This window comes from Panthera tigris, chromosome A2 (genome assembly GCF_018350195.1).
Source record: "Panthera tigris isolate Pti1 chromosome A2, P.tigris_Pti1_mat1.1, whole genome shotgun sequence".
Lineage (NCBI taxonomy): Eukaryota > Metazoa > Chordata > Mammalia > Carnivora > Felidae > Panthera > Panthera tigris.
The window spans coordinates 15,719,635-15,860,845 of NC_056661.1; the positions used below are offsets into that span (position 1 = coordinate 15,719,635).

At 52.9% G+C, this 141,211-nt stretch overlaps 3 protein-coding genes across 6 annotated transcripts; 1 reads left to right on the top strand and 2 right to left on the bottom strand.

Annotated features, from left to right (window-relative positions):
- Positions 1 to 834: 834 nt before the first annotated feature.
- FYCO1 (FYVE and coiled-coil domain autophagy adaptor 1) lies at positions 835 to 75,075 on the bottom strand. Its single transcript, XM_042978758.1, has 18 exons — positions 74,973 to 75,075; positions 63,773 to 63,910; positions 59,907 to 60,013; positions 58,043 to 58,168; positions 54,215 to 54,321; positions 52,139 to 52,282; positions 48,543 to 48,633; positions 45,081 to 47,375; positions 43,926 to 44,018; positions 43,257 to 43,375; positions 41,186 to 41,353; positions 38,143 to 38,292; positions 37,239 to 37,456; positions 33,132 to 33,273; positions 15,013 to 15,108; positions 12,072 to 12,282; positions 6,522 to 6,631; positions 835 to 4,570 (listed from the first exon to the last, which is right to left on the bottom strand). The coding sequence occupies exons 2-18, from the start codon at positions 63,825 to 63,827 to the stop codon at positions 4,495 to 4,497; spliced, it is 4,308 nt and encodes a 1,435-aa protein (XP_042834692.1). The 5' UTR covers positions 63,828 to 63,910; positions 74,973 to 75,075; the 3' UTR covers positions 835 to 4,494.
- Positions 22,844 to 26,977, top strand: CXCR6 (C-X-C motif chemokine receptor 6). Its single transcript, XM_007088408.3, has 2 exons — positions 22,844 to 22,916; positions 25,931 to 26,977. Exon 2 carries the CDS (start codon positions 25,952 to 25,954, stop codon positions 26,975 to 26,977), a length of 1,026 nt encoding a protein of 341 aa, XP_007088470.2. The 5' UTR covers positions 22,844 to 22,916; positions 25,931 to 25,951.
- Positions 75,076 to 78,995: 3,920 nt separating the features above from the next.
- XCR1 (X-C motif chemokine receptor 1) lies at positions 78,996 to 117,634 on the bottom strand. Of its 4 annotated transcripts, XM_042978759.1 has the most exons (4): positions 117,206 to 117,634; positions 116,815 to 116,934; positions 89,732 to 89,818; positions 78,996 to 83,420 (listed from the first exon to the last, which is right to left on the bottom strand). In XM_042978759.1, exon 4 carries the CDS (start codon positions 83,401 to 83,403, stop codon positions 82,408 to 82,410), a length of 996 nt encoding a protein of 331 aa, XP_042834693.1. In that variant the 5' UTR covers positions 83,404 to 83,420; positions 89,732 to 89,818; positions 116,815 to 116,934; positions 117,206 to 117,634; the 3' UTR covers positions 78,996 to 82,407. The 4 variants fall into 4 exon arrangements, with proteins under 4 accessions (XP_042834693.1, XP_007088473.1, XP_042834694.1 ...); XM_007088411.3 differs by having other exon boundaries at positions 116,815 to 117,634; XM_042978760.1 differs by lacking the exon at positions 89,732 to 89,818 and having other exon boundaries at positions 116,815 to 117,634.
- Between the last annotated feature and the right edge of the window lie 23,577 nt (positions 117,635 to 141,211).

Here is a 141,211-nt window from a genome sequence, read left to right on the forward strand (position 1 = left end):
GGGATTGGCGATGGCCTCAGAGCTGACCAAGCACGGGGACCGGCTGGTGGCCTCATTGACTCGGTAACTGCTGAGCGCTTCTGTGTCTGGCATGATGCTTGACGCTGTGGGGCTGAAAGGAAGGAGATGAAGGAAACACGGTGCCTGCCCTCAAGGGAGAACATGGTTACGGTTACAGAAAATAGAACTTATTCCTGTGTAACTGATCAGAGAAGAGGCCACACGAGAATCTGGGCGCCGGGGGGGAGGGTTGGAGGAGGAAGGGAGAGGGAGGGAAGGGGGGCTGTGATCCTCAGATGCAGGGTGTGGGGTGCGTGTGCTCCATCTGACCAGTCCAGGGGTGACGGGGTCCCGCCCCTTCTGGGTCTGTGTCAGGTCTCTGCTGATTCAGCAGGAGTAGGCGTTAAGTTACGGTGGGAACGTGACTCCTTCCTCCGCCAGCTGCCGTGGCCCTGTGGTTTTGCCCAGCTTTGTACCACAGGCCAACTGAGCATGGTTTTAGGGCATCTGTGACCTTCCCCCCCCCCCACACCGTCCTGGTAGGTCACCATTGTGTTCTCTGCTCATCTGGCGGAGAGCAGCCGGGTTGGAAGGATGCCTTGACTCCAGCAGGCCTGAACGCCGACCTCAACCTCACGGTTGGCGGGGGTGGGAGTACCCAGATGCCAGGCCACACGGCAAACCTCTCGGAGCATCTGGTGGCTCGAGCCCTTCTAAAAAGCCGGGGTACAAGCCGATGCTCTATGTCCCAGCAGGGTGACTCCACACCCCCGGTCCGGTTTGGGTAACTTCATCACTCGCCTCGGGTCCTGGTGCAAAGAAAGACGACGCTACTCCCTGTGTCATAGTGTTTGCTTTATTTCAATCCTGAGGTTAAAAAGAAAACAGTTCCAAACAGTGCCGCAGATGCTATAAAGAAGTATGTTTGGGGTACAAAAGTTTCTCACCTCTCCCCCCCCCCGCCGCCATGCAGGTGGGGTGTTGGCAATTTGATGTGCTCCTGGGTAGTTCTTTGGCAGGTAAGAACGCAATGGGTCCCCAGACCCACTATCCCGTAAGGCCTCGAGAATGGAGGGTTAGTCAATTAAAGTGCAATTCTGATTTGGAAGCTGCCCAGCCAAGGCCTGGGCGTCGCTGTGCAGCCCCCAGAGGCAGGGGCATCTCTGGATAACACTCATCCTAAGGTTCTAAGGAAGCCTGTGTCTAAGGAAGCGATGTCTCCCGAAATTTAAAGATAGACTTCACTATTTTTTCAAGAGCCATTACAAGGGAAGAGGCATGATTCCCGTTTCCTCGGAAGAATCACAACGCAACGAAAAGACTTACCCAAGGCGCCACTAAAAAGTGCCTTTCGGGGTTAAGTGTTTTTGCGAACCTGGCTGGCTGGCTCGTTTCTGCTGCAAGACTCCTGGTTCTTGGAATCACGGATGGCTTCTCTCTGCCTTAATTCTCAACACCTCCGAGCCAAGGGTGGGATTCTCACGTGTGGGTACCAAGGTGGGCCTTAAAAAATGAAACTCCTAAAGACACTTTAAAACTCAGCGGACACCTAACCAGTTTCGCGTAAAATGCAGGCGCTGAGATCTCACTCCCAAATGGGGATTTCCTTTCCGCTGAGTCTAGGATGACTTCCCCACCCTAGGCGAGGGGATAACTGGAAGCGTTTAGGAAAACCATTCCCTTTCTTCTTCAGGTGCAGCGTGTGGCTTTTTCCCTTTCTACTTTTCAAGCCTGGTGGGGTGTTTCAGTTCCAGATTCCTTCTTGGGCATTTCTTTGCCTGCTCGTGATCCAGGTGACCGGAGGCCAGCGGGATCCAGCCACGAGGGCTCTGCAGAGGCCACGCTTTATCCCGACACCCTTCCTTGCTATGGGTGGGCATGCCTTAGAGGCTGTGTCCTTGGGGGAAGGTTGGTGGGGAAGCGGCTTCTGAGCCAGAGGTGGACCAGGCAGCCGGCAGGAGTACTACAGGGTGAGCGACTGTTATTCAGAGAGCCGGCCATCCAGGGGCTTCTGGGTTCTTGTTGCGTTTCGTTTTGTTTTGCATAGTGATCTGGGGTCCCAAGGAGGTCTCCTCCTGATGATTTCTAGTGTCATTCAGTCTCCTGGCTGGGGCTACCACCTTCAATGGTTGTTCTGCATTGTCATCTGCGGTTTTGGAAAACTCCCCCCACCCCCAAACCTCAGAAAAGTCGAGAACCTGTTTAAAATGAGAATAAAGCTATTCGTACAAGCCACACTGAAACAGGCCAACGTGTTCTCTCTAGTTGCGTAACGCACAGCAAACTCGAGCTCACGCTGCAAAGTAACGAGGGAGAAGAGTCTGTCCAGCACAAACGATAAATAGGATATGGAGCCGGGACGTCACCGCCGGGGGATCGGGCGACCCTCTGAACAACTGCGGTCAGGGTCAGCGTTCCGGAGCGGGGGCACTGCACGCCACCAGGGGCCCCTGTGCTCCTGGAGCAGCGGCTCTGGGCTGGCTTCGCAAGAGCCGGGCGCGTTACGCGTGTTGTTGGGCCCCTGCCGGGCTGACTGACAGAGGTTCACGAGGGGGCTTGGATGGAATGTTCCAGGCCTTTCTCAGGAAACACAGGAGCCATTAGCTGCACAGGATGGTGGGGGCACCATCAGCTGGCCAGTCAGCATGGCATCCTGGGAAAGCACTCAGAACAAGACTCCAGACCGCTCTGGCTTCTCTTTTGTGGGTTTTGTTATTACGGGCAGCCACTAATTCTGATTACCCTTTCCAGGGGAGAGGGTGGGCTCAAAGGCGGCATGGTTTACTCTGGAACCATCCTCAGGCTGTGTGGCACACCGGGGAGGGCAGGCGTGGGGCTCGGGAGAGTCTCTGGGAGCCCGGCCGCATCTTGCCTTGGTGGTGAGCACGGTCAAGGCCTGGGCCACTGGGAGATGCTAGAGACCCCGGTGGCTTTCTGCCGTGGGCGGCCGCTCCAAGGAAAGAGCACGAGAGGCTCGGCTTTTCTCTGGGTTGATGTCTCCGGAAGGTTCTGTTCACCAACCCCCTTGCCCTGCCCAACCTGACTGCAAGCAGCCACGTCCCCAGTTAAGCGACAGCTCCAAGTCTATCATGGAGGTTACTTCCCCCACCCCTGCCCCACGAGTCCTCTCTGCTGGCTGGTAGCTTAGGGGTCTGTGCTGGACGTGGCCTGGGGTCCCTGACCTGTCCGAAGGGGGCCGCTCCAGATGCCCCGCTCACCTGTGGAAGTGTCTGAGCTCCGACTTCGGGCTCTGGCCTCTGTGAACCAGGCACAAAGAAGCCATCGAAGGTGAGCTCTGTACGGCGGGAGAAGAGGAGGGTCGCGGACAGTGGGAAGGCTGTGTCCTTCCAGGAAAAGGACACAGGATTCCTCGGCCCCAAGGGGAGATGGCTCCTGGGGGTCAAGTGTAGGCTGAGCCACGGGAAGTGGGCAAACGGGGTGCTGGGGAGCAGGTGGGTGGCAAGTGGGGGCCGAGGAGTGAAGTCAAAGCAGATTCGTGAGTGATGCCTGTTATGCTTGGGTAACCAAAGACTTTTGTTAAGAAGGCCCCGAGTTTTGAAAGTGGTTCTTACCCAGATTATGATCGTTACTAAACACGTCTGAAGGTGGGGCAGAAGCTCTTATTTATACAAAGAGCCCATCAGCTGAACAGTGCGTCCTAAGGGCCAAGGCGCGATGCTGCCTGTCGGTCAGGCTGTCAGGGTTAGCCGGCTTCGGGGCTTCAGCCGCTCGTGCAGAGACAGCGCCGCAGTGCGCGTCCTCAGGGGGGTGGCTGAGGGGCCTGCCTGAGTGAAGGGCTTTGCGCGAGGACAGGACTTTGCAGACAGAAGAGCCAGGAAGAAAGTGGAGCTCGAGGCCCCTCCAAAACTGTTGAGTTTGAAGCAGCCCCAAATTTACTGGGGCAGGAAGGGACAGAGGCATGACGGGAAGAGGCTGGAGGGAGTCGCCGGAGGGGCCCCCCAGGCACCCTGACTCTCAGGATGGCCCCGTGGCCTCCTTTTCCTGGGAGGACCAAGGGCCTCACGGCCTGAGGACTCAACAGGGTCTGGCCAGGACATCCCGGCTCATGGTCGCCCAGGACGCCTGGCCCCTGCTGGGCAGAGTGGGGCCTTTCTCTCCCCGGGCACAAGTTGGGATCATGGCCTCTGGCCTGTGCAACTCTCCACGGGGGCGGCCTGGAGCCAGCTGCGGCTCCGGGAGAGGCCGATGGTCTCCTGAGGGTTTAAACCTTTGGCAGAGTGAGTGTCCCTTTGGGTGTGAGGATGGTCGGGTCCCTAATCACGGGAAACGGTGCTTGAGCCCTTAAAAGCCATGGAGGCTCAGAGTGACGGTGCGAAGTTCTGAGTACAAGGTGCTCCAGACAGAGCAGCTCTGAGGGGTGGCCCGTCAGCTTTGGAGCCGCTGCCTTTTTTTTTTTTTTTTTTTTAGTGCTTTATGTGACAGGTGAGCAAGAGTAGTGTTTCCTGTGGATAAAGTGAAACCAGGTGCTTGAGCCTACGGGAAATCGCTTCCATCGTAGATCACAGGCCTGTCAACCGTCAAGTGATAAAACACTTTCTTGGAGACAAACCTGAGGAAACAGAAGTGGAAAAGGAGGGTGTCATGCAGACGCAGAAGCCTGAGGGCAGCGGCTGCCGCTGGGGCCTCCGCGGGGGGCTGCGGTGACCTGGCTGGGTGGGGAGGGGCCCCGCAGGGAGGCCTGGGCCCCTCACCCCGTTTGTCCGGCAGACTTCTCCCCGGGCAAAGGGTCCGGGGGGGGGGTCCTGGGACGTCAGCACCGACTGCCCTGGGGCGTGGGTGCAGAAAAGCCGCAGGGTTGCTGCTCTGCAGCCGTTGGGGGTGGCAGGGGGCTGCACGGGGAGGGGGTGGGCGGAGAGAGCAGACACTGAGAAGAGGTCTCTGGGGGAGCATGGGTTTCAGCACCCCCGGCCACCTGAGCGTGTTCTGCCGTCCACGGTTCAGAACTCTCTGCAAGGGCACCAGGCCAGGGTTTGTCACAGCAGCACGGCCGCCTCCAGCGGTAACTAGGAGCCTGCCTGGGGCACAGGACTGCGTTCCGCCCTCAGTGCGCCTCTCCTCCGCCGCGCCCACAATCCGCAGGGAATCCTCACGAGGTGGCATCTGTGCTCACGGCCACCGCACAGGAGGCGGGGCTCAGCTAAGGCCCACAGAGGGAAGGGCAGGGCCCGCGCGCCTGGCGGACCCGCACCCACTCGCCTGACCGCTGCCCCATCCCGCTGCCCTGCAGGGGGCTGGGGCTCACGGTCACTTGGAGCTCCGGAGGCCGTTCTCTGGAAATGCTGGGCCTGTGCCCCTGAGTCCTGCTAATTCAAGGTGCGTGTGTGTTCATGGGGCAGGGGAGGGGAAGGAGAGGGGAAGGAGGGGGGCAAGGGGGGAAAGTTCATGCTCTTAGCCTCTCGTGTGTGGACGCCCTTGGCCACAAGCCCTGGAGTTCAGGGCCTGAAGGTGGTGAGGGGTGGTATGGCTCTCTTCTAGAATATGCTATCTAGTCATTCTGCTAAAAGCCAAGTGGGCTGGGAAGGGTGCCCCGTGGGGGGGATGTGGCCACCAGCTCAGGGCCCCACTCACAGAGGATGTGGCTGGTGCTGGTCAGGCAGGTCTCCTAAAAAAGGTGGCCCCGACAAGGGCTTATGCCAAAGCCAGAAGACACAAAAGGGATGTGTGCCAGCAACCTTAACCACCCCCGTCTCCTGTCTCCAGGACGTGGGGCCCTGGCGCATGGCACACGCCCAACCAATGTGCTCTTCTCCTCCACTTCCTTCCTCGGCTGCCCCTCCAGCTCGTGTCCCTACATTCCCAACGTCCTGCCCTCTAGCCCTTCACTGCTGACCCATATCTGGTGCTTTGATGTAGTGCTTCCCAGAGACGGCACACGCTGCTCCCGCTGCCATGCTGAGAAGGCCCAGGGGCTCCTCCTCAAAGCTCTAGTCCTGCCCTTCATTTCCCTCTTGCTTGTCCGTCCGTCCATCCATCCATCCATCCATCCATCCATCCAACCATCCACTGTTTCTACTGAGCCCCTTCTCTGGGCTGGGCAGTGGGAGCTTGGACACTCGCAAGAAGCAGGAGGGCATACGGTTGAGTCCAGAGCCTGGAGGCAGGCCCTCTGGGTTCCCAGCTGGCTCCACCACCGCCAGCTGTGTGACCTGGAGTGTCACTCTGTTACGCATCTGGTCCTCAGTCCCCTAGCAGCACCGTGAGGAGAACGGTGGTCGCTCCGACATGGGGGTGTTGCCGGGCGTAAGTGAGTCCGTAAGGGTGGAGGGCCGAGAACCACCTGACACGAGCTAAGACTCTGTAAGTACTGGCCCGTGTTTTATAAAATCTATAACAGACCCTAAACCACCACCGTATAGGGGTCTAAGGTAAAAAACAAAACAAAACAAACTATTAATAGTAAGTTACTGATAATTAAATAGTCTCTTTTAAATGTCCACCTCTGTTCTTGGGGCCAGGAGGCAGGTGAGTTGTTCTGGATGTTAATGAGCGAGCATCCCTACCTGGAAAAGGTGTTGTCGAAGATGAGCATGTAGATGCCTGGTGTGCGGACCTTGAGCTGGCCTTGGATGTTCTCCTTGTGGGAGCTGCATCGGGTCGTGGGGATGAGGACCTGGGAGGAAAAGCAGATCAGAAAAAGTGTCAGGGAAGCCGAGAGGGCCTAAAGGTCTTCTGGGCAGAGCCTTTATTTTGGGGAGGGAACTAGGCCCAGGGAGGCTAGGCGCCCTGTCTGAGGTCGCAGCGGGGCAAGGCTGGGGCTGTGGTCGGCCCCAGGAGCGGGGAGGGGTCTTCCACATGCCCTGCATTTGTTGATAACCTGTGTTAGGGAAGAGGCTGTGAGCATGAGTTTCACCCGGCATCGTGAACTAGTCAGCGCCCCAAAGGAGTGGCCCCAGCCTCTCTGACCATGGCCAGTGCCAGAATGTTCCACATGTGGAGGACCACTCATTTTATGGATTCAGGAAGCTGGGACTTATTCGAGGTGAAGTCCATAAGTCTGCCTGGCTCCGATTGGACCGAGGGCTGACCTGGGGTCAGGTGAGCCCCACAATTGCCCCAGGTCTCCACTTGGAGAGAAGGGAGCAACAGCCAGATGGGACAAATGGAAAACAGAGAGTACGATGACAGACTCAAACATTACCTGATCAATAAGCCCACTAAATGTAAATAGTCTAAACATCTCAATTAAAAGGCAAAGATTGTCAGGCTGACCCAACCCCATCATGCCTATAAGAAAAGACCATTTAAAGGTAAAGATACAAATAGGTTGAAAATCAAGGGATGTAAAAAGATATACTGTGGTAGCATGAGTCAAAAGAAGGGTGAATTGACTGCCTTAATATCAGACGAAATACATTTTATATCAAGGGATGTGGCCAGGGATAATTTCCTAATGATAAAGATGTTAGTGCATGAAGAGGACGGGCCAGTCCTGACACTGATGCCCCTAATGACTGAGCTTCAAAACACACGAAGCAAAAAGTGGTAGAATTGCAAGGCAAAATAGGTGAATTCACAATTATGGTTGTATATTTCAATCAGGGATGGAATAAAAGACAGGAGCTCAGTAGGGAAATGAAGACTCAAAGAACAGCATCAACTAACTCAATCCAACCGCCGCTTATGGAACACTCCACCTGACCATGGCAGAACAAACTGTCTTTTTCGAGTGCGCTTGGGATAATACACAGTAGGCCATCTTCTAGGCCATAAAAAAAAAAAAAAAAGCAACACTCATATTTAAAAGGATTCAAGTTATACAAAGTCGGTTTTCTGCCTGCAATGGATTTAAATTAGAAGTGAATAGATCTCCGGGGCACCTGTGTGGCTCCGTTGGTTAAGCAGCCGACTTCAGCTCAGGTCATGATCTCGCAGTTCATGAGTTTGAGCCCTGCGTCGGGCTCCGTGCTGACAGCTCGGAGTCTGGACCCTGCTTCGGATTCTGTGTCTCCCTCTCTCTGCCCCTCCCCTGCTCATGCTCTATCTCTCTGTCTCCCAAAACTAAACGTTAGAAAAGAAATTAAAAAAAAAAAGTGAATAGATCTCTAGAAAATACCAAAATGTTGGGGCACCTGGGTGGCTCAGTCGGTTAAACCCCCGACTTCAGCTCAGGTCATGCATGATCTCACGGCTCGTGCGTTCAAGCCCCGCATCGGGCTTTGTGCTGACAGCTCGGAGCCTGGAGCCTGTTTCAGATTCTGTGTCTCCACCTGTCTCTGCCCCTTCCCTGCTCATGCTCTCTCTCTGTCTCTCTTTCTCTCAGAAATAAACATTAAACAATTAAAAAAAAAAAAAAAGAAAATACCAAAATATTTATAAACTAATCATCACACTTTTAAATAACCCGTGGGCCAAAGAGAAATAAAAAATCAAGTGGGAGATCCCAAAGGCATGGGAGAGAATTGTGCACGGCACGTTCCGGATGCCACAGTACATTTGCTCTGGCTGGGAGCTGCTGGTGGAGAGGGAGTAGGTAGAGCCCAAGACAGGCCTGGGTGGGATCAAGGTGAATGAGGACCTACTGTGTGTAGGCTCTGGGGCGGCCACTTCTGCACATGGTCTCCTCAAGTCCCATTAACGGTCTCTCACATTCTTATTTCCATCGGGCACTGAGAATTCTGAGAGGTTGAGAGGTTGGGTCTGCTTCTGTGGCCCGTAACCTACCAATTCTGAGCCTGGACATTCCAGCAAGCGCAGGCAGGAAGGAGCCGCTGGACAGGAAGGCTTGCTGTTGACACAGGGGCCACTGGGCGCCCCACACCTCAACCTCAGCATTTACGGCCTTGATTGCAAAGCAACCACCGGGAGCTCGTTGGGCATTAGAAGTTTCTATTCTGTAGACTTTTCACGTGTCTTGATTCCTGTTTTCCCACCGGGGGCAAAATCTATGAGATTTTCTCTGGCCAAGGCTCATGCAGCTGCAGTGATAGGAAGATGATGGGGGGGGGGGCGGGGAGTGGTCTCTGGAATAAACCCGAGGCAGGTCTCCGCTGTGTGAGCTCTGGCCTCCCACCAGCGCCAGTGCCTGGGTGGCCGTGCCCTGATTTACACCATGTGTCTGCGAGACAGCACGAGTTGGTTTCATTTATATTTGGACGGGTTCCTGTGGCCTGGGGCTCCCGTGCAAAGTGAGGGTTCTATGCTACATGGAAGAAGTGAGTCACAAAAGGCCACAAGAGGCCACGGTGGTGGTTGCTGGGGGGCGGAGGTTTGGGAGTGACTGGCCATGATGTTTCTTTTGGGGATGATTAGAGTGGCAATGGTTACATAAGCTGTAATACACTGTATTTTAATGGGTCGATTATTTGGTATATGAACTGTATCTCAATAAAGCTGTCTAAAAATTACAATGTCAAGCGTCCTTGCTGCCGGTGCTGGTCCCTCCCCTGAGTCTCTGTGACCCCAGACAGGCTGTTGAGTTTCTCTGGCCAAACATGGGTCCCCGCCCAGAGAGAGGGCAGGGCCTGGGTCCCGTTTCCTGTTCTGTCCCCAGGCTTTAAGACAGCGGTCGACACACAGGCAGCCTCAAGTCCTTGATTTACTGTTTCTCTGGTCAAGCGTCTTCCCAAATTCACAGCCTTTGATCTCAGTGCTGAGGAACGACCTTGTCCCGGTGGAAACGCTCTGGAGAGGAGGGGGCCCGGGGACGGGGCAGTGTCTGCTGCGGGCTGCCAGAGATGGGCCTGGCCTTGTGCTGTGTGGCTCCCTCCACCAGGGCACGTCCCCTGGTGTGGCCCAAGGCCTCCTCCCCCGATCACTGCGCCCCAGGTGCCCGCCGTCCCCACCATGACACGCTACCTGGAATCATGGTTGTCTGTTCACTAGGGTCTCTCTCCTGAAGGGCAGATCTCACGTTGTCCCTTCTCTCTCTCTAGCTCTGATAGGCGCGACAGAGCCCGGGGTTCAGCAGAAACTCAGGAAGTGGCTGTGAGCAGACCCCGAGTCCCTCATGTCTGTACCTCCATAACCACACTCTGGGTGCTGCAATTTGCTCTGGACCCCGGGGTTTCCTGTAAGGCCCAGGTCGGTCAGGGGATCCTAGGGGGAGTCCCTTAGACGGCCGCTGAGGACGTGCACCTGGAAACAGGTTCCCAGGCCAATGTCTGTTCAGGGGACCTCGGGGAGAAATAACAGCAGCCCCACGGCAGGCTGGGGATGCTGGGCTCCTGAAGGCAGACAGCGCCCGAAAGCCCTTCCGGCTTGCCCCGTGTACGGGCTCCTTCTGCCCCCTGGCGTCCACTCTGAGAAACACACGGGTAGTCCTGACCCCTGGAGGTCACCTGGGCGCCAGAGATGAGGAAGCTTCCTCCGGGTCCCCAAGCCCGCAAGAACCGCACAGATCTCCCAGGGCCGTGAGGGTTTGGCGGGTGAGCGACTGAACAAGGGGAGAGGCCCACAGCTCGGCCACGCGTGGACAGGTGGAACAGCAAAGGCCTGGACACCCGATTGAGTCCCTTCCCCTGTCCCTGCCACAAACAGCCACCGGTGTCCGATGCGGGACGACGTGGTGCTGGTCCCTGGTAGGTGTTGGGGCTGTGGGGGCGAACGGCCCGGCTACCGGAGGCAAGTTCCTGCTGAGCGTGGCGCTGGCCCTGGCAAGCCACTCTGCCTCTTAGTGACCTCATCTGCCAACGTGAGCCCTGCACGCCATCTGCAGGGCGGAGTCTGTGCCCGCTCCCGGCCCGCAAGCCCCAGGACCGCCTGGGGGCAGCCTCGGAACCCCAGGGAGTAAGGGCTCCGAGCTCACGGCCAGGGGCCCCCCGAAGGGAAAGGGGGGGGGGCAGAGCGTGAATGAGAGGCTCCACAGAACAAGGCCAACTCAAGGAGGCTGGAATTAAGTCGTAGGAGTGAATTTGGAGAGGGCGGGAATGACAGAGTCGTCTCTGCAACGAGCCGGTACCAACAGGGCAGGGGACAGGACGGTGAGCCAGACAGGCACGGGGCGCACGGGGCGAGCCTGCTCTCCTTCAGCTCGGGGCCCGCACCCCGCCTCTCGCCGAGGGCCCCCCACAGCCAGCGCCCCACAGACGGGGGCTGGGGGGGACTCAGGGATTTTCTCACACAGACGTCACAGGAGGCTCCTTTCAGGCGATTTCAAACTGCTCTCCCCCACCCTTCTTCTCGCCATTGCTGGCACCTGGAAGTTTCCGCACGGTATAGCCACTAAGGGCCGCTCTGAGCTCTAGGCCAGCCTGGCCGTCCTCACCGGTCCTCCCACCCACAGTGTGTCAAACGGGACAGGAATTTCTGCCCAAACCAGCTCCTCTCCCCTCTGCCGAGTCAGTCAGCCACCCACGGAGTCCTGTTCAACCTCCTGTCCCGGGCTCTGGATCCCACCCATCCTTTCTATTCTGGCTCCCAAGCCCCTGGAGCTAGGCTCACCGGACGCACCTGGGGATGCCTGTGTGTCCACACTCTGCTACCCGCTGCCTGGATTCTGACCGAGCGGTGTGGCGGTGGCCTCAGGAGTGGGTGTTTCTAACGTGCAGACAACACTGAGACCCGTGGTCCAGGCCATCGTCAGCATGCCACGCTGAGAACGTCTTAGGACTTTATGAGCTTGCATCTGCCACCGAGATTTCAAGCCCCACCCACCACCCAAGGGACACAATGGCCAGGTGTCTCTGGCAAGGTCTCTGGGACCCAATGCCCCCTAACCTCCTCCACGGTGCCCTCCTCTTGCTCTGCACAGCCGGGCTACAAGAGGATCCTTAAACCGGGCCGCATGTCTGTATTCTTCGCAATTTCACCCACTGACCTGTCCCGAGGTCAGACCGGAGATGTCTGACACAGGAGCAACCTTCAGTCGCCTGAGGACAGTGCTCTGGAGCCTCCAAGGTCTTTCCTTTCCCAAGCCGGCCAAGAACAGGAGCGTTGCCTGCTCCGTGGGATGCAGCCCGGAGGGCCCGCCCTCCTGCTTTCTCTCCACGTTCCTCTCACGGCCGAGGCCCAAACACTCCAGGGGAGGCCTGCCCAGCAGAAGGCTGGACGGCCACGGCCCCGCACCAGGGAAGGTCTGCCCAAGCACCCCGCTGGCGGAGGGCCGGCCTTACCTTACACTGGTCCAGCGGTGTGTCCTCGGCCTCCTGGAAGACCACGCTGAAGGAGATGCTCTTGGGGTCGGAGGAGAAGACCCAGCTGATGGTGAGGCCCGCCTCAGCCACGGTGATGGGGATGACGCTGTAGGTACTGGACCTCACGAACAGCTCCCTGTTGCTCTCCCCGAAGTTGGCGATCTCTTCCACCGTCAGCGGTAATTTTATCCTAAAACCCAAGGGCGGAGAGGGCCCGGATCAGACGGGCAAAGTGCCCGAGTCCCCTGGCCAGCTCGTCTGCGGCTCAGAGGTGGCCGGAAGCCCTGGAGGCTCTTGGGAGGACAAGGCCTGGGTACCCTTGACCAACACGCTTAACTATGCGAGAAACCTGGGTGCGCAGTGTGGGTCGAGGCACCGGGGACGCGTGTAAAGCACGCAGGTGACAGTCCCGGCTGCGTGGGGCTGGCACGTCCCTGCAAGCCTGTCGGAGAGGAGAATGGCCTGAGGCGATCCACGCGCCGCGAACGGGAAGCGGGTGCGGAGGCCTCGGCTTTCTGCAGCTTTCCCGGAGCTGCCCTGCTGCCCAGCACAGGTCCCCTCTCCAACTCCCTGCCGCCCTTCATGTCATTAGCACCAGCAGGAAGCACGCACGTCATTACAAACTTCCTGCCCTCTGGAAATCTGGGGCCTGCTGTAAGACTGCAAGGGGGCACCCTGATTTTCTTAAACGCAGCCGTCCCAGATTCTTTATACGGCAGGGGCGGTGGGGCAGGGTGATGGCCTCGGGGACGCAGGCTTCTCGGGGTCCGTGTCCCCGGTCCTAACGCTCGCCAGTTGGACAACAGCCGCTTCCGTAAGTTTAAAGGTTTAGTGACAGTGAGCTCCTCTGTTCCCGGGGTCCTGTGCGGGGCCCCGAGTGCGGAGCCAGAGGGACCCGGGTTCCGGTACCTGCTTTGCTTTCCTTCCCTCCTCCTGAGCCTCAGTTTCCTCATCTGCCAACGAGGACAACCAGGCCTGCCCGCTGATGGGTGTGAGGCATACATCAGAGCATGGACTTGGCGGAGGGGGGACTGCTCCCTGAGGCTGCCTGTTTTCCGACTCGGTGGCGCCCCCTCCTGGACCGTGCAAGTCGGGAGCCCGCATGTGAGCACCAGACGCGAGGACAGGGCCTCCACTGCTGAGCTGCCACCTCAGGGGCGGCGTGGCCTCGGGCGAGTCGCATCCCCTCGACTGTGAAGTGAGAAGGTGGCGGCCACTACGTGCGGGGCCCTCTGCTCGCAGGCTTCATGTGCTATCACCACGGCCACGTGAGGAAGCAGGTGCTCCCCCTTGCACATGAGGAAGCCAAGAATCACACAGATGAAGAAACTTGGTCCAGGCCCACACAGGTCTGATAGGAAGCCATTACCTGTCCACTCCACCAAACTGCCTTCCGTGGCGAAAATACATTACTGTCCCCTTCGAGACGCGGCGGTGGAAACCGAAGCTCAGAGAGGTTAGGTAACTCGCCCAAGACTGCACAGCAAGTAAGTCACGGGGCTGAGAGTTCTATCTGCCTTCAGAGGTGTGGAGACGGATGGAAATACTCCCCCCACCCCAAGCTATGCTAATGAGAAGAGAAATCAAGGATTAAAAAACCCAGAATGTGGGGCACCTGGGTGGCTTAGTCGGTTAAGCGTCTGACTCTTGGTTGAGCCTCAGGTCATGGTCTCGTGGTTCCGTGAGTTCGAGCCCATGACAGGCACTGTGCCGACCGCGTGGAGCCTGCTTGGGATTCTGTCTCCCTTTCTCTCTGCCCCTCCCCCACTTGCACTGTCTCTCTCAAAAATAAATAAACACCCTACTTTGTTTCTGTTCCACGGCCAGCACCACCCTGTGACACAGTATGTAATTTACTTGTGTATTTCTGTTTAATGTCTGCCAACCCCTGCTGGAATATAAGCTCAACAGGGGGGCTCTGTTTTGCTCAGTGATATACTCCAAGGACCTAGAACATACCTGGCACCTAGTAGGTGCTGAATAAATACGTGTGAGTGAGTGCATGAGTACGGGACTCGATGCAGTGACTCATGCAGCCGTTGGACGCAACACAGAAGAATACGATACGTGAAAATACTCACGCCGTTGAAAAATGAGGTACCTAGGTATTTAAAAAAACCGGAAGGCTATCCGCCAAAGTGGTTTCCTTGTCTCTATTTTCCTATTTTTCTACAATGAAAACGTATTGCTCTTACAGTGACAAAACAAAAAAAGTTATTTTCAAAAAAGAAGAACACAGGGCCACGGGTGTGAGAACGGGATGACGCTAAGGGGACACGGGGGAACTTCTGACGGGGAGGGGACCGCTCTCCGTCTTCACTGTGGTCACACGGGGCTGAATCACTGTTCTTTTCTGGACCTACGTTCCCTCTTTGGCAGAACCGGGCCACGGAGCCGGGTGGGATCGGAGGCCCCTGAGATCACAGAAGCCACTGGCCGTGCCCGGCATGGAGCCTGGCGGGATGACTGACTACAGTGTATTAATTGTCAAAGTCTAAGCACTGTACACATAAAGGGGGAAGTTTACTGTCCATAGATTGTACCTTAAGAAAAAAGCACAGACTGGAGCGCCTGGGTGGCTCAGTCGGTTAAGCTTCCGACTTTGGCTCAGGTCGTGATCTCACAGTTCCTGAGTTCAAGCCCCACATCGGGCCCTGTGCTGACAGCTCGGAGCCTGGAGCCTGCTTTGGATTCTGTGTCTCCCTCTCCCTCTTCCCCTCCCCTGCTCACTCTCTCAAAAACAAACATTACAAAAAGTTAAAAACATAAATAAATAAAAGCACAGACTGCAAGCCATCATGGGTGCCGAGTCAGCCTGTGGGGTGCCCCCGGCTCTGGCACTGGAGGCCAGGGCTCCCCCTGTGGTGCTCCTGCCCCCCATACCCCCTGGGAAGCCCCTGCTCGGGGCTCAGTCACTCACATCAATTCTCCAGACTTCAGCAAGCAGACCTCAGCATCCTGCCCCAACGGCATGTCTTCGGTGTCCTCAGGGGTTAGCGAGCTTGACACGGCGTCCCTGAAACGTCACACACGAGAACACAGCCATTTTAGCCATCGGCACCTGGGGGTCCCACAGCCTTGGAGTCACGTGGCCAAGCTCAGAATGCCTGGGGTCCTTCAGTCACAGAGGCCACGACAGGGGCTGTGGCAGGCTCTCCAGGTAGGGGCGAGGGGCTGGGGCCACGCGGGCAGGATGGGGAGAAGACCACGAGGCCTCAGTGGTTTCCCTGCCGGGGTTCTGGTGGGCATAGGGAGGGGCCGCCCGCAACACAAAGGACCACCATCCGACCCCGCGCCAGCCAGCGGAGCAGTGGGCAGCACCGTGGGTCCCGCCTGGGGACCCATGACAGCCAAGACTGCTCTGGCCCATCTTGGGGGCAACAAGGACAGACACCCAGGGAATGGTGCGGGCCAGGAGGGAGCCGAGGGGCACGGCCATGGGCAGGGAGTGGACCTAAGCCACGTCCACATCGCCTCTTTCCCTCACAGCCCACTATCGGCTGCACTGAGAGCCGGCGGAGGGTGCCAGCTGCCAACGAAGACACACCGTGCTTTCCGCACAGTGCCCTGTGGGACGCCGGGGCCAGAGGCGGAGGGCAGCACACGCCCTCTCGTAGAGTCCCCGCGTATTTACACAGTAAGTTCGAGGTTCTAGGAACCCTGCAGCAAAGTCATCTCCTGGATTTAAAGCTAGCGTTCCTGCATTTATTTGATCGTGGGACATTTGATTTTTTTTTTTTTTTAAGTTTTTTATGTGTATTTATTTTGCGAGAGAGTGAGCAAGCGCGGGGGAGGGGCAGAGAGCGAGAAACCCATGCAGGCTCTGCCCTGCCAGCACAGAGCCTGACTCGGGGCTCGAACTAACGAACTGTGAGATACGACCTGAGCCGAAACCAAGAGTCAGATGTTTAACCGACTGAGCTACCCAGGCGCCCTGATGGTCGGACATTTTAAGCCCTTCCTGAACCCCCTGCTCTGGGAGTGCAGACTGCAGGCCTCCTCCTCACTGACGGGGCCACAGAGGCACAGGCAGCTCCCGAGACGCGGGCCTGAGCCCCGCGCCCCGACTCTGGCTCCCTGCTCACCCTGCCAGGCCCCAGTGTCCGCTCAGCCAATGGCCGAGTGGGGCGTCAGACCCAACCAGCTTGAGTGCGCGGTTCTGCTTAGAGAGAACTTAGGTCCAGAAAAGAAGAGCCATTTGCCCCGTGGGCAGGTGTCAATAAGGAAGATCTCCCACCCAGCACAGCTTCTTCCCCAAATGTCACAATAACCCCCTTCTCAACTGCCCGGAGGGCTCTCCCCAGAGGTCTCTGGGGTGAGGTCAGTGCGCCCCAAACCGCCCCCCTCCCACCGCCAACAGGTACCCTTGGGTTCTCACCAGCCTGGCCCCCGGGGGACACTCACTCGACCTCTGAGGCCCTGAAGGAACTTGAGTGAACTCAGTCCTGCCCCATCCCACCCCACCCCACCCCGCCTACTGCTGAAGTGCCTGGAGAGGCCAGCCCAGGTCCGTGGTGGGGTGGGCACCGCACAGGACACTGACTCGGGCACGGGCCGCGTCCCGCAAACGCTCTCCGTCTGAGGCAGACTCGCGCGCGCACACACACACACACACACACACACACACACTCACACACACAGCTGGAAGCATCCTGCTGGAAGAAGGGGGGGGTCTCAGCATACACAGTGGCACGTGCAAGGTCAGTGGCTGGCAGCAAGCGTCCGGACCACGTGCTCAGACAGCCCTCCGTCCACCAGCTTCACACCCACCTGGGCACCAAGTTCATGGCTCCACCCGGAGCGCAGCTGTGATTTGTGCTGGAAAACCGGTGTGCCCGGCCGACGGCGCAGTCTGGGCGGCACGGCGGGCGGCCCTCAGCCATGCCTGGGGATCCTCGCGCTCAGCTGAGCTCGGGACCTGACCTGATACCGTCCCTGGGACACCAGGAATTCAAGAGAGCATAGCGGCTGAGGCCCAGAGCTTCCGCCTGGAGGCGGCAGCCACCACCTCTGCCTGCAGGGGATTCTCCGCCCGCCGCTGCTGACCTTTCACTGCCAGGCGAGTCCCACGGCCAAGCCCACGACCACGACCACGGGCGCGGGACATTCATCCTTCCACAGGGAGAGGCACCGACACGGACAGGTCGGGATGCCAGATGTGCCCGTGGGGAGCGGCTGCAGATGGCCTACCTGAAGGTCCCCCTGAGCAGCCAGGGGCTCTCCGCGTGGGGGCAGAAAGGGGTGGTTTAGAGCAGACGACACCCAGTGGGTCTCCGCGAAGCCTGTCCCGGCTGTCACTTGCCTATGGGGCCGCGGCGTCGGCACACGTGGTGGTGCACCTGCACGGACGGCGCGGTGTGCACAGTCTGGGGGATGCGACAGGCAGCTTCCCCGGGGGCAGATACACAGGCAGATGCAGCCTGCTCCCACCTGCGAGCCCTCCTTCCCACTCCTCCCTGCACCCTGTCTACCACGGCCCTGGTCACCCTGGGCCTTCCTTCTCTTCTCTGGGTCCTCTCTCTCCCTAGGCTGAGGGCCCTTTGGAAGTAGGCCCGGCGCACACGGGGCGGCCGCTGCCGTCTGCGGGAACCACGCGGTGCGCTCGCCGCTCGCTAAGCGACAGACGTAGGGGTGCAAACTGCTCGCGTGGAAATTCAGAAGAGGGCGGAGAAATGCTGACAAAGAGAAGAACCGAGGACAGGTCCCGGAGGGCTGGAGACCGGGTCACGCATGGTGTGGCAGATGCTGGGTTCGCAGGACGCCCACTGCTGACTTACAAGGCCCCTCTGTCCGGGGGAGAGCCGGTGCTGCCCAGGGAGAGGCCTCTGGCCTCCCGGGAAGCCTCCAGCACGAGACGGAGCTTCAAGACGTCACGCCCACTCGCCACCGGGCTCAGCAGCCCCTCTGGCATTTAGCTCTGTCGGCTGCCGGAGGGTGAGACGGCTGTCAGGCACCGCCGCGAGTGGGTGGTGGCGGGGCCAGCACAGGGAGCTGCCTAGATAACCAGGCACCCACTAGCACCCAGCTGCCCGGCCGGGGCTGTCCGCACACAGTCCCTGTCGGTCGGCCGGCCGTAAGCGGCACAGCCCGTCTTCAGACACCCTGCCCTGCAGGGGCGGAGCGTGGCGAGCCCTGAGCAAGTGGGCACTCCAGAGGCAGGAGAGGCCGTGTGGCTCTGGGTGGGGTCGTCACTCCGAGGTGGTTCCAGCCTTGGCTTTATGGCTGTGACTCTGGTGCCCTTCCCTCCTCCGAGGTCTGTTGTCCCTTCTCCACGCGGGCGAAGGGGGCAGAACCAGATGGGCTCCAGGCGGCGTTGGCTTGAGGAGGCAAGGTGTTTCAAAGGACCCTCCACGGCCTTCTCCACTCTTGCCAGGGAAGGCACGGCGAGAACATGCCTGCTGCTACTGAGGGCAAGCCTGGTCCCTCGCTGTCCCAGTCTGACCTCCTCCCTGCCCGCCTCCTTCCGTTGCTCTGGCAGCCACTGGCTTCCAGATCCAGAATCACAGAAGGTCAGTCAGTGCAAGAGGGTGTTCAAGGGACTGACTATACAACCCCCACTTGACGCCCACGGACACGGGGCTCCTGAGGAGCAGAAAGGGCCCAAGGCCACTCAGGCCATTTGCTTTCATCCTCGTCCAAAGTGCAGACACCGTGCGAGAGAAACAAGTAAGCAGGGATGGAATAAACTCCGACGTTGTAGTTGGTTCTCTTGGTTTTCCAGCATCAAGGATAAAAGATGTCCTAACCTGTCATTCCTCTTCCTCCAGCTCCCCATCTCCGACCACGACAAGCCCTGATGACCTGTGGGTACATGCTTCCCAGGGTAGGTCCCCAGCCCCTGCCGGCCCAGGCTGAGACCCTGCGTGAGGGAGCTGAGCAAGGCAGGCACGCGTGGGTGATGCCCTCTCGAGGGTAACGATTAGGGGCATAGAGGTTTCTTCTCAAGGGCTTTTCAAACTGTGGCTCGCGACCCGTTTAGTGGGTCATGAATCAATTTAGTAAGTTATGACCAACGGTGGAAGAAAGTGAACGGAAAGTACCAATATGGGGCACCTGGGTGGCTCAGTCGGTTGAGCGTCTGACTTCAGCTCAAGTCGTGATCTCACAGTTCGTGGGTTCGAGCCCCGCCTCGGGCTCTGTGCTGACAGCTTGGAGCCTGGAACCTGCTTCGGATTCCGTGTCTCCCTCTCTATCTGCCCCTCCCCCACTCGTGCTCTCTGTCTCTCTCTCTTCCTCAAAAATAAACATTAAAAAAAAATTTTTTAAAAAGTACCAATGCAACAGTATACTGCACATTGAAAGGGTTAGTACTGTTTCACGAGGGTCTTGCTTTGCCTTTCTGTGCATGCACGCAACCCCTTGGGTGGTCCTGTAAAACGTGTCTCTTACTGTGGGATGCGGTAGAAAAGCGACTTTTCTAGGTTAGGATTAAAACAAAATTTAAAATTAAATCAGAGGATTACAAACAAGCTTGAGAATGCCGGGGAACAAAAGCAAGGCCACTAGGGGGCACCCTAACTCCTACCAGAACAATTTCCTTCTGTTGCCACTGCGGTGTTTTTCTCAGAGACAAGTTCACTGCCCACAGGCCCTTCCTCCTCTCCTTGCTCTGGCCACAGGAGCCCACTGCTAGCTATGGTGACCGCTGACGAAGTGTCACCCTCTCCCGCTGAGTTTCCATCCAGAGCCTGTGGTCGGGAGAGCTGAACTTGGCTCGAGGCACGCACACCTGTTTGTCAACTTGTTCCACCCTCTGGGGCTGGTCACCTTGGCGTCCCTCGGGGGTCCTGCCCCGCCAGTCTATGCTCAATAAATGTCTAGATTGCGTGCCCTGGGTAAGCTGGTTTCTGTCCCAAATGTCCCCAACAGAGGACATGACCAAGGTTCTACTTTAGAACCAAGTTAAGAATAAAGGGGACCAGCGGACGGTGAGGAAATCCCTGGCAATGCAGTCCAGGGGTCCATGCCTGCTTGGGTGAGGGGTCACAGGTGAGGTCCCCCCGGCTTGGTTCTCTACAATAGTTTCTGCTCACAAATCAAAATGCCTGCCTTTTCATTTAATTACTGTATAATTTCAATCCTGCAAGCTGCCTGGGGAAGCAGGTCCTCTGGCTGTTGGGACTGGCTGAGGAAGGAAAGGGTGCCTGAAAAGCCCCCCGTGGCCTAAGTCTCTTGCTGACATCCTTCCTAGCCTCGCTAAGCAGCCCTTTTCACTGTGCCCGATTACCCAGGGTCCACAGTCCCCAGAACAGCTTCTATCTGTGGTCAGGAGACGGCTCTCTGCTTACGACGTGCTGCCCAATTCAGCCGCCACCAGCCTCAAGGGGCCATTTGAACTCAAACTCATCAAAAATTTTAAAACGCCAACAATTTGGCTCCTTTGGCTCCACGGCCACTGTGTGGGGGCAGCGCGGACACAGGACACGTCCGTCCTCGCAGACAATGCTCGTGAACAGCACCGGCTTGCAGCACAGGGCTGAGCTGCGCGGGGAACCGCAGTGTGGGACCCGGGGGCATTTCCACATTTTACTATTCAAAGTAAATTCCCAGTAGTTTTCCTTTTAGTCAGTGGCTTCCTTTTTTACCCAAGTACCAAGCGATGAAGAACACTTGTTGGTATTTTGATTTCTAATGACTTAGTAACCGCGGTCTGACTGCGACACCCAAAGCCGCATGCCTAGCCTCAGAACCAAGAGCCAGGCATCACCGGGCACGCCGCTCCCAGCTCACTGCTTGGGCTATTTCTCTGAGGCTTCCGGTCCTAACTCATCCTCCACGGCCCCCGTCATCCGCCAGTGCTTTGCAGCTAGACTTCTGCCAGCAGCAGTGACCGCCTCACTCCGGGCTCCTGGGATGGACACTCACCCCGGGCTCTGGGTTGGGAACGTCAGGTGCCCGGGAAAAGCGAGCAGGTCGGCGCTGACTTCCAGGACAGATCCGCAGCAGGCGCGGCCGCTGCTTTCCGTCTGTTCTTCCCCCAGTTCTGCTTCGAAAACGTTTCAGTATTCCAGGGGGAAGTCTAGGACCTATGCCTGGGTGTCTGCCCGTAAGAATGCTTAGAGCTTGGTTTCAGAGAAAAGTAAGGTCTTCAAAACAAAGAGCACTCCAAATCGGCAGACAAGAAGTTGCAAGCGGGCGTTTCGTAAAGTGGTTGAAATAAGGTTCTGTGCCGCCCCCCCCCCACCCCGCCCCGACTCCGACGCTGTGAGCGGCTCCCTCCTCCAGCTCAGTTGCACGTCTTTCGCTGGAGACCTTTCCCCTAGTGAAGGGTGACGACGTGCCCTCTCAAATACCTGCCCCCCCCCCAGCAAGCGTGCGCACGGTGGTGGGGGGCACCGGGGTGAGCCCCGTCTCTTCCCACGCACGGGGTGCAGACGCTTGCACGTCCGAGACAGCAGGGCATGGCCGCGTTGAGGGTGCTTGACAAGGCTCAGGCTGTTCTCTGTTCTGTGGACTGGTCCCAAACGACACAGCTGGCCTGTCCCCGGGGAAAAAAGCTCCTCTCTCCGAGCTCCGAAGGTTCCAAGCTGAAAGGCTGGCTCACTCTTAAGGGATGTCTGTTGTAAAAGTCCCCTTTCAGAGGAGGGGTGCTTTGGCCCCGCTCGCCTGCGGTGTTTGGTTCAGCTCGTTCACCGTCCACTGGCCCGTGTCCCCCCACCGTCCGCCCAGAGGCAGACACCCCGCATAGCCTCCCGGCTCCTGCCCTCAGGGGAACATCTCGTTCGTGTGTACCAGTGTGGCGGGAGCGTTTGAACTAGTTCGTTCAAAAGGCCTTGAACATCCACTAGCGGTCTCCCAAGCCTCTGCTGAGACCCCCCGGGATAGCTCCACGCTCACACGGACCCTCGTGACCTGGCGGCTCCGGGGGACAGGAGTGTCACGGGCAAGCGAGCTCCTCTCTCGACCCTTCTGCTTACTCATCTGTGAAGGACGAGGGCTGGACGGCTAGGTGAGAAGCACCCAGAGCGGAGCCTGGCTCCTAGTGGAGCTGAGTGCTAGTCCCTAGGTCCTAGGCCGTGCCTGGCCCCTGCTCCCAGTGCCTGACACCCTGCCCTTAGGAAGAGCCACAGGGGCCCGTGTGACCAGCAGACGTGCACCGGCCACGGTGGGGACCGGGCTGAACACGGTGCAGGGTCGGGGGGGGGGGGGAGGCCTGGTGGCTCAGCGCGAGTCTGCTGCTGGGAAAGCAGAAATGGAGTCCACACCTCCAGAGACCTGGGTTTGTATCCTGGAAGCGCCAGTTTTTAGCTGTGTACACGCAGGGCTGTTATTTTGGCTGGGGTCCTCAGTGTTTCCATCTATAAAATGGGGATAACACTGACTTTGCAGGGCTGCTGTTTTTTGGAGTGGGGGTCAGTGGCTATCAAGCATATCCAGAACCCAGGCCACAGCATGCACTTTGCGGTGGTCCAGACCCCAACGGTTCCAGAGGGACAGGACTAGCGAGTGAAGTAATCTTACGGTACAAATGCCACCGTCGTCAGTGGGCTGCCTGGGCCAGACCTACTTACTGCTCCCCTTCGGTTTATAAACAGAAGCCCTCTCAGGTCCTGACAGACAACTGCATCCACAGCCAGGCGGCAGGGAGGGTAGCGCATCGGAGCCACTGCTCCCTATCTCTGATCTCCCAAATTACGCGCGTGCAGGCGGGTCATGTGGATTCTGATGTACGAGGCAGGGGTAGGGCCGGGTCTCTTATGATCACCAACCAAGGGCTCTCAGAAGATATTCAACGGAAACACGGACCACATCACAGACAGGTAGAGGCAGACCTTGTGCCGTGAACGCTCATCTCTGCAACACGTCGACAGCACCTCTCCACTGGTGAGTCATCCGTCTTCTTTAGAGTTAAAAGGCAGGTGCTAACCCCGGCTTGCTGGGGTCCTCTGATCCCTGCCCGTGGTGCAGTACCGTGTAAATGCCCGGACTTTAGAGCCCGACGGCTCTCGGTCTGAATTCTGCCTTTGCCCCACGACTAGAGAATTGTGGAGATGACTTAGCGTGGTTCGGGGCACACAGTCCGTGCTCGTAAGCTGACGGCACTGGGGGTGCCCTCCCCGGGAGACCAGGACAGGCTGGCCACTGTCCACATCTGTTCACAGAATAATCTCTCCGTCTCCATTTTCATTTCTTCTTCATTATATAATTTGCAACACTGGCTGCTCTCTCAGGCGGCTGTCTAGTTTCTTTTCTCAAGGTAAGTCAATATACCACTGCAGAGACTTCAGAGAAGGCGAGACTTAGGGGGAAGGGAAAGAAGTCAGCCCCGACTCCACAGCCAGACGCAAGCTGCTGATCAATTCTGGGCTTTTTTTTTTTTTTTTTTTACTGTTTTAGAACATATAGTCAAAACTGGGGTGCCTGGCTGGTTGAGTCGTGGAGCGTGCGACTCTCCATCTCGGGGTTGTGAGTTCAAGCCCCACGTTGGATGTGGAGCCTCCTTAAGATATATGCACATCTGAGGAAAAGGTCTGTGGCTTTTAGGAGATTCTCAAAGGGGTTTATGATCAAAGGAAGTTCAGAATCACGACCAATTTTACATCCTTTTGGACACCCATTCATTGGAATACTTAACAGCCAATGCTAATTGTGCAGACTTACTCTGTTGTGAGAAATTTAAGCGTATTGCTTTCTCCCGACTCACCAAAAGCATTTCCTAAACCTAAACATAGTTTGCGCTATATTCTATTTTCTGTCTGGATTGTAACTTGCTGATTTGTTTCGTATCAGACATTTACACTGCTTCCAAAGCTGAATACTGTGTTACTTGAAAAAAAAAAAAAAAGTTGCATAGATCAACACAGGGCTTTGGCTACTCAAGACAAAGAAATGAATGATCTTAACCTTTCTGGAAGGGAAACTCATTCTCAGTTACTCAATCTGCACAGAGCTGGGCGGTTCCAGCCCGTCGGCACAGCACCCAAGTTTGCCAATTATCACAAGCGAGTTTGCACGGGCCCTTTGAGGAAACGTGTAACGCCAGCGCCAGGAGGATTTTCTTGTAAAAAGGCAAGAGGGAGGCAGGCAATCATGGAGATGTGATGTTACTCTTAAGGAGAGCAGAGCCGCCTGTGCACGTGCTAAGGGCTGAAAAAGATGTTTCTGTCCCCGCGTGAGGCAGGAACACACACACATCATCTGACCTACTTAACCCAGGAGTCCGAACGGCTGGCGGGGTGGCGTTATTACGGCTCGTCTCTCACCCTTACTGATCTCACATCTTGTGGTTGAGGGGCAGGGGCTTTTCACGGAGGCGTCTTACCCCAAGGCGAGCTTCCTCCTTGCAGAGAAAGGGCACTCTGTTCCCAGGAGGACCGGCAGGGCTGATACCGTCTCCAGTCAGGACAAGGAGTCCTCAAGTCGATCAGAAAGGAAGACGTGATCTCTCCTTGTACATGCCCTTGTCTGGCTGGCTGACATTCTGCCTTTGCTACACCAAATGCCTATTCTTCTCAAAACGCCTTCTTGAGGTGCTAGCGAGGTATGGCCCTGGGTCACCGGAAATGAGCCGCTGCGTGCCGGCTCTCTGCAGGTCAGTGACCTGGCACCCCAGGGCCGGTGCTGCCGTAGCCGCCTTTGCTCTCATGCCCGAGTACATCACCCTCGCGTCCCGTCCCTGCTCCTCGTCAGGGTCACAGGGCAGAGGGAAGTGACGGCCCTGAAAGGCCGGGGGCCCCGGGCAAGAAAGGCGGCTGTGGTGGCTGCTTCCTGCCTCACTGCAAGGCTGGCCCCCCGCTGGCGGGCCTTCCATTTGTTCAAGGAGACCCCTTGGGCATAAACTGCTAGTCTCGAAAGCTAAGTGATGTTCCCTTCTGGGGAGATGCTCCGTTTAAGAGGGTCCTGGGGATCAAGAAGTCTTCAGGAAACCAGGCTCCGGTGGAGGAGGGTCGTGTGACGGGCGGTGAGGGGCCGGCTGGGCTGGGGCTGGGCTGGGAGGGCAGCTGCCCGCTTCCCCGGCCGTGACCAGCTCAGCCACAGTGCTGGGCAGCTGGGGCTTCCCATGCCTGTCTCCCCACCTCCTAAATCTAGGCAGCTAAGGGCAAGAAAAGACAGAACGGACCGTCTACCCTGGTGGGAGAGGGTCAGCCCGCGAGCCCCTGTTGGTCTGCAGAAGTCTCCTCAATGGTGGAGCCCCCGGGGAGGGGGGCTACTTGGCTTAGCTTCCGCAGTTAGCAGCTCAGGGCTCTCATTCAACAGAAAATGAGGCACAGGATGGGCAGGCCTGACCATGAGAGAGCAGTTCTTGGGGCGCCTGGGGTGGCTCAGTCGGTTAAGCTTCCGACTTCGGCTCAGGTCACGATCTCGCGGTTTATGAGTTCAAGCCCCACGTCGGGCTCTGTGCTGACATCTCGGAGCCCGCAGCCTGCTTCAGATTCTGTGTCTCCCTCTCTCTCTCTCTGCCCCTCCCCAGCTGGTGCGCGTGCGCTCTCTCTCAAAAATAAATATTAAATGAAAATAGGTTAAAAAAAAAAAAAAAAAGCAGTTCTACCCTTCCAGGAGGGCAATGCCCACACTCCACCACATGGTGACCTTTGGCTTCAAGGCCAGCTGGCACAGGATTTTATGGACTGTGCATGGGGGTCAGTTATGTGTTGTCTGTGAGGCGGGTGACAGCCTTAGAATCTTAGGGCCAATTCAGGGTCCCTCATCCCGCCCAGGCAATCGCCCCTCAGCTCTGGCTGTCTCCAGGGTACTGGAATGTGCTGCCACTGACCGGAACTCAGGTGGGTGGGTTCAGGAGATGACTACGCGCCCCCTAAAAGTGGGGCAACAGGACGGTGGGAGGACAGGAGGTGTCCCCCTCGGCCCTGACTGGAGTTCCCGTGTCTGCCTCCCAGGTGTTCATCAGAACGCACGCCATGGCTGAGTATGACTACGTGGACCCCGGCTTCTTCAACACCTCCAGCGACGGCAGCCGGGGGCACGAACGCTTCTTGGAGTTCCGCAAGGTCTTTCTGCCCTGCATGTACCTGGGGGTGTTCATCTGTGGCCTGGCGGGGAACGCGCTGGTGCTGGTCATCTACGTCTTCTACCAGAAGCTGAAGAGCCTGACGGACGTGTTCCTGGTGAACCTGCCCTTGGCCGACCTGGTGTTCGTCTGCACCCTGCCCTTCTGGGCCTACGCAAGCATCCACGAGTGGGTCTTCGGCGACGTCCTGTGCAAGACCCTGCTGGGCATCTACACCTTGAACTTCTACACATCCATGCTCATCCTCGCCTGCGTCACCATTGACCGCTTCGTCGCGGTGGCTCGGGCCACCAAGGCCTACAACCAGCAGGCGAGGCGGATGGCCTGGGGCAAGGCCATCTGTCTGTTCATCTGGGGGGCCTCCCTGCTGCTTTCGCTGCCGCAGATAATCTACGGCCACGTCCTCTATCTCGACAAGCTCGTCTGTGGTTATCACGACGAGGAGATTTCCACTGTGGTTCTCGCCACCCAGATGACACTGGGGTTCTTCCTGCCCCTGGTCGCCATGATCGTCTGCTACTCGGTCATAATCAAGACTCTGCTTCGCGCCCGAGGCTTCAAGAAGCACAAGTCTCTGAAGGTCATCTTCCTGGTGGTGGCTGCGTTCCTGCTGACCCAGACGCCCTTCAACCTCGTGAAGCTAATCCGCAGCACGAACTGGGAGCACTACACCATGACCAGCTTCCACTATGCCATCATCGTGACGGAGGCCATCGCCTACCTGCGGGCCTGCCTTAACCCCGTGCTCTATGCCTTTGTTGGCTTGAAGTTTCGGAGGAACTTCTGGAAACTCGTGAAAGACCTCGGCTGCCTCCCTTACCTGGGGGTCTCAGGTCAATGGAAGTCTTCCGACGATGCCTCCAAGACCTGTTCTGCCTCGCATCACGTGGAGGCCACCAGCATGTTCCAGCTGTAGGCCTCGGCCGGGCTTGGAGAGCCGCTCAGGAGCTTATAGGAGCATGGCTGTGCGCTCTGGACGCGACGAGGAAGGCTTTGTTTAGGACTTACGCATTCTCACGGAGAAGGCATGCGGCAGCCGGTGTGGGAGCCTGCTTCTCGGGCATGAACGCAATCTGCTCTCTTCTCAAACCCTCAGGCCTAAAGCTCAGGGTTGGGGGAAGGGCTCTAAAACCCAGAAGGGCTTTCCTTCCTCCATCCCCAAGAATGCTGGCTCCGAGGGAATGAAGTGCGACCCTTAAGACCTTAGGCCCTCCTCCGTGGGGGCTGGGACCGGATGCTGAAGGGGGAGCATGGCCACAAAACTGCTGAGGGCAGGTGACACTCCAGGCTCTCCGGTACAGAAGGTTCTTCTGGCCACTGGGAAGCGGGGAGACGAGAGCAGCCATGAAAACGAGGGCTCGTCCATCTGGCTCAGACCTCAATCGCCAGGTACCTGACAGAAATGAGATCAGGTTCTGCCTCACCTTCGGGTTTCGCCTTTATATAGAGAGATGATTATGTTCTCTTCGATTAATCTCGGAAGGAGGAACACCAGGGGACATGAACGGGCCCAAACGAATTACTCAGCTGAGGTCCCAGCGGTCCACAGGATGCTAGGAGAACGTGCAAAGCAGAGTTTACGACCATCATGGATCTAAGCAGCAGTTCTGAATCGGATTCTTGGGTGGGTTTGCTCATTTAAAAACTAAGCTGTCCAATGCCCGACATGCTCACATGCAGATAAATCATGTATCAGTGTATGTAGGATACAAACACATGCATATCAAATGGCATATGTCTTTCGTGGCTGCAAAATAAAACCCTTTTAAAGTCTCCAAGCTATGTTTATCCCCAGGCACGTTTTACTTTACCGTATGCTTGGCACATACTGGAGGTGATTACTTGTGGGCTCAGAGCATTGGGAAAGCAGTTAAAATTGTGAACTTTGAGGGCGCGGCCCGATCAAGGAAATGGAACACACCAGTGATAATGCTTTCACCGTGGCTTTCAACCTCCTGCCCAAAATGTGAGGTACGCTCGTGTCACCTCCGTAACATGGTCACACGATGAAGCAGTTCTAAATGGCAGACGCTTGTGTGTGGTTTTTAGATTAGATCCTTGTAGCCATCTGCTCTATCGGCTTAAAGTTGCCTTTCTGGCTCATGCTTCGCAAAACCACTCACCAAACTGGAGAGGACCAATCACCTACGGTGAGAGAGCGAGCGAGCGAGCGAGCGAGCGCACAGGCAGGGCGGTGGGTCCGACCCCGCTGAGCGGTGCGGCTACGGGGCTGGCGTGGAGCCCTAGCTCCGGTGCTCACTGGTGAGCATGATCAGCTGGCAATCTCTCAGCCTCTTTTGTTTTGGTGAGACATGGGCCATAACAGCCCCCGCCTCTGGGGGCTGGGGGGTGGGGGGGGGGACTTGGGACAGTGCATACAGAACCGTTAGCACAGGGGGCACTCGGGGGTGGGAGGGCCCCAAAGACGGCAGTGACAGCTCAAGACCTAGTGACACACGGAGGCCGCAGGTCTGTCCCGTGCAGGTTGGCAGGGCGCGGGAAGGGCGCCTGGCATGTCGCACGCACCCTGGTCCAGCTGTGCACAGGCCGGGCCTCGCAGGCCCACGTGACCCCCGTACCGTCTCACACTCGTGCCTAAATGCACCCTGGAGGACGGCAGCCTCACGGGACACAGGCCCTGTGGACTGAGCGCTTCCTTGCACGGCAAACTCTGCCCTTTCTATGGTGACAAGCCTGACTTTTATCTTCTTTAAATTGGCTTCAAATACAAAAAAAAAAAAAAAAAAAAGCAGCAGGAAAAAAAACAAAAAGTACAAACTGGCTTCAAAGCGGGGAGTTTCACATGCCCCCCTCCTTTGTGCGTTCATCTCAAGGGTTAGCACTTCTGATGGAGGGGCCCCCGGCCCCTCACTTCCCCAGAACGAGAGACGGAGGCCCTGCCTGGAAAGGAGGACGTGAAGAAGCCGTGACCGGGGGCCCCGCAGCCGTGCGGCGTGACGGGCAGAGCAGGGCTCCGGCCCTGTGCGTCCCGGGATGAAGTGCTCGGCCTCCTAGGGCCCAGTTCACCATCCGCACCATCGGCTGAGGGCGGCCCTCCCTCCAGGAGTGCCCGTGAGGCCCGGATGGCGCACCGTGGGGGCCAAGCTGGGGGCTGCCTGGCCGAGGCAACGGGGCCGCTGGGCTCTCCCCAACCAGGTGCCTGCCGGGCTGAGGCAAACCAGACCAGGCACCCGTCGGGCCGCGCCCCGCCCCAGGCCTGGGTTATATGCCCTCTCTCCAGGCTCCCCGCAAAAAGGCTGCGTGCGTCCTTCTAAGGCTTAGGAAAACCCAGGAATGGCACAGCAGCAGAATCTTCCTTTACCTTCTGTGTGTTCTCACTCACTGGCCCTATACTCCTCTGGACTCTCATCTGCTACGCCTGAGAGTCGGGACTCTTCCCAGCCCTCCCCTGGGTACAGAGCAGTGCTGGCAACAGAGGCCGGCACAGCCCGCGTCGGGAGCGGAGGCCTTTGGCGACGTGACTTCGTTCTGTCCACACGACAGCCCCACGGGGAGCAAGTTCCCGGCCTCGGTCCTGCTCTGCTCCTCCCCTGACTGCTCACACGCAGCAGCACGCGATGGGGCGCAGGTGGGAGCGGGGGCTGTAGAAGGGTGGGCCAGGCTGCCTCGAGCGCGGCCTCGGGGTCCGCGGGCAAGCTACTCCCTCGCCATGTCCCCGACACTTCAGGGCTGTTAGCGGTCCCGCGTGGCCGCACAGACGGGTGGTGAACGTGAACATGGGGTGACCCCGATTCCAGGGGCCGTCCGGGAGCCAGAAGCCCAGGTGATCTCAGTGAGCATTCCGGACGGAGGCATTGGTGCTGCGGGAGAGAACGGCTGAAGCCTCCCCTGCCGGCGGGGTCCAGGAGTGGAGGGAGTGGTCGCTCTGACCTCCTCCCCCAAGGGGCCCCCCAGGCGGTGCCTCTTTCATGCGCCCGGTCCTCCACGGTCCGTGGGGACTCCCAACACCGAGCCGCACGAGGCCTGGCGTGCTCGTCCCCATGCTTCAGGTGAGTAAACTAGTTCAGAGAGATTAAGACCCGCCAAAGCTCACCCGGCACAGCCAGGGCTAGGACTCCGGTGAACAGCCTCTTTCTCTGCCCCCAAGTGTTGGCCAACAGAGGTTTCCTGCAGCGGATGCGCTCAAGGTACCGGCCAGCTCCGTCCTCCTCACGAAGGGGGAGAACGCTGGGCTAACCCGAGCACAAGGTGGCTTTTTGCCTTCACGGTCACTACCGTATCCTATTCTCGTTTTGTGTCTGAGATACAGGCGTCCCATCTCCCGGCCAGTGATCAACCGACCCCAGCCCCCCAGCAAAGCACTCTGACCGGGAAGTACCAGTTAGTTACAAAGCAATTACTGGCAAAGGTGCCCCGAGGGTCAGGGACAGTCTCGACGACTTTAGCTCAGTGTCACTGGGCACTGGGAGAGGTTTTTCCTTGGAGAAATACTGGGGTACCAGGCGCAAGCAGGAGACGGGCCCGGCTCAGCGCCTGGCATCACAACGCACGCGGGACATCACAGAAACGAGGCGCCTCCACGGGAGGCCTCCCAGGTGCCAGGCACCAGGCTCGGCGCTTTACACGCACCCTTCTCATCGAATCTTCCTGCCGGTCCCAGAGGGGGACGGTCCCCATCTCTCCTAGGGGAGGGCACTGAGTTCGGGAGGCTGCGGTACCCCAGCCCACGGAACCTGGAGGTGGCAGCTTACGCTCCGACCAGGTGTCGGATTCTGGAGATCAAGCTCTTCACGGCCGTATGGCCTGTTCGTCTCGTGACCAGAAGGGGAGGCCAGGCCGGGATGGAGGCAGAGCGGAGGCCGAGAGACCCAAGGCCCAGCCCTGTGACGGGCTGATGAGAGCTTTCCCTCCATCTCCGCCTGCCCCCTCGGTGCCGAGCACAGAAGGACACCTGGTCCCTGGAGAAGGCCGAGGGGGAGCTCGGCTGAGCGTGGGGAGCGGGTGCGGATAGGCTTGTCTGGAGGGCTCTGAAGAACGCCATCTTTTCTCCCCAGGGAAGGGGTTGTGCTTCTGTTTCTCATCAGTGGGGGCCAGTGGGAGGCTGCTCAGGGGTGTGGGGACCTCTGCCTGTCCCCTCACTGCCAGGAAGGGCGAGGCAGACAACTTCATTGCCCGCAGAATGTGTATACGTTGCAGGGCGGGAGGCAGAGCACAGGCTTCTGATGTGTACATGGGGAAGTGGGGCCCTGAGAAGAGAAATGAACTCTTTGGAATGAACCTCAAGCCTGTGGACGGAGGGAGGGGTTCTGGGCTCAAAGCCTAGTGCTGACACTTACAACCCCGTGCCCTGGAGTGGCTTATCTGGCCTCCCGAGGCTTCAGCAGCTTTACCTGTAAAATGAGGACCGTAATCCCTAAGCCTCAGAGGGCTGGGCAGGGACCGAGCGAGGCCACGCACAGAGGCGGCCGGCACAGGAAGGTGCCCGGCAGAGTGGCTTTCGACAACATGGCTTCCAAGCAGCCTTCTTTCCTCTGTGGATTTGGACCCACCCGGTGTTCAATCCCTTCCGGAACACTTCTTACTTTGGACTTGCTGATTTCTTTCTCGAAGTGTTCCATCAGGGAGGCTTACGCAAATCCAGGCTTACCGCCTGCACTTTTTCAGGGTCCTGGCGTTTCTGATCGGTCTTAGGAAGAAAAAGAACGTACGACAAAGCTACCAGAGACACTTGGGTCTTCTCTGATGCACAGAGATGGCGTGTGAGGGTGCAGGCCCTTAGCTGAGTAGCAGAGGCCGCAGGGACCGCAGGCTCCCGACTGCCAGGCCCAGATCCACCCTAGGGGCCGCAGGCCAGCGCACTGGTGGTTTCCTTTCCCTGGGACACTTCCCGATTTCCCGGGACCGAAACACAGGTATTTGTCAGCGGTCAGAGTGCCTTCTGTTTCTGTTCTTACTGGCAAAGGGGAAGGTGAGGGGCGAGGGAAAGAGGGAGCTGCAGGGGGTCACTCTCTCCTGCAGGCGACAGCCAAAGGCCGTCCTCCCAGGTCTGGAGGCCCCAGTCCTGCTCACCTCACCACCTACCCACCTGGCGGGGAGTACAGTTGCCAGGTGATGGCGGCTCCGTGGCTCAGTGCCCTTGGGAGAACACTGCAGGCTATGGGGTCAGGGGCACTTCAGGAGGCGGGGGTTCCAGGAAGGGAAAGGCAAGGCCCAAAACCCCGGAAGCAGCACTGCACAGGGGCTGATGGGCTGGGTGATCCTGTGGGCTCTCTCCATCAGGCTACAACACGAGCGTTTGGTCACCCTCTAGTCAGAGGGGAGTGTGGAGGGATACACGTAAGCCTAAAATTTCTTGCACTGAGTGCTCCGTGAGGATTCAATACATCTCCTGCACGGCAGAAATCCTGGCTGATTAATCCTAGCCCTCCTCTGAGTCCTGGGCAGGAAGAGAGGGACAGAGATGTGAATGTGGGTATTGGCCAGGTGCATCACGAAACTCCCTAACTGGAGGGAAAGTGGGTCGAGAAATGCCTGGACCCGGGGGGGCCATGTAAATTCTTTCTTGGCTTTTGAGCAGTCTGTGCTTTGCTGTAGAAACCGCATCTAAGCCCGATACCAGGGGCTGAGAGACGCTGAGCAGGGCTGCCGTGGGGGGTGGGGGGCTTGACCTTTTCCTGTGGGTCCCCTTGGCATAAACTCTTGACACGGAAACATGGTGGCACTTCGTGAGGTTACCTCATATTATTTAAAAATTGGCCTTTGCAAAACTCTCCTCGCAAACCTGGTTGGAAAACAGCTGGCCTGGAAAAACGGGAAGACTGGTGGAGAGTAAGTACCAACGGACCAGCAGGACACAGAGAGACACGAGGGGTGCACGGCGGGGCAACCGGGTGAAGAGGCAGTGGGTGGGTGGCCGTCCGCAAGCCCAGGACCCTCACCTGGAACTTCCAGTCTCCAGAACTGTCCCGAGCACTGTTCTGAGGCACCTTCCCTTAAGCAAAGACAGCCAATCCTGCTTCCAGAGTCTCACTTTCCTGGTCCTTTAATCAGGAGGCACAAGGGCCCGACACCCAGTGAGCACACAGGAAGTAAAGGTGAGGTCTACTCACTGTTCGGGCATGTTAGGGTCGAGGGAGTCAGTTTCGGTGGGTGTCTCAGGCGAGGAGCCCGACTCCTGAATCTGGCACAGCTCCTCATCGGTGATGATGTCAAACGCGGCATCGTCCGGCGGCCTGCAGTCCGCGTCTACACCTGGGCCACAGAGGCGGGTGGGGAGAGAAGAGACACACGCAGTTACGCACAGGATGGGGAGGGGACGCCGGGAGGCGAGGGGCTGTACCTGTGCGGGATGGGCCACCGGGACACGCTCTAAGTGCCCGCTCAACCCACAGCTACTCTGTCTGGATGGGAGAGAAATGGCTGCTGAGACATTCCAGAAAGCGGTGGGGCCTACAGGGAAGCTGAACACATGAATTAAGAGATTGCTCTGAAGCTCCTCAGTCGGGTCTTAAAGAGATTCAAGCCCTTACATATTCTCTGAGGCCTCTTATTCAGAAACAAACAAACAAAAAACCTGTCAAAACCTCATCAGGAAACAACCTAACAGAAAAGTAAACACACTTCTCTGCTGCTGAGTCCTTGCTCCCGAAGACACAGACACGACTTGTTTATGCCTCCTTTGAAACCAAGATTCTGTCTGGATCCTGTGTTTCCATCTCCATCCACTGGGGGATGGGAAAGACCCTCCCTCTGCCCGAGGTGGCAGTGACCGCTGTGCTTCCGACTGGGGGACTTGTGTCTGACTTTGCAGGCCACTCAGTAGGAGGGACGCCGTATGGACATTCCTGTGCCGGCCACCTACCCACACGCACGCTCCTGCATACAGCACGGAAAATGTGACGGCAGGCCTGAGGCGAAAGAAAGGCAGACAGAAGGGAAGATAGAAAAAAAGGAAAGACAGAAAGAAACGCAGATAGACAAGGAGACAGGAAATGTCAGAAATCAAAACAAGTGACCTCGGGACTCTGGCACAGTGCCACCCTCTGTCATCACTGGAACACCTGCCTGTGAGTCAGGGCAGGGGAGATTCCTGGATTGTTTAGCAAGAACAGTTCACGAGAGCTCCAAGTTTCCAGCCGGTTCCACCACAGGGCTAGTGGGACAGGCCATGCTCTAGGAAGAGCAGGACGTGGGGCTTGAGACACAGGCTGAAGGAGGAGACCAGAGACTGGTTTCCTTCCATAGACCCAGTCACACTTCTGAATCTACCTTCTGAGGCTGGTAGAGAGAAGGAAGGAGGATGACAAAGGAAGGGACAATGAGCACCAGGTGCCCCAAACGAGGGAGATTCACTGAGAGCAATCAAAGGAGACTTAAACAAGTGGAGAGCTATACATGTTCACTTATTGGAAGACTCAATTTTGTTAACATGTCAATTCTCTTCGACGTGATCTAGAAAGCACATCTCAGTCAAAATTTCAGCAGGATTTCTTGTAGAAGCTGACAAACTAAATTCTAAAATTTACACGGGTACAGGAAACCATCAAAATCCCACAGGACAAAACAGACAGCAACCTCTTTGACCTCAGCCTCAGCAACTTCTTACTAGACATGTCTCCAGCGGCAAGGAAAACAAAAGCAAAAAATGAACTATTGAGGCCTCATCAAGATAAAAAGCTTCTCTACAGTGAGGGAAACAACCAACAAAACGAGGCAACCGATGGAATGAATGGGAGAAGATATCTGCAAGCGACCTATCTCCTAAAGGGGGAGTATCCAAAACCTATAAAGAACTTGTCAAACTCAACACCCAAAAAGCAAATAATCCAGTGAAGAAACGGGCAGAAGGCATGAAGAAACACTTTGCCAGAGAAGACATCCAGATAGTTTCACAGACACATGAAAAACATGCTCACCATCACTCGCCGTCAGGAAAATACAAATCAAAATCACAATGAGACAGATGCCACCTCACACCTGTCAGAATGGCAAAAATTAACTCAGGAAACGACAGCTGTTGGTGAGGACGCGGAGAAAGGGGAAGCCTCTGGCACTGTTGGTGGGAATGCAAGCTGGTGCAGCCGCTCTGCAGGATGGAGGTTTCTCAAGAAACTGAAAACAGAACTACCCTATGACTCGGCAATTACACTACTGGGCATTTATCCAAAGGTTATAGGAGTGCCGACTTGAAGGGGCACATCTACCCCACTGTTTATAGCAGTGCCACCAACAACGGCCACGTTACGGAAAGAGCCCAAGTGTCCATCGACTGCTGAATGGATAGGGAAGATGCATGTGTGTATGTGTGTACGTGTGTGTATACACACATACGACGGGGTATTACTCGGCGATCGAAAAGAATGAAACCTTGCCATCTGCAACAACACGGAGGAACTCGAGTGCGTTATGCTAAGCAAAGTAAGTCAGTCAGTGAAAGACAAGTATCATACGATTTCACTCATCCGTGGAATTTAAGAAACAAAACAGATGAACTTAGGAAAAATAAAAACACAGAGGGAGGCAGACCATAAGAGACTCTTATAGACAGAGAAAGACTGAGGGTTGCTGGAGGGGAGGTGGGGGGGCGGGATGTGGTGGGCATTAAGGAGGGCACCTGTTGGGATGAGCATTGGGTGTTATATGTAACTGATGAATCACTAAATTCTATTCCTGAAACCAATGCTAGCCTATACGTCTAGTCAGCTAACTGGAGTTTAAGTTAAAACGAAATAAAATAAAATTTACATGGATATGCAAAACACCTAGGATAGCCAACACTCTGATAAAGAACAAAACTAGAGGGGACCCGCTCTACCTGATTTGAAGACTCATTAGAACACCATGGTGATCTCGACAGTGTGGTATTGGTGAAAGAGAAGGCACATGGATACATGGGATGAGTCAGAAAGTCCGGATACAGACCCACATACATAAGAGCAATTGATTTTAGAAAATGGTGCAAAGGCAGTTCTATGAGAATGGACTTGCTAACCAATGGTGGTGGAAACACTGGACAGCCGTATGCAAAAAAATGAATCTCTACATGTGGCTTGTAGCATACACAAAAATCAATTCAGAATGGATCACAGACCTAAAACCGTGAAATTTCTAGGAAAAACAAACAAACCAGGAGATCTTTGTGTCCTTAGGGTAAGCAAAGATAGATATGATCCCAAAAGATAAGAAAAAAATTGATCCATAAGGCAAAAAAAAAAATTGATGGATCGGACTTCATGAGAATTCCAACCTTCCGTGTTTTGGAAAACGTTTCCGCTCTTTGTAAGGTGAAAAGACGGGTTTCTGGTTGGGAAAAAGGTATCCGTGAAACAGATCTATTAAACAAGTTCTACCCAGAATCTATACAGGACTCCCAAAACTTGATAAAAAAGAATGAAAAACGCGTTTGAGGAAGATACTGTTTGAGGAAGGCTGTGTTCACAGTGCATCCTGCCAACTCGACGTGGTTCTTCGTACCCAATATACGGAACGGGGCCTGCCAACCTCCTTGATGGTCCAGTTAAACAAGAGGGGAACTCACGGGATCTCGGAAGGCTGGCTGACCTGCGCCCAGGCAGAGGCCAAGGAGGAGCCCAGAGGGACCAGCCGCGGGAGACGGTGCTGCCTGAGCCGGGCCCAGCCTCGCTCCTGCCCCTGTCAGGCCTGCCTCGCTGCTAGTCTGTATCCCCAGGGCAGTGCCGAGAGGGCAGCCTGGCCCGCCCGGCGGGGCTGTGCTGGGAGCAGGGGCAGAGGGAACCGGATCCCACTTCCTCTCCCCGAGCGCAGTGAGAGGGCGCGGGAGAACGCGTCCTCCTCGGCCTGCCGTGGCTCGAGCCACAGGAAGAAGGTGAAGGATGTGGTCATTTCCACGCAGCTCTGGGCCCGTGGCTGCTCCGCTGGGAGGGCGGGGTTATTGGGGCTGAGGCTCCGGAGGCAGTATTATCCACGGTGTGGGGGACGTCCCACTGGTAGCGCACGGAGTTATGAAGTACACGGACCTCGCATTAAGTAACGCTGAATCGTATCAGGAGAAAGTTATTCACCTTTCAATTCTCTTTCTATCCTAACTACATAAAAACGGAAAGTCTCAAATTGGCGCAATACATTTTTGGTGCCTCTCTAACGCCCGAGTCCGGAAAACACTGAATTAAGCTGACCAGCCACGGGGGGGGGGGCACCTAAGCACACGGGGGCGGGGAGGGCAGGGGCGGGAGCCTGACCTTGGCCTCCGGTGGCCTGGGGCCCGGCTCGGCCTGGGGCCGGCGACAGCGCAGGGCTGGGCTCTCCCTGGCTGGTGCCCGAGCTGGCGCTGTCGGGGGAGCCGGGGCCGTCACTGAACTTGCGGAAGCAGGCCCTGCAGCAGCGCTCCTTCTTGCCGCCGTGCTTGGTCAGGACGTAGTTGTTGCAGCAGTAGTAACAGAAGATGCGGCCACAGATCCTGGGGTGAAACAAGCACGGGCCGTGAGGACGCCGCACCGCGGGCCTTGCGGTCTGCCCGGCACCAGAACCGGGCTCTGGAGGCCACACGGCTCCTCGGGCGGGGCTCCGCCCCCACTCAGGAACGTGGCCTCGCGGTCAGTTTGGTGAGATGCCGACTGAAGCCATCCTGACAAGCCCACCGGGAGGCGACGTTTTATTTCCCCAGGTGCCGGGAGGCAGGGGATAGGGTACGTGGTCGAGCCCGCCTTCTGGGACACACTGACGTGGGGGTTCAGAGGCTCTGAGGGGCCACAGACCCACCCGGGGCCGTGCTGATGACTTTCTATCTGCCTTGGCCCCCACTGAGATTTATAGGAATAACTCTGCCTACCCTTCCTCGGGCCCTAGGAGGGTCTTTGCCGTCTGTGTTCTCCCAGCAAAGCCTCAGCCCCCCGTCTCCCTGGGCTCCAGGAACGCAGCCTTCCCTCTGGTCCCCGCAGCCTGAGGGAGGCCGACGGCTGCCGCTCTCTGGCTGCTCCACAGCCGGGTGGGTCCCCTTGACTCTGCCCGCACCCCTGCACCCGACCTCTGCCCCCTTCAGGGATCCCTGCACAGCCCGCCAGGACCCACACCTGGCTCCGCAAAGACCGGATGGCCACGTGCTCCTCCCAGACACACAGCGGCGCCTGCGCCCCGCCCGCTGACCTGCAGTGGTGCCTCCGCACCATCCAGCTGAACTCCCGCTTGCAGTCGTGACAGTGGCTGGCCTCCGCGTCCCCGAGCCACCTCTCCTCAGCGCTGAGCTTCTGCTGGAACTCCAGGGCGTCTGACTTTTGCCAGAGAGCATCCTTGTCCCTGGGACAGAGCCACATCAGAATCAGAGAGGAATCCATGACAACAGCAGGGTGATCCCGGAATCACGTCCGAAGACCGAGTGCAAATTTCCCAAGACGTGGAAGGAAGATTCACTCCACTTGGAAACACTCGTCTGTCCCCTGCATCGGTCCCAGACTCAGCTGACGGCACGTGTGTGCGGGCAGAGGGGACCGTGATGCACGTACGGGGTGCCGGCGGCCGCAAAGAGCTGCCAGCACCCGCACGGGCCACACACTGCTCAGGGATCTAAACGATGCTGTACACGGTCACCTGGAGTTTAAGGTGTAACAGGCTGTCATAATTATAGGACACACGGCGTGCTCCGAGCCCAAGGACCTCGAATGTACTGCCCACACGAATCATACATGTATTCAGAAACCCTTATGTGTTTATGGTCTGCTCAAGTAACAAGTAATCGTTGGAGATGAAAGGCGTCCTCGCCGGAAAGCCTGATGGGATGTTACTTTCCCTCACTCCTCAGGGAGATGCTATGCGCTCCGGGAAGCAAGACCGGAAGCACAGGGAGGCTTTCCAGAAAGGTCTGGCAGGTGTCAGAACATGCCTGACACACAGGGCAGATGCGCACAGAGGTTTCCGTGTTGCTGCTATTACAGCTTCTGACCTGGGAAGGTTTCATTCTTTCCTAGATGGAACCCCGGCCACCATCCCAAGGTCAAGGCAGCCCTGACAACACCTGAGTCCCAAAGAGTAACACTAGAGCCACCGAGGTCCGGTGACAAACTGATGCCACCACCAGAAATGGACTCCAAGGCCACAGACTCTCCCCTTAAATACAAAAGCCAGGGCATGCAACTGACAGGTTCTTCAGGTGCCTGCTGTAGTCAGGAAGCAGGAAGACTCATGCCCTGGACCAGCATCACCCTCCCCGCAGGTCCACAGCCCATCCCTTCTGTCCCCAGGAGGCCAGGGACCCACTCCCTGAAATGCAGGAACGCAGTCAGGACTCGGGCTTCTCCATCACACGCCTCAAGAACATGTCTGAGCTCACAGGTCGTAAGTACCCTGAGTCCCAAATCTGCAAATCGATGATATGTGGGCAGAGGTTTTACACTTCCAGATCAGGTGGAATTTAGTGTCACCATTTTGCAACCCCAAATGAATTGGCAGATTTAGGCAGTGCTTTTAGGCTGCGAACATCGCAAAGAATGGGCTAATCAGATCTTACGTGGGCTCCTGAAGGAAAAGACCCAAACTATAAACCAATTCTATGAGGCGTTCTTGAGAGAACATTTTGAATCTGGGTCTGAGCCAGCCTCTAGTAGAGCAGTGGTTCTCCACTCTGGCTCACTGATCCCTGGGCCCTGCTCCCAGAAATTCCAGTTTGGTTGGACTGGGTAGGGTCTGGACGTGGGTATCATTTTAACAGCTCCCCTAGGGACTGTAATGTGCACGTAGGGTAGAGAACCACGGCTCTGGTTTCGGCTAACAATTCACAAGAAATAACAAAGATTGGGAGAACATGTTACGTGGTGCCATGGAGACACAACTGGCAAAATCCAGGCTGTGGGAAACTCTACCGGACGAAAGACCTAGCTTCCTCAAAAGTAAATTGTGAAGAAAAAGTTAGAGACACAGTGGCCAAATCAGACTAAGCAAGAGAGATCTAACATCTCGCCATGCAACGTATGGATCCAGATCCTCATTAGAAAAAAATGTAAGGAAAAAACAATAGGAAAAACACGAAACTGACTAGATGCTTAATGATATTGGGAACCACGGTTAATCTTTAAGCACGGCGATGACACCGTGGTGGCACAAAATGGAGAGTCCTTGTCTTAAGAGAAGCACGTACTGAAACATTTGGAGATGAAATAATATATCTGGAATCTGCATCAAAATAATCTGGGGGGGGTGAGGGACACGGCGGGTCTCTGGATGAAACAAGACTGGCCGCGAGGTGAAGGACGCTGAAGCGGGGGGCAGGTACTTGGGGTGCACTGTGCTGGCCTGTTGCTGTACATCTGCAAATTTCCATATGAGAAAGTTAAGACTTTAGGGGCGCCTGGGTGTCCCAGTTGGTTGAGCGTCTTCTGACTCTTGGTTTCGGCTCAGGTCATGATCTTGTGGTTCGTGAGATCAGGCCCCCCGTCGGGCTCTGCGCTGATAGCGTGGGGCCTGCTTGAGATTCTCTCTCCCTCTCTCTGCCCCTCCCCAGCTCGTGCGGTCTCTCCCTTTCTGTCTCTCAACATAAGTAAATAAACTTAAGAAAACAGAAAAATATAAACAAGAAAAAAAAAACGTTTTGAACCACTCTTGCCAACTTGAAAAGTCAGGCCAGTTTCACGTGAAAGTCCGGGCTTGCACCTTTTCTTCAGAGGGGAGGCGATGTGGCAAGCCGGGCCCGATGCCTGTGCGGCACCAAGCGGCAGGAGCAGAGCACGTGTGTCCTCCGGGTTCCGAGGGCCCAGCCGGCCCGGCTCACACACTTGCGATGCCACCTGCAGGTGTACGGGTTGGGAGGCCCGGCACTGGGGAAAGGTGGGACGGAGGATAAGGGGAAAAGGGCTCGTGAAAGAGGGGCAAGGGGATGGAGAGATTCCTCAGGATACGAGACGGCACTTGCCGTCACTCTCGTGGCTACGCGCACAGAGATTTGAAAAATGATTCCCCGGCAGTGTGACAACACAGACTCAGCTGAGCCCTGGTGGGAACGGTGAAATCCGCTCGTACGAGGCTGCCGAGGGCCCAAGCAGCCCCTGTCCGTGTGGGAGGCCTTAACAACACAGCACAGACGGACACGGGCCCCCTTCCCGCGAACAGACCTTTCAAGAACGGCTACCTTTCTTTACAGAGAAACCCAGCTCGGGGCGGGGGAGGGAGGGGCAGACAGCTGCTCGCCCCACGCTCTCACCTGAGCAGCTCGATCAGCCTCTCCTCCAGGTACTGCTTGGTTCTATTCAGGTCATCCAGGTCCGCGAGCATCTTCTGGTCATTCTTCTCCCGGTTCGTCACCTCCTGGCAGAGTCTGTTGTAATACTCCTGGATTTTTGTCGTGGCCTTTTCGAGTTCCTTCTGGGTCCTGGTGGAGGGGTGGGGAGTTTACTGAGTGGCTCCTACTTCCGGCTTCCCCCAGGCCTCTGGGCTAACCCAGCCCTCTAACGAAGGCTCCCACCATCCTCCCAGCCTTTCCCCCTCACGGTGGGGGCGCCCCTTGGTACCACCCGCTAGCAGGTTACGTACCCTCCTGGCCTTCAAAACCCCCCTCGCACACCCAGACTCTTCACACACGAGCCCCTGCAGCCAATACAGTGGACATTCGGGGAGGGCAGGTGACCTCAGGCTGCTGGGAGCACCTCAGCTGAGTTAACTCCACCCAATTGGTTTTCAGGCCGCACTGAGGTTATGAGAGAAGCCCCACGGGTATGGTTCATGGGCTGGGGAGGTTTGCAAGAGGAAAACAGAGTCGGGACAGAAAGAACACAGGAGTAGCTCCCTGGAGGTGACCACGCGGACGAGGACCCGTCTCCCAGGTGTCTTTGGGGCTCTGTGCACGGGGCGGGTGCTGGGCACACAGTGGGCACTCGACGGGCAATGCCAGGTGCTGACCCGACGGCCCGGAGGCCTCAGGAGCTCTGTCCCCTCGTCTCCGTGGTGCCAAATCATGGTCCTCCTGGCCCTGCCCACACCACCCGCGGCTCACCTGGCCCCGAGGGCAGTGGTTTCCCAGGGATGTGCTACAAACCCCCAGGCCTGGCAAGGCATTCACAGAAGCTCCACGAGACAGAGGGCTCTGCAGAGACTAATTAATCTCTATCTAATCCAGTCTTCCCACGCCCAGTATAAAGCTGTCGGGAAGTGGTTTACTAGACACCGTCCACCAAAATGACCCCGTGGGCGTGCACCCGATGAGTAAAGTAAAATCCAATCCTGGGCAGGCGGATTATGCGACATTGAGCAGCTAAAACAACTACTCTGAGATCTTACAAACATGCATTTTTTTTTTTTTTTTTAATGCCACCAACTTAGGAGGTTCTTGCTACTTTTATTACCGCGTGAACACGACTGGGCAGCAGGAGCCCTACGGGGTCTGAACTCTGGAGGAGTCAGATGGGAAGAGATGTACATCCGGGTTACTGAACACCCAGCGTGCTCTAGATCTCACGCTGGGCCTGGGCCCACCTCAGAAGCCGGGCGGTGGGAGGCGATGAGGGACGGGCAGAGAATGGAAAGCCTCAGGACAATGCCGGGTGCCAGTCTTCGCTGGGGGCACCCGGGTAACTGGGACCCAGCATCCCCGGCAGGACTGGCTTGGCCTCATCACCAAATGATGCCCAACCCCAGCCCCCCCGCCCCCCATCGCCTGAAAGTGAGGAGGCTCGGGGCGGCCTCGGGGCTGCACAAGTAGGGCCATCCTCCAAGGTTAGACAGTCATGATGGAGGGTGGCAGCACCATGGACAGACACAGACGCAGCGGCAAGAGTCTGCAGGAAGACAAGCCGGCCTGGTGCTGGGCACACTCACTCACCCTCGGCAGGTGCCCGGAAGGCTTCCCCAACCCCCAACCTGCAGACTCTCATTTCACAAAAGAAACGAGGAAGAGCTCGAGTCACAGCTCGTAGTGGGGAAGCATGCACACACACACACACACACACACACACACACACACACACACACGCCAGTACCCTAACACGAGACCAGATGCAGAGCTATCTGTCCGACTACTTTGGTGGGGCAGTTGTCAGGGAAACAGACTCGAGCCAAACGGTCTGGCCTGCGCTCCTGTTGCCATCACCTACGTGCTGTCGGACGCCGCCGGCCCTCCGGGGTACGCTTCTGGCAAAGCCCCTTCCGAGCCTGTGGCTTTTCTTGGAAAAGGTCTTCTTTCACCCGATGCGAGCGGCCGCGCTTCTACGTGACTGCACCAAAGCCCTCCTTCCCCGAAGCCCCCACCGCTGGCTGTGCGGGCGGACCGTGTAACTAACCTGTCCAAGCTCTCGCGCAGGACAGCCCCCTCCTCGTCCTTCTTCCGCAGGGCAGCCTGGCACTCTGCGAGATGCTTGCTGGTGCAGTTCAGCTTCTCTCCCAGCTCTGCCCGGGTGGCCTGGCACAGGACATCGGGGAGAAGACGCTTAGCAAGAGTGTCTTAACAAGAGCCCTCGCGGCAGGCCGGGAAGGGACCTGGCTCTCCGCCCCACCACACTCCTGTTTGTAATTCTAGCCCCCGAGTATTAATTGCAAGGGGTTGGGGTGCTTGGGGGGGGCCGCAGGAATCCGAATCTCGGAGGGGTGGCTGGGGGCAGGGCTCCCCCTGGGTTCAGAACCACCGGCTCAAGAGACGCCTGCAGAGACGGCTGAGGAGCACAGTCTGTTTCCTTTCCATAGGGCTGGCTGGAAACCACAGCTGGCAGCTCCAGCCAGGGGTCCAGGAGGTAGAAGGCTGCGGTGCACACTCAGGATGCCTACAGGGCCGTACGGACGGGAGCTCCGGCTCGGGAACTGGGAGCCTTGCGGGCGGCCCTCCTAACAGGTCCAGTGGAAAGCATGCCGGGCCCTGTTCCCTGACAGGCGCACACACTGGGGTGGGAACGACCGGGCAGAGGTGGGCACCCCAGGCTCCCGGGCCGCTGGTCAGCACACTCCCCGGGGCCTACCTTCAGCCTCTCCGCAGCCTCCTCGGCGGCCTGCAGCTGCCGGCCTCGCTCCTCCAGCTGGGCCCTGAGGCTCCCGCAGTCTTCACTGGCAGCCTGGAGATGATGGGAGAAGGGTCGTCAAAGTGGGGTCCTGACATACGGAGACCCCCCCCCCCCCGCAGCCCCATTCCCCTGAATGGGTAAAAACAAGCTACCCCTCTCTTCTGCACCAAACTCAGTAAGCTTTGGGCTTCACTGGTGACAACATCCTTTCAAGCTTACTAAGAAACTGAGTTTGGTCCTCAAACTTAGGGTTTAATTTCTGGAAGAAGAAAAGTGCCCCATGAGCCACACGGAGCAGCACAGGATGGGTGACACAGCGCGGGAGGCACATCTGTGTCTGGGAGTGAGCACAGACCTCGGTGCAAACGAGCAAGTCTGGAAGCCCAAACCCCACGGCCATCCTGCTCGTGTCCTGGGTCGTAGCCACTCTTAACCCTTTTTCTCTGTGCAGTCCCGAAGGCACGTGGGAGCCCGCTGTCTATCCCAAGGGCTTTGTGACAAACTAACTGAGCCAGTTTCTTACCACGGCGCCTATCATCAGGATGGCACGTGAAGGGCCAGAAAACCCAGGGACAGGGCTCGCAGGCGGGACGTGCTGGTGCCTGCAGTAGGTTCTAGAGGCTAGGGCAAGGGTCTCAAACTCACAGGCCCAGAGGGGCCGGGCAAGTACCTAAACGAGTGTAAGGAAAACACCAAAGGGTGCGTGTGTCCTTGAAAGGGGGCAGCCACCACCCAGCTCCTGGCGACTGCTGCTGGGTGGCAAGGAGGGCACAGTCTCTGAGATCTTCTGAGATTTCAAAGGAAGCCCCCAGACTGAATTTGTAAACATCTGGCTCTTTAAATGCTGGCTACTAATTTTAAAAAGCCACTCCGTGTGAGCCAAACCCGTCTGCAACCACCTTGGGTTTAGACTTCTGGGCTGGGGCGTTGCTCTGGACACGTGCCCTAAAGTGTCAGTGCGGGGGGGCGGGGGAAGGGTGCTGTGGCCTAGCCATGTCTGCCCGGCTGCCCGGTACATTCTTAGGCCGTCGCGTGCCACATGGCTGCAGACGCGTCCTATCCTCTCGTGGGCCCGTCGGGCCCCGCCGCAGCGGGGGTCGAGGCCGGGACTACCTTCAGTCTGCTCTGGTGGTCCATGATCTCGGTGCTCAGCTGGAACTTGAGAGCGCTGAGCTCCTCGCGTGCGGCCTCCTGGAGGCTCTGCGCCCGCTGCTCGGCCTGGGCCAGCTGGGCCTGCAGGCCGGGCAAGGAGCGGGCCGCCTCCTCGGCCACCTTCAGCCTCTCCTGCAAGCTGTCCTTCTCTCGCTGCAGCCCAGCCACTCGGTGCTCCAGGCCCTCCCGCTCCCGTGAGGCCGCCTCTCTGGCGTCACGGAGCTCCCGGACGGCGCGGGCCAGGGCCTCCTCCGCCTGCTGTTTCTCCACGAGCTGAGTGCAGCGGTGGGCGTGGGGCTCGGCTGTGTCTGCGCTGGCCCCGGGCAGCTGCTCCCGCGGCTCGGCCTGTCCCAGCGGGGCTTCCCGGGAGCCGTGTCCTGCCTGGGACTGCTCCTCCTCGGCCCTGTCCTCCCGCGGCGCCCCTTCGTGCCCCGAGCCCTGCGGCGGCTCCCGACCGCGGGCCTTCTTGAGGGCCTCGTTCTGCTCCTGCAGCCGCTGCACGAGGGCCCTGTGCTCCCTCAGAGCGGCCTCGGCCACACTCAGCTGGCTCTGGGCCTTCTCCCGGTCACCCAGGGCTGCCTGGAGCTCGGCCTGGAGGTCTGACACCCCCGCCTCCCCCTGCCGGGCCTCTGGCTCTGCCTGACTCGGGGCCAGCCGGGCCCCCGGCTCCCGGGGGGTGGTGCCTTCGGGGGGGCCGAGCCCCTGCTGGCCTTTCTCCGCACGGAGGGTCTCGATCAGCTGGGTCTGCCGCTGGCACTGGCTCTCAAGAGCCTTGAGCTCCCTTTCCTGGGCCTCTGCCCGCTGCCGGCACTGCCCCACTGCCTCCTGCAGCTGCTGGCACTCGGCCTCCTTGCTCCGCAGGGCGGCCTCCTTCTCCGCCGCGTGGGCCCTCATGGTCTCCTTGGCCTTCCTCACGGCCAGGAGGCTCGCCTCCATCTGGTCTCCCATGTGCCGGATGCTGGCCTGCTCAGACTCCAGGGAGGCCAGGGAGCTCCGGATGGCCGCCTCCCGCTGCTGCAGCGCCTGGTAGTCGGCCTGCAGGGCCTGCAGCTTGCCCTCGAGGAGCTGGTTGCGCTCCAGTGCTTTCTGCAGCTCCTTCTTCAGCTCCCCGTCGGCCTGCGGGAGCCTCTCCTCCCGTCCGCCCCCTGGCGTCTCGGGGCCACCTGTCTGGCCCTCCTGTGGGCTGCGCTGCCCCTCCTCCGGCCCCCCGGAGGCCTGCCGCGGGGTGGCGCCCGGGGGCCCCGGCTGCTCGGCCAGCCGCTCCAGCGCCCCCACCTTCTGGCTCAGGTGGTCTCTGTCCCGGGCGAGCTGCTGCCTCTGCTCCTCCAGGTCACCCACGTGCTGGCTCAGCTGCGCCAGCTGGGCCTCCAGGACCCGCAGCTGCCGCGCCAGAGCCCCGGCCTCCTGCTCCAGCAACTCCTTCTCCCGTCGCCGCTGCCGCTCCTCCTGCCTCACCTCTGCCAGCTCCTCCTCCAGGGAGCTCAGGTGGGCGAGGGCCTCGTGCAGCTGTCGCCGCAGCCGGGTGGCCTCCTGCCCCTTCCCGGCCAGCTCCTCCAGCCGGTGCTCCAGGCCGGCCCGGGCCTCCTCCTTCAGCCGCAGCTCCTCGGCCAGCTGCGCCAGCTGGGCGCTCTGCTGCCCGCTGAGCTCCTGGACCTTGGCGTGCTCTCTCTCCAGGGCCCGAAGCTTCTCCCCCAGCTCCTGGGTCTCCGGCGCCGGGTCCCCGGGGAGGGGCTTCCGCCGCCCCGGCGCGTCCGGCACCGGAGCAGGCACCGAATCTGCCTCCCGCTCTGCCGACCGCGGGTTCTTCCTGTCCGGCGAGCCCCACGCGGCCTCGAGCTCCCGGGCCAGAGGCTGCAGCACGGCCTCCAGCCGCCGCAGGGCCGAGTGGGAATCCTCCTCCTTCTCCGCCACTCCCCGCTCCAGGGCCCGCAGGCACTCCTGAAGCTCCTTCACGGCGCTCTGTGTGGCCTGGGTGACCTCCCACTGCTTCTGGAGCTCGGCCACCAGGCGAGTGAGGCGGGCGTTGTCCTCAGCCGAGGCGCGGCCCCTCTCCCTCTCCGTCTGCAGCTGCTCCCCCTGCAGGCTGACGGTCGCCCTCAGCTCCTGGTTCTCTGTGTCCAGCTGGTGCACCTGCTCCTGCAGCTGCTTCTCCCGCACCTCCAGCTGGTCCAGCTCCAGGCGCATCTCGTCGAAGCCCTCCAGCGCCTCGTTGTGTAAGGGGCCGCTCAGGTCAAAGCTGGAGGCCGTCTCCTGAGTCTGGGGAGGAGAAAGAGGACACAAGTGGCTTTGGCACGGAAGCTACGCGGCCCCTGGGAAAAGCGCTCGAGTTTGATGAGAACAGAGACCAAAATACAGCAATCACGGGACGTAAGGCTGGTCTATCGAGCTAGCCAAAGGGCTGGAAGCACGAGCTGCAGGAGGTCAGGGCGCATCCTAAAGGCACACCCCACACACGTGAGCTCCGCCCGGGGCCTCGGAACCCGCGTGTCCCATCCAGCCTCCCGTAGCTTTGGGAGCGTAATGGACACTGGTGCTTAGATTCGTTAAGTTACGTTCAAATTATTGCCCACCACTGCTCCAGACCTACAACTCCTGTTGTGATTCAACCACAAAACAGAGTTAAAGCTCCATTTATTCGCCAGTCTTAATGCTTTTCCTATTTTTTACATCTTGTTCTTAACTGCACTGCTCTTTCCTATAGAACTACATGCAGCTATGATACATTCACTTGCTAACACAGTTAACAAAATTAACCCCGCCCACGAACACCGCCTGAGCACTCACTGGTCTATGTCCAGCCCGGAAGCACTGTGCGTGCACTCCGTCACTCAGTCCGCAACATCACCTCGTGAGCTACGATGACTTTCATGCCCCCATTTTCTAGATGAGACAGCTGAGGTTTCAAGAGGGTGAGTGGTCTGCCCAGGGTCACACAACTCACGGGGGACAGTCAGCTGCTTTGAACCCAAGTGCCAAACTGCTTCGGGGCACCTTGGGTGGCTCAGTCGGTTTAAGCGTCCGACTTCGGCTCAGGTTATCATGTCACGGTTCGTGGGTTCGAGCCCCACGTCGGGCTCTGTGCTGACAGCTCGGAGCCTGGAGCCTGCTTCGGATTCTGTCTCCCTCTCTCTCTGCCCCTCCCCGGCTCATGCTCTTCCAAAAATAAATAAATAAATATTAAAAAAAAAAAAAAAAAGATACTTTAAAAGCTTCTAACAAAATCTAACCTCCAAGAGGCCTAAATTCTCTTGGGTTATAAAAACCTGGACTGTAGGAAGCACAGGGTATAACTGAGGGTTTACGTTGCTCTGGCTGGAACAAAAGGTGTCTGAGAACAGCCCCTCCCCCCGCCCCATTGTAAGCAGCAAGGACATACGCTGGCTGACACGGTAGGGAGGAAGTCCCCAGCCTTTCTGGCATTACCTGCAGGTAGTTGCTCACCAAGCTGCTCATGCTGGAGCTTCGGCTGGGGGGTCTCCACAGGTAGGCAGAGGAGCCAGCGGCCAGCGTCCTCCTGTGGGGCCACAGAGCAGACAGGCCTGGGTCAGAGCAGGAAATACACACGCGCGTACGTGCACCCGGGGGCCTTGGTTATCACAAGGCACCCAGTGGTGGGAGGGGGCAGTGCCCTCCCAGATAGAGCGTAACAAGGCAAAACCCATCAGCTTCTGCCAAAGGGCAGATTTACGTGGGTCTACAGCGGTTGCACTCCACTGCTGAGTTTCAATGTAAGGCCTCTCCACCCGCTGCCCAAAAAGAACGAAATGAACATATTACTTCCCAATTTTTGCTTTAAATTTTCCTTACACCTCTGTTCCTGTCATAGTCTGCTCGTGAGGGAAAAGTGGCAATCAATCTGAGAAACAAAGGTGACATGGTGCTTGGAGGCAGCCTTGCAGTGGTCATAAAAGTACAACTAGCCTGGGGCGCCTGGGTGGCTCAGTCGGTTGGGCGTCCGACTTCGGCTCGGGTCGTGATCTCGCGGTCCGTGAGTTCAAGCCCCGCGTCGGGCTCTGTGCTGACAGCTCAGAGCCTGGAGCCTGTTTCAGATTCTGTGTCTCCCTCTCTCTGACCCTCCCCCGTTCATGCTCTGTCTCTCTCTGTCTCAAAAATAAATAAACGTTAAAAAAAATTTAAAAAAGGAAAAAAAAAAAAAGTACAACTAGCCTAAGTCTGTATCCCTAGGGAAGCAGATAAACTGGTTTAGTTGCGGGGCGCCCAGGTGGTGCAGTCGGTTAAGCGTCCAACTCTTGATCTCGGCTCAGGTCATGATCTCACGGTTGGTGGGTTTAATCCCTGCATCGGGCTCTGTGCTGACAGTGCAGAGCCTGCTTGGGATTTTCCCCCTCCTCTCTCTCTGCCCCTTCCCCGCTCATGCACGTGCTCTCCCTCTTAGAATAAACTTAAAAAAATAAAAAAAAAAATAAATAAATAAACTGGTTTACTTGCACAAGAGAATACTCTATACCATGGGTCAGAGATCTCTTTTTTAGTGAAGGACCACATAGAACGCATTTCACACTTGCAAGCCTTATGGTCTCCGTCACAACAACTCGACTCTGCCACTGTTGCAGGAGAGCAGCCGTGGACAACATGGAAATGAGTGTGGGAAGCCGTGTGGGCTGTGGCCTGTTGACCCCACTCTACAGCTACAGAACTCCGTGTGTCTAAAACCGTGTGAAATGAACAAAAGCAAGTTGCAAACGGATGGCTATCTCACGGTTCGGTGTGTGCAAAATTTAAAAATAAATACAAAACAAAACCATACGTATATAAGATATCTACGGATACACACACAGTGAAACACAAGAATACTTGGGAATGACCTGCATCGACTACAGGGCTGTGATTACTTCTAGGCAGGAATTGAAGAGAAAAGCCTGACGGTGGGTGGGGCTTTATTTGGAGCTGGCAGATTTTATTTCCTACAAAGATAGTATCAGACATGACAACAACCAAAAAAAAAAAAAAAAAAAAATACCCCCCAAAAACAAAAACAACCCCAAACCCCCAAAATCCCAGCTTGATGGGGCTCTCACTGGGCAAATACGGAATGATTTAAGCTTCAAAATGAAAGATTACAGTGACAGACTATAACCCACTGAATAAAATAACCCACGAGTCAACACTGCTATCAATCAATCAATACATGAATGAGGAAGAAGGAAAAGATCTTTCTTACGATAGGGTGCTAGCTACTAATGTAGAAGGAGGAATGGAGTCAGAAAAATCATGACGGACTCAGGCAAGAATTACCAACGGATGCTGAAACTAACAGGTGGCAGATTTAGAAACAAAAAATGGGGTAACAACCTCATTGTAAAATATCTTCCCCTAAGAAACACACCGATTACTTGGGGTGCCTGGGTGGCTCAGTCGGTTAAGTGTCCGACTTCGGCTCAGGTCATGATCTCACAGTTCGAGATTTTGAGCCCCCTGTCAGGCTCTGTTCTGACAGCTCAGAGCCTGAAGCCTGCTTGGGATTCTGTGTCACCCTCTCTCTCTCTGCCCCTTCCCCCACTCACACTCTGTCTCTCTCAAAAATAAATAAACATTAAAAAAAATAAAAAGAAACACACTGATTACAAAGGGAGATACAGTAACTTTAGGGAGATCTTGGAAACACCAGATGACTTAATAGTCACAGTTAACCACCCTGGTAATGAAACAAATCAACATCATGTGTCTCCAGACGATAGGCTGAGGAGGACACAACATCTGGGGTACTCCCTCTGGAAATACTTACCCTGCACCTCACAATGAGGAATAGCCTAGGCAAACACAAACGAAGGAACATTTTACAAAATAATTGGCTTGTGCTTTTCCAAAATGTCTACACTATCAAAGACAAAGACAGGGAAACTGTTCCAAGTTCAAAGAGATCAGAGAGACCTGGCATTAATTGCAGCATGTGTTTCTGGGCTGGCTTTTGGTTTATAAAAGACATTATTGGGATAATTCCTAAAATCTGGCCTATAAATCAGTAGCATTGTATCAATATTCATTTCCCAATCTTAATAACCACCCTGAGGTTATACATAAGAGGGTGCCCTTGACTTTAGGAAATACACCATGAGGTACCTAGGAATAGAGAGAGGGGAATCGACTCTGTAACTTACTCTCAAATGGCCTAGGAAATACACCAGCATGTACCGATAAAGAGAAAGAATGATAGAAACAGTTGTAGTAAAACACTGGTAATTAGGGAAATCGAGGTAACAGCCAGATGAACGCTCTGTGGCATTTCGGGGGCAACTCTGCTGGTAATTATGAATTGATTTTGAAAATTAAAAAGTTTTAAAAAGGACATGTGCAGCAAATACGGCAAACGGTTAGCTATTTGATCTCGGAGGTTGGCCCGTGGGCATCGTCACGTCCAGTACTTTTCTCTACATAGGAAATACTCCTAATGTAAAATATAAAAATTTACATTAAGAAAAAATCTGTATCAACAGAAAGCAAAACAAAGAATGCTGGACTGGAGGTGAGCTCGAGTCTGGCACCTCAGCCCTGCCGGGTGACCTTGGGCAGGTCCCCCTGTCGTCTGAGCCTGTCCCCTCCCATCTCCCTCCTGGAGTGGCACGGGAGTGCCACACTGGTAAGAAGTGAAAATCCTGCAGCTTTTCCAGCAACCCCTGCATGGGTGAGCTGTACCTCCCTCTCCTGCGGCCTGCAACTCTGCAAGGACACAACCAGGAAAAAACCCACCGGCTCCCCGCAGGCCGCCCCCGAGTTCCTTAACACACTGAAGAAACCTCAGGTTTTGCATATGTGCCTCCACTGACTCATTTGCCACCTGGCTGATGGGGAGAGTTTCAGGTTGGAGCCTTCCGATGTTATCATCGTTAATCACAGACACAACAACGTCTGTTCGATCAGGAGGGCCTGAGAGAGCTGCCAAACCTTTATTTATGTAATTTACCGAGGGACCCGACTGCTGGCAGGACACTGGGGGCAATCTGGAGAACTTCAAGCATCTCTTTTCCCCGTCTTTTCAACCAAGCGATTCGTCAAAGTACCTGGCAAACGTCGGCCAGGCGGCGTCCAAATCGTAGCCCCTGGATGCCAGGTCAAACTGAACCTCAGTGAGCTCGTAGAGCTGGCCCACGATGTCGGAGCTCAGCTTCGGTTTCAGAAAGGGGCTCCGTGCATAATACCAGTCACTGCAGGGAAGCACAGATAGGGACTGATCGCAAGAGCAATAAAGGGTAAGGAAAGACTGAACCTGATACGGCTCTGCCTTAACAAATTCTAACTCCGGTGACTAATGAGTTAAATTCAGACAGACAGACACACACACACACCAATTTGATTTTCTTTCGAATGAGCTTGCTCTTCAAGGAAATTGCTGGAATGAACTAGATGCATATTCACTTATTGTTTACATCCTATTTCCCCAAAAAGGATATGAGAAAACTTAAATCTCAATTATTTGCCCGGAAAGGGACAGCTATTGGGGAAAGAACTCTTCTTTTTTGAAATGTAACCTCATCTTCTATTCCTTGTAGAGAAATCAACAACAGAACGGTGAGCTCACGGCTAACTTCTGTCCAGATGCCAATGTTAAAGCCAAGAAACAAAACATCTGCACTTGGAGGTGCTGGTTGTTTCGCTTCACCTGGAGCAAGAAGAATTTAAAAAGGCCACACTGTGGGGCTCCTGGGTGGCTCAGTCGGTTAAGCATCTGACTTCGGCTCGGGTCATGATCTCACAGCTTGTGAGTTCGAGCCCCACCTTGGGCTCTGTGCTGATAGCTTGGAGCCTGGAGCCTGCTTTGGATTCTGTGTCTCCCTCTCCCTCTGCCCCTCCCCTGCTCACACTTTGTCTGTCTGTCTCTCTCTCTCTCTCTCTCTCAATAATAAGTAAACATTAAAAAAAAAATTTTTTTTTTTTTTAAATTTAAAAAGGCCACACTGAGGGCCGCCTGGGTGGCTTAGCGGGCTAAGCGGTCGAGTGTTGATCTTGGCTCAGGTCACGATCTTGCGGTTTGTGAGTTCGAGCCCCGCGTCGGGCTGTGCGCTGACGGTGCGGAGCCTGCTTGGGATTCTGTCTTTCCTTCTCTCCGCCTCTCCCCTGCTTGTGCTCTCAATCTATCCCTCTCAAAAATAAACACACACTAAAAAGTTTAAAGTAAATAAATAAAAAGGCCACGCTGATGAGTGCAAAGACGCCTGTGAAATGGGACACACTGGAAGCCAAGCTGCTTGTGACAGTTCTTACCACACACCTGGAACAAAATAATCTTCAAACCAAACGTGAGAAGATTCTTAACGCACCTGAATTCACAAAGCCCGTCACATGCATGAGACATACATCTTTATGCAAATCAATCTTAAAGACGACAAATGAAACACAGTATTTTCCCCCAACCTTTTTTTTTTTTAATCCACAAGTGATTTCTTTGATTGAGTGGAGGAACCCTCCCTAGGGAGGGGGGAGGGGGGGCTGGGAAAGGCTGCTGGGAAATCGGCAGGTTCTGCTGATAGGTGCCGGACCTGTAGCTCCTCTTTCCACACGCCGGTGACACGCTCAGTCCCCTCCCTCCCTCCCCCGCGGCCCAGGCTTCAGCACCAGCGCCACAAAGACCGACCCCCTGGACAACCCGGGCTCTCGACCTGGCCACCTACTTCAACGTCCAGAGAGCCTAGACACAGCCAGCAGGTGTCGACTCGGGGTCTCGGGCGAGGCCCCGGGCTCGGTGGGGTTAAAAATCCCATAGCTGAATCTGCCGAGAGGCCAAGGCTGCGGCCCGGTGGTTCAGGGTGGCCAGCGGGGCCCGTCCATTCATCAGGGTCAGGCCCCAGGACATGCCAGCCATGGGGGCAAACTCCCCGGCCTTACGAGCTCAGAGATCCGCATCCGAGCTCTTGCGTCAGGACTCAGCGTCAGTGGGGCCCGGAGAAAGGCCCTCGGCCTCTCGGGGCTTCAGGTCCTCACCTGGGACCAGGCGGTGCTGCTGTCGGGCAGGTGGGAGAGGACCGCGTGGGTGGGAGGGCCGGGGGGCCACCCCGGCAGGCGCGTCTGCTGTGGGCTCACTGTCCCGAACGAGGGGACCTCAGCTCGCGGCGTGCAGCCCAGCGCGGCCGTGCGTTTACCTGGTCACTTTGGTGTTCATGAAGCACTGCTGTAAGGTATCTGCCAACCGCTGGTGCACCAGGGAGTAGCGAACGAACGCCCTTCCTCTTCCCAGAGATGTCCGGAGCTGGAAACGAGGAGAGCACGTGGCCGTGAGGAGCCGGGAGCCTGACCTCCAGTCGCCCGGAGGGCGAGGCCTGAAGCAGCCAGACCCCTTGGCGTCCTTCAGGGGAGAAGGACCCGCAGACTCCGGGGAACACGGCAAGGAAGACGCGTTCACGGGAGGCTCTGGGACATCGCTTTCAGGACGCACGTGTCATTCTCCCGCCCCGGCTCCACCCGGAGCCCTGGGTTTGGCGTCAGATGGGACACCGTGGGAGCTCACTGGGGACACTTAGGAGAAAATGTGGCAGGTAGAGGAGGGGCCCCTCACACCAATATGAAGCGAGCTCGAGGAAGGGGCCATCTCGGTTTGCCTCATGTCCGGCTTAGTTTTGAGGTGCAGGGGAAGAGGCCAGGAGGCCGGCTGGAGCCCCCGTGGGAGGGGAAGAGAGAGGAGGGGAAAGGCAGGGGTGCGTAGGGGGGACTTATAAGAAGTTCGGATGGATGTGTGATGGCCCACTCGGTGTTCTCACGAAACCATCAGTAAAATCGGGACGTGTCGACGCCGTCCCGGTCGGATTTAAGATAGGCCAGCTCTGCACTTGGTCAGAAGGTACCCAGGGGGTAAGAGAGAGCTGGGCTCTCTCGAGGCAGCCCGGTCACACTGGGGTAACAAAGAAAAGCATCGCGTGTGGCTCCGTTTCAGGAAGTCTGAAACGGACAGCGCGGGAGGGTCCAGCTGCGGGCCCGCCTTGGAAACCTCACCCCACGGTGCCCGAACATGGCTTCTCGAGAGGTTTCCGGGAGCTTATCGGGAGGGAGGTGGGCGTGCCGGCCAGAGACTCTGCTGTGAGGCGGCCAAAGCAGGGCTCTGCCAGTTGTGGGCACAGGCGGCCGGTTTGCGTAACGGGATTCATTCTCGATGTTTCGCCCCCAGCAGCTCCACGTGAGTGGGAAGGAATCCGGGGCCCCCTCAAGCTGCCATGTGTACCCTGCCCTGTCAGGCTCGGGGGTCTGAGCGGGGTAAGTACAGACCCCATACCCTCCTCACCCCGTCAGAGGTGAGAAATGTTTAACCTGGTGGCGGGGGACAGGGGCAGCCCCGTTCCAACCAAAAGAAGGTCCTGACACCCCACGCCATCAGGATGCCAACCGTGGCACGGGCTTGAGACAGGAAATCTGTGGTACAGCCTCAAGTACGGCCTTTTCGAATCGATGAGGTAAACATTCCGGTACGCAGCACCCCTGCAGCTCAGAGCTGGGGGTTTTTGGATTGCTGACTCAAGAAAACGATACCACAATATGAAGTAGCCTTAAAAAAAATAAAAAGGTGTGAAGCATCAAGAACAGGAGAGGCTGTGAGCCTCTTATTTTAAGAGAGAGAGAGAGAGAGAGAGAGAGAGAGAGAGAGCGCGCGCGCTAGTGGGGGAGGAGCAGAGAGAGAGGGAAGACACAGAATCCGAAGCAGGCTCCAGGCTCCGAGCTGTCAGCACAGAGCCCGATGGGCGCCTCGAACCCACAAACCGTGAGATCATGACCTGAGCTGAAGTCGGACGCTTAACCGACTGAGCCACGCAGGCGCCCCCCAAATTGATTATATATGTTACATATATGTGGAGTGATTTATTTAAAGAGGTATCTTGCAACATCCTTTGTACTCCGAGTGAAAACAGTGCACAGCTTTTTTTATTTTTTAGTGTTCTGAGGTCATGGGTTCATTTTCCTTACCTATCTCCTTAAATGCTTAGCACCTAGTCCAAACTTCGCCGCACTGTATCGAGAAGCTCTACCACAGCTGGAGAGGGCAGGAAGTCCGCAAGGGACTCCAGAGCAGATTCGGTTTCCTGCCAGGCCACTGTGCTGACACCCCAACGGCGCGCTGCACCCCGGAAGGGAGACTGTCCGTCTCGGAGAAAGACGCGTAGGCCAGGTTGAGCTTATTCGGAACCCCTGGAAGTGGCTGATTACAGCCTTGGATGAGTTTAGCCTAAAGGGCTGATTCCCACCCCGAGGGGGCCTGAGGTGGGCCCAGCTATGCTCCTTACCCATTAACTTTTACCTTCTGGCTTGTCGGCTTTGGGCAACACTTCATCGGTACGGTTAACCTGAACACCCGGCAGCCCTGTGGCCTGGTGCCATTCCCGGGAATCCCCACCAAGGGTGCCTGCGGGGAGCACGGTCTACACAGCCTCCAGGAAACCGACAATGTCCGTGCAAGCAGGGAACGCTTTTTTGCTTGAGAAGTCAGCTTCCCTGGCCTTGGATCATCTAAAGGTCTGTGTGCTATGCAAGAGGTAGATTTCAGCATTTTGTAACCCAGGGCCGTGAGGACTAAGCTAAACTTATTTGCAGACTTCAACTGTCTGAAGCCGTAAAGTCAAAGGCCTCCGGTGCTCTTGAGGAGTGGAAGGCCAGACAGCGACACCGAGAACTTCTTCCAGACTTTTGGAGAGAAGGCAATGAGACCCTCTCTGGGTGGGTGACGCATTAAAATGCTCAAGACCGTGGCGCTGCATGGACGTTATGGAAATCCAAGGAACAGACGCCTGACAGCCAACGTCTTTCCTCCTTTTCCCAGATGTCAGAGGGTGGAAAACGCTCGACCCTCAGTGTCAACGTATCTAACGTATCTAATGCTGTCATTCTCTGTAAGAAGAAACCCCTCGGGCTCCAGCTGGCAGGCGGCGGGAAGAGATCTCAGAGCACCCTCTGAGGGCTACCTCAGAGCCCCTGGGAGGGCCACCAGGGGGCACAGCTGCCGGCTTTACCGGGACTTGAACTGTACTAAGGAGGCACTGAAAAGGAAGCTGAAAGGTAGAAACCCTTTAGGCCTCCCGCCCCACATCTAGGGGTTTAGTTGCTCCTGAACCTGCAAAGTTCTTCACTCCCAGAGGGACTAGGCTGAAGACAGAGAGAGAGGGAGAGACAGGGGAGAGAGGGGGACGGGGGGAGAGAGGGGGACGGAGAGAGAGAGGGGGGAAGAGAGAGTGAGGAATAGAGAAAGGGAGGAGAGAGGGAGGGGGGAGAGAGGGGGAAAGAGAGAGAGGGGAGAGAAGAGAGTGGCAGGGAGGGAGGAAGGGGAGGGAGGGGGAGAGAGAGAAGAGGGGGAGAGAGAGAAGAGAGAGGGATGGAGGCAGAGAGAGAAGAGGGAGGGGGGAGGGAGAGACGGGCGAGAGGGAGGGAGGGAGGGAGGGAGGGGGGGAGGGAGGGAGAGAGAGAAGAGAGAGAGAGGGAGAATGTGCTGTTCCAGAGTTTTCTAAGACAGCAAAGCCCTGGCTTTCTGCTCTCCAGGGAAGCTGCTTAGCATAACCAGCGTTTTAAGAAACGTCTCCTGAGGTCTCACATCACTCTCTTCATTACAAAAACAAGTTTATTGGGCAAATTATAGGGAAAGCACCTAGTAAACTCTAAGAATTTTATCTAAGGAACTAATGTTTTTTAAAAGGTGGAGGCGTCCCGTGCTGCGTGCAACCCCTCCTCCCTCATGGTCCTGCAAACAGCCTCCAAGCAGGCAGACCACTTGTGGTCTAGGGAACAGGGTCAGGGCCGAGCCACCCCCGGGCTTGGTAAGCACTCGCTTGGGTGGCTTCCCAGAGCCCGCACCGGGCACCAATTTCCTTACTTCTTTACCAGCCGTCCACCCCCCACCCCCACGTCCTCACGGGGCCGTCTCCTGCGGGGGTCCAGGTGAGAGATGCTTCAGGCGGGGGCAGAGAGAGATGTGGGATCCTCAGCCACGCGCTTACCTCCGGAATCGACTTGACGAATCGGATCCCGTCATTGGCTCCTTTCACCTTGGCCAGGCAGGCACAGAAGTAATCCCAGTAGTCCTTCCTGTTGCCCAGAAGGGTGGCCTTCTCCTTCTGATCGAACTGCGTAGAGGAAGGGACAGAGAGAGGAGGGCCATGCCCACTGCTGTTCATCCCACCATTTAAATGATAAAGAACAGCAAAACCTTCTTAGTTACCCGGTGCTGGGCAAGGCCCTTCATTGGCAAAGGAGGGTGTTTTAATCTCCAATTTATGGATGAGGAAACAGAGGCTAGGAGAGGTTAGGTGGCCGGCTCAAGTCCACACAACTGGTGAGATTTAGGAATAACAGCCCCCTCCCCCAAAAAGGTAACCCCTCTGTGCACCTTGTGGGGAGGAAGACCACCGAAGGGGGCTTAGTAACACAGGATGAAGAAATACAAGTGGAAAGTCTTCAGGGCAACACATGAGGGTCAACTTGGTCTCAACGCAGGGAAATGGGTTGGTGACATCTCATCCCAGTTACTCAAGTTCCAACACTGTTTTAATATGCGTGCAGTTAAGTTCAAATTGATGCTGGCTCTGAGTCATTTCAAATCCAAAACTAAAACCTAACTGAAAACAAAGAAGGTCCATAAATCATTTCCCAACGTGAACCAGAACCAGTTGAAAAGGCAGGCGAAAGGTAAACTCTTCTAGCACGCTGGGGCCTCTCTCCCCAGGCCCCAGCAGGCTCTCATCCCTTACACAGGCTCTGGTAGGATGTGACGTTGCAAACTTAGGGTGTTCGGAATGATAAAGGTGCGTCTTTCTATAACATAGCATTTTGTAGTAGTTTTTCTGGTTATGGAAGTAAGACCGATAAATCGTTAGAAAATCTGGATAAAACTAAAAAAAAAGAAAAAGAAAAACTATAATGCCCAATGCCCTGTCCCTCGGAGAACTTCTGTTAACATTTTGGTCCACTTCCTTCCTGCCCTCTGTGATTGCCTGTGGTTTTCCACATCTGCAGAGTTCTCTAGATCTGTGTGGTTGTGTTTTTTTTTTTTTCTTTTAATGTTTTGTTTATTTTTGAGAGACAGCGCATGGGGGGGGGGCAGAGAGAGGGGGAGACACAGAATCTGAAGCAGCCTCCAGGCTCCAAGCTGTCAGCACAGAGCCCGACGCAGGGCTTGAACTCACAAAAATTCTGACATCTTAACCTGGGCCAAAGTTGGACGCTTAACCAACTGAGCCACCCAGGCGCCCCTGTAGATCTGCGTTTCTTGAACCAAGCGGACAGAAGCGTCACACTGTGAGCAAGTTCAAACAAAACTTCCTGGGTTGACCTCAGAGATCCCGATTCAGCAGGTCAGGGCGGGAACTGAGAATACATTTCTAACCTGCTCCCAGGTGATGCTGCTGCTGCTGGTCTGTGGGCCACACTTTGAGCAACAAGGATCTAAAACGGGGGCTTCTGGATCATCTTCAGTGTGGAGAACGTGTGACTGGGTGTGCATGCAACGCACGTCTGCCTGGGGACAGATTCCACAGCTTTTAACTAGACTCTCAAAGGGGTCTGTGACTGCCCTAAAGTGAAGATCCCTGCTATCCAGTGACCTCATGACCTGCCTTAAGATGACCTAAATCTCTAAAGAATGTTCTTGATTCCTACAATCATCCTAAGGGGCAACATTCTGACTTTTCAGAGGCTTGCACTTGGGAGGCTCAAGCTCTCGCCGGGGACTGCACGGACTTTCAGTCTAACCAGCAGGGCTTGATGGCTCCACAGAGCTGTCTAACCCACATCCTGAAGGCTGATGAGTCACGCAAGAGAGAAACAGAACAGAGCAGAAGTCAACATGGTAAGGGAGTCACTTACTTGAAGGAGATACTCGAGTTTATAAGAAAACTTGTGTAAGCTGGTGCTGTCATCCGTGATGGGCTCCCCTGCTTCCTTAAATTCTTTGCTTAGCTCTGTCACGGCATCTTTAAGACAACAAACAGGAACGCGTAACTGACCTCGGAGGGAGAAACAGAATAACCCCAGGACGCGCGAGAAGCAAGTGGTCGATGATGGCAGAGCACCTTGGAAACAAAAAGCGATATGAAACGCTGGACGGATGTAATGCCCGGCCTGAAGGCGTCCGGGTGGCCTGAGAGCCCCCAGGTAGGTATTCTAGAACAGCTCCCTGATGGGGCACACTTCTCGGCCATCCCTGTAGGCCTCTACCACGTAGGCCTGTAATATGCATGCAACACACGTTTGCTATGTGCACGGGTCACTCAGCAGGCCCCTGCCGGTGACTTCCAGAAAGCTTTGCCCTTCATTCCGGCCACGTTCCTTGTCGTTCTCCCCCAGAACCCTACTGCTCAGTACAGGATAAGTCCCGGCTTCAAGAAGCCCCAGAACGTGCAAATAAGAGAACAATCCCAAGAACGACGACGACACCTGCTTCTGGGAGCTGAGGGCCCCTCAGGGGCCAGGACTTTGCCCGGCCTTCTCACTGAATACGGCACTGAGGGGCAGGGTTGTTTTGTTTTGACAAATCCAACACGCAGCTGGTCTTAAAGTGATCCCAATTTCCAAACTGTTAAAATGTGAAAAAACAAAAACAAAAAAACTTAAAGAATGATGAAGGCTGATGGGGCGCCTGGGTGGTTCCATCGGTGAAGCGTCTGACTCTTGATTTCGGCTCCAGTCATGATCTCACGGTCCGTGAGATCGAGCCTCACGTCGGGCTCTGTGCTGACAGCACGGAGCCTGCTCGGGATTCCCTTTCTCTCTCACTCTCTGTCCCTCCCCACTCCTGTTCTTTCCCTCTCTCTCTCTCTCTCAAAATAAACAAACATTTTTTTTAATTAAAAAAAAAAAAAGACTGATGAAGGCTGATATCATCATCCCTGTTGGCGGATAAGGAGCCCCTGGGGAAGTCAGAGCACTCGCCAAAGAACAGCAGAGCTGGAATGAGCACCCTGGTCTTCTCAAGGGCTTTCTGACTCCGGGGCTCGCCCCTCCACTTCTGAGAGAACTGACCTCCCTGTGCACAAAGAAAGGAAAACCACCTTGACTCTCATTTACGGCCTCTGCTGTGGGACAGAGAGACTGTGAGAAGCTGTGTTTGGTGTAGACACTGGGCAAAGCGCCCCCAGCTAGATGGCTGGGGCCCGCTGGACAAAACGACCTTCCCCTGCGACCTTCCTTCTTCGTAAGGAACAGGAGCTCCCAGGCACCACGGCTGGAAAGCAGGCCTGCCTGGCACTGAAGCTGAGCCCGAGCCGCTAAAATGCAATTGCTACCGACCCCTCAGGCAGAGGTCAGCAAAGGGCAAAGACAGGCTCTTGGGACTAATTGTCACAAGTGACTGCCGTCCAGTGGCACCCTCTAGAAGTGTTGGCCGCGGCTGGCTTTGAGAGCCGGGGGAGGGCCGGGGACCAGGGAAGGCACAAGCCTTTCCCCCCTCCACCACTCAGCCTGGATTAACGCTTACAACCTTATCTGGGAACTCCTGAAATTTTGAAAGAAGGAGGCTTGGGTATGAAATACGAAGTTTGCCGCTCTAATCTCTGATAATCCAAATGCATTACTTAGGGATAATCTTAGTTTTATGTGAATTATACATCTGTGTCTGCCAACAATCTTGAGAAGTGGGTGTTACCGTCGCGCTGACCTCGCGCACAAAGAAAGCAACGGGACCTCGGAAAGGTGACGGGACTCATCCCACATCTTCCAGGGTTAAAAGGCAGAGCCAGGAGCTGACCCCAAAGCCCTCGTCAGTGCTGTCCCCAGGAGGACGAGTGGGCTGCCCTGTGCAGGCACGAAGGCTGTGCACTGCCCAAGGACCCCTCGCCTGGGGACGTTCCACTCCCATGCTAGATGCTGAAGATCTGTCGTGTGCCGATGAAGACAGTTACCAACAGATGCAAGGGAAGGGTCTTGAGAAAGTAGTGTTTCCAAGTGCTCAGCGGGCGGGTCAGATGGCCTTGGGATGCCAGAGATGACCAGAACAGTCGGGACAAGGGTGGGAAAGGGTACGTGAACAAGTGCCAATGTCTGGCCCCCTCCCTGGACCAGAGGCTCTAGCAGGGGTCCTCTCTTCCCTCCCAATAAAGACCCCTGGGTCCCAAAGTGATGCTGGAGAACCAGAGACTGACACGCAGAAAAGGTGGCCTCCTTTGTGGAGAAACTTCTCAAGGCCAGTGGTGAACTCAGATTTGCAGGGCCTGTCATTTCGCTTTCTCTGCGTGTGTGTGTGTATGTGTGTGTGTTTAGGCTGAAGGAGAAAAACCATCTACCGTTTTAGCTGGAAGTAGGCTGGTGTGGTTAAGAGTGTACACTCTGACACCTGGTGTGTATGCAAACCCAGGCTCTGCCCGACTGGATGTGTGACCTTAGGCAAGTCACTTAACCTCTCTGTGCCCCTCTCTGCATCTGTAGAATGGGGATAATGGTTCCTACCTCACAGACCAAACGTGAGGACATAACGGGCTACTAACGTAAGGCCTGGCACGTGTGGAACGCCATGTGAGTCTCGGCTTATTCGAGGCCCGAAGTGCTACACCAATGGGAGGCAAGCCTGACCGACTTTTCTCTCACCGACCTTTGACCAGCAGGGTGAGAAGCGTGCTGCGGCCGCCACTAGCCCAGCGGCCCTGGGTGTGACAGACCGCGGCTGCTCATCACTGTGCTCGCAGGTAGGAACCTGACTCAGGACGGCGTCGCCGTCATCTCCGTGACCTGTTAGAGGCGGTCAGCTTCAGACCGTCTGTAGCAACCGCGCGGGAGCTCCGAAGACCCGTCCGGACCAGCCCCGGGGAGCTCAGGCGGGCGGGAAGCTTGCCCAACTCCTGACCCTCGGCACGTCACCTAAAAGGGTGAGCTCGGTCCCTAGACTCTGCAGCCGGGAGAGAAAGCGGTCGGCTCCTCCCCCGAGCCTGCCTCACTCCGCGTGCACCGTCCCCGGCCCTTCTCCAGGGACACGGGAGCTGCGAGTCTCGTCCCTGCGCTGAGCTCAGGGGCGTCCGGGAGGCGGCGGGCCCAGAACTGCAGTGCGTCACAGGAGACAGGCTGTCCGCCCGCCAGGACTGGGTAGGACAACAAAACAAGAGAGACGGGTGTCTGGCCATCCTGCTGAGGCAGGGAGAACGCGGCCTCCCCAAATGGGCCAACTCCATCGCGGCCCGGAGGCCCGAGATTCCGCCAGACCGAACAGGGGGCTTGTAGCACTCACGCCCACACGAACTGAAAGCAGACCCGGGCCCAGGAAAGGGTATTGGCTTGGGGCGCCTGGGTGGCTCGGTCGGTTGAGCGACCGACTTCGGCTCAGGTCACGATCTCACGGTTTGTGGGTTCGAGCCCCGCGTCGGGCTCTGTGCTGACAGCTCGGAGCCTGGAGCCGGCTTCCGATTCTGTGTCTCCTTTTCTCTCTGCCCCTCCCCCGCTCATGCTCTGTCTCTGTCTCAGAAATAAACAAACATAAAAAAAAAAAAAAAATTTTTTTTTAAAAAAAGAAGAAGAAAGAAAACGGTATTGGATTTTGTTGACAAACTGGCTTCCCAGGGCCCTGAGAGGAGGCCCGGGCCAGCCGCCCCCGCCTGACACAGGGCGGACACCCAAGCCCCAAACACCTCCACGCGACGTGTCCCGAGGGCTCCAGTTACACCCCGTGTGACGAGGATGAGAGGGCGGCAGGAGCACGGCCCAGCTCCCCCACAGCCAAGCCTGGCGTGTCCCCTCCCCAACGGCACCTTGCAAATCGCGGATGATTCTCTGCAGCTGGCTCTCTGCGATGGGGGAGGCCATGGCCACTGGCTGCGGGCCGCCTCTCTCGGCTGTGCGCCTCCCGCCTGGGTCCGCTCAGCAGAGGTCAGACTCCATGGTGACACCTGGAGAGGGAGAGGGAGGCCGTGGAGGGCTCAGTGACAGACACAACATGAAGACAGGACGAGAGGGGCATGCCCCGGGGCCCAAAGTCGCCCCATCTGGGTGTCTTCCCTCAGCGGAAAGGGCTTGACCTTTCTGTGTGGGCCTTGCCCGGTGGGCATTCCCTGGCTGGCTTCTGACACACTCTATTCAGACACAATGACCTGGGTTGGGGCTTAAAAGGCGATAGGTTCAACCAAACAGCATGATTCACTGAGCGTCTCTCCTCTTCTCCGCTCTTAGGCACGACTGCCTCACCCTCCTTCCACCTTGAGAAATGCCTCCCAGGGGCTCCCGTCACCCTGGGGAGGTCAGACCCAGCCCAACCCACATTCAGACGGCCTGCTAAGCTGATGGTGCCGGCCACCACCAGACCCCTGTCTCCCCCACGCCCGGCCCCCTGTCCTCCCCAGGCTGGCTTCCTCTGACCAACAGTTAGTAACGTCTGACGTCTGGCGTCTGGCCGGTGGCGGCGGAGGCGAGAGGCTGAGGAGCCCTGGGGCTTCGGGACCAAAGAAAGCCAGGCTTGCCTTGTGGGGGAAGCAGCTCGCTCGTGGGGGCTCAGCAGCTCCAGCTGCCCAGAACCCAGCTCGGCCTGGCTGTGTAGACGCCGCCTGGCCTGCATCGGGGGCCCGGGCAACCCTCGGTCCAGTCAAGGGACACGGCTCTATTTTAAGCTTGGTTACAGTCCTCTTGCAGCTGGTGAGTCCTGAGTTACCAGCCCTGCTCGGGCAGCTGCTAAAGTGATTTAAGGACACGGTAGTGGCTGAAGACCAGCAGAGGTGAGGACACACGAGTGGCACTGGAGACAAGTGTGGGTATGCACGGGGACGCTCCAGTGTCCCTTCTACAGAAGGAACGTCAGAAATGGACGTCTCTAGGGGCGCCTGAGTGGCTCAGTCAGTTAAACATACGACTTCGGCTCAGGTCATGATCTCGAGGTTTGTGAGTTTGAGTCCCGCGTTGGGTTCTGTGCTGACGGCTCGGAGCCTGGAGCCTGCTTCGGATTCCGTGTCTCCCTCTCTCTCTGCCCCTCCCCAGCTTGCTCACACATGCATGTGCCCACTCTCTCTCTCTCTCTCTCTCTCTCAAAAATAAATAAACATTAAAAACAATTTAAAAAAAAAGAATTGGGCATCTCCAATTCATAGACGTCCAACACCAGGTTGTGTCATGCTTGTTGGCAAAAGCAGGTGGCGAGGCTAGAGGAAGCCAGAGCAGCCACCACTGAGTGAGGGCCTACTGTGTGCTACGCGCTGGGTCCTGATAGGGGCTTTACACGCGTGATCATTTTCATCCCACAACCGCCTTAGTGGGGTAGAGAACACCAGCTGGAGAAGCCACGTAACTCGCCTAAGGCCGTGGGCCAATAAGGGGCGAATCGTGGTCTGGGCCCTGGTCAGTCTGATTCAAACCCTGTGGATCTTCAGCTCAGCATCGTCCCTACTGCAAATGGCCAACCCCTTCCGCGGGCTTCTAGGAACCGCCCTGAACTCCAGCGTCTCCCAAATAACGTGCCGCCACCCTGAGTGTTTCTCACACGTGCTGGCCCTCCCTTTCCCCCAGCCCTAGTCCCCTTCCCGCTCCAAGAGTCCAGGCAATATGACTCTGGAATAGAAACAGTCCCAGGTTTCAAGTTCCTCCAAATATTTACATAAGCATTCCAGCGTGAGCCGGAAGCAAGAAGGGCCTGTCACAGGGCGGATATGCCTTGGCCTATTTTTAACTAACAAGCTGGCACAGCTGGGACTCAGTGCAAACAAGGCCCAAAGAGGGCTTCTCTGGCCTCGGAGGAATGAGACGGGCACACACCAAAACCACACTCCCAGCGATTCCTGACATGGAGCCCAAGAGAGGCAGGGGGTCCACAGAGAGCCCTCCAAAGCCCCTTAAGAGGTATTAGATACCCCCCTGTCCGCCACAGACACTACACCGAGGGTGGGAGTGGGTTTCGAGAAGGCAGCCTGCCCATCCCTAGGTGGCTCTCCGGGCCACCTGCTGAGCACAGAGCCTGAGCAGGGGCCAGCCAGGGCCCTGAGGAGAGCCAGAACCCAGGCTCAGCCGGGCTTCTACAGGGACTCCGATGCCTCAGTGGGCACGCTGCCCCTCCCGGAGAGGTAGAGAGAGTCCGGGGTCCGCACTGTCGATGCACAGCTGCCCCGACACCATGCTGTGTCAAGTTCCTTCCATGCGCAGGCTGGGGACACGGACGCACGTGAGGCACGGTCTAACCCTGGTGGAGCTCGGCTGTGCACCAAGCAGACAGACAGAAAAATATCCCGCTATCTGGACACGGCAGAAGAGCTCCATGCAGAGATGGGAATAAAAAGCGACGGGTACTCAGCGATGAAAGGGTTGGGCCATGGACATGTACAACAGATGCTTCCTGCTGAGCGAAAACAGCCAGACGGAAAAGGCTACGTCTTTTATGATTCCATTTGCATGATATTCTCACAAAGGCAAAACGTGGGGGAGAGGTCACAGCGGTGGCTGCCAGGGCCTGGGCGGGAGGGGGTGGCGGTGAAGGGGGGGCATGACTACAAGAGTCGGCAGAAATTGGGGGGGGGGGGCGGCGGCAGTTCTGTTCCGTGTCTTGCCCGTGGTGGTGGTTACATGACCGTACGTATCTGACAAACATACGTTTGTCAAAACTCACAGACTGCAGATTGTATCTCAACAAAAAAGGCCGCACTGTGACGAATTTAGGAAGATGCCGTGGGGCCTCAGGAAGGGAAAATTAATTCCACTTGGGGGAGGGAGAGGGTGAGAGGCGGGGGCAACCGAGGTGTGCCAGGCCTGAAAAATGAGGATGAGGTCTTTTGAAGAGATCCAAGGAGGAAAGGGCACCGGGATGGGGAGGGGGGGGGAAGGGGGTCAGCGAGCATGGAGGCTGCTTCTCTCCCGAAATTCCTCTCATTTGGCTGTTGTCAATGGACAGCCTTGTCGTTCCTGGGAGAAAGACACTCAGAGGAAAATGACAGACACCCAAGTCCTCAAAGGCCCTGGGCCTGTGTGCACGCTTCAGACCAGGCCGAGACCCGACTCGCGGAAGAGGGCAGATTCTGAGTTAGGCTCCATAATTTGCTAGAACAGCTCTCAAGATTTGGAAAAACATTAAGATGACTGGTTTATCTTAAAAGATACAATCTGGGAACAGCCAGGCGGAAGAGACAAGAGGCGCAGAGTTGGGGGGGGGGGCGGGCTGGTTCGAGGTTTGCGAAGCTTCTACGCCCTCAGGGCTTCCCACCCAGCAGCACCTCGCAGGACCCCCTCACTTCAGGGTTTAATGCAGGCTCCGACCGGGTAGACACCCGGACACTGGGGACCAGCCGTCTCTGAGGCCTGGCGTCATGAGCCTCGACAGAAACGTGCTCCTTCGAGACGTGCGGGGACTCTGGGGAGACGGCCCTGTGTCCGCACGGCCGGGCGAGGCCGCCTCCGCCTGACCCTCGGAGCGCGCTCAGCTGATGCCAAGTTCCCGGGTCACGGGGTGAGCTGTGCCCAGCTGCTGATTACACAAGCTGCTTTTCCGGAAAGCCTGAGTCACCACCCAGGTAATGTGCCCCAAGAGAACCGGCTGCTGGACCTGCAGGTCGCGGTGGGCTTCCCCACCGCGGATGGGGGTCCCGCCTCACAGGGGTTTCTTTTGTTTTTCTTAACATTTATTTATTTTTGAGACAGAGAGAGACACCGTACCAGAGGGGGAAGGGCAGAGAGAGAGGGACACACAGAATCCAAAGCAGACTCCAGGCTCCGAGCTGTCAGCACAGAGCCCGACCTGGGGCTCGAACCCACGAACCATGAGATCACCACCTGAGCTGAAGTCAGACGTTCAACCGACTGAGCCACCCAGGTGCCCCCACCTCACAGGGTTTCAGGCAGTTAATCAGAGCTTCCTTGGAAGATCATGGTTCCTATAGGAATGCTCTTTTCCTGAACTTTGGGGTGACGGCTCTTAGCAGTCTGCCCTCCCTCTTCCCTGGTCTGAGGTCATTATTAACCACCGGAAGACACAGAATGCGGCACTCTCTCCACACCACAGTCATGTGGCTTTTTTTCCACACCAATAACCAGTTCTGACACCGACTGGGGGTTCTCCAGTTCGGTTCAGTTCTGACACTGGTGACCTGGAGTCAGTGCAGACCCCACAGGTCAAGGGCTCTGTCCACAAGACGGCCCTGGCTGTCAGACGCTGGTCCCAAGTCCCAGGCTGCTACCCGTACTTCTGACCAACCGGCTCTAAATTGGGGATTCCCACGATCCCCTCCTTAGCTTCCATAATTTGCTAGAACAGCTCTCAAGATTTGGAAAAACATTAAGATGACTGGTTTATCTTAAAAGATACAATCTGGGAACAGCCAGGCGGAAGAGACGAGAGGCGCAGAGTTGGGGGGCGGGGGGCTGGTTTGAGGTTTGCCAAGCTTCTATGCACTCAGGGCTCCCCACCCAGCAGCACCTCGCAGGACCCCCTCACTTTGGGGTTTCATGGAGGCCTCATTCCGCAGACTTGGGTGATTAACTCCTTCTTCAGCCCACTCCCCTGAGGTCTGGGGTGGGGCTGAAAGTTCCAACCCTCTAATCACATGGTTGCCTCTTCAGGCAACCAGCCCCCACCCTGAAGCCATCCCAGGGGCTGAGGAGGGTCACCTTATTAGCATAAACTCAAGCGTGGCTGGCTGAAAAGAGGCACACAGAACAAAAGACACTCCCATCGCTCAGGAAATTCCTAGGGTTCCAGAAGCTGTGTGCCTAGAACCTGGGACAACCACAGACCATCTGTTTCTTGTGGTATCGCAGAGATGGCCTGAAGCAGCAGGATCCCGACAGGCCATCAGCCAGCTGCTCTCCTAACTCAGGAGACACGGAGAGCTTCGGTCTGCACCGCCTCGGCCTCGGCTGCTTCAGCACCAGGGGAACGACTCCAGGACTCCCACGCCTCGCGAGGGCCCCAAAGAGCGTATCCCATGCCTCCATGAACCCAGGGCCCTTGCTGCATGGCTTGTAAAAACCTCCCTCGCTTGTCTCTGGCAAGCTCTTTCAAATGGCAGAGAAATTCATTTTGTAAAATTTGGGGGAACATTGAAATCTCGTGCCAACAGCTCAAAATTATGTTTACGCTTATCCAGCATGTCTGCAAGCATCCAATATCCTGGTAAAGTGGAAAAAGGGACTAAATGCACCCGGGACTATTGCCTGAGTTCCTAGTCAGGCTTAGGTATTATAGTAGAGGTAAAACTCTTCCCCGACCTCCAAACTCCTCCTATGTCTGCCCAGATGCCGTAACAATAGAGACAGTAGTCCCAGATTAAGAAAGAAAGACACCAAACGGCTCACATAAACTTATTTACACTATGGTGCAAATGACTAATACTCTTAACGTTGCCCAGAAACTGGCTCTGGCAGGAGCAATTACAGCAAACTGACTAGTCACATTAGGAAAGAAGGATCCGAGGGGGAGCAGGCTTGGGGCGTGGAAGACAACCCTGCCTGGTCTTCAGAACGTTCTGTGCTTGCTCCTCACCCGCTAGCTGAGAAGGGACCCAGATAGGGGCCCCCACTCCCAGATGAGGTGGAGCATGCCAGTTGTGAATTCCACCCCGACCAGGAAAGCACGTTGGCAAGGACGGTTCAGATGGGCCGAAAGCAGAAAGCTTTTCTGGAAGAGTCCATCGCCTCGGTCTGGTTGAGCACAGCCACCAGCATCCATGTAGTGGCCACCCCTGGAAAGGGGGGCACTTGGCCGGTACCTGGGGCTCCGAAGGCCCGGCGGTCCTGCTGGCTCCACACAAAAGGGTCGGGGAGCAGGCTGCCCTCAGCAGAGCTTCGAGAGGGTGCCGAGGACGACGCTCAGAAGCTTGTCACAGGCCGGCTCGGGGGCAGACGTCACAGCACTCGTGAACAAAGCCTCACGAGGCGGCCCAACCCCTCGGACCTAATTGAAGTGTTGACCAACTGCAGGCCTGGGTCACCTTCCCCAAACACTCCTTCTCGCTTACACTCTTCTTTCTTAAAGGGAAGGGGGGCTTGAGAGTTGCCCATCACCGTTTGAACTTTTCTTGGCCCTCGCGCTCCCACCAACGGCAACCATCCTGGGTTTCTTGGTCACTGCCTCCGGGACACACACAAAACTGGCCCCCCCGTTCCCGTCCACTGGCCCAGGAAGGCAGGACGGAGAGACCCGTGGGTGTGAGGTCTGGGCCTGGGGAAACCGAACCATCTCTTTCAGGAAGGTGGAAGGCAGGCCGCTCTGGCAGGAGCCGCACCCCCATACCTGGGGCGGCAGGGCGGAGGCCTTGTCACCGGAGAGCCCAGAGGAAATGCCCGGGAGGTGGTGACGGCACGTGGGAAGCTCTGGGCAGCCTCTGGAACAGCTGCACGAACATGAGACACCATCTGGGGCATCTATGTATTCCTGCCCCGAACAGCACTAACCCCGTGCACATGGAGAACGTCACAGAGCTCCAAGATCCCATGCTCAGGGCGGGGACAATCCTGACCAGAGTATCAAGGGGGCGAGCACAGCCAATGACGAATTATGAACGGAATCTCTGCCGGAATATGCTGTAGCCAAAAAACACAGGCTTGAAGAAGCCAACTGTAACCCGTACGTGTTAACAAACCGCCTGCCGGGCGGTTTGTTGGGCACCACTGGTAAGAGGCGGGCCTGACCCAGGAGCAGGGGCCGCAGCCGTGAACAAGGCCAGTGGGCACTGGCCTTCAAGGAACCCCCGTCCAGAGGGGGCAAAGCTCCTCCTAAGCTTATAGACTAAAAAGAGGTCACCGGAGGCCTGAGAAGTTCTTCGATGAACAGAACACGTGGGACCCCAGGTTCTACGCTGCTCGGGATCCTAAGCCACCACTGCCTTTCTTCCACGTTTGTGGCCATTCGCCCGTACGGTCATTTCTCGTTTAATCTGTTTTCTCCATGAGTCCGTAAGCTCCACTGCTACTCACCATCTCCCCAGCACAGAGTGCAGTCCTGACCCCTAGAGAGCCCTCAATACCTTACTTGGGGAATGAATGAACCAGTTAGACAAAACCGGACCCGTAGTCTCTTACTCCGCAGATCTAACTAAAAACTTTAGGCATAGAAAGGCACCAACATGTAAATGATGAGAATTATCCTTCCATGGCGGGAAAACGTGGGTAAATTTTCAAAACATTCGATTTCTCTGATTTCTCAAGTTTCCTTTACTGGACATAAATTACTTTTGTACTTTGTAATTATAGACATTATACCGTCATTACTGTGGAAATATTACAGCATTACTATCCCAAGAAGAAAGGGAATAATGTAATTTAGGAACTGGCTGGATTAAGCGTGTCCACGGGAGAAAGTGTGCCCCACAGCTCTGGCCTGAGGCAGCCTTATCCAGAAGCCTCCTTCACTCTATCTGGTCAAGGATAGCCACAGCCGTTACAGCCACCTCCCCGACTCACCCAGCCCACACAAGGCCCTCTCCTCTCTGCATCCCTGGGACTTTGATCTGGAACCGTCAACCAGAACACTCCCAGGGTAGAGGGGAAGTATGGATGGGTCTGAGCACAGCCGTGTTTGGATGAAAAGTGGAACATCCCGGGTGCACACGGGCTCGGGGGTGGGGCCATGCTAGCAGACAGGAAGGGCAAGCAAGACCCAGGATGGCTCTGAGGCTGGGGCTTGGCGCTGGGCAAGAAAACCGTCTTCTCTTTTACCAATTGTAGCGGAGGCTTGCCAATTTGGACCTTATTCAGATTTTGGAATCGGACTAGTCAATGTGAAATTTCCATTCCCTAACGTGCAACGGATTATGCGATAAAGATCATTCCCCAGTTGGTGATACTGTGCTATGTTTAGCTCACCAAACTCTTTTCAGGCAATTTTAGCAAATCTGTCTGTCCTGGGGAAGTTATTTGACCTTTTCCTACCTTGTGTGTGGTGTTTGTGGTTTTTTACTTTTTCCTGGTTTTCTGTTTGTTTGTTTGTTTGGGCTTTTTTCCCCGTGTGCAGTGTGGGGAGGTTACCCTTTACCTTCCTCAAGGAGGAGGGAGGGGAGGAGAAGAGCAGACGTTCCCAGTGGCTAACTTCGGTTGAGGCTTCCAAGTGCCCCCTCCCTGCTCTTGACCAAGGCTGCAGACGGCCCTGGAAGAAGCCCAAGGGGCTGCAGGTTCAGCTTGAGGAAATTCCTTCCGGCTCCTTGTGAAACCACCACGTCTGGTTCAGCTGTCCAGCCCACCCCGGTCCTCCTACAGGGATTCTCCTCCTGGCCTATCCCCCTGCAGACCAACAGCTTGCTAGGGTTGCTTTTTCAGCTCAGGTTTTTCTTCTGGATCCCACAGGCTCGGTTTTCTGCCCCAGGTCAAGGATGCAGTACCCCAGGCTCCTGAGGTGGTTAGCCAGACCTGCCCGTGGGCCCCAGAACAGCCGCAGGGTGACGTACTATAACCAGACCACAGATCCCCTCAGAACCACACTGATGTACATGTCCTCATCCCTGGAAACAGGATCTGGCCAAACTAGAAACAGGCGCTCGGTGTCTTTCAAATGCCACAAAGGCCTTTGTGAATGTGGAAGACCATTGGTGGTCACGAAAACCATCAGGCTGACCGGCTGCAACGTGTGGAAAAGGGGGAAATGCCCCCCTGCCCCACGGAGCTCCGCTCAACCACCCTCATCTCATAAAAGCCATGAGCCCATGTGGTCTGAGGCTGAAGCTCTTATTATAGGGACGTTACGGTGACAAACAATATGTCTACAAGCAGCAAGAGGATAATATAGACCCAAGGAAACATTTCAGTACCCACACTACTGATCCATTTCGTGGCTCAGAGGCCCTTATACCAATCAAGAGCTTTAAAAACAAAAACAAGCAAAAATCCCCAAGCTGACAATGAGATCACAAATAGAGAGTCTTGCTTATCTCTGGAGCAACACAATGACTTTGAGGCCCAGGTGAGCAGATGCTGACCAGCTGGACCCCCCTCATCTCTGCTCACGGGAGGCCTCTGGCTGGTCACGAGGCACCAGTTTTTGACCCTCACCTGCTGTGTGTCCTGAGGCTGCTCCAGGGAATGTGGCCCCAGACACTGAGCTCCTATCAGTGATTTTCACCATGAGACCACAGCTAGACAACACGTTTCCTCTGCCTCGTGTTTAAGGACATTCCAGTCTGGAGTCACCCAAGTTGTCCTTGGAATCACCAGAAAACACAGGTTACCCATCAGCCAAACCTCTCCCCTCAAGGGAAGGGAGGGACTGCCATTTCTTGAGTGCCTACTATGCGTTCTGGAGGCAGCAGCCCACAGCCTTGGTGACCAGCACAGGTCAAAGTCATCAGATGTTCTGATCTTATCTCTTTTGGGTAGTTTCTCTCATCGCAAACATCTGGGGGGGGTGGGGCGGGAAGTGTCTTCCTGCCCCCAAAGGACTAGTGTGGTTTAAAGTGTGGCTCTTGATCTCCTGCTTTTGCCCCAAAACCAGCCACACGGAGCAAAGACCATCCAAGGAACAGCCAGAGGACTGACACTAAAACAACTACAAAAATAACTGAAGTAAACTATTGGTTTACTATTGGTTACTATTGGTAGATTCTAACAGGCGAGCCAATGTTCACTATACAATCCTTTCAATGATTATGCTTCACTATTTTCCTAATAAAATGCCAAAAACAACTTAAAAACTAAAGGAAGCACAACCCAGAGATGAACACTTGTAAGAGAAGCAGAAAACCTGTTTCCTAAAGCAAAGAGGCTTCTCAGATCCCTTTAATCAAAGAAGGCCGACTCCCATCACTGAGACAATTAACTTTGGCTTCCAGGGTGATAAGAACAATGGCCCACAACTGGTACAGGGAATTCAGTAATTTATGAATAGCAACTGTCACAGAAGGGAAAGTCCAGTGGAGCTCACTTGATATGGGCACACTTTGGAAGGTGGGAGCCACTGAAAGCAGAAAACCTCAGTGAGACCGCTCTTTATTAGCACCAACACGCAGGGGAAGCCGCATTAGGCAGATGGCAGGGGAGTAAAGCTTGCTACAGAGACCACAAGGCTTGCAGGGGCAGGAGGGCAGTGAGCTGATTACAGCCTGATCCTCTGCCCTCAAAGAGCCCCTGACCCATTTCTCTGTGGGAAAGGAAACTGGCGTGGTAAAGACAAGCAGAGGAGCAGAGGCTGTGGCCGACACAAGCAGCTTCAGTAAATGCTTTTTTTTTTCTGGAGGGGGCAGCCAGTGGGAGTTGTGAAGAGTGACAAGGGGCATCAGAAGATACATGTGCACAGAACAGGGAGCCGTGTGGTTAATGTGTCAACCACACACACACACACACACACACACACACGCTTTCCTTACACAAAAATAAAATCCAGGCCTCCCCCTAGAACATCCCCCAGCGAGGTTCCGAATAGCATGGACTCTTTAGCGCAAGTCCCAAGCAGCCACACCACAGACAATCCCAAATCCACAGGTGTTTCAGGAAAGATCGGGGGGGGGGGGGGGGGGGGGAGGGAACTATTTTGAGCCCCTGCACCTGAACACAAGGTAAAGAGAACGGGCCGTGGCCCGAAGATGGCCCGGGATGAACAAATTGTCCCCTTACGGGAGGGAGGGAGAAACAAGGTCTGGGCTATCCCCGCCCGGCTGAGCCCGGAACTTCGCTTCTTAGAGTCAGTGGCCTCTCGGACAATCCTGGCAAAAACTCCACGACCTGTCCTCCTGTGCCTAAATGATCCAAGGGCTGTTCTGAGACTCCTATATGGTGGGCTCCTTTTCGGGGGTCCTGGAACCGGTGTTTGGGGATCTGTCTTTCCAACTGACCACCAGAGCCAGCCAGGGTTCCAGGTCAGTTTCAGCAGCGGACCGAGAGGTGCCTCCCCGGCCCTCTGGCCAAGGGCAAGGGCTCGGACCGGGTCTGGGGGAGACCCGGGATGGGCGGGGACGGTGAGGGCAACAGGTGACAAGCCGCGTCGGGAGGGAAGTTCTCCGCTCCGAGGCCGACAGCGGCCCAGGCGCCCCCGAGGTCCGGCCGGCCCCCCGCGGCACTTACGCGCTCGTGGGTCCACTGTTTGGCAGAAGCGAAACTTTCTGGGGCCCAGCGGAAGAGTGCGGTAGCGCGGCACAGCCCGCCATGATACGCAGAGCCGCCGCAGGCGGGCGCGGACTACAACTCCCGGCACGCTCCGCAGGCCAACGCCTACAAGTCCCGTCGGACCCCACGGCAGAGGGGCGTGGACTAGGACTCCCGGCTCGCGGCGCGCGCTGAGGTTTGCGTCTCCTCGCGCCGCGATGCCACCCGCCCTGGGCTAAGCCTCTCAGTCCCCGCAGGCTCGGTGTGTCCCCGAGTCATCGGTGTGGCACCTTGAAAGCAGCGCCGTCACCGTGTGGCTTTTGAGAACTTGCAGTGTGGCTAGTTTGAGCTGAACAGTACACGGGCTGTAAGTGCAAAATATACCTGACTTCCAGAGACTTCGTATGAAAATACCGTGAAGTAGCTTCTTACTACCTTTATACTGATTGCATGTTGAAAAGATAATATTTTTGGTAGGTTGGGCGGGCTAAATGAAAAGCATGTGTCGCTGGGCTTCCCGGATCCCCCTCACTTCTAAACCCAGGGACCTATTTGAACTCAGTGCTCAAAAACTATGTGTTAATGAATGAACTACCACTCCTGACTTCTGCCCCACTCTCGGCCCGATTTCTATTTGTAAGTTGTATTCTCTGTTTCTAAGTTGCAAGGCATTCTGAGGCTGGACTCAAGAGAGTGCATTCATTCATGATGTCTACTATGGATCCAAGGCAGGAGAGGAACCGCACCCGGGGTACTTCAGCCTGTGACGGAAGCCCAGGCTCTGCCATTCCTTAGTTCTGGCTGCAGCATCCTTTCCTCTGCCCTAGCTCCCACCACTTAATCGAGAAACACCGTTTTACCTCGCAGGACTTAGCTACTGGCGTCCAGCCAAGCGCCACGGCCCCAGCCATTGGCTGGGTGGGATAATACGGGAAAGGAAATAGATTTCCTACTTAAGGTTGGGGTATGGCATGTCATCAGCCATCTTTTATAAATTAATGAGGGACAGACAAATCAGTGATGAGATGGATGGAACAGTCAATCCGTGGGGGGTGTGGGGAAGTGATTTCCATTCTTCCTGTTGAAAACTATGAAAGGAAGAGGGAACAGGGGGACGATGGCAAAGGGAAAATCGTTGTGCCAACCACAGTCTGAGTGGTTTCGTGAGATACTGAGGGTGGGAGAGATTTTAATGTCGGATTTTAGTGCCACTTTCTCAGGACTATGAGCTCACGTCCTCAGGACTGTGACCCCACGTGACTGGGGCTGTGACCCCGCATGTTGAGAGCTATGGCTCCAATGAATGGGTCATGACCCCATGTGCCAGAAGCCTTGCCCCCATGTCCCTGGGGTCATGACCTTACAGGCTTGCAGCCATGCCCCTACTTGATCAGGACTGTGAGCTCACGTCCTCAGGGCTGTGACACCTTGTGCTCAGGTGCATCACCCTGTGTCCTCTGAGCCGTGGCCCACGGCGCTGGAGGCCGTGACCCCACTTGATTGGGGCCGTGACCCCACATCCTTGGAGCTATGACGTCTTGCCTCAGGCAGCGATCCCACGTGTTCGGGGCTATGAATGTTAGAGTGGACCTCCCTGAGCTCTGATGCCCTCCTGGGTCTAAGTGGGAAACAGAAATGTCACAGGGTGGCTGTGAGATGTGCACATATATGGGCCTGGCACAGAGCAGATCTCAGTAAAAGTCAGTTTCCAGTCTCCTGTGGGTGTCTTCAGTCAGGAGTCGTGTTCTGTGTGGTCAAGGTAGACACTAAAAGCCCACGAGGGGCTCTGAGATGCACTAGGATTCCCTTCACACCCACTGAAATGGCGCCCCGTGTTGGTCTGCTCATGCTGCCGTAACAAAGTCCCACCAGCTAGGTGGCTTAAACAGGTCTCCAGGCTAGACGTCTACGATCAGGGTGTCTGCCGGGTTGGCTCCTTCTGTGGCTGTGAGGGAACACCCATCCCATGCCTTTCTCTTAACTTCTGGTGGTTGCTGGCAATCTCTGGTGTTCTTGACTTGTGATAGCGTTAAGTCCAGCCTTCACCTGGCATTCTCCCTTGGTCTGGGTCTCTGTCCAAATTTCCCGTTTTTATAGGGACACCGGTCATATTGGATTACAGGCCTGCCCTCACCCCTGTGACCTCATTTTAACTAATTACATATGCAGTGACCCTCTTTCCAGACAAGGTCACATTCAGAGGTACCGGGAATTAGGACATGAACACAAGAGTTTCTTGGGGAGTAGGAGGAGGACACAGTTCAACCGATAACGTGCACGGAGCTACAGATTTGTATCCCCTAAAGAACGTCATGGAAATGCAACTCATGAAATTATAGACTCATAGACTTCATTTTTTAATCACGGGGAGGGATCTTAGAGTTTAAACCTCTCCAGTTGAGTTGAATAGATAAGGAGAGGAAGTGGCTTGCTAGGGATCCAGTCAGAACGGGGGATGTGATTTCCTATTGAGGCCAATATTTGTGGGTTTCCTCTAACTTTTAAATAAACAAGATGCTTTGAGGGGCCCCTGGGTGGCTCAGTTGGTTAAGCGTCCGGCTTCGGCTCAGGTCATGATCTCATGATTTGTGGGTTCGAGCCCCACGTCGGGCTCTGTGCTGAAAGCTCAGAGCCTGGAGCTTGCTTCGGATTCTATGTCTCCCTCTCCTCTCTGCCCCTCCCCTGCTCACACTGTGTCTATCTCTCAAAAATAAATAAACATTGAAAAAAATTAAATAAGATGCTTTGAAAAGTTAGTAATGTTCAGTGTTGTTGTTGTTGTTGTTGTTGTTTTAACTCACATTATCCTTATTTTTGGAAAAAAACCAGAGGCAGATTGTTGAACCAATTGTAACCAAAGTGGGGGGACAGATACAAGTGGGTACTTCCTTCCCCAAACTCCCATAGTTCATTGCAAGGTGCCTTGGAATAATAGTTTTAATGACACGTTTAAGGTGACGTGTTTAAGGCGTGCATTCCCAGTTGTGTGGACAATCGAGTCATATACTTTTCTCTGAGTCAAGGTTAAGTCATCTGGAAAAAGGACCACCAATTCCTTGGGACTAGAGTAATCCTATAGAAATCTTTCTCCAAATAAGAATGACCAGAGGCTGACCAACTTGAGAGTGGTGCTAATCCTTCTTTGCAAACTTACGCCCCCTAACATGGGCTTCCCTCTGCCTTCACACAGGGCAGGCCTGTACACACGTGGCCAGGAACATCCTGCAGGTCCACATGCCCCCTCTTATCCCCGGGCCCACCTCTAATCCTTGTAACCACCCAGTTCTCCATGCCCATCCATTGCCCATATCTTCTCTCTAACCATGAGTGATGCTCACCTCTGATTTTCTGAAATGGTCAAAGTCAAGGAACCAGGCTTCCATTGTCCTCCTTTGGGCCCTCTGGCCACACTTTCTCTTGTGGAGGAGCTGGGAGTGTGTGTCTAGCAGGGCGGGGGTGGGGTGGGGGGCGGGGGCGGTTACAACCACCCACACCTAAAATCTGGGCTGGCCCCAAAGTGGAGAGCATAGTTCAGGATAATCCTTCTTCCCCTTCCCAAACTTCCCCCAAACCTGCAAAGTATCTCCCACCAAGTTTTCAGGATGCCCCAAATTCCCGGGAGGAAGCATAGCATTCCTTCTGATTAGAGGGCTGATCTCTGAAAAGTCCTTGTTCCAACACAGTGGGTCATGAAATGGGGGGGGGGGGGGGGGAGGAACCTTGGACTTGAAGACAGCCCAGGGGAGAGACAGGGACAGAAAACTCGAGAGCCACAGAGCACTCGAGACACATTGGCCTCCTGGATAATTTTGCCTAAGGCCTAAATGGAGCAAATTTCCCACCATCCTGACCCACACAAGGCTTGTTCCACACTCTATGCCCCATCCTCTTCCTGTATCCCTCCCTTCACCCTGAATCCTAACCCAGATCCCCCGCAAGCAGAGGACTTTTAGGAATCTTATATAAAGACCTAGGTAGGAATGAGGGGAACACAGCCAGGGATGAGTCCATACACGCTACTCTTTTATTTGTGCGTATGATACAATGATGCTTTCTGTCTTTATGAGATGATTACAGTTGTAATTCCTATTTGGGGCTGAATCACTGGCAAAGCAAGTACTTTTACACACGTGATCTCATGTGTATCTTCATTGTGTGAATAGAGTCTGTCTTTGTGCTTTTGGCATTTATACAGTTTTACAGATGAGGACACGGAGAGTCTGGGAGGCCCATGGTCACAGTGATTCAGTAAAGGACCTTAGATTTGGGGTTTGGGTCCAAGGCTCACATCCCAAGGGCCTTCTCAGACAATCTACTTTGGGATCTGTTCTCCTGGATTTTCCAGACTCATGGGCCTCTTTGTCCCGTCACAGGGAGGCTTTACAAATGAAAGCTGTCAGGAGTTCAGCAAACCAGGCGGTGTGTGGGCTGATGGGCCATAGGGGAGAGTTCACGGGACGCCATTGGGCAGTGCCTGGTGTTGACCAGAAGGTATAATGTAAGCAAGTGTGGAAAGAAAAAACAGAAGTAGGAAAAAGCCAGAAAGATGGTCTCCTATTCACTTACTCAACCAACCACAAACATTGCCGGGCGTTGAGGGAGGTTCTAGATCGGCCACACGTGGCTTGTGCCCTTGAGGAACTTCCATTCTGGCTGGGGTCATCTGAGGTCTGGGGCTGCCCTGGGCTTGGAGTTCCTATTCAGAGACCAGCAAGGCTCCTCCCTTCCGGGTTTTGTCCAAGAGAGTGGGGTGGTGGGAATGCTGTGAAGACATCTTCCCTAGGAACTACCGTGGATTTTTTGTGTTCCCGGAGCAGCAGAAGGTCCGCAGCCCTGTGTCCAGGGCAACTTTTATTGACTCTCGTGGGACAGGCCCACAAGAGTGCAGCTGTGGTTCAGTGGGCGGAGGGAGGGGACAGCAGGAGGTTGTGGTCAACACAGTGTGTGGTCAAGGTGGCCACTAGTGTGCAGTGCTCTGGCTGATTTTTTTCAGCAGTGCTGCCTGTAGGGTCCTTTTCTGATAGGGCGTCTTCCCACTTAGCGAAGTGCTCTCAGGGGTACGGCTGAATGTGTCGGAAGAAATGCTTAGATGAACATCTTTGGAGGTGAAGGGATGGGATGGGTGAGGAGCAAACGAGACGAGCCTCTGTAGTGACGACCCCCCTCCCAACCTGCCTTCCAGGAAGAGTGGCGTTAAGACCACACTGCGTTGGTTTTGGGGGTTGCGAGCTGGAATCGTCTCCCCTTCTCCTCCCAGGGCTCAGCCTGCCCTCTGAATAAAAGTCAAACAAAACTTTAGTAATATTAGTTTGAAGGGGGTGCTGAACGACTACCCAGATCAGAAGCCTGAAGGCTTAACTCTGAGCCACGACTACCTCATTGCCTCTTTCCTTTTGCTGTTTCTTCTGTCCGTGGTGAGTGATGTCCCCACCTATTGGCTGGCAAGTCCATGAGAGCTTTATCCCTTCGTGAGGGTCTGAGACTCAATGCGTTTGATAACTGTGCAGAGGCGGGCTGCTGGTGAGACGGTCTGGCCCCTGCCTGACCGGACGGCTGTGCCGGCTGGTTTTGGAGGGGTTGGCTCTGCTCAGTCCTCGGTGACTGCCGGGTGAGACCGTCTGCAGGGCCAACGTGAGCACATCCTAAAATAAGCATAGTCAGAGTGCAATCTGGATGCTGAAAACCCGCAGCTAGATGGGAGACGTGTTGCATATCATAGCTCCAGCTCCTTTCACATGAGCTGGCCCCTGCATATTCGGCCCATGATTCTTTGCGGGAAGGAACGAATGGAGTAAGTGCCACCTTCTGCATGAAGCATTTACTTGCAGGATATAAAGATGACGAGATACCACTGCCTCCCTCCGAATGCCAAGAGCCCAGCTCCAAAGGTCCAGATAAGCAAACACCCACCTTGGCCAAGGCACCCAGGGTGAAGATTCCTGCAACACCTCCTGCTCTCAGGATGGATATTGAGCTGACCCTTCAGATTCATCACGGTCACCGGGAATGTTCTCCACCTGCCTGGTGGGTGGCACCCACTTTCCCTGGCCACGCCCGTTCCAAAACTGAGTCATCTTTGAGTCTTGTGCTTCCCCTCCCTCCACCCCCACGGCCCAGTCCTGCTGACTCTGCCTTTTCCCCATTCCCTCAGAGTCGTTCTTGCCCACAGTGGCTGCGTGTCCGTGGTTCCACCCCCAGATGACCTCGCTTCCTCAGCATCCTTCTGCGGTGCATCTCTTTCCCCACCCAGTGTGCTCTGAATGGACACCGGGGTGCTTCAAGACCCTCAGCGGTTCCTCATCTCTTGCAGATAGAGCCCCGACACCTCAGCGAGTCTTTCCGGGCCCCTGCAAGTTGGCACCAAGGAACTTTCCCAAACTTCCTGCGGGCAGGACCCTGGTCTTCCGACCCGCTAGGCATGGGCCCTGGTGTTCCATCACTGTGTATGAGCAAAGAATGACAGGTGTCGCTATTCTTCCAATGTATGTATTTTGGGGGGCCATGCCTGGGGGGCACGTGCCTCTTGCCCCAGGAGGCTAGTTTACAGATATTAACCTTTCTTCCCTAGTCTATACTCTCAGAGCACCACGCTTATTCGTCTCTGTGGCAATGGCTGTCACTTGACCTTGCTTTTTGGTTAGCAGCACACATGCCTGCCTCCTACACTGTCCCATAGCTTCACATCCCAAGGACGTACATGAAAGCCACCTTCTAACCTTTCCATACAACAAACCTGGTCCCGATCTGTGAACCTGATTTAGTTCTGGAGCGGGGCCTTTGGAAAAGCTCCCCAGGTGATTCTGACGTGCACCCCAGTTAGGTACATTCGGCTGTAACTCCTTGAATTCCAGAGTCTTCCACAGTCCCCAGAGTGGGACTTTGCGCACAAGAAGCACGGAATATATGCTTGTTGAATAAAGTAGCTACTAATAACAGCCCTCGGCTGGAGCTTAGAGAGCATGTGAAGCCTTCTCCTCTTCACCTCCGGCTACAGGTTCCATGACGTATTTGCACTTGGGTGGCCAGGCTTGGAGGCGTTTTACTTGGCTGGGGAAGACTGAAGGTCCAGTTTTAAGAATTAGGCCAGTAGCACCTGCTGGAAAGGACTGAGTCTCGGACCCTCATGAAGTCTTGGAAGATCCTCCTTTCTGGGACTCCTTCCAAGTCTCAGAGCCTTCTGAACGAAGCGATGTCTAAGCGAATGAATTAATAAAAGCAAGAGTGATGAAGTCAGAATTCAAGGCTTGTTTTTGTGGATGGCAGTATAACATTTCCAGCTGGGAGCCACTTTCTGCAGAAGGGGCGACAAGTGGGACCTGCTGGTGGAAAGGTACTGCTTTGGCCCCCAGCCCCATGGCCTTGGCATTCCCCACGGTGCCCTCCACGGCTCCTTCCTGCACCACCGAACTCCCTTTCAAAAGAAGGAGGCGCCCTCATAGTTGAAGGTGCCCAGGGTGTGAGGGGGGATGCTGGACGCCTGCTGCCGACAGAGCCAGAAGTGCCGGAGCAGACTTTTGAGATGCCTGCGGAACTTGACCCCGACAAAGACGTAGAGCACCGGGTTGAAGCAGCAGTGGGAGAAGGCGACGTTGCGGCAGATGAGCAAGGCGTAATCCAGCTGCTGGATGAACTCGCAGCTCTGGATGACCCTGAGTTTCAGCAGTGTCTGTAGAAACAGGATCAGGTTGTAGGGAGCCCAGCTGAGGAAGTACACCACCACGATGGTGAAGATGAGCCGGACCGTCCGGTGGTGCCGTTTGGACCGCGAGCGGAACAGGGTCCTGAGAATCTCCACGTAGCAGAACAGGATGATCCCGACGGAGAGCAGGAAGATGATGTTGTGCTGGTAGACCGAGGCTATGAACCATCTGACTTCCGAATAGTTGCAGTCCGGAGGAAACACCTTGTGGAAGATGGCATCGATGATTGAGGACAGGATGCTGGTCGCCCACACGGCCGCGGTCACCAGCACGCGGCACTGGAGGGTGTGGACGCGCATGGACGAGAGGGGCCTCACCACCGACACGTAGCGGTGGATGGTCATGATGGTCAAGAAGAAGATGCTGCTGTAGAGGCTGATGGAGAAGATCATGTTGAGGAGCTTGCAGAGGAAGTCCCCCAGCACCCAGCCCCAGTGGTACCCCAGGATCCACACCGGCAACAAGCAGGAGAAGGCCACGTCTGAGAGGCACAGGTTGAGGATAAAGACGTTGGTGAGGGACTCCAGGCTCTCGAACTTCACCAGGACCCACAACACCAGGCTGTTGCCCACCAGGCTGAGGAGAAACACCAGGAAGTACAGGATGGTGGTGCTGAGGGTGGCAAAGGCGAAGTTCTTGCTCTCACACAGAAAGCTCTGATCGTCATAGTCAAAAGGAGTGGTGGACTCTGGGATGCCTGAGGGCTCCATCTAGACATGGAGAGCATCTGAAATGAAAGAGATGGGGAGTTTCAAGCCACACGGTTAGGCGAGGATCGATAGGACCCACGTTATAAGAAAGTGTGGTCCAGGGGCGCCTGGGTGGCTCAGTCAATTGAGCCTCTGACTTCAGCTCAGGTGATGATCCCCTGGTTCACGAGTTTGAGCCCCACGTCGGGCTCTGTGCTGACAGCTCAGAGCCTGGAGCCTGCTTCGGATTCTGTGTCTCCCTCTCTCTCTGCTCCTCCCCCCCCTCAGGCTCTGTCTCTCTCTCTCTCTCTCTCAAAAATAAATAAAACATAAAAAAGAAAAAGTGTGGTCCATGGTCCAGCCACCCGTCATGAACTATTTGTAATGAGACTAAGAACTTTTGCCGAAACATGAAGCCACTAAGCAAACTGTATAGTTTGGTGGGCATTTTTTTTCTTAGCCAGGCTCTCTTGATGGGGGAAGTGGTGCATTCATCCACGTTCATTTACTCTGTCACAAGCCCACTTTCTCTTGAAGCCTGGCATTGGAGTAGCACTAAGCTAGACCAGTCTCCCAGTACGTGTATGAGAAAGAGCAGCGGAACCAGATTCAAATTTGGGCCCCATTACTGTATTTCTGGGCAAGCTGTCTAACCTTCCTGACCCTAAGGTCCTCATCTATAAAACAGGGCTAAGGATCCCCACATTGTTCCTTCGTCTATTTACCAAGTGTCTAAGTGAGCATTGACTCTGCCTGCCTGCCTTCCTCACTCTGTCTCTCCCCCTATCCCTTCCTCCCTCCCTCCCTCCCTCTTTCTTTCTTTCTTTCTTTCTTTCTTTCTTTCTTTCTTTCTTCCCCCTCCTCTCCTTCCTTCCATAAATCCTGACGGCAGGATTGTTTCAGGAAGCTTGCTTTCTCTTGGAACAGGTCCAAAAAGAAAGGAGCAAACATCTCCCATGTGAACTCAGGTAGGAAATAATCTCAAGACTACGATGAACACTGAGACTCTGGGAGACCAAATCGTCACTAACACAGATGTTCTGTGGAAGAAAGTATATGCAGAGTGACCTCTGAGGACCAAAGGAGCCATGAGGCAAAAAAAAAAAAAAAAAAAAAAGCTGACTGGTCCAATTTGCCAAGAAATGGTTTAGTAAAGGATCTTATGGATACAAGTCTGTCTTGGATGGCTGCGAGTCAAATAGATCTCTGCACCCCATCTCCCATAAGACCTGATCTTATAGCCCTAGAGGCTGGGGAGTACATCCTGGGAGACTCTCAGGAGGAAATGTTTGAGAATAGCTGTGTGTCATAGTCTTGTCTCCAGAGCAGGTCAAGGCCGCCATGCCCCAAGTGTATACTTACGGGTTCTTTATCATGCCCGTGGTTGGACAAAAAAAGAAAGAATGGTGGTGGTGGGGGTGTGTGTGGGGGGCTTGGGGGGGACTGTGCTCAAGAAGGCTCCAGGTCACAGAGTGGTCACCATGGTGGCTTTGTCCAAGATGGCGTCAGGCTGGCGGACGCGGAGGATTAACTCTCAGAGCAGAAAGCCGCCTCACGCAGGAGTCTGGTTTACAGAACTTCCTACAGAGGCAAACAAGCGGAAGCAACCTAAGTATCCGGTAGGAGGGAAGTCGCTAAGAAAACCGCACGGAGTCACATTGATTCAATCCTCGGCGCTAGTGAGGTTTTGGAAACGGGGAGACTAGAAGGCCGAGGAGAGGAAAGGGAACGTGACGGAAGAGCCAGAACTCTCGTTGAAAGAGGTGAGTGAAGCTTTGGGGAGGAAGACGGGAGACTTGGCGAAGCGGCTGCCTGCACCACGTAGGGGCCCCCTCATCACCTACTAGGTGCCAGGCACCGCGCCGTCACAGGCTACTCGTCTGCTCCCTCCGTGCCGTGACTGTCTGCAAGGCCGTCAGAGACACTGAGGCTCCGACTGGTGAAATGGCCTTCCCAGTGTTAATAGAGCCAGGGAGCAGGGAGGAGGGCCAAGCCGGGAGCCAGACCTAGGCTCTCTTGCCTTGTATTTGGAGAAGGAGAATTGGAAAGGTAGCCCAAGTGTCTCACTTACCTAGTTAGGGGCGGGAGGAATAACAAAGGGGGTCTCCAACGTGTCCTATTTTTAATACTGTTTTCTTACGGATTTTAAGAGCACTTCTTAGTCTTGTCAACCCATTGTGCCTTTTCTTTTTCGCTTTTGCTTTGAAGTTTATTTATTCAGGGGGGCCTGGGTGACTCAGTGGGTTGATTGTCTGACGTCAGCTCAGGTCACGATCTCGTGGGTTGTGAGTTCGAGCCCCACGTCAGTCTCTGTGCTGGCAGCTCAGAGCCCGCTTCGGATCCTGTGTCCCCCTCTCTCTCTGCCCCTTCCCAGCTTGTGCTCTCTGACACATAAATAAACACTAAAAGTAGAAAAATAAAGTTTATTTATTTTGAGAGAGAGAAAGAGAAAGAGAGAGAGGGAGAGAGAGAATCCCAAGCAGGCTCCACCCTGTCAGTGCAGAGCCCGATGTGGGGCTCAATCTCACGAATGGTGAGATCATGACCTGGACCGAAATCGAGAGTTGGAAGCATAACCAACAGAGCCACCCAGGCGCCCCAACCCACTGTGCTTTTTAGCTTTTCATTCTGTCCGGGTCTTTTAATTTTTTTGACATTTAGAAAGTAGGAGCTTACATCTGATTCAATACAACAGTACCTGATGACCTGTGACATAAGGCAGACCCTGTGACAGATGCTGGATTCTTGGGTGGAAACACGACTAATAAATAGTCTCTGTCTGCAAGAGGCTTCTAGTTCAGAATGACATTAGAAATCGTACAAAGGTCTGGGACCTCCTGTCGTGTGACTAGTTGGACGTGCAGGTAGTTTGGGACGGGAGCCTTGTACGCACCCCTTACGTCATATAGGGGATCCCCAAGTCTGCTGCTTGGCTCTTGTCTTCCTCTGACCCAGACCCAGTGGAGGCCGACCCATCTTCTTAACATCAGCGCCCCAGCTGCATGGTTGGAAATTTCTCAAAATGAAATGGCTTCTCCCGACAAAGGACGCAGGTACCTTGTCCCTCTTTTAATTTAGTAAAAACAAGTGGCTTTACACACTCTCGGTGTTGTCACATCTCTTGTGACCACCGAAGAAAGCACCGGAGAGATGGGGTGGCTTCCTGCGCTGATGATTTGCGTGGAATCACCGGAGCAGAATAGTCACACGTCTCTCCTTGTAGTGGAGTTCGCATTTTCTGCTCAACTCTCCGGAATAAAAGAAGTCCTCGGGCTGGTCTGGGATGACAGGAAGCCGGTGACCAAAGTACTCGATGTCGGTATCTCCCGCCTCACCTAGTCTTTTCCTGATCTGTGGTCCTGAGTAGTGCAGCTTGAGTGGGTTGGTAAGAGAACTTTCCAGTTCCTGTTCGGGTTACCAAGTACTGAATTATTTGCTATGGAGAAAATAACGCTAAGGGGGTTTCACTTCTCGGTAAAGGCTGAGTAAGCTCCGGTGAACTAGGTACAAACCCTGGAACAAAAACGAAAACCGAACCCAGAAACCTGCCTGCGGGCACTGCTGAGCTACCAAAAGATGGTAAATATTGGAAGGGACTGGGCATCTGAAAAAGGAGAACGGCTGAATGGTGGGAGTCCTACTTTTATGGCTCTGGCCTCGGGGCAGGACCCGGTCATGAGGGGCAGCTGAAATTCCAGTAGCAAAGTCACCATTTTTTGGTCTTGAAAAACCGGAGGGCTGAGTTTAGGACAACCGCAGCCACTGGAGAGGAGGTGAGGGGACATCACAGAGAGGCTGTCCTCACTCTCTAGCTGACCTCTGAACCAGGAATGTCCCCTGGGAAAACCGGAGGCACCGAACTGAAATGGACTCACTGCCCACTTCGGGGGAGGCCGAGTTTAGAATGTGAGCCAGCCACGTTGATTACGTGCGGAAACCAACAACATATAAAACAATCAAAACGTTTCAGAAGAATGAAACAGAATCCGGTCTGCACAGCATAACGTCCACGATGATGAGGCTACAATACCACCTGTGCAGCATAGGGAGAAAAAGCAGAACGTGGCCCCTCCTCAAAAACGTGGCGCCTCGGTGGCTCAGTCGGTTGAGCATCTGACTTCAGCTCAGGTCATGATCTCGCGGTTTGTGGGTTCAAGCCCCACATCAGGCTCGCTGCTGTCAGCGTAGAGCCCGCTTCGGATCCTCTGTCCCCCTCTCTGTGTCCCTCCCCTGCTTGCGCTCTCCCAAAAAGAAAATAAATGTATAATAAAAAGATAAGAAACTGACCCTGAGATGCCCCAGATATTAGAATCTACAGATATGCATGGGAATGCAACTCTTTTCACTGTGCCCCAGAGACTACAGGGAAATATATCCCTAGTGAATGGACAGGTAAATCCCAGCAGAGAAGGAGAAAAAAAAATCTATGAAAGAACCAAAAGGAAGTAGAAACCAATAACCATAAGATATCTGGAAGAGCCAAAATAATTTGGAAGTAAAACAACATACTTCTTTTTTTTTTAATTGTTTTAATGTTTTTATTTATTTTTGAGATAAGGAGACGGGGCAGGGGGAGGGAAGAGAGAGAGAGAAGGAGACACAGGATCCGAAGCAGGCTCCAGGCTTTGAGCTGTCAGCACAGAGGCTGACGTGCGGCTCAAACTCATGAACCGTGAGATCATGACCTGAGCTGAAGTCAGACGCTTAAAGGACGGAGCCACCCAGGTGCCCCCTAAAGCAATATGCTTCTAAAGAGTCTGAGTCAAAGAAGAATTCACAGGCAAACTGTGAAATATTTGGAACTGAATAATAAGAATAAATGGCACATGTTAAAACTCATGGCACACAACTGAAGCATACTTAGAGACAAATTTATACCTTTCAATGCTTAGGGTAGAAAGAAAAGAGGCCTAAAATTAAGGATCTGAAATCAATGATTCAGAAGCTGGGCGGAAAAAAAAGAGCAAATTAAAACCCAAAGAAAGTAGAAGAAAGGAAATAAAGATAAAAGAAGAAATAAAGAAATAGAGAGTAAGAAGAGAGAAAATGTGCAAAACCAAAGGTGGTTGCTTGAAAAATTTTTTTTGAAATATAATAAAATTCTAGCTACATTGAGAGCAGAAAGAAAGAGGACACAAATTCTGAATAGCAGATTTGAAAGAATGGTTATTGCTGCAGATTATTGCTGTACAGACAGATCTTACCAACTTTAAATGACTAACAAAGCAAAAAAAAACAAAAAGAATAAATGACAACTATTATGATCAATTTTATGCCAGATTCAACAACTTACATAAAATGGACACATTTCTTTAAAAATTCCACCTACCAAAGCTGGCATGAAGTGATACGGCAAATCTGAAAAGTCCTACCTTTATGAGACAATTTTCATTAACTATTAAGAAAAAAAAACCTTCCCAGAAAGAAAACTCCAGAACTACATGATTTTTTCTCATACGTTCTGTCAAACATTTAAGGAAGAGATAACACCAATCCTAGACAAACGACCTGAGTGAGATACAGGATGGAATATCGCTCAGATCGTTTCATGAGGCCACCGTCACCCTGATACCAAAACCAGACAAAACCAGCACAATAAAGAAAACTACAGACCCATATCCCTCATGAACGCAGACACAAAAATCCTTATCCAAGTATTAGCACATCAAATCGGCAATAATTTAAAAGGACGATACGTCGTGACCAAGCGGTGTTTACCCCAGAAATATGAGAATGGCTTAATGTTTGAAGAACCAAGCCATTTAAATCCTTGCATTAACAGAATAAAGACAAAGACCACATGACACTGTTTGATCAACGCAGAAAAGTATTTGACAAAGCTCAATACCCACTCGTGATGCCAACTCTCACCAAGTCAGAAATTAAAGGGGTATTGGACGTCTATAAAAGCGATTCCACTTTTCTGTTGGCTATTCACTCATTTACTCAAAAGCTTCTGGGCTGGGCTTGGGAGGTCTTGGGCACACAAGGGAGAATGGCACCAAGTAACTCTCCGAATTCCTTTCTAGGAGCCCGGTTCCCTTTTGCCTGTCACTGCTCTCCCTCCCTGTCTCTGCTTGCCCACCTCAGCTCCAAGAGAGCAAATGTAGCTTTTCCTGTCCGCCATATAACTTGGATTGAGAAAACCAGATTTAAATTATCCAACGACTAATAATAACAATGCCTGACCTTAGCGATGCAGATTTGGGGGAATCCCCATGAGGGCTTGGGACTCTCCATATTTACCAGCTCTCCAGTTGGTTCCGATGCCCACAGGGAGTTGAAGAACCCGTGGTACAAGCTATTAACATTAGAGGAAAACACAAGTGACACACATAAAGGAACTCACCTATATCTACACCTCCTGTGTGTCTTGAGGCAGAAATGATGTTTCCCTGTTGCACGTTGTGCTCCAAGAAACTGAAACAGCCAGAAGCTAGAGGAAGGTCGGAGAAAACTGTAGTACGCTGTCTCAGAGGGAGACAGGGAGCCTTGACTAATCCCTCCTCTCCCACCTCCTGGCTTCCCGCTTGACCCACCCCCAACTTCCCTATCCCCACCCAAGACCTCACGTCACAACCTGGCCCCATCACTGGTCACCCAGCGTGTCTCCAAAGGCAGGTGGGGTCGACAATGCAGGAGTCACCTGAGCCCCCGGATCCCACTGAGAATAGAGTCAGGTAATTTTGGAGTGGGAAGGGATCCTAAAGGGTACGTTTTTAAAAAGCTGCATTTGTATGTTAGCTGAAATTACATTTTATTAATGTACCAGTTACGTATGATGACGACGATGATGATTTTAAGTCGAGGTGAAATTCACGTAACATAAGATTTGCCATTTTATTTTATTTTTTTTTAATTTTTTTTTAACGTTTATTTATTTTTGAGGCAGAGAGAGACAGAGCATGAACAGGGGAGGAGCAGAGAGAGAGGGAGACACAGAACCTGAAACAGGCTCCAGGCTCTGAGCTGTCAGCACAGAGCCCGACGCGGGGCTCGAACTCACAGACCGTGAGATCATGACCTGAGCCGAAGTCGGACGCTTAACCGACCGAGCCACCCAGGCGCCCCAAGATTTGCCATTTTAAATGGCAGGATTCAGTCGTTTCCGGCATATTTCACAATATTTATGAGCCATCATTGCTCTCCAATTCGGGAACATTTTCAGCGCCCTCAAAAGAAATCACACTTGTTAGAGGTCAGTCCGGTTCCCCATGTCCCTCCATCCCCTGGCAAACCACTGATCTACTTTCTGTCTTTATGGTTTTGCCTGTTCTGGACGTTTTGTCTAAGTGGAATCATACAATATGTGACCTTTGGTGACTGACCTCTTCCACTTAGTATAATGTTTTGAAGGTTCATCCACATCGTGGCATGTATCACTACTTCACTCAATTTCATGGTTGAATACTATCCCCTTGTGTGGATAAACCACATTTCCTTGGCCCATCCATCAGTTGGAGGACATGTGGGTTGTTTCCACTTTTTGGCTATGATGAACAATGTTGCTCTGAACAGTCACGCACAGGTTTTTTGCGTGGACATATATTTTCAGCTCTCTCGGGTTTCTACCCAAGAGTGGAATTGATGGGTTGTAGGGTGACTCCTATGTTTAACTTTTTGAGGACCTGCCGGCCTGTTTTCCACAGAGCTGCACCATTTTACTGTCCCACCAGTAATGCGTGAGGGTACCAGTTTCTCCATATCTTCACCGACACTGGCGAGTTTTCTATTTTTTAATTATACGGTATGACGTGGTAGCTCACTATGATTTTGATTTATGTTTCCGAAATGGGTAACAAGGTTAAGTATCTTTTCATGAGCTTATTGGTCAGGTGGGTGTCTCGTCGAGAAGTATCCATTCAGAACTTTTGCCTTTTGGGGGGCGGCTGGGTGGCTCAGTCAGTTGAGCATTCGACTGCGGCTCAGGTCATGATCTCGCAGTTCGTGGCTTCAAGCCCTGTGTCTGGCTGTGTGCTGACAGCTCGGAGCCCGCAGCCTGCTTCGGATTCTCTGTCTGTGTCTCTCTCTGCCCCTCCCCTGCTTGTGTGTGCACTCTCTTTCTTTCTCTCTCTATCTCTCTCAAAAATAAATAAATAAACATTAAAAAACAGGACCTTTGCCTTAAAAAAAATATTTATTTATTTTGAGAGAGAAAGCGTGGACATGCGTGAGTGGGGAAGGGCAGAGAGAGAGAGAGAGAGAGGGAGAGAGAGAATCCTAAGCAGGCTCCATGCTGGCAGCACAGAGCCTGACTCTGGGCTCGATCCCATGAACTGTGAGATCATGACCTGAGCCGAAACCAGGAGTCAGACACTTAATCAACTGAGCCCCCCAGGTGCCCTTGAACCTTTGTATTTTAAAAGGATAATACATCATGACTAAGTGGTGTTTATCCCAGAAATATGAGAATGGTTTTAAAATTTGGGTTATTTGGCTTTTAATTATTAAATTGCAAGCGTTATTTAAATATTCTGGATACTAGAGTCTTATCAGATATATGCTTTGCAAATAACTTTTCCCATTTTGTGAGTACTTTTTAAATGTGTTGATAGTGTCCTTTGACACACGAAAGTTTTTAATTTTGATGAAACCAAATTTACGTATACATTTTTTATTCTTGTGATCAATTATATTAGGTTAATACTGGCTTCCCAGAATGAGTTAAGAATATTCCTTCTGCTTCTAACTTCTGAATGAGATGTAGAGAATTGATACAATTTCTTCTCTAAAGGTTTGGTAGAATTCACCCATGGACCCATCTGGGCCTGGGGACTTCTGTTTTGGAAAGTTATTAGTTATGGATTCAGTTTCTTATTAGATATAAACCTGTTCACGTTGTCTGTTTCTTCTTGTGTGAGGTTTGACAGATTGTGTGTTTGAAGGAATTGGTCCGTAGGTTATCAAATTTGTGGGCCTAGTATTGTTCCGAATATTCCCCTAGTTTTCTTTTCATGTTGATGTGGAGTTTGTAGTGATGTCTCATCTTTCGTTTCTGGGATTAGTAATTTGAATCCTCTTTTTCTTAGTCTGATTAGAAGCTTATTGATTTTATCAAATGTTTAAAGAACCAGCTTTAGTTTTGTTGAGTTTCTCTCCAAAAATGGGATCACATTTATCCTTTTTCCTTTAAACAAAATGCCATGAACATCTTTCCAAGCCTATTTTACTCTTTTTAGCCGCTGCACTGTGGTGTCATACTTTACGTATTTCCCTGTCCAAAGAAACAGGAGAGGTGTCCAAATGGACACCCAATTTGCTTCCAAATTTTCAAATGACCACAGTGATACAGGGAACATCAGTGTGTGTGTGTGTGTGTGTGTGTGTGTATGTGTGATTGTTCTTTGCCAAGGTAGGTAACGATTGCGAGGGCTCGGAAGTGTTCAACAAGTGTTTATTCCTTAAACATGAAGACACAATTTGAAACTCAGGTTTTCGCATTTCCTCATGTTTGATTTCAGTGTGAAAAAGAACCCGTGGTCACGCCTTAAACACAAAGTCCTGAAACACTGGTCGGGCTGGACAAAGGTGGAACTGAGTTCCAGCCTCATGCAGATTCGACATGCAGAAGGGGAAGTCCAGTCGTAAGTACAGCACCATGCAGATGGGGGCCTGGTAACCACAGTTCGGGTCCGGACCCACGCGTGGGGAAGTGGGATTCAGGGCAGAGACTAGCTAGCACCAGAGGCATCAACATCGAGTGGGACAGGAATTAATTGCTGTAATAGGCACGGCTGATTCTAGATCTCCTGGGTCTCACAGCCTCATTGGACCGTATGGCTCTGTCTGAGCCCATCGACACGAGACCAGCCACGAGCAGGTGTACGTCAAGGGTCTTGCAGCTTCGGGAGTCCTTGGAGAGATACACATTGGCCTCACTGGGTGGCCCGTTCCCAGGGGACATCTTCAGTCATGGAAGTGAGGAGTCCCAGAGACCAAGGATCTCACGGAGGGGTTACAAGGGAAGAACACCACAGTCTGTGGATGACCACACAAGACACCGCTTCAGGCACCTCATCATCAACTGACGTAGGCTTCGGGGACGGGATGGACAAGCGCCAAGTTTCTGTCAGTGGGGAGCGCGTGCTAGGGCCATCATAATCGGGACTTCGAGGTTAACATGCTTTTATTTGAAACTTAGGCTGGAGAGCTTGGGGTCTCTCTAGTTGTGCCAGAGCCTAGGACAGAGTTAGATCTACAGGAGGAAATTAAATCATCTTAGCTCCAAGGGTTACAGGAAAGCATGACTCCATGGGGGTCACAGGGAGTCACTGTACACTAGGTCCTCAAATATTATTTTTATTATATTATTATTATTGAATGGGTAATGGAGTCACAGGAGTCCATGTAGATCATAGATCAAAATCGAAGATACACATTGAAAGAAGAAAACAGGAATTCACAATTCCGTATCAATAATAAGTAAATCGGTGAGCGGGTAGGGCTCTGCTTGAGGGGAAAAGCCAGTAGGTAAATGTGGAGGCGGATCTGGGGTTGGAAAATCGCTGTGCAACCATCACAGAGAAGAACAAGAACCTCCAACAGGTGCTAACTCTCGGGGTGGGGATTTTTGATGAGGGGCAGTATATTTGCATGGTTCTTTTTTTAAATAATGTTATTTTTTTTATGTTTATTTATTTAATTTTGAGAGAGAGAGAGAGTGCAGAACCAGATATGGGGCTTGAACTCATGAACCGTCAGATCACGACCTGAGCCGAAATCAAGGGTCAGATGCTCAACCGACTGAGCCACCCAGGCACCCTCATTTGCATAGTTCTAAAGTGTCTCCACACAGACTACTTATTAGTTATAAAGGAAACGATAGCAATTATACAGCAGAGAAATCAGACAACCTTGACCAAATGATCACATTTAACATCCCCAATAAGGGGCGGGTGGACGTCACGTGCCTCCAGATACGATATCCTGAGGAGGACACAATATCGGTGCCCCGAGGAGGGCACAGCAGAGGTGCCCAGATGTTAAGTCACTCACCCACAGCCAAAGAGCAAGAAAACAATAGCTGAGTGGGCTTTATCCCAGCTTGTGTGGCTCCAAGGTATCAGGTTGCAGGGCGGTGGGGGGAGGGGGGGGATGGCTTGGTTTAAGGTGAGCCACACCGCTGTCCAAGGTCGGGCTTGGGACCGTGATGCAGTACCTGGTTCCGCAGGCTGGGGTGGACGGTCCCCGTCTATTCACCCTCCAGCCACTGTCAGAAATGCTGCCGCAGGCACAGCCCTCGTTATATGTGCCAGACCAGCATTGTGAGATTTCGACACCAATTTTTCTTTTCCTACGAAATCCTTTCTTTTTTTTTTAATTTTTTAACGTTTATTTATTTTTGAGAGAAAGAGACAGAACGTGAGCAGGGGAAGGGCAGAGAGAGGGAGACACAGAATCCGAAGGAGGCCTCAGGCTCCGAGCTGTCAGCACAGAGCCCGACGCGGGGCTCGAACTCACAAGCAGTGAGATCACGACCTGAGCTGAAGTCGGACACCCAAGCGACTGAGCCACCCAGGCGCCCCACTAACGTAGACTCTTAATCAAATACTTATACAGGTAAAGTTCTGGGTGTTCATGTATTTGATATCTTAGGACATTTTAGCCAAACTAAGGTGTATAATGAGAAAGGGGACAAAGAAAAGGATGAACTCGGGGTTTCCAGTTGCCGGCTCAAGTTGTGCGTAAATAACCTGAAAATTTCTATTATCTGTCCTTAAACCCTATTTCTTATAGCCACAGGGCTAAGATTTCTGAACACTAAACCAATTCTCCACCTGCCAGTGGCTGAATTACAATGTAAATCAAGTCCATAGTATCACAAGGTGTCTTCTGTTAAAGGAGGGCATTGGTTGGGAAGGAATGGGATTCCGAAAACTGGAATAGGGATATACAGGAAGATCTCAAGGAAGCTGAAGGTATAGAACCCTAAATTCTCCTGAGTCTTCTTTGGTTATTCTTTGACATGCAGGTACCACCCACAAATGGTGGCATCCTTCTCTGGGGCATTCCTGAGTGACAGGGATGAAGCGAAATCCTCTCGGTGAGCAGCATTTTGAGCATTGCACTTGGCTGTTCATTTTGCTTGGAAGGAGAAACGGGTACCCAGACACCCAGTCCTGCTATTTATAGATAGCCCCTGATTTCAGGGCCATGGACCTCATCCTGTACACAGCAAATTTGCTAGTTGATTTCAGAAAGAAAATCTTCCTTCCCTGACTTCCGGATTCAGGGAAGAGAAGTAAGGATTCTCACTGTCACTTCTATGGAACATGAGTTTACAGGTTACATTTCCTATTTCTACCAAAAAGAAGAAAGGTTGCTTGGCCATTTTTCACTTCCACTTGGCTGAGGCCTGAATGCCCATGGCCAAAGCCAACCCCCCCTCCCCGCCCAAGGTTGTTTTTTTCCTTTGATCCAACTTTTAATATCGAGGTATGTGTAAGATATATTGTACATTTACTAACATATGTGTTTATAATAGCAGACGTGCATGCATTTATAATAATAGAGTCATATTGCCACCTGACATGATACGACCGTCTTGCATACAGCCGCCACTATGCTAACCCTTTCCCCACGCAGGTTGCAAAGTCTTTGGGTGATATTCACTCTTTCCCTTGATACACTTGAAAATGCGCTGTATGGTTAATTATCGTTAATACATCTTGGATTGAAAGAGAATAAGAGAAGGAAGAAAACACAAATACTTGCTTCATACGTGTGTATACAAACATATTCATAACAAAATAGGGAAGAAATACTCATAATAATGATAGTTCTCACTTCTGTATCTTGTCACCTGGTTATTTACAACTACCTTCTTCCACTCCCTGTTTCATATTCCCCTTGCCCTCAGTGAGCACCTCACGGGGTCACGGGTCTTTGCCTGGGGGGTGACCCACACCTTCATACCTGGAACCTGGACCATTAGCATTCCTGCTTGAATTGGGTTGTTGTGGTTTCCCGCTGACTTGAATCACAGGACGTGGTCATACGTGGCAAGAGACAGCCTAAGGGATCTCCTGTACTCCAGACACAGTCGTTACTTCTTCTCATGTGTAGTAGCCGATCGGTTTCCTCTTGGTGGCCAGGACCAATCACCCAGCCAGCACAGTGGCTCCCTTCTTTGCCTGTTGAGTCAGAGGCAAGAGGATCCCAAAGCGGCCAGGTGGTCGCCTCAACTTCCGGGCCAGTGGGATCGCTGTTGTGTCCTCTGGTGGAAGTGTGTGCAGCATGGCCTCAGGGCTCTCCCACCCCTGCTCCCTCCCCCTTTAGCCTTTCAGGAGTTCCCCCCAATAAACCTCTTGGACGTCTAATCCTTACTCGGTGTCTGCTTTTGAAATTCCAAGAGAGCCGGAGCTCACGGGCCATCTGGGGATCTCTTCTCCCTTCGAGCTGGTTCCCACCAGCGTGTGCTGCACTTGTAGGAATTTTGCGAGCTGGCTGCTGTCATGAGGCTAGCTTGAAATCAGCCCTGGTGAAAGTATTTACACCTCAGAATTTGACAAACGCTACAAATCAGGGCTCTTTCCTCTGGAGGGCATGTTGTTCAAATTTACCAGCACACCGCTGCATGGAAGGTTATCCCTGTCTTGGGACTGTTCCCGAGAGAGAGTCCCCCCGGGTTGCTATCCTAGGTGGTATAGGGCTAGCGTTCAGGATGCCGGTAAGAGACAGATGGCCCTCTCGACAGGGTGAGTGAGGACAATTCAAGGAAAGGGCTTTCCCCAGAGGTGTGGGCAGGGTGTAAGGAAGTCAAACAGCAGGGGTGAAGTATTCCTGATCTAGCAATAGGGGGCAGCTGCCGCCGATCGATCGGATCGCAGGAGGGAAGGCACAGGAGGAAGCGTCACTGAAGGCCCTGGAGAGACCCGGAGCCCTAGGAGAGGGCTGGCTGCTTGACGCGGGATGTGGCCTGCGGCTGCGGAAGTAGTCATTTCCACCCCTTGCCCAGCAGGGAGGGAGCCAGAGGAATAAATACACCGGCCTCTTTCTCCTCGCCTCCCACACCACCAAACTCCTGCTGGAGCCTTCCGCTGCTGCCAGCAAGGAGGCAAGAGGGGCTGTTGATGAAGCCCAGGCAGGTGGACGGCAGAAGGCAGACCTGGAGGGACGAGCGTGAGAGTCCCCGTTCCGAGCCTCGGGCAATCCATCCCAGTCCAGCCTCCTTGGGTGAGGTTTGCACTCGCCACACACGCTGTTTCCATTTGCACGAAGGCTCTCTTGCTTCCCCACCTCCCGGTTCATTACCACCCCTCCTTGGCTCAGACGTCACCCTTTTGAACATGCCAGGCTCTTTGTTGATTGTTTGCTCTGGTCCCAACATTTTTATCCAACGGTGACTTGTTTGGCACCGTTTGGCAACATTTTTATCCAACGGTGGCAACATTTTTATCCAACATTTTTATCCAACGTATGGCAACATTTTTATCCAATGGTGACTTGTTTGCTAGTCATAATACTAGGAGCCAACATTCCTGGGCACTTAACCACATGCCAGGCACCGTGTAACTATGTTAGACTTTATTCTAGGCTATAGCCTCCATGAGGGCGGGGACCATGCTCTGCATTGTTCGTGTCTCCATCTCTCTCGGGCCTAGGACAGTGCCTGGAACATACGAGGAGCTCGACACACATGTGTGGAGTAAAAATCCCCACTGTGAGCCCGGCAGGTGTTTCCTAACGCTTTTGCAATATGGGAGATGAAACATGGCTGAAAACGTTTTACTGCTCTTTCCATCGGGAGGTGAAGTCTAATGCACCTCCCTGAACGTGGGCCGGTCTCGGTGACTTGCTTGACCGACAGAATGTGCCGGAAGTGACATTCTGGGGGTTTTAGGTTGTAAGAAGCCTTGCTGCCTCCAGCTGGGTCCCTTGGAACATGCTCGTTGCGAACCCTGAACCGTTACTTACAAAGCTCAACTGCACGCGGCCGCCAGGCTGGTGAGGCTGTACGTGTAACGTCTGGTGGTTCCAACTGAGCTCAACGATCAAGCCTTTTCTGCTGAGGACCAGACATGGGAGTGAAGCTGCCTCAGAGTGGCCCATCTACCAGCCCAACAGCACCAAAGGGGTCTCTGTTGAGGCCACATGAAAAAGAAACCCTGCTCACGGGGCGCCCGCGTCTCAGTCGGCGAAGCGTCCGACTCTGGATTTTGGCCCAGGTCGTGATCTCACGGTTCGTGAGTTTGAGCCCCGCATCGGGCTCTGTGCTGACAGCGTGGAGCCTGCTGGGGATCCTCTCTCTCCCCCGCCCCTCTCGAAATAAATAAATAAACATCAAAAAAAAAAATTTAATTCGAAAAAGAAAAGAAACCCTGCTCAGGCTCTTGAGCCACAAAATTATGAGCTATAATTAAAGGGCTCTTACTTGGGGCCTCTCTCTATGGGGGGCTTTATCGCACAGCAACGGTCAGAGGACACGATATCGGTTAGGGGGAAGTCCCCAGCCTGATTTTCCATGTCACCTCTCCCATCCCACACTCTTGGGTTCCCCTCGAAGACTGTCACCACCAGGAGTCCTGCAAACTCTCCAGAAACTTGCCTTTGATGTGGCTCGCTGAGAGGTACCTTTTCTAGTTAGCTTCCATTGGCAACACCGCCTGGAAATCCCCCAAATGCAGCTCCGCCTGCTCTCTGGCAAAGCTCCAACGGCCGCGTTGTCCCGGGCCACCTGCCGCATCATCATGCAGCCCCCTCCAAGCTTGGGGGCTTGAAATCACCGGCTCCCGGGTAGAGGCCCTTTTCCTCTGAAGCCTGCTGTGCCCATCCGACCACACATGAACCTGGTTAGACAGTTTCACACTGAGAGTCGGGGAAACACAGGTAGCCGGCTGGGGCCGCCCCTGGTTCTGCTGTCGCCCCGCTCACTGGTCACACCTGTCCCAGGCAGAGCGAAGCCTTGCTGGAGTCCCCGGATATTTGTCCGGGCGGCACTTGGGAGGGCGGCCACAGGCTGCCGCGAGGGGACTGGAGCCCGGTGGGTGTGCTGCGACAGCATGAACAGTTCCGGATGGAGCTTCTGAAGCTTTCTGGAAGTAGCGAGGACTCGACAGACATTTAAGAAGCTGGAGGGCTCTTGGCCTCTCCAGGGCCTCTGGAAGGGGCCGCGTGGGGGCGTCCCTGGTGGTGCTCGCGGCATTTGCCAGCTCATTCTGAGCAGGACGTCTACCCTCTTCTCACCCCCTCATGGCTCTTCAAACACACGTGGGTGGACGGGTGGGTGGGGGTGACAGCATGCCTGGCAGAGGTCACAAGAGTTTGGAGAAGGGGAAGCCCAGGCAGCGTTTGTGATGCAGCCAGAAGGGCACGGCAGGTTCCAGACCTCGTAACGTCTTGGCCGCTCCCTGATGGTCCCAGGGCTCGGCCCTCCTTTCTGAGCGGGAGATCCGTGTGGAAACTGCACTATGTACGGCTCACGATGAATGCAACCCCCGAGGCCCTCCTCGGTCCTACAGAAACAAGCTCTTCGGGGGGAGTCTGGCCTCTGCATTTTGAGCAGGTGGCTAGGTGGGCCAGAAGAAGGCAGGTGTGGGGATGCATATCATGGGCTCTGGGGTCCGCCTGGAGGGCTCAAACTCAGACCGCGGGACACAGGGGCCGCGTAATTTCGGTGCCTCAGTTTCCCTATGCACACCACAGGTAATCACAGCATCAGCCTCACTGACTTGTCACGGGGATTAAATCAAGGAAATGAGTGAGGCCCTCAGAACAATGCCAGGCGAGTGCCCCGTAGCTGCCAGCTCCGGGTACCTGGATGGGGGAAGTGAAACGCAAGGCAGGAAGCTGTACCTTCAGAACACGGTCAGATCTGGGTACACGTTTGAATGGAGGACAAGAGCAAAAAACACGCAGCCGCACCACGGGCAGAATTACGCCGTGAGCCTTCATTTTCGCAGCCAGCCCCGGCTGGCATTACTCCAGGTGCTGGGTGTTCAAAAAGGAACAAACCGTTCCCTGCCCTCGAGAGGCCCGCGGGCTCACCGACGCGGAAAAGGACCTTCGGAGGCGATGTGCTCAGTGTGATGTGAGGGAGAGACTCTAGACACAGCAGCCTTGGAGAGGCGAGGAAGGCTTCCTAGAGGAGGTGATGTCAAAGGGAGATCTGGGGGATGAGGGGAGGTTGTCCAGGGAAAAGAGGGCTGGATGCCGGGTGTAGGGACGCTTATGCAGTAGTGCATATTCTGGACCATCCCGTGATTCGGAGGGGGGTGGGGGGGGTTGTGCATAAGAGGCAGTGCTGTTGGGGTTTGTGGCTTGAAAGACGAGCAGGTTCTGCTGGTCGGGTTGAGTTGGCTCGCCCAGCGTCTTCAATTCTGGCTAGCTCATCTCACACACTGTGCATCCTGACCACAAAAGTCACCTTGTCTCTCTCCTCTCTCTCTCTCTCTCTGTCTCTTTCTCACCTTTGCTCAAACAAACTGAGGGTTACCAGAAGGGAGATGAATGGAGGGGATGGGGATTAAGGAGGGCACTTGTGATGAGCCCCGGGCCGTGTATGGAAGTGTCCAATCACTATACTCTGCACCTGAAACTAATATTACCCTGTTATGTTAACTACCTGGAACCTAAATAAAAACTTCTTTATTTTTTTAAATTTTGTTTAATGTTTATTTATTTTTGACAGAGAGAGACAGAGCATGAGCGGGGGAGGGGCAGAGAGAGAGGGAGACGCAGAATCCGAAGCAGGTTCCGGGCTCCGAGCTGTCAGCGCAGAGCCCGACGCGGGGCTCGAACTCACAGACCGTGAGATCATGACCTGAGCCAAAGTTGGATGCTCAACCGACTGAGCCACCCAGGCGCCCCAAAAACTTCTTTTAAAAAAGTCACCTTGTGTGTCATCGAATAACACTCCACCTGGGTGAGTCAACCAGCACACTGTTTTGGTGCTCAGAGAATGAAAAGTCACAAAGGTCCAAATCCCTGCCTTGAGGAAATGTGTGACCCCCTTCAAATGGAGGAGTGTTAAATAATTTGGGGTCCTCATTTCAAAACCACCACATGGAGACTCAGGGAGGATGTCCAGGAGGTAATGACACAGGCTAAGTCTGGAAAGGTGAGTAGGAGTGAACAGAGAGAGAAGAGGAGGGAGAATGTGGCATCTGGGGACCACAAATGTAGAAATCAGGAGACAGGAAGCCCTGGGACTGGTTCAAAGGACTCTAATTACAGCCCAAGAGGAGAAAGTGTGTCCTGGCAGGAGCCGTGGGAGATGAGGCAGGAAAGGGAGGCGAAGCTAAGGAAATTCATCCTGAATGGAGAAGTGAAAGGTTTTAAGCAGAGAGGATGCTCTTGGCTGCGAGTGATAACTAAAGTGGCTTAAGTAACGGCAGGCTGTTAATTTCCCAGAGGAAGATGATGCTAGGGTGGGTGCAGTAACTCAGCAACGTCATCAAGAACTAGGGCCCTTTCTGTCTCACGTACCAGCCTCAGCACCTCTGTAGAACCATTCCTCATGATCGCAAAATGGCTGCTGTGGCACCAGGCATCATGGCTTGGTACAGCGTCCGGAGCGGGGGATAAGGAGGCATACGTGTGAACAAGTCACTCTCATTCGGAGGAATTTTGCAATGTCCGGGGGGGCATTTGGGGTTATCACAACTGGGAGGAAGCCGTTGATATCTAGCAGATAGAGGCCAGGGACGCTGCCCAACAGAATAGACTCCCAGGAAAGAAAATTATCCAAGTGGCAACAGCACCAAGGTTGAGAAACCCTGGTCTAAGCTGGCTGGGTGCCTTTGGCTTATAAGGGGAGGTGAAGTTGCCTCCCCTCCCTGTGCATTTGAAGTGTAGAGCCCAAAGATCTTCTTTCATGGCTGGGTTGCTGAGGAACCCTAGACACTGCCAGATCTGTCAATGTGTTATCAAGCTACAACCATAGGGGGTTCCAGATAGATTGAAATGTAAGAAGTAACAGCAGAAAAAACAGGAAACAGAAATAGTTATCAGACGGATGGGTAAAGACTTACTTATATGTTTATATATGTGTTGCATATCATCATAAACACAGTGTATCTATGAGCCTCAGCACATAGCGTTCGAGAAGGGCATTATTATCTGTCGCGGGTGATGAACTGCTTTGCAGGACACAGCTTTCTTTCACTCTGATACATTGTTAGTTCCTGGAATTTCTGTTCCAGAGTTGTGTCTTTGTTTCCTCTTCAAAGCGGAATGACTGACCCGCCACCATAGGGGCAGTGATGGTGGGGAGTGGAGGAGGGGGGGAGGATTTTGAAGGCAGGTGTTACCAATGTACCAGAAATGCACCTTGTCTACCGTCAACCCAGACCCTGAAATGTTTCTGATACTTCCGCTGGGGGTTTCTGGTTTGACCTAGTTCTGACTTGATACCTTTTTCCTAAACACCTTCCTTTTCCTGTTTCTTGTTTACCGTGGCGGCTGCCCCTTAGCCTTGTTTTGGAAAATGAGCCCTGCTGATTCAGTGTGGGTGTCAGTGGATCACGGGCATGCGTGTGTATCCATGTGTGCAGGGGTCGGGGGCTGGGGAGGGTTCACCTCTATTTCCGTGTCAAGACAAGTTAGCGGACAAAGCTCTGGGCTCCTTCGATAACAAAGACGAACTTGGCTTCCAGCACATCCTTACTGTGAAATTAACAGCTGCGAAGAATATAATAAAATCGAATATGTAAAAATAGTAAAGCAACTTCCTGCTCCTGAAAATCTTCACCGAGGAAGTTATTGGAAAAGAAACAACAGACTTTAAAATAACCCAAAGATCAAAGAAGTCTCAAGGGGAATAATAATAATAAAAAAAGCACACAGAATGGAATAAAAATGAGTCAGAAAGGGAGCACTGAGAGGGAAATTCATTGCCAATTGCTTGCATCAGAAAAGAGAAACTCGCTCACAGAAATAATCTAAGCCCCAATCTTAAGAGCCCGGAACAAGAAAAGCAAAAATAAACTCAAAGTAAGTAGAAGGAAGAAAAATAAAGAGCAGAATAATAAAATTGAAAACAAAGACAACAGAAAAATGAAACAAGAGTTTGTTCTTTGAGAAGATGGGATAAAAGTGATACAACTCTAGAAAGACTGACAGAAAAAACGAGAGAGAGAGAAAGGCACAAATTGCTAATATCAGGAACGAAACAGATGTCACTACAGACCTTGCAGACATCACAGGAGAGTAGTCAAATCCTACAGACAACTCTACAACTTGGATGAAGCAAACTGATTACACAGGCTACCACAGCTCCCCCAAAATGAAATAAATTAACCTCAATGGCCTTGTGACTTTTAAGGAAATTGAAGTCATAATTTAATCTAAAAATTTTTTTATGTTTATTTCTGAGAGAGAGAGAGAGAGCGCACCAGCAGGGGAGGGACGGAGAGAGAAAGACACAGAATCAGAAGCAGGCCCAGGCTCTGAACTGTCAGCACAGAGCCTGAGGTGGGGCTCGAACTCAGGAACCGCGTGAATGACCTGAGCCGAAGTCGGACGCTTAACCGACTGAGCCACCCAGGTGTCCCTGATGTCATAATTTTAAAACTCCTGAGAGGGGAGCCTGGGTGGCTCAGTCGGTTGAGCGTCCGACTTCAGCTCAGGTCATGATCTCGTGGTTCGTGGGTTCGAGCCCCGCGTCGGGCTCTGTGCTGACAGCTCGGAGCCTGGAGCCTGCTTCGGATTCTGTCTCCCTCTCTCTCTGCCCCTCCCCAACTTGCGCTCTCTCAAAAATAAATAAAACGTTAAAAACAATTTACAAAAACTCCTGAAAAAAAAAATCCCCAGGTCCAAATAATTTGGATGGGGAATTCTTCCAAATGTGCAAAGAAGAGTAAATGCTAATTTTACATAATCCCTTCAGGAAAATAGAGGAGAACATTTCTCAACTCACGTTGTGAGGTCAGTATTACCCTATACCCACACGAGACAAAAAATAGTACAAAAGATACATAGCAACGAATACAGTAAAAGCATTTGACAAAATTCAACACCCATTCATGATCAAACTCTCAAGAACCGGGGATGGGGGAACTTTCTTAACTTGATAAAGAACATGTGTAACAATGACCAGCAGCTAACATCACACGAGTTGGTGAAAGACTGAATGTTTCCTGGTAAGACTGGGAACAAGACAAAGACACATGCTTTTAACACTCTTATTCAGTATAGTACTGGAAGCCCTAGGCAGTACATTAAGGCAAGAAAAGGAAATAAAAGGCACACAGAATGGGAAGCAGGAAATAAAACTGTACCTGTTTGTAGGTGGCATAATAATCTGCATAGAAAATACCAAGAATATCCAAAAACAACACAAGACTGTAACAATTCCTAAGCCAGTAAAAGAGTTTAGCAAAGTTGAATATAAGATCAACACATATGGGAATGCAAGCTGGCGCAGCCACTCTGGAAAACAGTATGGAGGTTCCTCAAAAAAACTAAAAATAGAACTACCCAATGACCCAGCAATGGCACGACTAGGCATTTATCCACGGGATACAGGTGTGCTGTTTCGAAGGGACACATGCACCCCCGTGTTTATAGCAGCACTATCAACAATACCCAAAGTATGGAAAGAGCCCAAATGTCCATCGATGGATGAATGGATAAAGAAGATGTGATATATATATGCAATGGAGTATTACTCAGCAATCAAAAAGAATGAAATCTTGCCGTTTGCATCTACGTGGATGGAACTGGAGGGTATTATGCTGAGTGAAATTAGTCAGAGAAAGACAAAAATCATATGACTTCACCCATATGAGGACTTTAAGACACAAAACAGGTGAACATAAGGGAAGGGAAACAAAAATAATATGAAAACAGGGAAGGGACAAAACAGAAGAGACTCTTGAATATGGAGAACAAACTGAGGGTTACTGGAGGGGTTGTGGGAGGGGGGATGGGCTAAATGGGGAAAGGGCACTAAGGAATCTACTCCTGAAATCATTGTTGCACTAGATGCTAACTAACTTGGACGTAAATTTAAAAAAATAAAAAATAAAATTAAAAAAAGATCAACATATAAAAAGCAATTGTATTTCTTTATGCTAACCATAAACACATGGAAAGCAAAATTAAAGTACAGTACCATTTACAATCTCTCAGAAAAGAAATATTTGTGCATACATCACCAAAAGGTGTATAGAACATGGATGCTGAAAATTACAAAATGTTGATGAAATCAAAGGAGATCTAAATAAATGGAGCGACACACCATGTTCACAGGGTGGAAGATTCATCACAGTAAAAGTGTCATTTCTCTCCAAAACGATACGTAGTTACAATGCAATTCTGTCAAAATCTCTTAAGATTTTTTTTGTAGGCATGCACAGGCTTATTCTAAAACCGATGTGGAAAGTAAAGGACGTAAATGGCTAACGCAGGAAGGCAAGGCAAGGAATAGGAAGGAAAGAAGGAAGGAAGGAGAACCTCGATCTGAATGTTGGACTTTTCACACAACTTAACTCAACATGCATCATGGACATACTCGCATATGTAAAATTAGAAAAACGTAAGAGATGACTTGGGGGACCTACAGCTTGGCGAAGGGCTCTCAGACATAACACCAGAGTGTCACAAGCCTAAGACAGATAGATCACACTCCAGCAAAATGAAACACGTTTGCTCTGCAAGTGACCCTGTAAGACCAGCCACGGACTGGGGGAGAATACTTGCGAACCACATAGCAGACAAAGGATTCTGCATATACACATTCGGGATATGCAGAGGATCCTTGACCTTCAGTAGTAAAACAAACAAACAAAGAAACAATTCAGTTAAAAGTTGGCAAAGGACTTGAAGGGACATTTCACCGAAGAGGATAGACAAACGGCCGACAAGTGCACGAAAGGACATTTCACGTCGCCAGCCGTGAGGGAAGTATGAACGGAAGCTGTGAGGAAATACCACCACATACCTATACGAGAGAAAATCAAACACAGTAACAACACCAGATCCCGGCGAGGATGTGGACAAACTAGATGTCCCCCTGCGTCGCTGCCGGAAAAGCAAAAAGACACAGCCCCCCTGGCAAAGAGCTCGGCAGCGTCTGGCCACCCCTGAACACACACTGGCAAAGACTCTTGGGCATTGATCCCAGACAAACAAGCTTTGGTCCTCCTACTGCTCGGCTTTAAAAGCTTCAACGGCTGTTGACTGCCCACGGCCGTGGGTTTACAACTGCAGAGTACTGGCGTGTCCCTTATGTTGTACCAAACACCATCTCCAGGCGCTTGGCCCAGGAATCCTGATGCGGGAAGGTGGCGGGGAGGGGGCAGGGATCCCCACGTCCAATGAGCTCAGCAGGTAACCAGGCCGCGCGAGGGGTCTTTCAGCTCACACGCTGAGAAACTCAGACTCTGGCTCTGTTCCTGGGCTCTAAGTGGACCGTGAATATCCTGCCGCACAACAAAAACCTCTGCTCGCCCGTCCCAGGACCAGGGTGAGGCAAGCGAGACGCCGGGGGGGGGGGGGGGGGGGTGGTGTTTAAGGAGGCGCTCACTCTCAGGTGCAGGCGGGTGCTGAGCTGGCTCCTTCCTGGAGCTGGGGGGGACTGTCCTTCAGTTTTGCACCTTGGACGCCTCCGCCCGGTCCCGGCCCTGCTCTCCCCACAAGGCCTTGGACAAAACAGGTTTGCAGCAGCTTTATTCGCTATAGCCCCAAACTGGAAACAACCGAAGGTCCATCAACAAGTGAACGGACCGCCAGATTGTGGTATAGTCATCCGACGGGAGAGAAGTCAGCGATGGAAAGGAACGGGCTACTATTACGTGCAACAGCGCAGAAGGCTGTCACACACAGCATGCTGAGTAAACACCCACGAGTTGATTCAGAACTGAATGGAACTTGGGAAACTCGGGGAAGGATAAATCTAACCTGCAGTGGTAGAAACTCTGGGAAAGACGAATCTAAACCACACTGACAGCAAATCGCTGGCTGCCTGGGGTGGGTGATTTGTCTAGGAAGGTGGGTGATTGCAAGGGCACTTTTGGGGGTGTCAGGAATGTTTTCTATCTTGACTGGTGGTGGTCACACTGGTGTAGACTTGTGGGAATGCCCGTTTAACGGGGGTACTTTTCATCGAATGTGAATTACCCATCTCCGTGAAGCTGATTAAAGAAACAAAGAGTCAGACTGAGCTTCCGACTCTCGATTTCGGCTCCGGTCATGATCCCGGGGTCAGGGGGTCGAGCCCCGTGTCTGGCTCCCCGCCGAGCGCGGAGCCTGCTTAAGATTCCCTCTCTCTCCCTCTACCCCTCTCCCCTGCTTACATGTATGCTCTCTCTCTCTCTCTCTCAACATATAAAATTAAATTAAAATAAAATAAAGTGAAACAAAATAAAACCAAATAAAAAAATTTTTAAATAAACAAAACAGAAAAACAAAGAGAACCCCCAGCTGTCCCACAAAAGTCTGAACCCCGGGCTTGGCAGGGAAACTTCTCTTGTCGATGGGCTCCAGGTACCACCCCATCTAGTAGGAAGAGCCTTGGTGAGGGGTCAGAACACCTAGATCCTGATGCCGGTTCTCATAGGAACTGCCTTGATGACCCACGGGTCGGTCATGATGACCTCCGAGTCCCCGTTTCCTCCTGGGCCGTGTCTACTTCGTGGTACAGACCCGGCCGAGCCCTGGTCATCGCTCAGGAATTTCTACTGGTTCTTGGATGGAGACTTCCCTCTGTGCAGCCCTTTGAATTCAGGTGCCGAACGGCTCTGGGAATATGGGACTTGCACAGCAATCAGGTATACGCAGATGTAAGCTACGGACATCGTTTCTTTTTACCCGAGTGAAAATCGGAAACTCATAGTATCAAAGGCTGATGAGAAGGGAGAAAGCTTCACTCTGGGGGGCGGGGGGGGGGTCCTCATCCAGAGACACTCCGCACAGGCCTCAGCAGGGAGTTGGGGAGACGCTCACCGCAGCGTCGTGTTTGATGGCAAAGAAATAAAATGAAATAAAATAAAATAGTCTGTCACTAGGGGATGAACATATACAGTGTTGATACGTGCACACATAGTGACACAAAGCAGCAGCCAGAAATGGGTCTCCGCGGCTGCAGCTCAAAAACATGATGTCGAGTAGAAAGAAGTATTCCGGACCGTGTTTGTGGCACAGTGTCATTCAGGTCAACTAAACGCATGCACACTGGGGTTCTGTGCGCCCAGGCAGACTGCAAAAACGCTCCAGGCACGATTTTGAGGACGGCTCGGGTCCAGAACCAAAATCGCGTCTTCAGAGCCCGTGGTTTTTGATCTGGGCTACACTGAATCCGCAGGGGAGTCTGAAGATGCTGACGTCTCACAGCCAGAGATTTCCGGTTAATTGGCCTAGAGCGGGGATCTGGACCACCAGGATTTTCCTTTTTTTTTTTTTTTTTTTTTTTAAGGCACGTCCCCCCCTCCCTCCCAAGTGTGGCCAAGATCGAGGTGGCCCAGGGGCTTAGATTTGGTAAGTAAAACGACTGCTCAGGAGAGTCCTGTAATTTAGGCAAGACTGGGAGGCACAGCTATAACACGGAAAAGATACTCCCCTTGTAGAATTGATGGGCTAGACGTGATGTTGGTCATTGGTGGCCATTCAGTGGCTCAACAAACGGTAGGCATTATTTTGAAAAAAAAAATAGATTATTGAAATCATCAACATCAAAGTTGAAAGGTAGAATTGTGAATCCTGGTAAGTTCAGCTACTTCCCTGGGAAGGAGGGAAGCTTCTTACAAAAAAAAAACAAAAAACAAAAAACTTTTTAAATGTTTATTTACTTATTGAGAGAGAGAGAGCGAAAGCAGGGGAGGAGCAGAGAGAAGGAGAGACAGAATCTCAAGCAGGCTCCACTCCGTGAGCACAGAGCCCGATGCATGCGGGACTTGAACTCACCAACCGCGAGATCGTGACCTGAGCCGAGAGGAAGAGTCGGACGCTTGACTAACTGAGCCATCCAGGCGCCCTGAGGGAAGCTTCTATATTGGTAAAACAGGGGGCTGGACCTCCCCGGTGCCAAGTGTCCCCAACCGGGTCAGGAAGCTGGCTTTCTTGGCAGTCACAAGTTGAAGATGTTAGAGAACTTACTGTGGGCCACTGCCCTCTATTGAAATAACACTGTCACTTCTGAATAGAGGATACTCAGACTTGCCACGTAATTCCCCTTGAACTTCAACTCACTGAGGAAGGGGCTGACCCCTGTGTGAGCACTCACAGAAAATACTGCCCCTTAAAGGAATTCCTATAATCATAGCAGCTAATACATGACCCCTCCTTACGTCTGTTCTAAGCATTCGGCATACGTTAATCCTCACGTCAAACACAACTCATCACACTGCACACGCAGAGGCAGGGACTATTATCATGTATGTTGTATAGACGGGGGAACTGAGGCACAGAAAGACGGGGTAACCTGCTGAAAGTCACACCCCCTCCGGGAGCCAGCAAAGCTGGTTCTGGAGTCTACTCCTAACCAGCTCTGCTCTCCTGCCTCTCGAATGAATGACTCTGATTCCTTTGATCTTCTCATAACAATTGTTCGGCAGCTGTATCGTTGTCCCAGTATTTTTCCCCCCACTCAAAACACCCTCGGGTCTGTGCTCCACCCCCTGGTATGCCCCGCTCCTTCACAGCAAAATTCCTTGAGGGAAGAGCCCACAGCCACTCTCCCCAGTGTTGGGGTTGCCATGCGTTCTCACGCCCAAATTCCTCAGGAGTCCCGCGTCGCCCTGCTTCTCTAATTTGCGTGTGCTCTCCCCAAATGGCCACCCATTCCCTTGGATCATAATCCTACACAAGGCCAGCCTCAAACCGAGGTAATGCACGTGACAGTTCACAATGCAAAGGCATTTTCAGAGCAACTGAGACCTTGGCTAGCTGTCACGAACATCTCACGGTGCGGGAAAGGCCAGATGAATTCACGACCTCTGCTGTCACGCTCCTTCCCCTACCTTCACGCCCTTGGCTGGATGAAGCCCCAAACACACATGGCTTCTCGGGGGTTTTCCCCACACACTCCCCTGTTTTGTCCACCAGGAGGCAGTCTTCTCCCTTTACAGGCCCCCCTGCCTCCCTCTTCACCAGCCAAGTACACAACGGTGGCTATTGAGCGCTGGGTATGTGGATATGAGTGAACTGAGATGTGCTTAAGTGCACATTGCACACTAGACGCTGAAGATTTAGTACAAGAAAGAGAACGTAAAATATCCTATTAGCAAATGTAATAAACTGACCACATGAAATAATCTCTTAGATATACTGAATGAAAATTAACACCACCCATTGAGTTTTAGATTTTTAAAAACGTGGCTGCTAAAACATTTTAAATGGCATATGTGACTCACTTTACACTTTGATTGGACAGTCTTGGCTTAAAGGCTCCCTCCCAATGGCAGACTCTAGGCGGGTATGCAAAACCCTAGGGCTCTAAGGAGCCCAGTTTGAAAACCATTCGCTTGACTTTACTCTTGAGGAAACTGAGGCCCAGATTGACTAACAACTTCTCCAAGATTCTCCAAGTGATGGGATCTGGGGTTTAGATTCGAACCCAGGCACCCTGACTCTATGATTTTTTCCTCTCCGTTGTGGATGTCCTCGAATGTCGCATGGGGAATCAGGCACAGGGCCCTCTGCCGGGTCGCTGAGGTCCTTGATCGTGATATGTCACCACCTCAGGTTCTCTCCCTAGCTCCCATCTGCGGGTCTGCTGTATGCCAAGGGGCTGCCCTCTGCGGCTCGGGCATTTTTCTGCTTCCTGCTGGGAACCGCAGTCCGTGCTCTATGGCTCTACCCGGCGGCTCCCTCCACACTATTGACAGCCTGACTGGGGACCAGGAACACGAGCCAGGACTGCTCAGCCCTCCCCATCTTTTTATCTTGCCTACCCTCTTGACTTGCCCGATCCTACTCTTACCCAGGGGCCACAGTAGCTCTTGCTGGAATAAGTCCGATCCAGCTGGAAGGATGAGAAAACGGCCACGTAGGTTGGCTAACTGCTGACCCATGACCACCACGCTGGTCACTACGGGAGGCTCATGGAGCCCACAGCCCAGCCTGCGGACGGGTGACCAGCGATCACACGGCCAGTGATTCACGTGGGAACCGACAGCACCCCTTGCTGGGGTGACTTCTCTAAAGTGGACACATGAATCAGCAGCAGAGACACTGGGAGGCAAGGCTGACCCTGAGTCGTAGTCCGGGACCTTCCGCGCTCAGCCCCAGCACCGCAAACCTACTTCACCACAGCCCAGCAGAATCACAGCATCGCAGGTCATGGTAGTCTCATTTGTGGTAGGGGCTGGCGTCCAGAAGGCGTGTGTGAAGTGTGTGTGTGCGTGTGTGTGTGCGTGTGTGCGTGCGTGTGTGTGTGTGTGTGTCCGCCCGGGTGAGAAGACGTCCCCGTCGCTGGCTTGTTTCTCATCATGGGGGCCCTGTGTGAGGGGGAACAGTGGGTCCCAGCCAGTCTCCCTCGCCTGGATTCCCAGTCGAGTTGCCTTGCGGGTCTAGGCTCCGAGCCCGGCCGGGCCCGCTCAGTCAGCTTGCTGTGTCATGCCCACAACCTCATCTCTCCCTTCTCTGGGGCCAAAGTGGGGACTAGCTGAATCATGAGGCCCGCCACAGATCAGCAGGTCACACGGTGAGGGCTCTCTTCCCTGTTCCGCCGCAGCTCTAGCTGTGCATCTCTGGGCCAGTCACTGTCCGTCTCTGAGGCTCTGTGTCTCAGAGGATGTTTCTCTTCATTATCTATCACTTAAAAAAAAAAAAAAAAAACCTCCTTCAAAACGTAGTGTCTTAGGCACTGATCATCTCACGTTGTTTCTGAGGCTCAGGAATTTGGGAGCAACTCGGCCGGGGAGTCTGGGCTCCCGACCTTTCATGGCAGGAGGGCCAGATGTCCACTGGGGCTCTCATCATCTGAAGGCTTGACTGGGCCTGGGGGACCTGCTTTCCAGACGGCTCTTTCACGCGGCTGCTGGCAGGAGCCCTTGGTTTCTTGCCACTTGAGTTTTGAGTGGGAGAGCTGGCTCCACCCAGAGTGAGCAAATCGGAGACAGAAGGACAGAAGCCACCCTATCTTGGATGTTCTGGCCTCTGAAGTCAAGCCCTGTCACCTCTGCACTGTCCTATTTGTTACCCAAGGCAACCCTGTTCGAGGATGTGAACGTCAGAAGGTGCAGACCCCCCCGGGGGTCACCTTGAAGGCCGGCTGCTGCAATAACAGTTGTATCTGCCCTGCCCATCTCACGGGGCCATCGTCGTGAGGTTTTGTTTGCACACCCGCTGCAAGGAAAACTAATAACCAGAGGATGCATCTACTAAGAGTCAAGGCAGAGGCTGCTAAAAACAGCTGTAAAAGGGGGCGGGACCCTGAGGCCATCAGAGGAGGCTCCGCGAGGAGCACGAGGGGGACCCGGCTGGGAAACTGGGTAGCTCAGAGGACTCCAGCCCCCCTTGTTGTCCCGTATGAGGGCGCAACGTGGAGACAATCGGGACTGAGCGGCAATGTACCCAATGCATATGGGCGCTCACCACAGGGAGGCTTTGCTCATCCACTCGTGTTCTCTCCACGGAAAACAGGTGGGTCACAGTCTCAGGAAGTCCAGGAGGGAGGCTGATTTGTGCCTTAGCCCTTAGCTGTGACATTCAGCTGAGTTAGTACGCTTTTCACCAACTACAGCGGGCTGCATAAATGTGAAGGTCCGTTGTCATTCCCTCCGGGCAAGACCCTGCCAGATCGTTCCTCAAAGCATCTCTCCACCCAATTTCTTAAACAGCCACAACGAGAAATTAGATGTCTTCAGGGTTTTGCCACGATCGGAAACCACTGCTCAAAGTTGACCCTAAATCTTTCCCTGCTCGTTGACGCCCACTTTTCCGCGTGGATATTCTGGTTACTCCTGCTGTATAATAAATTGCTTCAAAACACAGGGGTGTAGAACAGCAACCATTTTATTTTGCTCATGGTTTGGGGGGGCGGGGGTTAGGAATTCCGAAAAGGCTCCGCTGGACTCTTCACCTGTGGGATCTCTCATGAGGCTCACGGTATGATGTCACCTGAGGCCTCAGTCATCTGAAGGTCTGCGGGGGCTGGATGGCCGACATGGCACATGCACAGAGCCGGCAGGTGAGGCTGGCCGCGGGCTGGAAGTTCAGCCGGGTGGTCCGCGTGAATGCCTATCCAGAGCCCCTCCAGCATGGCGGGCTCAGCCTAGTGGGGTTTCTTCTATGGTGCTAGATTCTTCGGCAGCTAGAGAGAACTGGAACCTGCATAGCCTTTTGGGAAGGCCGTCAGGGTAATTTCTCCCACGGTTCCGTAGTTACACGCTCCCATGGTCCCCTGGGATAGCAAGCGAGTTATGAGGTCAGCACAGACTTAAGGGGATGAGAATTAGACTCCATTTCCCGATGGCAGAGTGGCCATGGGCCTGTGGGGTGGGACGAGTCGCTGTGGCCATCTTTAGAAAGTGTAACCTTCCACAAAGGATGACAATCGTTTCCCATACTCGGAGGCTTTGTAGAGAGTAATCCACGAACGACCCATTTCATGGAGTCAAAGACTATTTAGAGCTGAGTAGAGTCTTAAAGATTCTCTAGTTCAATCACTTTATCTTCAGATGAAAAACACTGGGGACCGAAGAGCTGAAGTGGCTCGCCCCGGATGCAGCAGCTGAGCAGAGGGGCAACAGCCCTGGGAATCCCAGTCTCCTATCCACCTGTGCTCCATCCTGCCCTTGGCAAACTCTGGTTGTGGCTGGTATCGTTCCTCGTCCTTCTTCCTAAGGGGAGGAGGGTTTTGCTCAGGGAATCTATCCTGCCCACAAGGCTTATGAGCCTCAAAGGGAGCTCACCCTGTGGTGTTGTGCCGTTCACCCCCAAGGTCAGCATGGCAGGAGCCATTTTGCTACCAGCCTGCAAATGAAGCCACCATCCCGAGAAAGGCAGAGTCTAGAAGCAGAGTCTAGAAAGTCGCTGGAAAGTGAACTGCTGCTGCTGTTGCTGGATGAGGTCAGCCGCAAGCCTGCTGTATTAATCTTTCCATTTTGTGAGTCAACAATCTCCTTATTGTTGAAGCCACTTACAGTTCAGTTCCTGGTGACTTGCAGCTGAATGCATCCGAGGTGAAACCCTTCCGTTGGGGGGATTAGTCCCGACCTTAGAAGGGGCAGGTAAGGAGATGTAGCTCAACACTCTGGGCTTAAGCTTCAGTTATGGCCAGCGTATGTGGCCCTGAACTTGGTTCAGACGGTCTCCGATAACTGGGATTTTCTCTCACTCTCTGAACCCAGTCTCTACCTGGAAGTGACTCAGTCCCTCCAGAACCCACTCTTGAGCCTCTGTCATTTTCAGTTCCTGCTCAGGGCTGGGGTCCTCTGGTCTTCCAAAATGTCACCCCAGTGGCTACGGTGCTATAACCCACAGTTGTCCAAGGTGCCCTCCTACCTGTCACCCATCTTCCTGGATTTTGGAGGATCACCGCTGTTGGGACCTCTGTGCTGAATGCTGAGTTCTGCCCCCAATGGCACATGACTGACTGGACCCCAGTATCGGATGCTCACCCGGTTTAGGACTGTTGTTGTACCGTGCACAGTCTAGACACCCAGTCCTACCCTCCTGGACTGGACTTCCTCCCTGCACCTGCAGCAGATAAAGCCTGCCCCTCTCACAATTCCCTTTGTGCCTTCATGAGGCAGTCTCCTCGTAGATCTTCCTGGCAGACGCTCTTGAGGGGGAAATGCTTCTTTTGGGCCGTACAACATCTCATATTTGCGCCTGCGAATCTTTCACAGTGCACGAGGCTCATGTTTTATCATACTGTCTTTTTCCCTTCTGGTTGGGGAGTCAGGTCACATGGGGGAATTTTGAAAGCAAAACAACAAAATCCATTTATATCAGTTCTCACTAAGATATGTTTTGTTTGAGGTCTCTGTTTACACCCTTTGTGGCCCCAGATGATCCCTTGCACTTGAAAGTATTGCCTGCTTGCTAAAAAGAAGTCTATTTTCAGGGCAGAACTCATTCTGAGACTTGCTTTTATGGTAACCTCGGAGCAAGGTTACAGGGGAGTAGGGGACTTTCAACTCCTTTAAATAATGACCGCTGTTGGTATTAACCAAAGGAACCGCATGGTTACCCATGACTTAACTGGCTTAGGTCAGTTCTAACGCTGGAAGTAGGAGATACACATGCATTTATGAGCAGTGGGGAACTTGCTAAGGATTTCTGCCAGGTGGAGGAGGGACCAGGGAAACCACCTCACATGTATGTGTCCAGCAAGTCCCTGGAAATCTTCCTCTGGGCTACCGTGGCATGTCCCCTCCTCTTCCCTGCCCTTTTGCCCACAGCACCCAGCCCCACTCCGCCTTCTTCCTCTTTCACGTTCTGGAAAAACTCCTTCCCTCTGCAGAAAAATTGAGCTGCCAGTTTCAGTAGTGAACTTCTCGAGGCAACTTTCACGCCAGCTTCGTAGTCTTTGCAATGACCTTGAGAGTGCTGATCAGTGAAAACAGAGGGTGATGATTCAATGTTCTTGATAAAGACGAAGCTGTCATGCGTTCTAATCTCTCTGAATTTCCTGGTAGTGGTTCCGGCATGTCAACTATGGATGGAAGGCTGGCAGGCTTGGTTTCCAGGCTCTGAGGCCGCCTCCTTTCTGCAGGTGACACAGGTGGCATCACCCCCGTGTCCCCTTCTGCCAGGTCTCTCAGGAGGCTGCAGTCCAGACTCTGAGGCTTGAATCCGTGGAGCCTCTTATGAGCTCTGGTTCCAGCTGGGCTCCAGTTCTGGCTGCAGGGTCTTTGCCTCGTCCCTTGGGACTTCTCTCTCCCTCATGAAGCTTGTTCATCCCCCAGTCTCAGTGTGAATGGGCCCTGCCTTTCACCCAACACCCTTTCCCATGTCTTTGGGGGTTGGATTCCTGTCCCAGCCTCCAGCCCAGCTGGGACCCTGAGACTTGATGGATACCAGATATTTCTGATGAAACCTGAAGGGCCCCTGAGCTCGCAAGAGCACCTCCCACCTCCCGTTTTTTTGTTGTTTATTTTATTTTTTTTGAAAGAGAGAGAGAGAGACAGAGACAGAGAGAGGGAGGGAGGAGATCCCAAGCAGGCTCCCCGCTGTCGGCATGGAGCCCCACGCAGGGCTCAAACTCACAAACCGTGAGACCTGACCTGAGCCAAAATCAAGAGTCGGACCTTAAGCCAACTGAACCACCCAGGCACACCCCCGCCTCCCAGTTTGGTTATGTACAACCACGGCGTTCCTTTGGTTAATATGAGCAGCTGCCATTGGTTACAAGAGTAACTCCCGTTCTCACCCAACTACATGTTGGGTGACTCCCGCTACATGTCTCTGACCGAATTCCTCCCCCACACACTGCCTATCGAGTGGGCACCTATCAGTCACACCGTCTCCTGCGGGCTTGATGAAGTCTAAACTCTCCGTTGCTCAGGGCGCTCCTCCAACATGGCGCACCATAGAAGGTCTCACCTGAAGCCGATGTGACAGTACTCTCGCAGCGGGATTGGAGACCCAGCTGGTGAGACTCGGGTTGGCCCCCATCCTCCGGAATCAGCCGCTGGACACGCAGGCGGTGGGTGGTCAACACTCCTAAGTGGGAGGGAGGAAAGACTCCGTAGATTCTAACACCCCGCCCACGTGTTCGTGGGGTTTCTCGGTGCTTCACCAACGAGGACCCATCCCTCCATTCATGACGCCAGCTAACGCCACCTCTGGTATCCATCAGAGAGACGGCGGAAGCACTGTGGGAGCCCCTCTGGGCTATGGCCTTCTGATTAAACTCTAATTACCACCCCCTGGAGTTGCCCTCCTGGGGGCAACTGGCCTCCCTGAGAGTGTAGATGAAGCGGTACAGACTCACATTCGGATCGCTCTTTTGGCGCTGAAGCATTTTAAAGTAAATTGCACCCCGCCATTTATCCCAGCACCGGGGCACCCCGCCTCTATCCTAATAGTAACAAACAGCATTTCTGGTTTACAAGATGCCATCGCACAGCTTTCCACCCCTTGCAAAGTAAGCGCCCTGAATAATCTCCAGCCTGTCCACCAAGGAGACTCCCGCCAGCGAGGGCTCCGCACAGCCCCACGGCATCTGCTTCCGCTTCCGGGTCGCTTTGCAGCAGGCATGCGTCGCGCGAGGTGCCTACATACGATGGCGCTCTGGAGGCTTCCTCCCCACGCCAGCTTTCCTGGCGGCCACGTGACCGCATGAGCATGTGATCTGCCCAGGCCAATCATAGTGGCCTCCTCCTTTCGGCCAAAGTGGCTGTCCAGGGAAGTGCACGTGGCCTGGCAAAGCCAAGCAGGAGGCCTCCTGGTTCTCTCAGCCCAGAGCTGGGAGGGGAGGCTGGGATTCTGGCTGTTTCACCGCTGTTTGCTCTGGTGACCTCGGCCTGGCGGGGACAGCTCCATCGCGAGCATGAATCTGACGGTCGGGGCGAATCAGAGGCCTGGGTCACGACGGCCTGAACGTGGCCTCCCCACCAAATTCACGTGTTGAAGTCCTGATCCCCAAGGGGACGGTATTAGGAGGTAAGGAGGTTTGGATGACGTCCTGAGGGTGAGGCCCCCCAGGACGGGATGAGTGCCCTTCGGGGGCCTGCCCTTCTCTGCGCCCACGAGCGCTCAGGCAGAGCAGAGCCCATGGGAGGGCGGGCGAGGAGGTGGCCGCCTGCAAGCCCGGAGGCAGACCCTCCTCGAGAGTGAGTGTGCAGGTGCCTTGGCCTTGGGCTTGCCCACCTGCAGGGCACAAATGCCCGCTGTCCAGACTGCCCCGTCTGTGGGGTTTTGTGCATGGAGAGAGGAAGTCCTCACGACCGTTGAATCTCTAAATCCAGTCCTCCCTGGGTCCAGCTGTACCTCTGTGCGCATGCGGTTTGGCTGTGCAGCCCACAGATTCCCTTTTTCGCTCACGCTGGTTTAAACTGAAGTTTCTAATGAATTTTTCCACCATCAGCAGCCAGTAGCCGCTTGACAGCTGCTTTCACTCCTCCCGGGAGCCCCGTGCTGCTGGCCTTCCGGCGCTTGTCGCTCCGGACCAGTCCCCCACCCTGTCCTCCTGAGGCGGCTCCGCATGTCCCCATCCTAACCTGAGGGCCACCTGGGCCGAAACAGAGACCCCAGCACTGCAGCGCGGTTGGCTCGTGGCCGGCACGTCCGGTAGACGTCCGTTCTTGGGGTTAGCAAGGGGTGCTCGCCTCTGGGCTTGCCCGCGGCTAATTCACACACACTGTAGATCCGGGAAGTCCCGATTAGGGATTTTGCTTTCGTGTTTTCAAAAGTTATGTGTCCAGGCGAGGTATCACACTGTCATCCTCTTCAGGCACCATTTCTGCCTCCTGGGAACGACGTCCTCCCCCAGGACCTGAGGCTCATCCTGTCCCCTCAGCGCCGGCCTACTCTCCTTTCCTATGTGTCCCCAGGCCCCAGCGTGTGCAGCGTGGCTCAGTCAACTGTGATCTCCAAGGGAGGCCTCATACTGTGGACGCTCAGCGAGGCCCACGTGTCCAGTGCGCCGTGCCCATGCGAACACCCCGGCCTCACGTCACGGGTGACTCACCCCAAGCTGTGGGCTTGGCGGGCAGGGCCCTCTCGATCTCTGGCTGCACTTTCCACGCGGAGGAAGCCAGATAGCATCACGTGTTGGTGGTTTGTTTCCATCTCGCTGATCGAGAGCTTAAAAGCAAGAGATTCTGCCGTATCTTCCCTTCTTTTATCGATCGGGGCCAGGGGTCCCAGGGCAGCGGGTGAAGGGTGTAGACTTTAGTTTGCTCATCTGTACACCGGACCCACTAGTCAAACATTGCTTTGCACCTCACCTCCAACGGGACTGAGTACCCTGGACGTGCAGAGGAGAGACTCCTGAGAGCGTCAGGGCCCTTGAGAGAAGGGGGTTTCCTGAGAGGGCAGTGATGTCTGGCGTGACAGGCACTTTGGGGCCCACGTGGGCTCTTGACTTCTCTCGTGGCCTCACGGCTGCGATCTTTCCACATGTCGCCCTCCCTCTCCTCTCACTCCCGGGGAGAAAATCATCTGTGGTCCCTCCAGCCCCGCGTTCCAGAGGGAGCCGGTCTGCCCGGCAGAACCTGGAGACGTCCCCTACTCTTCATTATCTCTCGGGGGACACAATCCTGGGTTTCTCGCCCGACACCTCCCTGCCTAGACTAGGGCCAACATGTCCCAGCCTTCCTTGCACCTGCGGGTGGCCACGTGACCGCGTTCGGGCCAGTGATTCATACAAGTGCAAGTTCTCCGTGTGGCTTCCAGGCTGTGCTTTTAAAAGGAAGAGGCGCGTCATCCGGGTCCTTTGCCCTTTCCCGCCTGGCAGAAGGTGGAAACGCTGTGAGCCCCCCAGCACAGTGCAGGTGGGGACGGGGCCACAGTGGGCAGAGCGACAAGATAGAAAGAGCCTGGGCCCCTGACACCTTTGCGGACTGGAGCGGCCACGCCAGCTTAGACCTACATTTATTTCAGCCATGTCGTTGGGATTTGGTTTCGGCAGCTGAGCCACGGTTACGTTTAGAAAAGCGGTATCGCCTTCAAGCCGGAGTTCCCAGATGGCCAGCGGGATGGAACACCATCAGGTTGGACATCCCAAAATGCCGGCCCAGTGGCGCTGGCAGCTGGGGACGTCAGCCACAGGAGTTGGTGGCATCGTTAATAAGAGGCCACGCGTGTGCCTCTTTCTGTCCTGTGACTCCACGTCGGATCCCCTGGTGAGAGACTCTGGTTGGCATAGCAAATGCTCTCGCCTTGGTTTGGTCGGTTCCCCTTGCATCAGGTCGCGTCATGAGCCACTAAGCAGTTTATGGTGGGGTGTCCACTCCCGGTCCCCTCGGCGGGCACCCTTGTCTAAGCATCACCCCAGAACTGCTTTCCCTAGGTGGGTGGGTGGGGCTATAGGCCACGTAATTTCAGTTAGAGGGGACATTGGGCGTGAAGAAAAATACCCAAAGCATCAAGGACTTGTCAGCGGCCACGTCCGGTGATTCTGGCAGATTTAAGCGCCGGGCAGGTTCTCTTCAGAGCAAGAGAAGGGACCCAGGAACGGGTGAGGCCAGGTGTCAGGGGCATGAGCCAGGGGCGAAGCTGGGGCTGGAGCATGCACTGCAGTGAGCAGCGAGAGAGGACGAAATATTGTAGCTAAAACATCGCAGCGAGGAAATCTGTTCTGGGCGCCTGAGGAGGCTGTCAGGGCCCCGGGAGGAGGCCCACTTCTTGGGGAACAAGATAGATCTCATGCCTCAGAAGCATGACTATAGTCAGATTCCAGCCCATAGACCAGATTCCAGATTCCAGCACTGTATAAGAATCCAATCCACTCTGCCCGATTCTTCCTCCTTCTTTCCCTGCCGTCAGAACTTTTTAAAATTTATTCTCGCCATGGCTCACCAGCCACCCAGACGATGCACAGTGGAGCCCGACCTCTTCCTCCTCAGAATAACCGCTGGAAAAAAGAGGCTATCAAGGTCATGCTTCTCTGCATTAGGGTTTCACAATGGTGGTGAGTGACTGGAGAGATGGAACCGACATTCTAATTGCCCACCAGCCACCCATTGTCTCCTTTCTTAGGAAAAGAAACCCAATTTTAGCCTCTCTGCAGCTCGGGGGTGGCCAAGCAGCAATGGCCTGCAAGAAAAATATTTTGGAGAAGCTGGCTTGGCCGGAAGAACCACTCTTTTTCTCTCTCCTGCTTCTTCCCCGTTGCTGGCTTGGAGCACAGATCCTTCATCGCCGGCAGCCATCTTGGATCACAAGGTGATCTTATGGATAGAAGCCACCCCTGAAGAGGGAGGAACAGAGAGGTCAGAGTCAGACTCTCTGATGCTGCTATGGGTCCCACATAGCTGGGGAATCAACCTCCAGGTTTTTGGTACCTAAGGGAGGAAGGAACTTCTGCCCTGTGGAAGCCCTCACTACTCGGTGTGCTTTGTGGACCAGCAGCGTGGGCATCCTTCAGGAGCTTGCTAGGAACGCTGAACCTCAGGGCCCGCCCTGGACCTTTCGAATTCGACTCTGCCTCTTCACGAGGTCCACAGGTGTCATGTTGTGCCCACGGTGGTTTGGGAAGCACTGGTTGAAGCCACTATTATCGTTTATCCTGATGTTTGTAGCTGAATCTCGTCCTTGTGGATAGAGAAGATAATTCTGGTGCAGGGTCACCAAGAAAATGAGGCTTCTGGGAAGCTCACCAGTGTGTTCTCCCACATCTCCCTTCCCTGCTTCCAGGAAGAGCATGCATGACTTTCTAGAAAACCCCCATTTCCCCACATCATACCACGAGGGGTTTGGGGAGCCCTGACCAGCATTGTCCTGGGGCTCAAGTTCTTGAAAAGCAAGGTTCTTGTCAGCTGCAATTACCTGCACCCCAGCCTCCTCTGTCTCCAGACCCAAGGGTTTCAGAGGACAGATGATGGCATTAGCTCAGAGGAGGTAGGTGAAGGGGCCCACAGTCATTCTGAAACCTTAAGGCATCACAAAATAGATCATCTTTCCCGGAAGCCTCGGCCTACTGTTTCTAAACACAGGCGTTTCTAGGCTGTGTTTCTGGGGCTGCTGTCACACTCAGCCCCTCTGTGACTCAGGCTTGATTGCCGAGGAGGGCCACACCCTCTGGTACGGAGCTCTGAAGGGTTCCTCCCTGCTCATCCATATCTGCCCAGATGGATGGGGGGGGGGGCGGGGGTGGTGGTGGAAAGGGAGCTCCTGAGGATGACGTTCCAGAAAGTGGTTCTTGACACGCTCCCAACTGGATGCAGCCGTTCAAATGAATCACTTGAAAACATCCAACTGGAGTGGGGGAACTGGAAGTAATGGTTAAAAGCACGAGTCTCTGATTCAAGGAGATCTGGTTTGAAGCCCCGGTTGCGCCCTTTACTACTGTCTGACCTTGGACAGGTCTCTGATTTCCCTAAGCCTTCTCTCCAGTCCTGCCAACCCGGGCCTGGGTGTCCTCATCTGTATATGGAGTAATAACCAGTATAACACAACAGCGTCTTCTTTGGAGGGGCTTCTGTGGGTTCAGGTGCTGGACCGTGTGCGTCATTAAATCCTCAGTCCTTGACATGGGCAGGTGTGCGACCTCACCTTGTACACCTGTGCCTGTCAAATGGGAATGCCCCAACGCACCACCCGGAGATTTTGGTAGAAGGCAGCTTGATTTGGCGGTCTGGTGCAGGGCCTAAGCTTCCCGGTGATGCTGGCAACCCCACCACGTAAGGCACATATGGCAGGATTGGGGACTCTCGACTGGCAACTTGTGGATATTCTTTAGTCTTGGCTCCTTAGATGTTCAAAGACACCATCATTCCAAAAAGCAAAGGGCGATCACTTGTTACATGACCCTGTCACAAGATTTCTGTTCTGGGGTTCATAACCTACTAAAGGTAGAACTTCATCTGGGATAAAGTGTCTACATCCTGGCGAGACAGGTAGAGGCGACAGCGGGATTTGGTTCCCTCCGGGTTTCTTGTGGTGCGTGATTTCCTCATGTTTCAGAGACCTCTCAGTTTGATGTGGCAGTTTTGCTGTGGTTATGCCTTTCAACACACTTCCTGCTCTTCTCGCAAAACAAAGGCTGCTTTACCCCTCGCTTGGAGGCCAAAGCCCAGATGATTACAGGTTTCCTCAAGAGCTTGAGCAGGGTCTGGGCCGGGGGGCGGGGGCACATCCGTGGTCCTCAGTGTGTGAAGCCTTTGGCTTTTTTCTATTTGAACAGCAGAGTTAAGATTCGCACGGACTTTACTTTCTATTGGAGCGAAGGATCGCAATACTGCTAGAGGAACTTGAGCTTAGCAGCACCTCACAGCAGCAGATTTCAAGTGGAAATCTCGCTCAGCCCCTCAACGACGACGGAAAGTAGAACCCAGTCCTTTCTGTAGTCGAGGTTGTCTGGGTCACATAATTTCAGTGGCTATCCTCAGAGTTGCTAGGAATTCAGAGACTCATAAGCTATGGGAGATGAGCAGGACCTGAGGACTTCTAAAGCCAACTTCTCTATGTTTCGGAGGTGGAAACCGAAGTCCGTAGAAGGCCAGCTGGCCTGGCCTTCATGGTCATTTAGAATCACCCCGCAAATATTTCAGGTGGATTTCTTCGCTTAGTCAACTCCATTTCCTCCATTTTTTTTTTTTTGATTAAAAAAAAATAATAATGTGTTAACCATTTCTTTATGATTTTTTCCATTATGGAAATAACAACAACTATGTTACAACCTAATTGGAAAACAGAAGTAAATAAATCACCCGCACAATCTCTTTTTGACTGGACGCCTATCTATTACTTTCAAATCCTTTGGTATTTTTCTTATTTTGCTTTTTAATTATTAACATATAGGTGCCTGGAAATAAAAATGCCAACAGCCTGGAAAGCCATAAATAGTAAGCCTTTCCCACTCCTTTGCTCACTTTCCTCCTGATTGGTACCTTCTTTCGATTGTTTCTGTTTTTCTCGGGTATTGACCTTGACTGATACGGCTAGATAACATACTCCGTCTAGGTCTTTGATTAGCAGTTTTAGGCACTATCTACAGACTTTCAGCTGTGACAGGTGAGTGACTTATTCACTTATCACTCCCTTCTCCCACCTCCAAATCATTGGGGGGGGGGGTGTATTTTCATATCTTCTGATGGTTAACCTTATGATTTTATATATCCCTCCATCTCTGTTTACTGACACTCTAACTGTAGGTAGTACTTCTCGGTTCCCCACCATGTAAGACAGGAAACTAACACCCCTTCCTTCCTTCCACTTCTCTCTTTTCTGCTGCCCACCTTCTCTCAACTATACCACTTCTCTCCCCTTGTCAAATTTAAGGCACGGGCATTCTCTCTGGTGAATTTATCTTCCGTGCTTTGTCACTAATTGAATTCTGATCATGGAAAGCCAGGGAACAAACCGTATATAAGGTACAAAGATGCTGTAACTATTATTCTCTAAGAATTGGGTGTTAGGTTGAGATCTATACAATGGATTGGTCAAGGTCCAATTGGATGACCAATGTCAAGGTCAAGTGGGTCTTCTTTTCCTAGACTCCATCAGCTACACAAAATCATTTTTTATTTGGTTGCTTTTGTATTTGGGCCACGATATATGTGTACATATTTTATTATAATATATATGTATAATATACTATGTATACGTGTGTTTATATATTATAAATAAAAAATATATACTATGTATATTTCCACAACTTACTGTTTTCTGATTTTTGGTTGATTGACAACAGAAACATATTCCTTCTTCGTAATATCACAAATACCTTCCACGTCTTTAATTATATCATTTATTCTGTGCTCCAAAATATGTAGACTTTTGTCTAAGCCGACTGCACATCTGAACTGAAGTGTGAGTTTCTTTTAATTGTATTTCTAGGCTGGTTTAATTTCCTTTTTTTTTTTTTTTTTTTTTTTTTTTTTTTAGTTCTCTTGTCTTCCTCTTTCTCAGGTAGCACATCATCAATTTTATTTCCACAAAGAACTTATGGGAGTTCATTCTCTGAATTCTTGCATGTCTAATAAGCCTTTACTTCTCCTCCACTCTGGATGGATAGTTTGGCAAGATATCAAATTCTAGGTACAAAATTATTTCTTTGGACTTTGAAGGCAATTCCTCCACTGTCTTCCAGCATTGAGTGGTGCTGATGAGAATAATGCCAACCTTGGTCTTTCTCTTTCATTGGTTGTCCGGATCTTCTTTAGTATCCGTGCTCTGAAATTCCATGAGGTTGTTTCTGTGGATCACGGTCTGTTCACTGTGCTGAGTTCCTGGGGTCTTTTGAGCTGCAATACAACTTTGCCTTCTTTCCACTCTGGGAGATTTTCTTCAATTATTTCCTTAATAATTCCCACCTCTCCATTTTTACTTTTCTCCTTCTCTGAAGTCCCTATTGCATAAATTTCGGCTCACCTCATTGGACACTTCCTGTCTGTTTTTCTCAAATTATCCACCTTTTGTCATTTTACTGTCTAATCTGCAAGGTCTTCTGGACTTTTTGGTGTCATCTTTCTTTCTTTGAGTTTTTTTAAATTGTATGTTGTATATTTATTATAATAATTAATAAATTATTGTATCTAATCAAAATTATTTAAATTTATTTAAAAGGCTTAAAACAAATTATAATAAGTTATTTAACAAAACATAAAAATTATTTATTATAATAATTTAAAAGTACATTTCAAAAGGGATTTAAAACAGGCTCTTTGTTTCCAAGGGCTCCTTTTAAATAAACTGTTTTGGGGGCATCTGGGTGGCTCAGTTGGTTGAGCATCTGACTTCGGCTCAGGTCATGATCTCACAGTTTGTGGGTTCGAGCCCCGCATCGAGTTCTGTGCTGACAGTTCAGAGCCTGGAGCTTGCTTCAGATTCTGTGTTTCCCTGTCTCTGCCCCTCCCCTGCTTGCTGTCTCTCTCCCTCCCTCTCTCTCTCAAAAATAAATAAGCATTAAAAAAAATTTTTTTTTAAATAAATAGACTTTTTGTGTTGTGGGTGCATCATCTTGACTCTGCATGAGGATAATTAGAATTTGGGGTTTGTTTTTACTGAGTTCTTCTTCCTCTAGGTTTATTTATTCTGTTTACTCATCTTGGTCTTTTATTTTCCTGTGTGAATGGTCATTTGGGGCTGCCCATTACTACTTATGTATGCCAGGCTGGGTGGTGTAATTTGGGTAATTGGGGAGCGTTTCCTCTTCTCTGAGTGAAAAGGTTGATTGTAAGCTCTCCAGCTGTGGAAGGGGTATTCACCTTCGGGCTTCAGAGTAAGCTGGAGAATGGGAAGAAGCTTGCAGCCTCCAGCCCTCCCCACCCTACTCCAAGATCCATTCCCACCACGCCTCCTCCCAGCCCCCACCATGCTGTAAGCCCTGGCCCCTCGGGCCAGCTTTTGTTTATTTTTAAAAAATTGTTTTTCCAGCCTCACCTTTGGCATAATCGCGACATGCTGGCCAGAATTTGTAGGTTTCGTTTTGTAAATATGTAATATCGGTATTACAGTAGTTGATACTGATTAATTCATCCTTGCTCCTGGTGGTGGTTTTGAAACGTGCTTGTAATTCTTTGACACTCCTCACAGTAAGGAGTAGGGTCTGTGACCTCTCCTCTTGAACCTGGGCAAGCTCTTATGGCCGCTTCAGTGAATAGAATGGGGCAGAAATGGGGCTGTGCGACTTTGAAGCCAGATCAGAAAAGGTCATGCAGCTTCTACCAGTGTTTCTTTGGGACACTGACTCCAGGGCTCCAGCTGCCACATAAGAGGTCTAGCTATGCTGAAGCCTTTTTGGGGACATACCACACAGAGAGACCAACAGATAGGTAGATAGGCAGGCAGGAAGGTTGGTAGGTGGGTAGATAGTTAGACCCAGAAATGGATAGATAGATCCATGGGTGGCTGGATAGATCCATCCGTGGCTTGATGAATAGATTGAATACCCGGCTATTTCAGTCTTCCTGGGCTCTAGACATCTGAGTGAAGAACCCTTCAGGATGACCTTGGTCCAGCCTCTGTCTTTCTGCAACCACATGACAGACAAAGCAAGAACCACCTTGCTTAGCCCAGTCAACTCCAGTTTGGTTTTGCTTAAAGCACCATTTGGGGTGGTTTGTTACACACGAGCCATAGCTAATCAGAACACGCCTTATTAACATATTTAATCATAGTTTATATTTATAGAAAAATATCACAATGGTGTCCTGTAATCTGGGATCCCCTTGTCTATGCTTCTGGTTTGAGCTCCCTGTCCATTTTCCAGGAAAAACTATTCCTTTGGTAGCAGTAACTCCCAGAGTAGGGATTGTTTCTGATCCAGAAACCAACGGTTCTCACCAATGGCAATTGTTATTTCCATTATTAAGAGACCATCCTAAACAAATTAAGGCCTTCAAATGCTTTCCCTTCACACCCTCTCCCACCCCATACCTGCTCCCTTACTCCCCTGCTTGAGAAAGAATCATGAGGTTTTAGAACCTGAAAGAGATCCAAGGGATCATCGGAGCCAACCTACTTATTTTACAGATGAAGAAACTGAGGCTATGACCCCCCCCCCTTCTTCCATTGCACGCTTGATAAGTAGGTGACACGGAACTAGAACTCAGGTCTCCAGGCGACCACTTTAACCAGCATCAACCATTGATGCTACTCCTGCCCTGGACTGGGTCATCTTTCCAACCCGGAGCAAAGGCTTGACCCTCTAGGCTGCCCTACCATGTCCTGTCATAATCAAGAGAAAGCTGGTGTGTGTCCTGCCCATATACCGGTCTTTCACTACTCTAGGTCAGATTGAGACCCCATTCCGGCTAGTACACGTGTCTGAGCAGCTATTACACACAAAGAGAACCAAACAGAATAAAGCCCAAATAAAAAGGGCTTCTTTTCACTAAGAGAAACGAGATGGCCTGTGCTTCCCGATGTTAATTATATGAGGGGTGGGAATTGAAACAGATCTGAAATTCTCCCTCTCCTACAAACCTGCCAAACCCCAAAGTTTTTCAATTTCGTTTTATGAACAGGCAGAAGTACTCTTGCAGCTCTCAAGCCAATGAAGGAGCACACACACCACGATATGTGCTGCTTTGCAAGGAGCTGTCAAAAGCAGAGCTGGAAAACCCTTGTCCTCATCAAGTGGCTTTCCCCAGAAATGGTGTGGATGGAAGTGGGGGGTGGGGCGAGCAGGAGGCTGCGGACTGAAAGCTGAGTGGACAGATCCTGAAAGGGCTTACTGAAATCCCTGGTTGTGAGGCAGCAGATGGAGAAGGGCAGGTTCTAGAGCAGAAACCCTTCCTGCCAGCATAGCAAGGATAAAAATAAACTCCCAGCAAATGCGAAGAATCAGCCGTCGCCTACACTCTCTTCCCTCACTGATAACACTAACATGTTATCATGTGTTATTTTCCATCACCCGAATCATGTGCGACGTACGATTTTGTAACCTTTTTTTTCACTGTGTATCCCATCATAAAAATTGTCCCGTGTCATCAGAACTTATCCACAAACATCATTTTTGAGAACTATGTAGTATTGGCTGACTATACCGTAATTTACTTATGCCCTTCTTGCTGGATGTTTTCCCCAGTTTTTCAATATTATAAATAACTCAGCAATAAACCACTTTGTCTCCTACCTGTGGTTTTCCAGAGATATACCTCTCTCTTAGCCTTCCCTTGTAGATTTTGATAGAGAAGACTCTCATGTTGTTATGAAAGCAGAGGTTAATAAGCTGGGAAAATGCACATTTTTTTTTAATTGTAATTTGTATTGTGTAGGAGATTGTAAGCAATGCTGGTTTTCTTCTTTGAACTTGCTGTGAGGGATATCCCTATTTTACAGATAAGGAAACTGAGGCTCGAAGAAGTTAAGTGATTTGCTCAAGGTCACTGAGCCACGATTTCAATTCAGGCAATTACACCCCAGAGCCCACACTTTTTTTTTTTTTAATGTGTATTTATTTTGAGGGAGAGAGAGAGAGAGAGTGCATGCACACACAAATGGAGGAGGGTCAAAGGAAGAGAGAGAGAGAGAGAGAGAGAGAGAGAATCCCGAGCAGGCTCCGTGTTCAGCGAGGAGCCTGACCTGGGACTCAGTCCCGCTACTGTGAGATTGTGACCTGAGCGGAAATGAAGTCGGATTCTTAACCAGCTCAGCCACCCAGGTGCCCCCAGAGCACACGCTTTTACTTGCTTTGCTCAAATAAACTGTGGTCCATAAGCGACAAGATGACACTGTAGAAGAATGCGTGGTAAGATTAAGAGGACAAAAACAGCTTACAAAGCAACACCTTCAGTCTGGTTCTTATTTTTTTGTTGTTGTTGTAGGATACATAAAATTCACAGGACGAAGAATGGGAAAATATCCATCCAGATGGGGGGGGGGATTATTTGTGATTTTAATTTTCTTTGTGCTTTTCCAGATGTTCTACAATGACCATCTCTTGAAGTCAGAAAACTTCAGGGTATCAGAGTCTTTTATTCATTCGGTGGATAGGAGGGTGCTGTGGGTGAAGGCAAACGTGGGCTCTGGGCTGGGGGGGGATGGGGAGATGGGGGGAAAGCAGGAAGACTGCAGGGAGGAGGGGGTGTTTGAATCAGGCCTTGCCATGGTCTGAAATTAACACGGAAGAAAATGAGGACATCGTGATGGTTTTCTGTGGCTTCTGAACACATCCCCTTTCTTCTGGAGTCCTAGCACCATATTCTCCCCCTGGAATCTTTGCGTGTCTGTGTGGCCAGATCTGCATTATTTCTCTTGGGGAAGGGGCTTCCAGGATGCAATAGAGTGATTTCCACAATTACCTGGCAGGGGAGCGGGGTGGGGGTTGGCTACCCTGGTCCTCGAGAGAGAATGTTTCCTCCTGCTCAGGTCACAGTGGTCTCCGTGACACCCGTGGTTCAAGGTAGTGGCTTGGGCTACGGGGGACAACACCTGTGGTTTGCAGAAGCCGCTCTAGAAACGTCTGCCATTTTCTGTTCCTGGAAATGACTGCACTCCACGCAGAGGTGGGATGGCTTAAATGTCAGAAAGCCCCCCCCCCCGCCCCCGGGACTCAGCCCACAGAAAGAGACTCCCCCCACCAGGGGCCCATGGACTGGTCCTTCCGAGGCTGGCCCTGTGATGAGAGTCGGTTTCACACCTGGCCAAGCACGTCCGGTGCACAAAGTTCCCACGAGAGCATCTCAGCGACTCTGGACCCCACAGAGGACTTTAGGCATCGTTCGCAGAGATGACACCGACTGTATCTGGCAAGTCCCTCGAACAAAACGTCACCTCTAACCAAGCCAGAGGCATGTGTCTCCCCGGCAGGAAAGCAGTTCCCACCTCCCAGGTCCTGGAAAAATTCCCCTCGTGTCAGCTGTAGGCCATCACATGCTTCCCAGTCATTTCCTCCTGGAAATGTGTAAGGAAGCCGGCTTTGGAATGTCCCAGAACTTGGGGAAGGAGGCCCAGGCCCCACCCATGTCTTAGCGCCCTGCCGTCCCCCATGTAAGGCAAATTTAAAGCTGAACTTGTCTAGTGGCCGAAAAGGGGAAGAGAGTCTTCCCTTTTGTAGAGCATTCCCAGGAGAAACCCAGTGCTTGTGAATTCGTCCTCTGTCCCTTTGACACGTCGGAATTCGTGTATACAACACGCGTAGGAATAGGTAGGAATCCAAGTGTGAATTATTTGTACACTTCTCGCCAGCTTTAAAGCCCAGGCATGTTCTGTAACGGCTTAACGGTCCTCATTATCTCTTTGAAATGCAAACATCAACCTCTGCGGTCCCACCGCGCCTGTCACCAAGCTCCAGGCTGTGACAGCCGGCCTGTCCTAGAGGCAAACGCAAATTCACCGGCACAACCAGCTCCCAGAGCCGGTGGGTGAACTCGGGTAACCGCGTGGAAACCGCAGATGGCACGGCCAGGCCCTCCTGTGGGACGACGGGCTACCCTTAGTCTTGGGCACCTGTTCACAATGGATTGTGGCTGTTCGGTGGCACAAAAAATGGCAGACTGTCTTTCCGGCTGTGTCATCTCCACGGAGCCTCGCGTGTGGGCGCGCTGCAGTGGGCTTCCACGCTTATGCGATAATAAAACTGTTTTCTTCCTCTTCTCACCGTTGTGGAGCAAACTGGGATGGAAGGATGTTCCTTGCCCCCAACACCCACGGCCACCAGCTTCTTCACTGGGTGCGGAGGCCGTCCTTGGCCTGGTACTCACAGTGCCCATCTGAGGACGGTTGTCCGGCACGCCAGTCTCCCCGCCTGCCTTCTCTGCCCACTCCCCTGCCCCCCCCCACCGGGTCAGCCTTGGGTCCCCGCTTCCCGGCCCTCAGTGACCAGACCGTGTGGCCCGTGCCTAGACAGGGCTGGGAGCGGCTCTCTGTGTCCGGGTGAGGGACCAGGCCCTCTTTTGTTTTGCGGGCCTTCCCCACGGGGCTTCGAGGTCCCTCGGGTCTGGGCCGGCTGTCCTAGAGCCCCGGTGCTGCCGGGGATCCATGCAAACAGGGCCCTGATGCATACAAACGAGGAACCATCCCGCCCACCCCCTTCCCCCACCCAAGGAGAGCTGGGCTTGCAGGTAGCGAGGGGGGAGATATGTGTCACACCCCACTTTGGCGGGAAGGGGCCGTGCACGGCTGGGTAAAAGAGACCACATCGCTCTCAGCTGTCACCTTTGTTGAGCCGTCAGAGTCAGAGGTGACTCACGACCCCAAGGGCCCTTTATGTAGGTCTCGGAGCCCAAACCTGGCTCTTTCCAGGATGCCGGCTGCTGCTGTGGGTAATTACGAAGGGAGGATGGATGAGACAGGCATCTGGAAGATTCTGTGCCCCCTCCTCTTAGTCTGTTTTTTTTTTTTTTTTTTTCTCTTTTTTCTCCTGTGGGGATAGAAACCAGGTCTGCTTTTCTTAGCTGGAAGCTTGGCTTCTAGTCGTTTGGACACACCCAGCAGCTCCTTGCTGCCCGCAGAGGTGGGTTGGCATCTTTGAGAAGCCCCCTCCCCCTCTCCTTGCGCCGTTGACGGGCACACGCCGCGAGGATGAGTCATTGCGTGGTCTGACCCCAAAATGTTCCTACTTGGCCTCAGAGTGGCCACAGGGGGCTGGCGCTGGGGGCAAATCCCGAGTCTTACCAAAGGATGAGGGCAGACTTCTGAACGCTGGTTCTGGAAAAAATATCGTGGCTCGCTCTGTCTGTTCCTGGACTCTGCTCCTTTCTCTTCTCTCTCTCCCGGGGACACCAAAGATCAACTCCCTCAATTGTCCTGCTTCTCTAAGAAGAGAACCTCCTCCCAGGATTCCGGTGATTGGTTCAATAATCGTTCTGAAATGAGAGGAATTAAGGTAAAGACACACAATTTCAAATAGGCAATACCTTATTCGGCATAGTAGGTGTGCCCTAGCATGATAATTTCCACGGAAGGAATTCTTTTTCAAATGTGGAAAGTGGACTTCACTATTCAACTCAGTCTTATAATATGCTGTTTGAGGAGAAAGCGTCCAGGCATAATGAGAATGTGTATCCCATCATCTCCTCAATTTGAAGCTCAGATTTTTTACATAGATGGTTTCTTCAATGCCTTTAAAAAAAAAATATGTGGTCTGGTACAGCATCCTGAAATCTTTGTTTTAACTTTAAGATGATAAAAGGATTACATAGTCAAGATATCAGTTTTTATTCAAGGGTTTTAAATTTATTTTATTTTTTTAATTTTTTAAATGTACGTTTATTTTTGAGAGAGAGACAGACAGAGAGCAAGCAAGGGGTGGGGCAGAGAGAGGGAGACACAGAATCCGAAGCAGGCTCCAGGCTCTGAGGCATCAGCACAGAGCCGGATGCGGGGCTCGAACTCACGAACCGTGAGATCATGACCTGAGCTGAAGTTGGCCGCTGAAATGACTGAGCCAGGTGCCCCAATTTTATTTTATTTTTAAGTTTATTTTATTTATTTTGAGAGAGAGAGAGAGAGCAGGGCAGGGGCAGAGAGAGGATCCCAAGCAGGCTCTGAGCTGCCTAGTAAGGGCTCGGTCCTATGAACCATGAGATCACCACCTGAGCCAAAATCAAGAGTCAGACGCTTAACAGAGCCACACAGGCGCCCCAGGAGTTTTAAATGTTAATGTTTTTGACTGTATCAACCTTTCCCTTTATGGTGTGTGTATTTTATTTTCTCCTTAAATGCATAAACGGCTGCAATATCTTCGCCATAGGTGTTCATGCCTCTGCAACGTGTCTTTGTAGCACCTCGTCCTGTTAGGAGGTGCTGTTCTTTCTCTATCCTTCTGGAGTCTCTGTACTTGCTTCGGCCAAGGGAAGACGGTGGAAGTGATGCTGTGGCTATTCTGAGCGCAGAGGACTTCGGGAGCTCTGCCTGCTGCCGTGTAAATGAACCCACGCTAGCCTACTGGATGATGAAGGATGTGGCCCCGTCACCCCAGTGGCCCCAGCCCACAGCCGGCTCAGCTAACCTGGCAGCTGGCCATGGTTGCCTGAGCGAGCCCAGCAGAGACCGTGAGAACTGCCCAGCTCAGCCTAGCCTAAACTGCTGACCTGTAGAATCACCAACAATGAAAAATTAGCTGTTACTTCGAGAGAATCCCAGCCCTAAATGTTGGGCTGGTTGGTTAGGCAGCAATATTTAAATAGTACAGGTCTTATTAGAGAGCCCTCGCTATCTTCAAGTCCTAAAGCATCTATCTTTCTGTGTTCTCAAGGTTTCTCTATTTTGTTTTCCATATTTATGTGCCATAATCGATCTGCAATTAAGTGTTTCTTGTGGGAGGTAGAGACCTAAGGCATTTCTGCTCATTCAATTTTTTTCTGTATTTTTTCATATTTGAAATATTTCATAATGAATGCTGTAGTCATTTTTATTTTTTTATTTTTTAAAATAATTTTTAATGTTTATTTTTTGAGGGAGAGGGGGAGAGAGAGAGAGCGAGAGCAGGGGAGGGGCAGAGAGGGAGACTCAGAATCCGAAGCAGGCTCCTGTCTCTGAGCTGTCAGCAGAGCCTGATGTGGGGCTTGAACCCTCGAACCATGAGATCGTGACCTGAGCCGAAGTCAGACGATTAACCGACTGAGCCACCCAGGCGCCCCGTTGTAAATCTTTTTTAGCAATTATATATGTCCTTTCACACTTGATCTTAGCCAAAAGGCCAAGAAGCAATACATATTTTCTTTTTAAAAATGACTGTAGGGGTGCCTGGGTGGCTCAGGTCATGATCTCACGGTCTGTGAGTTCGAGCCCCGCGTCGGGCTCCGTGCCGACAGCTCAGAGCCTGGAGCCTGCTTCGGATTCTGTGTCTCCCTCTGTCTCTGCCCCTCCCCCGCTCTCTCTCTCTCTCTCAAAAATACGTAAACATTAAACAAATTTTTAAAAAAGACTTTGAAAAGATTTACAACAAAAATAAAAACAAGATTTCACAACTCAGCTATGGCCACTTACGACATTGTGAAGGGGGAGGGGTACAGTTTGTATCAAACAGTTTTCCATTTTTCTCACTTAGCATCGCACTTATTTCCCTATAGCCAAATTATCCAAGGTAATCTCGAAGGATCGCATGTAGTTTGTCACAGGGCCACACCATTTTTACTTCACCAGGCACACGCGTGAGGCATGGGCCACCTCCCGTTTTTCAATACGAATGCTAGTACAGCACTGGATATTCTGGCTTTTTTTTAAGAGGTTTTTTTTTTTTTTTTAAAGTTTATTTATTTTGAGAGAGAGAGAGCACATGTGCATGTGTGTGAGTCAGGGAGGAGGAGAGAGAGAGAGACAGAGAGCGCGTGCGTATGCACAAGTGGGGGAGAGGCAGAGAGCGAGGGAGAGACACTGAATCCCAAGCGGGCTCCTCACTGTCAATGCAGAGCCCGTGACGGGACTTGATCCCACGGTCTGAGACCATGACCTGAGCCGAAATCAAGAGCCAGACGCTCCACCGAGCGAGCCCCACCCCCCCCCCGGGGCGCCCTCCGTGCTGAATATTCTTGTGCAAATATTTCTGACCAGCTCTTCAGGATCATGTCTAGAAATGAAGTTGTGGGGACAGAAGGGATGAGAAAGACAAATATCATATGACTTCACTCATTTGAAGACTTGAAGAGACCAAACAGATGAACATAAGGGAAGGGGAAGCAAACATAATATAAAAACAGGGAGGGGGACGAAACGGAAGAGACTCTTGAATATGGAGAACAAACTGAGGGTTCCTGGAGGGGTTGTGGGAGGGGGGATGGGCTAAATGGGGAAGGGGCACTAAGGAATCTGCTCCCCAAATCATTGTTGCACTAGATGCTAACTAATCTGGATGTAAATTAAAAAAAAAAAAAATTTAGGGGCGCCTGGGTGGCTCAGTCGGTTAAGCGTCCGACTTCGGCTCAGGTCACGATCTCGCAGTCGTGAGTTCGAGCCCCGCGTCGGGCTCTGTGCTGACAGCTCAGAGCCTGGAGCCTATTTCAGATTCTGTGTCTCCCTCTCTCTCTCTGCCCCTCCCCCGTTCATGCTCTGTCTCTCTCTGTCTCAAAAATAAATAAACGTTAAAAAAAAAATTAAAAAAAATAAAATAAAATAAAATTAAAAAAAAATTTAAATGAAAAAAAGAAAACAATTTTCAGATCCAAAGTGCAGTTCGAGAAAGACACTCTCTACAGAGAGAGCGCGGGTCCCCACCCCCTCCACCAGCTCTGCAGGAGGAGAGCCATCCAACCCCACGCTTCATCCGAATGTTCTCGCTGAAGTAAATGAAGAATCCAATCTCGGATGATTCACCGAGTCAGAACAAGGTCGCACGCTGGTGAGAACAGAAAACTGGGAAGAAGCACCTAATCTATTAACTCAGTACCTTCAGTTCCTCCTCTTAAATTCATTCGACAGAAAATATCATCGCACCAGTACCCAGAGGTCTCCCCTGCCTTGGGCCACACCCTGCTCCCCGAAGCCTGAACCAGGAGCCAGGGACACAGGACGGATTCCGACTGGGCCGTTGCTCAGGGCCAAAGAGGAGCACGCGGGGGCTTCTGCCTCTCTGCTCGGGGAGAGGCCAGAGGGCCCAGGCGGTCACTCATTCAAACATCTCTGTGTCTGGTCTTAGCCACCGCTGCACCAGAGGCTGGGCACCCAAGAGTGACCAGCCTAGAGAGAAAATTCCCAGTCGTAGAGATAAGAGCTCTCTAAGGCCCAGCTGCAGAAACCAAGAAAGCAGGGGAACGAGTGCCCCATGTAGCCTGGGGGGGGTCAGGGACAGCCTTCCGGAAGAGTGCGCGTCCAGACGGATCTTTGAATAAGTGGGGCTTGGCCAGGCTGAGAGGGGAACAGGTGTTCGAGGTAACTACAGGGAGGAAGGTGGAGAGTGTGGCAGAAGGGGCGGGTCATGAGAAGCTTCCTAGGGCTGGCCCTGTAGCCTTTTCGAGGTCCTGCCATCTGGCCCCACCACCTTTCTGAGCCCACCCCTCCTCCACCCCCTCCACCCCACCACCCCGCCCTGCTCCAGCCCCGTTAGAGTCTTTGCTGTTCTGCCAGCGCGCTTCAGTCCTAACCTCTGCATTTGCCTCTCTCTCTGCCCGGAATGCTCTCCCCTCAGATAGATGCAGGCTTTCTTCCTCACTTCCCTCAGGCCTCTGCTCCAAATGTCATTGTCTAAGCAGAGACACTTCCTCTGATAAGCTATCATATAGCATGCCACTCTGGCCGCCTACCCTGCTTTATTTTTCTTCTGTTTCTTCTCTGTCTCCCACGCCAGCATCTAGTAGAACGGGAGCCCCGTGAGGATACGGACTTTGCTTTTTCCTCGTTCAGCCGAGTAAAAGCTACTGAGTAGTCTAGCCCCTGGGCCTAGAACACTGTCTGATGCATAGCAGGGGTATCAGAAACATTCAGAGGACAGAAGGATGAATTTTTGTCAAAGATGACGTGGAGCCACCAAAGAGATTTTCATTTGGAGAGCAACAGTCAGATTTGCAGTATAGACGGCTCTCTCTGGCTTGCTTCTTCTTTTCTCTTCCTGCACCTTTTGGGCGCAGCAAGTACTGAGCAGTTTCAGTCCCGTTTTGCAACGAGGAAGTTGCCAGTGAAGTGTAGAGTGGAGGGGCGGGGGAGGGGAGAAGAGTGAGCGGGGTGGGACGTGGAGGCAGAATGCGGGCAACTCTTTCCGGAACATCGAATGTGAAGAAGAAGGCCAAGTTTGGGCCACGACTTAGGGGGAAAAGGAAGGTGATTAAAAAAACAATGAGGTCTACCCAATTCCAAAGCTCTTATTCTTTTTCAAAGGTTAAAAAGCCTTATTACAAGATAATTATAGATTCCCAGGTTGTGAATAGTAAGTACCGAGAAGTCCCAAAGACCCTTCACTCAGTTTCTCCAATGGTGACGTAGTCCATACACGTAGCCTAATATAAATAACAAGGATCCGATTCTGGGGCAACGCCACGGGCATTTTTTGGATTATGTAACGTTTTTATGTCGTTTTCATTGTATGTGTGGGTACATGCGATCACCGCCACGGTCAAGATACAGAATTGTTCCATCCCCACAGACTACAAAAAGGCTACTCCTTGGTAATCACACGGAGCCCCCTCCGTTCCCCCCTTTCCCCTTAACCTAACCCCTGGCAACCACGAATTCGTTTTCTGTCTCTACAAGTTTTTCATTTCAAAAATGTTATACAAATACAATCATAGAACATACCGTGTTTTGACCTTAGTTGCCCTTCAGCATAGCGCCCTTAAGATCCATATCCAAGCACAGTGGATACACACAGTGGTCCATTCCTAGTAACTGGTAAGTAGCACCCCATGGGGCGGATGTACCACAGTTTAACCGGTTCACCCATTAAGCCCGCCATTTTGGTTGTTTTCCACCTTGGGGCTACGACCAATAAAACCACTGTTAACAATCGTGTACAGGTTTTTGTGTGGACCTAAGTTCTTATATCTCTGGGATAAATGCCAAGTATTTCCATTGCTTTATCATATGGTAGTTGCATATTTAGTTTTTAAAGAAATGAACACACTCTTTTCCAGGGTGGCTGCAACATTGCCGTTCTCACCGGCAGTATGTGAGTGATCCAGCCTCTTTTGAATCCTGGCTTGCAGGAGGGATGGGGATATTTCCTCGTGGTCTTAATTTGTATTTCCCTAATGGCTAGTGAGGTTGGATATCTTCTCATGTGCTTGTTTGCTATCTGTAGATCTTCTTCAGTGAACTGTTTCCTCCTGTCTTTGCCCATTTTCTAACTGGATTTTTTTCAATGGTGAGTTTCGAGAGAACTTTATATATTGGAGATAGGAGTTTTATCAGATATGTGGTTTGCAAATTTTCTCCCAGTCTGTAGCTTGATTTTTCATCCTCATAAGAGAGTTTTTAAAAATTTTTTTTTAATGTTTATTTATTTTTGAGACAGAGAGAGACAGAGCATGAACGGGGGAGGGTCAGAGAGAGAGAGGGAGACACAGAATCTGAAACAGGCTCCAGGCTCTGAGCTGTCAGCACAGAGCCCGACGCGGGGCTCGAACTCACAGACCGTGAGATCGTGACCTGAGCCGAAGTCAGACGCTTAACCGACTGAGCCACCCAGGCGCCCCCTCATAAGAGAGTTTTTTACAGTGTAAAAGTTTTTTTTTTTTTCCCCCCCTTGGATGAAGCCCAGCCTTTCAATTTTTCATTTTATGGATTATGCTTTGGTGTCATGTCTGGGAACTCTTCACAAGTCATAGGTTCGAAAGATTTTCTTTCATGTTGTTTTCTAAAAGTGTCATAGTTTTATGTTTTACATTAAATCTGAGATCCATTTTGAGTTACTTTTTAAATAAATGCGAGGTTAGGTTGGGGTTATTTATTTCTTTATTTCTGCCTGTAGATGTACAATTACTCAACCACAGTTTGTTGAAAAGACAATCCTTCTAATGATTTCTTTGACATCTTTGTCAAAATCAGTTTGCTATATTTGGGTGGGTTCTTTCTGGGTTCTCTCTTCTCTTATGTTATCCTATGTGTCTCTCCTTCTGCCAGAACCACACAATCTTGAGTATTATACCTGTATAATAAGTCCTGAAATAGGGTAGAGTGATTCCTCCCATTTTGTTATTCTTTTTCAAAAATGTTTTAGCTGTTCTGGCTCCTTTGCCTTCCATAGAAATTGTAGAACAATCTTGTCTATCTCTATAGAAATCTCTCCAGGATTTTGAAAGGAACTTTGAATGTTAAACTTATATATCAACTTGGGGGGAATTGACACCTTTACTATGTTGAGTCTTCCAATCCATGAACATGGTAAGTCTCTCCATTTATTCAGATCTTTGATTTCTTTCCTCGATATTTTGTAGTGTTCAGTATACTCATCCTATACAGGCTTTGTTAGATTTACACCTAAGTATTTGCTGGGTTGTTGTTGGTGTTGTTATTGTTTTTGAGTGCTTATAAATTGTATTTAATATTGGTGTTCATTGCCCATTGCTAATATGCACAAATAGAACTTAATTTTGTATATTTGTCTTGTATTCTGTGACATTGCTGAAGTCACTTATTAGTTCTAGAGATTTTTTTTGTTTCTTTTGGTAGATTCCTTGGGTATATTCTGCATAGACAATCATGTCATCTGCAAATAGAGATAATTTTATTTCTGTCATATGTGCATTTTATTTCCTTTGCTTAGCTTAGTGCACAGGTAGAATTTCCTGTATATGTCAGCTAAAAGTGGTAAGAGTGGACATTTTTGCCTTTTTCTGAAACTTAGAGGGAAAAAGCAGTCAGTCTCTCATCATTAAGTATAATGTTAAGTGTAGGTTTTTGTGAATGTTCTTAATCAAGTTGAGGAAGTTTCTCTATTTTCCTGTTTTTCCTGGGAATTTTTATCATGAATGAATGTTGAACTTTATCAAATGTTGAATTTTTTTTTATTATCACTGGTTAAATAGGTGGCCAAGCATTTTTTTAGTGACCCATGATCCCATTTTCCAAGTATTCAAACTTTTTTTATCTTTTTGACAACTTTTGAATTTTGCCTTCCCAAATCAAATCATGTTTTTTGGTGTTTTTTTTTTTAATGTTTGTTTATTTTTGAGAGAGAGTGCACATGTGTGAGGGAGAGGCAGAGAGAGAGGGAGAGAGAATCCCAAGCAGCTCCGTGCTGTCAGCACAGAGTCCCAGGCGACATGGGGCTCGATCCTGTGAGACCATGACCTGAGCTGAAATCAAGAGTCAGATGCTTAACCAACTGAGCCACCCAGACACCGCCCCAAATCAAATCCTAAATGAAACCTTGATTCAAATCGACCTTGAGATTTCTTAGAGGGTCCCTGGAAAATCGAAAAGAATTCGTTCTTTCACTTTTGTAAAAAGAGAGATATTAAAAATAATTTGGCTTCTTTGAGTGCATGGGAAGCACTATCAAATAAGAAGAAATCTTCGATCTTCATTAGGTTATATTTGTATGGATAAAATATTATTAATATAAATATTTTATAAATTGTATGAACTTCCTAGAAATCTGTCAATGTCCTCCTAGTTCATTGATACATCCAGGGGCTGCTTTGCCTGATATTAGACAACAGTTACAAGCTCCTGCTGAATTCATCCTCTGAGGTGTTGTTTTCGTTTTTTGTTTTGTTTTGTTTTTTAATTTTAGTTATTGTATTTTCAGTTCTAAAATTTCCACATGGTTCTTATCTCTTCCACTTCTTTGCTGAGACTTTCTATTTTTCTTCTTTTCCGGGGTGCTCATAGTTGCTTGCTGAAGCATTTTTATGATAGCTGCTTGAAGTTCTTGTCGAATAATTGTAAAATCTCTTGGTGTGGCATCTATTGAGTCTCTCTTTAAAACTTCAGTTTCAGATCTTCCTGATCCTTGGTAAGATGAGTGATTTTTTTAAATCAAAACCTAGAAATTTTGATAGCCATAAATGCTTACATTAAAATAGATGAAGGTTCTCAGATCAACAATCTAACTTTATACCTTACAGAACTAGGGGAAAAAAAAGAGCAAACTAAACCTAAAGCTAGCAGAAGGAAGGAAATAATAAAGATTAAGGTAGAGATAAATTTTTTAAAAAGAGAATAGAAAAACAGTAGAGAATATCAACAAGACCAGCATTTAGTTCTTCAGAAAAAAAAAGATCCACAAACTTGACAAATCCACACTGACAAGAAGAAAGAGACACAGCTCCAATAACTAAAATCAGAAATGAAAGCAGGGACATTATTACTGATTTTACAGAAATAAAAGGATTATAAGAAAGCGCGATAAACAACCGCATGCCAGAAAATTGGGTAACCTAAGGTGAAATGGATACATTCCTAAAGACACACAAACTAATCATGAACAAATAGAAAATCTGAATAGACCTGTAACTAGGAAGAAGAGTGAACCAGCCATCAAAACCTTCTCAACAAAGAAAAGCCCTGGACT

What these genes read in the sequence shown, in the direction of transcription:
- CXCR6 (XM_007088408.3), top strand. Translation starts at nt 25,952, where the DNA reads ATGGCTGAGTATGACTACGTGGACCCCGGCTTCTTCAACACCTCCAGC.
- FYCO1 (XM_042978758.1), bottom strand. Translation starts at nt 63,827, where the DNA reads ATGGCCTCCCCCATCGCAGAGAGCCAGCTGCAGAGAATCATCCGCGAT. An exon ending in AACTCGAGTATCTCCTTCAA is followed by an intron (nt 58,169 to 59,906) that starts GTAAGTGACTCC and finishes TCCTCTACGCAG; the next exon opens with TTCGATCAGAAGGAGAAGGC. An exon ending in AGGCTGCGGAGAGGCTGAAG is followed by an intron (nt 43,376 to 43,925) that starts GTAGGCCCCGGG and finishes GTCCTGTGCCAG; the next exon opens with GCCACCCGGGCAGAGCTGGG.
- XCR1 (XM_042978759.1), bottom strand. Translation starts at nt 83,403, where the DNA reads ATGGAGCCCTCAGGCATCCCAGAGTCCACCACTCCTTTTGACTATGAC.